Raw genomic sequence first — 144,179 nt, 5'->3', positions numbered from 1 at the left:
TAAAAGGAATAATTGTACTATCATAGAATTCACTCGTGCTATGCTTCATGATCAAGGTCTTCCAAATTTCTTATGGGGAGAGGCTGCCAACACCATTGTGTATGTCCAAAACATATGCCCACATCAAGATTTGGACTTCAAGACACCCGAAGAATTTTTCACTGGTAAGAAACCTGATGTTTCTCATTTTAGAATTTTTGGTTGTCCCTTATATTTTTATGTTCTAAAAGAGAAAATAAATGAACTAGATGCATATGGGAAGAAAGGAACGATTGTGGGCTATAGTGAAACTTCAAAGGCATATAGAATCTATGTGCTTAGTAAAAGTCATGATGCCACTTTGATGAATATTCTTCTCTTAGAAAGATCTGAGATCTTCCTATCCCTAGGAAGGACAATGATGATTTTGATGCATAAAAGTAGGATGAACTTTCGTCTAATGAAACGATGCCCGATTTTGAAGGTTCGATGGATCCCATTAATCCACCTCCTAGTGAGCCCACTAATTCAATAAAAAGACCTATGTGGCTAAAAGATACTCTTGAAGATGCTGAGAACCATATTGTACCAAGGGGGACATTTTTTGAAAGAAAGAATCCGAATAGGTACCAAGGGTACTTAGTGGCCATGAGTACCATTGTACAATCCGAGCCTTTCACATTTGAAGAAGTCATGAAGCAACAAGTTTGGAAGGATGTGTTGAATGAGGAATATGAGTTGATCATGAAGAATGATGTCTGGGATGTGGTTCTTGGACCCAAGGACAAGTGAGTGGTCACTTCAAAATGGCTCTACAAGATCAAACATGGAGTTAATGGAAGTGTTGAGAAGTTCAAGGCCAAGTTTTTTGATCGAGGCTTCTCTCGAAAGGAAGAAGTAGACTATGATGAGATATTTTCACTAGTTTCCCTATATACCACCATCCATTCGATCATAGACCTTTCGGCTTCACGAGGATGGAGCCTACACCAGATGGATGTCAAAACTGCCTTCTTGCATGGTTCACTTAAAGACGAAGTTTATGTGGAACAACCCAATGGGTTCGAAGTTCAAAATCGAGAGACACATGTATATAGGTTGAAGAAATCCCTCTATGGGTTGAAGAAAGCCCCTAGGGCTTGGTATGAGAGGATTGGTAGCTATTTTATGAAGTTGGGATTTACAAGGAGAAATGTTGACATGAACCTATACTTCAAGGTTGAAAATTACAAGCCTCTCATTCTGGTCCTTTATGTGGATGATCTCTTTCTAACAGGTACTGACCCTCTCATTCATCAATGCAAGAGGGAGTTGGATTCTGAATTCGAGATGAAGGACCTAGGACTGATGAATAATTCCTAGGGATGGAGGTTTGGAAAAGGCCAGGTGAGATTTTCCTTTCTCAAGGAAAATAAATTGTGAAGCTACTTGAGAGATGTGGAATGATGGATTGCAAGTCCATGAGTACTTGTTGAGCCTGCATTTTGATGCCTGAAGTCATCCAATTTTGCCTCCTCTACACCTATTTTTTCCTTGAAAATCCATAGTTATTCCTCTAAGTACACCTTGAGCTATGCTTTTTTGACCTTCTAGTGTACATTAGGTATAAAGACTTTTTAATCATATTTTTATGATTTCTTAGTATCTAGAATAATTATTTTGTTGCTATAAGTATATAATTTCACTATGATGAATTTTATTAGACAAGGATCTCGTGATGACCAACATCCATCAAATACTCCAGCTGGAAGCAGTCCCATACCATGCAATTGATGGCTGGTACTTGCACCACATATCCCTTTTTGTACCTCCAATGCAAATCATTCGTTTGATACCTGTAACAGAGTACTGGAACATTCCAGTACCATGACTGTTGGAGATTGCGTACCTGCACTGATCAAATTAAGCATGCAGTTTTTGACCAAGACATCTTCTTATATATTTTAAGTGATATGTTAAGATTGTAATTATATGTTGTTATTTTTATGAAACCATGGACATAAAGACCAAGAAAACCTTCTCAAAGATATGCATTTGATCTGTTTGCATCTTAGGTTGTTTCTCTATTTAAAGAGGGCCTGAAGATGGTGAAGGGGATTATCATATGGGAAGTTGATTGAGTAATAGAGACAGAGAGTTCGTGCTGTGTATGTGTATGTAATCCTTAGTTATGCTATTAAATATCTTCAAGAATAGTTTGTAATTTCACTTTTTCAAGACTAATGCAAGTATGGTTGTTATGATATTTTGTATTTTATATCAGTAGTTTGTAAGTTCTTATAAGCTTTCAGTTGGTTTTGGCAAGGGCCCACCAACAACATCTTGATGAGCTTATTATTTATTTTGTAGTTAGCATTTCATTCAGTAATCGTGTGCTTGAAGTTAGGATTTCATTCACTAATCGTGTCATCTAAATTATTGTTGTCTTTCATTTCTATAGAAGTTATTTACTCTGTTTTGCAGAATATTTCCTTACCCATTCTCATAGAAAATTAATTGCTTCTTATAGGCCTAGCTATTTGTGGTTTGAGATCATAGGTTGTAGGATCAATCCAATGTTGCAAGATTGATTAGATAAGCATAGAAGTGTGAGCTTTAAAGATTGTTAACATTTCAAGTTTTAGATCTGTGTGTGGAATTTTCATGTCCTAAATTTATTCTTTATAAGAAATATGTTGCTTAATTGATAAGATAGAGTTGCAAATTTTATTTTATGAATTTGAATGCTGTTTACATTAAACAGTAGCAATAGAAAAAATAATCTCATTCAAATTTCATTAGACTGTTTCATTTCAGATAACAAACATAATTCCCGAATTAGTATTATAGTAAATAGTTTCCTGTACCTATACTGAATGATTTTTGGTTCTAGTAGAAAATACAATAGTTAATGTGTGAAAGTGTGTGTGTTATTAGTAACGATTGGACTTCTTTTAAATTTTGAGAATTAAGATTGGTATAAGTTAAGTTACTGTATTTTTCACTATACTTGACACTTAGATAGATTACATGTTGCTGGAACATATAGTGTATCAACTCTACTGACTACAATTTCCTGGTTGATAATTTAATTTATGGCGAGATATCATTCATGTACTTGCCCCAACATTTTTGGTGTCGTTGCTGGGGAGATGCAGATGGTAATGGTTAATGGTTAATGGTTTTTTTTTTTTTTATGATCTTTGAGTGATATTGAGGACGACCTAAGTGCAGAGAGAAGACAATAAGACAAGAGGTAAGAGCATGCGCATCCACCTTGGTGGGTTTGCTCCAAATTTAAGTTGTCCTCTCTTTTGGTAAGTAGTTAAAGTTTGATGCTTTAATTTTATGAGAAGAATTAGAGATAGGAAATGTAGGTTTGTTTCATCAAAAATCCCAGAAAACGTATATTGTCCAAAATTGTTAACCAAACCAATTCTGCTAATCGATATGCAAGGAAAACTCTAAAGGAGAAAATTCTAGTGGCAACTGTAGAGGGGACATCAGTAAATCAACTTGAATTAGAAACAAAGAAACTGGTAGCGAAAGTTTAGACTACATTGGAGATAGTACCTTGGAACATTGCAAATAACCCAATGTCTAAACCATCATCTTCTAGAGGAGAGACATCTCCTACTTCCACAAATTTCAAATTATGGGAAGAAAGAATTGAAGGAGAAGGAGGAAGAGTAGACAATCCTGAAAACAATGAACTAGAAACATTTAGATTTCCAATTCTTGAGATTACCAGGATTGTCACCATGAAGAACATTCCTTTGTCATCATTACCTCAATTCAATGGTAGTTCATCCAAAGATCCTAATTCATTTCTATTTGAATTTGATATACTGTGTAGAAGTTATAATTATACAGATAATACTAAAAAGTTGAAACTTTTTCCGACCAAAAGTTATGATTAAGATGGTTCATGAGTCTAGGGGAACACACTATTACATCTTGGGATGATATGAAAGAAACCTTTCTTCAAAAATACCAGGATTACTGTAGGCCTAGGGATGCCAAGAATGACATCTTTAAAATGCAGCAGACTGAAGAAGAAATCCTAGAAGACTACTTAGAAAGGTTCCTTTACAACTACCAAAAGACCAAGCAAGTTTCTCTCGACCTAGCCATAGTTAGAACCATTTTTCTAAAAGGAGTACGGGATGACTGCATAGAAGTACTTAACCTCATGAGCTCTGGCAATGTTTATAAAAAATCATTTGCTAAAATTTTAAATATTGTAAGAAGTACTCCCGTAGTCAAGCTAAAGCTGGGAAAAGTCCAAAAGAACTTACAAGTCGAGTTGTCAAACCCACCACAAGTGGTGTAACCAGAATAGAATTGGGAAATCTATTGGAAAATCTTAAAACTGATATCCTTAGTACAATTAGTAACCAGCTAGATACCCTCAATAGTAAGAGGAAACAAGAAGATGAAAGCATTTCTTTAGCTATATTTTATCCTTGATGTAGGAAGAAACATCCTAAAAAGGAATGCCCTTTTAATGCCATAGAGGTATGTGGAATTTGCATGGCTAATCACCCAACTAATGAATTCCCTTCATTACCTGGGTTGCAAGCTATTTACAAAGGGGGAACAGAACGAAAAGATCCACCTTATCCCCCTAGGAGACCATGGAGGCAACAAAACACCTCAATGTTCCAGGACCCTTCCATGTAGTTTACACAACAACAATAGGCCCCTCAAATGCCTTACTCTCAATGGGGGCCTCAACCATCGCAAGGAAATTCTTGGGAACATGGTTGGATGGGGACCAAACATATTCTTACCCAACCTACACACAATATCCTTGAAATATTTCTCATCTATTGCTAGGGTTTAACCCATCCCTACTACGTTCATTTCCTCAACAACAGCTTCCTATGAACCCAAGTTCACAACAACCTGCTCTACCCATGAATCCAAGTCAACAACAACTTCCTATGAATCCAATTACACAACAAATTTCTCTTCTCATGAATCTGAATCAACAACAAATGCCACAAAATCCAAATCCTCCTCGACCTACTCAATTACCTGCACAACCCATTCCAAACCCTAATAATAGGCCATCTCAACCTGTACATAATATGGAGCTGCAAACCTTCCCTACCTACACTATCACTTTAGTTCCAATCAATGAAATTCGACTAAGGTCCAAGAAGGTCTTAAATAAAACAAGGCCTCCAGTGATCATTCAAGAAGAAAAACCAACAAACCCACCTCTTGAAGATAAGGACATACTTAGCAAAGAGGAAGATTCTCCTCCTGATGAAGAAGAAAACCCTCCCTCAGCACCAATCAATTCTACCATACAACCTAAACCATCTCAAGAGGTTACTCAACCACCCTATCCAGAGAGATTACTTGTCAAAAAGCTTGAGGTCCTGCTAGGATATGATTTAGAGTCTGAATTGTGAAATATTTGTGTAAGGATACCCTTGCTACAAGCTATCAAAGATATTCCTATCTATGCCAAGATTGTAAGGGATATTTGCATTAAAAATCTAGGAAGAAAAAGGAAGGATCCCCCTATTATAAACGTAGTTGTCCAATTTTCAGAAATCATGTTAGAGATGCCTTCTAAATACAATGATCTTGGGATTCCAATAGTGACCATACATATTAATGGTATATCTTTACCAAACACTCTTGTCAACCTAGGTGTAGCAATAAATGTCATGACTGTGGATATTATGTAAAAGTTGCAGTTAGAAGGCTTGAGGCCAACCCAAACAATATTGGAGTTAGAACACAAATTCATCCTTAAACCTGCAGGAAGCTTGGATGACATAATAGTCGTACTAGATTCCTAGGAATATCCTGTAGACTTCTTTGTGATCCATCCAAAATCCTCCAAACCTGGACATCTAGTAGTACTGGGCCAACCTTGGCTAGCCACTGCTGATGCCTTTATTGGATGCAGGACTGGAGAGATGAAAATTTTCAACGAATGTCAAAGTCAAAAAGTTATTTTGTTTCCTCCTGCCCAACCTGCTACAGAAATATCCTTATGGATAGAAACCTCATATTGAGAGGAGGAATGTAATTAAAAATTGCTAATAATTGAACAGTCTAAAGGTCTTCAAGAAGAAACTGAATATCAAGTTTTGAACTTGTTCTTAGCCACAATGGGATGTATTGATTTTCCACAACCCTTTCAAGAATATGAGCACATTTTCAATTTTGAATTTCAGGAAGCATGCCATCCTTCTACCTCCACATTGTTTGCCATAACAACAATAGGTGAAGGTAAATAGTCCTTTGTCCATGCTATTGAAATTAACCTTGGGAAGTGTCTATATATTAATTCTGGTCTAGAAGTAGAGAAACAAGAACAATTGATTCAAATGATTAAAAGACAATGTGGTGCTTTTGCATGGGATTACTCTGATATGAAAGGGATCCACCCCGACACCTGCATGCATCACATCTATACAAATGATGAAATTAGACCAGTGAGGTAGCCTCAAAGAAGGATGAACCCAACCCTAAAAGATATAGTAAAATAAGAACTTCAAAATCTCTTAAATGCTAACTTCATTTATCCTATTTTTGATAGTAAGTGGGTGTCACCACTAGTCATTGTACCTAAGAAAAATAGTAAATGGAGAATTAGTGTGTATTTTAGGGAATTGAATAGGGATACCTTTAGAGACTACCTCCCCTTGCCTTTCATTGATCAGGTACTAGATACCTTATCAGGGAAAAAATATTTTTCCTTTTTGGATGGGTTTAGTGGATACAATCAAATCCAAATTACACTCGAAGACTAAGAAATTACTACCTTCACTTGTCCATGGGGTACTTATTCCTATAAGGTTCTTCCTTTAAAGTTATGCAATACCCATGCCACCTTTCAAAAGTGTTTCCTTTCTATTTTCTCTGATCTAACCCAAGTCTGTGTGGAAGTCTATATGGATGACTTCACAGTATGTGGGGAAGATTTCCAACAAGCTTTAGACAACCTAGAGAAAGTTTTAATCATATTTCAGGAGATCAACCTTGCCCTTAGCAATGAAAAATATAGAATGATGCTTACTCAGGGTGTTGCGTTAGGCCATCATATTTCTGGGGTTGGGATAAGAGTAGACCCTACTAATATTGAAATAATCGCCCAAATCAAAAATCTTAGATCTAAAAAAGAGGTTGGAAGTTTTCTAGGGCATGCCCGGTATTATAGAATATTTATTCAAAATTTTACAACAATATCCACTCCTATGTTCAAATTTTAACCAAATATGCAGATTTCTAGTGGGATTCTCAATGTTAAATTTCCCTTGAAACTCTTAAGCTCCAGTGGTCAACTGCACCAGTTTTGAGAGGACCAAATCGGGCCCTCCGTTTTCACATCTATACCGAAGCCTCAGACACATCTTTGGGGACCATTTTGGGCCAAAGAGAGAATCAAATTACCTATGCCATTTATTTTGTTAGCAAAAATATCTCTCCTAGAGAACTAAACCTAACAATCACTGAAAAATAATTCTTATCAGTCTTTCATGCCATTAATAAATTTAGGCATTATATAACCAGGTATTAAGTTTTTGTACACACAGACCATTTAGCTACTAGGTTCTTAATGAGTAAACCTATCAACAATGACCATGTTACTAGATGATTGTTACTCCTGCAAGTGTTTAATATTACTATCATTGACAAACCGGGAAAAGATAATCTTATCTCTGATTTTTTGTCTAGACTTATCCATACAGGTGACAGTGCACTAGTTACTGATGATTTTCCAGATGAAGATTTATTTGTTATTTCTACTTACATTCCTTGGTATGAAGAGGTACATAATTATCTGGTTACAGGAAAGTTACCACAAAATTCGTCTTCAAGAGAAAAATGGAGAATCATACAACTTAGTTCCAATTATATGTGGCACGAAGATTGTCTGTACCACACTGGATCAGACCTAGTGATCAGAAGATGTGTAGGAGAGGATGAGATGAAAGACATTCTCAAAGCCTACCATAATGAACCATGTGGCATACATTTTGCTGCCAAAAGGATTGTATACAAAATGCTACAATCCATATATTATTGTCCCACCATTTTTAAGGATGCTAAGAAATATGTAACCAATTGTGATGATCGTCAACTAATTGGGAAACCTATCCCAATAGACGAAATTCCTCTTCAAGCATAGGTGGTCATTGAACCTTTTGATAAGTGGGCATTATACTTTGTTGGTCCAATTTCTCCTATGTCTAAAAAGAAGAAGTATATTTTGGTATGTACAGATTATGTAACCAAATGGGTAGAAGCTAAAGAATTATATGCTGCTAATGAAAAATCTGTTGCTGACTTCTTATTTGAAGAGATATTTACCCGTTTTGGTGCACCAAGAGAAATAGTAACTGATCAGGGACCTCAATTTACCTCCAAATTTTTCAAAACTATTATAGAGTGGTATCAAATCAGTCATTGGAAATCCACACCTTACCACCCACAGGAAAATGGACAAGTAGAATCCGCTAATAAAGTCATCGAGGCCATTCTCACCAAGATAATACAAATACATGATAAATACTGAGCTAATAGGTTACTAGAAGATTTTTGGGCCTATAGGACAACCTGGAGAAACACAACAACACATTCTCCTTATGAGTTATTTAAAATAGGCATTTCTTCCTATAGAATTCCAAGTTAAAACCTTCAAAACTACCATGTAGCTAGGAATGGATTTAAATGAGGCACAAAATAAAAGGCTAATGGAATTAAATGCATTGGATGAGGTTAGACAAGATTCTTTTCAAAGGATGATGCTTGTTCAGGATCATAGAACCAAATGACATGATAAGTTTATTAAGAGGAAAACTTTTGAGCTAGGTGACTCGGCTTTGTTGTATGACAACAGGTTTCAAAATTTCTAAGGGAAGTTGTCAACACGATCGATGGGACCTTATGAGGTGGACACAATCTATGAAAATTCTTTAGACAAAATAAAAACTATCGATGTCGATAAAGCCACTTTTGTAGTAAATGGGCATAGATTGAAAGTCTTTCATAAAACTTTATCCAAAGAAGAGTTTCTCAGGCAAGTTCTTCAAAATTATGAATTGCAGTTAGTAAGTGAGGGGATGCTCCTCCTACTAATTCGTCACTGTAAATTTCTGATTATTTTTTTAATTTTGTACATATGTAGGTAGATAGGAGTAAATGTTTTTTATTACTAAATGTGTTTCCTTCCCTGTAGATAGACAATAAATAAGGACATTTACCAGGTGTAAGTTTATTATTTTAACCAACCCTGGTAAATTATTTATGGAAAAGGAACCTATGAAGTTTTATTTAAGTTTTTCAGACTCAAATTTGAAAACATTGGCAAACATGAACTAGCCCAGGCTCGATAAAAATCCACGACTAAGTGAAATGGAGTTTTCTTTAAGTTTTTCAAGCTCCTTAAAATTGAAAACACCAGTGAGCACGAACTAGCCCAGGCTCGAGAAAAATCCACGAGTAAGTGAAATGGAGTTTTATTTAAGTCTTTTAGACTCCCTAAAATTGAAAATATCTATGAGCATTAACTAATCTGGGCTTGAGAAAAATCCACAGAACAATAGTAGTTAGGGTTATTCTACAATAAAATGGAAGTATTAAAGTGGAACCATGATCTGATCCCAGAAAGAGAATGTTCCTATATCTCAACAACAAAACATTGTGTTGTCAAGTTACAGTACTTCCTCGTTACAGATATTGGGATGTGATCAACAAAATATCCTCTTTATGCACCACTTCCACTGTGATCCACACAGTTTGCAGACAACAACAATTGTTTTGATCTGGTACCTCACAACTAGCTCCAATACCAACAACTTGTAGTATGGGAATCATAAATAATAAGTATTGTTATCATCTTCAGTACGAAAACATGAGATCTTAGTTAGTTTTGAACTGACAGAGGTGAGAACATTCACAACAAAAGGTCAGAACACTTTGGCCATCAAGTGAGATCTATGATTATGAAAGAACCAAAAAATTCAAGGGCCCAGTACTGGTACTACGAACTACATTTTTGTCATTGTATTTGGTTTTACTAAAAATATCATCATCAATTAGAAAATGGGTAACTTGTATTTATTCTTACTAATTAAGAGTCATTTAAAATAAGAATTAAATTTTTTTAATTTCATGTACATTATCCTTACACCTAACTCTGCCTATCCTTCGCTTACCTTGTGTTTCCCCTTTCTTAACTATGATGATGGTTAGTTAATCATTATCTTATCAATCATTTAGAACTATCCACTTCTCCCCTCATGATTGGCTGCATACATTATGAATGACTATGCATATAGTCGTTTTATTACTTTCTACCTTATCACTCCTATCTGCCACCCATTACCCTATCACTCCATTACATTGTCTATGGCCCATTACCTTATCATTCCATTACACTATCTACGATCCATTACAATATCACTCCATTACACTATCTACGACCAATTACCTTATCACTCTATGAACATTATCTATGGTCTATTATCATATTATGACTCCACATTCTGCCATTTTCCATAATCATTTGACTATACGACACTTGTTGCCATTTTTCTCCTCATGTTGACTATATCTATCCACCCTTTTTGAAACCGCACCCATTGTGTCCGCATTTAGAACCCATTTTTCCAGTACTTAACCCTCGATTCCATTTCCGGAGCTTTGTTTTGAAGACATGTATGGGGGTTGACGGAATGAGCCAATTTTATAGATCTATAATGAGATGTAAGAATATCAGGCTTGTAAAATGAAATATAAATAGGTTGGATGGATTGTTTTTATGGAGAAATTCAGTGGGTTTTAGGATGAAGTGTCTCGGGTATTCGTTGAAAATTTTGAAGGGAAAATGGTCAAGTTGGGAAGCTTTGAGTTGGTGGTGAACAAGGACTCAGTTGCTGAAGCAACGTGGTTATCCCAATGTGGAGATAAATACATCAAGGGCATGTCATTCGACCAACAGTTGTGGCAACCATTTTTGGTGACTCATTACTCAAATTTTGATCGATCAAAAGGAATTCCAAGGAGTGCAATTAAGCCCAGATTTTGGACCATGATCACTAGTATACAAAAGTTTCTGACATTTGAAGGTAGATATTCCTTCACCTTTTTATACCATCTTATATTATTACTGCATATTGAAGGACACCCTAAAGTCAATTTTCCATTTTTCTTATGGAAACGTTTACAAAAGATGTCAAAAGGGGTTAAGTCCATGGTTAAAAATCCAAAAACTAATTTATACCATCGTGGGCTCATCAAATTATTAATTTTCCATGATCTTTGGAAGAGAAAGAGCAGTTGGAAGTGTTTTATTATTAAAGACTTCTTTTTTTTTTCAGTAAACCCCGGTCAAGACTCCAGAAGAGATCACCTGAAACCTATGACTGGTTAGGTAGGGAGAGTAGCAAGAAACCTAGAAAAAGAGACAGAAAGGCAGAGAGAAAAGATTATGAACAAGAAACTATCAGACCTTCTACCACACCTAATGAGACTCAAGAGGCAAAAGAGGAGCTCACACTGAAACTAAAGAAGAGTCCTAATAAAAAGGGTAAGACATAGAAGGATGGTCAAGTCACCAAAGACACCAGTGTACAAGTACCTGTTATAAACATGCCAGAGGCCATCACCGAACAACCCAGTTGTGGGGAGAAAGTACAAAATCCGGAAAAAAGGAAGCGGATGGATAAGAAAGATCCCGAAGAGTCTGTCCTTGAGAGTAGTAAACCTCCAAGCACCAACTGAAGAGTTACACAAGGCATGTTGAAGCAGGTCCCTTCTATTAAAGAAGCACCATGGAAGGTATGCGACATCCCTACGTCATCAGGAGTAGACAATGCTCCCATTGAAGTCAACAACGAGATAAAGGAGTTAGTTACATAAACCCTAAGGGACTTGATGGAAGAACAATTAGCTATAAAGAAATGCACAAAACAATCGTATTAGTCCTCAAGTCTATTTCAACCTTAGGTAAAGGTAAAAATCATTTGGAATGAAATTGAAAGCTTAAACCAAGAGGTGTCGGAGTATAAAATATTAGATAGCCACATCAAGAAGGAGAATGACCTCCTAAAACAGAAAAACTAGAAATTGCAAGATGATAAATTAGCGCTAACTGAGAAGATGAATAAGGTTCTCTAGTTTGTCAAATATACCAGAGTCATCAAGAAAGAACCTAAGATGGAGATAGCTAGGCTAGACCTCTCATCCTAAGCCATTCACATGTCAACCAAATAGTGGCATAAATAATTTTCTAGTTTTGGATTGCATGAGGACATGTAATAAGACATGCATGGGGGATTGTTTAGCCTGCATTTTGATGGCTGAAGTCATCCAACTTTGCCTCCTTTACACCTATTTTTTCCTTGAAAATCAATAATTATTCCTCTAACTACACCTTGATTTATGCTTTGTTGACCTTCTAGTTTACATGAGGTATAAAGACTATTTAACCATAGTTTTATGATTTCTTAGTAGCTAGAATAATTATTTTGTTGCTTTAAGTATCTAATTGGACTATGACGAATTTTATTAGATAAGGATCACCATGATGACTAGCCTCCATCAAATACTCCGGCAGGCAGCAGTGATGTACCATGCAATCGTTTTCTGATACCTACACCCATTCGTTGTCTGATACTTGCACCACAGATCGCTTCTAGTACCTGCACCGTAAATCGCTCGTCTGATACCTGTAACACAGTATTGGAACATTCTGAAACCACAACTATTGGAGATCCCATACCTGCGTTGATCAAATTAAGAATGTAGTTTTTTACCAACACATCTTCTTATATATTTTAAGTGATATGCTAAGATTGTAATGGTATGTTGTCATTTTTATGAAACCACGGACGTAAAGACCAAGAAAACCTTCTGAAAGATATGCATTCAATCTCTTTTCATCTCAGGTTGTTTCTCTATTTAAAGAGGGCCTAAATATGGTGAAGGGGATTATCATATGGATAGTTGATTGAGTAATATAGACAGGGATTTCATGCTATGTATGTGTATGTAATCCTTAGTTATGTTATTAAATATATTCAAGAACAATTTTTAATTTCACCTTTTGAAGACTAATGCAAGTATGGTTGTTATGATATTGTGTAGTTTATCTCACTAGTCTGTAAGTTCTTATAAGCTGCCAATTGGTTTTGGCAAGGGCCCACCAACATCATCCCAGTGAGCTTCTTATTTATTTTGTAGTTAACATTTCATTCAGTAATCATGTGCTCTAAGTTAGCATTTCACTCAGTAATCGTGTGCTCTAAATTATTGTTGTCTTTCATTTATATAGAAGTCATTTACTCTTTTTTGCCAAAGATTTCCTTATGCATTCTCATAGAAAATTAATTTCTTCTGATAGTCTTAGCTATGTGTGGTTTGAGATCATAGGTTAGAGGATCGACCCAATGCTACAAGAGTTATTAGATAAGCATAGAAGTGTGAGCTTTAAATATTGTTAAAATTTCAAAATTTAGCTCTGTGTGTGTGGAATTTATATGTCATAGATTTATTCTTTATAAGAAAGAGGTTTCTTAATAGATAAGATAGAGTTGTGAGTGTTATTTTACGAATTTGAATGTTTTGTAGATTAAATAGTAGCAGCGGAAAGCATACTCTTATTCAGATTTCATTAGACCATTTCAATTCATATAGAAAACATAATTCTCAAATTAGTATTTTCGTAAATAGTATCCTATACCTCTATTGAATGATTTCCTATACCTATACTAAATGATATCTAATTCCAGTAGAAACTACAATAGTTAATGCGTGAAAGTGTGTGCATTATTAGTAATGTTTGGACTTCTATTTACTTTTGAAAATTAAGATTGGTGGGTAAAATCATGTTAATGTGTATCACTTTTTCCCTTCTTGTGGCAAAGAAGTTTTATAAAAATAAATGAAGTTGGAATGTTTACTCTTAAATTTACAAAATCATAAAAAATTAGGTGGTGATAAAAGAAGACAAAACATGTCAATTTAAATTCAATTTCATGTCATATTTTTTCTAAAATTTAATATATAATTTTTATCTAATTTATTCATTTTCTTTAAAAGATATCATGAATATTTTACATAAATTTTTAAGTAGTGACAAAACCGCGACCCCCCATTTCTCTATTGATTTATGTTTCTTAATTCCAATTTCTTTAAGAGATGTGTTGTAAACATTCTAAAGATTGCTAAACAAATTTAAAAATAAAAAGTAATCATATTTTTTAATTATTATTAAAATACTAGTAAAAATGATCATATTTTCGTATATATAAAACCGCGATCCAAGAAACTACCCTTTCAAGTTGATAAAATCATTTTTTTTTAATAGAAATTTGAAAATAACATATAACAAAATGTTAAAATTATTTTTTGAAAATTTTTAAAATATATTTTATATTTTTTATAATAAATTTTTTAATTATGATTATAATATCGTATTTTATATTATTCAAAATATAATATATAAAATTATTTGTTAAGAAATTCTACTTCTCTCTCTCTCTATATATATATATAAAGAGTTTTAGCATTTCATTTAACTTTACATAAAGTTATTTATATTTTGTGAGTGATTAACCATAGTTTTTACCAATATTTACAATCAATTGACTTATTTGCAAATTTAGTATTTACTTTTTATAACATTATTTATATTTTCTAAACCCATTAAATAGGTTCACTATAGATTTTACCAAAATTTATTGTGAGTTAGCTTTGTTACAAATTTAGCATTTAATTTTTATGATTAACAAGTATGAAACTCAACTCATTTAATTGATATTTTTATATATATATATTTTTTAATCTTTTTTCATTTGAGTACTTTTTTGCTTTTGCCATATAATGAGACACATTAACATGATTTTACCCTGGTGTGAGTTAAGTTATTGTCTTTTCCACTATACTTGACACTTAGATTACCTGTTGCTAGCACATATAGTGTATAAGCTCTACTGATTACGATTCCCTGGTTGATAATTTAATTTTTGGAAATATATCATTCATATAATTTCCGCAACACTACGTCGATGGAACTCAACTTGAAGAAGCTATGTGGAAGTGTTGTTGGGCCTAGATTAGCGAACCCTTCCAAGTATCGTTAAGTTATGGGGGCTCTAATGTTCTTGGTCAACTATCGTCCTAACATATGCTTCACCATGAACACGTTGAGTCAATTTATGGTTGAGCCTCACCGCATTCATTGGATTGCTGCTAAGAATTTCATGAGATATCTCCGAGGAAGAATCCATTATGGACTGAGACACACTGCTGGGAACTTGGGGCTACATGGATATTCAAATGTTGACTGGGCTAGTAGTGTGGTGGATCGTAAGAACACATCTTGGTGCTTCTTATCTTTGGGGTAATCTTCTATATCTTGCATTAGTAGGAACCAGAAATAGGTTGCTTTAAGCACTGCTGAGACCAAATACATTATTGCGAGTATGACCTATTGTGAAGTTCTTGGGTTGATGAATCTCTTTAGTGAGTTATTTTAGCATGTGTTCGATACCATCATGATATACTATGAAAACCGTATTGGAATTTAACTATCAAAGAATCTTGTGTTCCATGACCGCTCCAAGAACATTGATATCAGGTACCATTTTGTCCAAGATATGGTACAACGATGAGCTATAAGGCTCCAACACATCAAGATGGATGAGCGGGTTGTAAACATTCTCACAAAGCCTTTGGGGAAGGTCAAATTATTAACCTTCTAAGAGATACTTGGAGTCGTGGAACAACCTTCCTATGAGTGTCCCGTATGAGTTGGACATAGAGCTTTGGGAGCTCCTCGGGGCTTGGGGTACTTCTTGGAGCTATGAGCGACCATAGGGTGAGTGGTCCACCTTCCCCTAGTGGTGCGCTAGGTAGAGGGTGAAAATTTCACCTTCCCCTATGATACCCCATTATGGTTGACATGTGTGTAGGGTGAGTGGTTCACCTTCCCCTACCTGGACACACGCATGCAGGGTGAGTGGTTCACCTTCTACTATGATTGACATATGCATAGGATGAGTGGTTCACCTTCTCCTATGTTATATGAGCATGATAAGTGGTTCACCTTCTCTTGTCGATGCCCTAGCACACATCCTACCCATAGAGTTTGGGACTCATGGGAAGTACCTCTCATTTGGCTAATGAGTTGGGAAAAGATGGTAATTAGGGACCATATCACTACTGATGAGTGCATTATGTACTACCATAATCCCTATGACTAGGATGCATGGTGTTCAAACATCTTGATCTAGGATCAAGGACTGACTTTTGTCAGTGGAGTGTCGTATGACCTTATGACTCACTCTCGATCACTTCTTCTTCATCATTAATTCATGGTTCAGTAGAGAAGAGCATAGCAAAGCAGGGTAGTGATGGTAGGGAGGGTATAGGATGATAGGATGGCATGATGATGACATCTGGATTGGCAGGTGGAATTCTCCCTAGCTGAGAGGGTGTGTTAAAATTGTCAACTATGTCCAAATTCCACCTTAGTACAACTCATATGATGGAGATGATTATTGCATTGGATTCCTCTTTTCAAGTGGTCCAATTTTGATATAAATATCATCTCATTCTAATAAGAAGAAATGGAATTTTTTATTTATTCTCTCTCATGCACAAATTATCACGGTCGGCCTCAGTGAAATGTAGGCTTATAAGCCCAATAGATGTGTCTCCTCACCCTCAACGAAGTGTATAAATAGAAGAAACCTCTCTCCTAATTTGGAAACCACTCATATCATCACATATTTGTCTCTCTCCTCTCCTGATTGTTTCATACAGCTTTGAGGCAAACTTCTCTACTTCACATGTGTGGAAGGCAATGAATTTTTGGACTGGTTTTGGAGGCCGAAAATTTCAGAGATTAGGGTAGCATTAACCAACATTGACTTGGGTTGTCTGACCTTTGTTTGACTTCTATTACGAGTGCATAATTCTGATTTCTATAGGCCACATTAATTAGCATGGTTTTCGAGGTTTTTGTGGAATGTTTGACCGTGTTGACTTCAACGTTGAATTTCTAGTTTGGCCGTATAAATTACAACAGACTTTGACTAGGTTGACTGAGGTGTTTATAGGTTGAATTTGACTCCCTTTGCAGGCCACATTCTTCTACTGTTAAATGAGTTTCTTGAAGGACATTTTAGGGAAGATTTGACCATCACTGACTTTCTGGTTAGGGCTACATTTACTGTTGATTTGGCAGGACTGTTTTTTCAATGTAATTCTTATATTTGTACACACTCTCTCTCTCTGCTAGACTAGTAAAGAATAATAAGAAGATTTGATCAAAGGGTTCCCAACATTGGGGTTTGTCCCTGGAATCCCCCACATCTTGTGTCCTCATGCCTTGGCTTGTCTTATGCACATGTATTTATGTTATATCTGCATTTACTGTCAATGTGTTTAAGTTAATGTGATTATTACTGAATATAATTGGAAATTGTCATTGGGATGATAAGGAACATTTAAGTAAATTTTGCTAAAGCGTATAACATACCATTGTTATCTAAAACTAAGAATGATGTAAAGAATATTTTACATAAAGTAGAACAAGAAGACAAAACATTCAGTGGTTTTTCTCCGAGAAGGGTTTCCAACTAATATTTGGTATCTATGTGTTGATTGTGTTTCCTAGCATTCTTATGTTTTATATGATGCCCTAATGGTTTACTTGTACATGTATCATTTTTTCCTCATGGTTTATGAATGTATTATTTGTTGTTGATATATTTGGTACCATTGGTGTTAGAAACAATGGAAACTGAGAAACTACTTAAAGGGGGGTTAAATTAGTATTATGGCCAAATTATACAATTATTCACCAATTACAATTTTCAATCGCTTTAACAATTATTCGTGGATCAACAACACAAATAAATAATGTAGAACATAATAGCATAAACATAAATCACACGAATAACATATACATAAGACACCAATATTATTTTTATTACAAACTTCAACTTGACTACATCATTTCCTCACAAACTACTACCTGTACGTTTATTGGTTGCTATTGAAATGAACTTCTAGCCTTGCTCGTTTATCATCTACCACTAAAAGGATTGTTTCCCCTGCTCATTTAGTAGCACACACTAGAAGGGACTCTTGCCCTTTCTCGTTTATCATTCTCCGATGAAAGGGAGTCTTACCCCTATTAATTTACTAGCACCGACTAGAAGGAACTACTACCACTAATCTGCAATATACCACTTGTCAGCCCTACCGATCCATCTTTCATCCATTTTCAAACATAGATTCCTTATCTGCTTTCAAAATAATTGAATTCATCAATTACCAACACCGTCGGTAACCTCTTAACACTGATAAAAGAACCTTCAACAATTTGTTATTACTGTTACAAAATACCAGTAAGATCACCTTTAACAATTTCTTATTACTGAACAAATCATGCATCAGTAGCACCAACACCAATCACCAATGCACTTCTTTGCATCTTTAAAAACACCTTTTAGATACCAAGATTGGTATCTGATTCACTTTTGATGCATGCCTAGATTGTTATGCATCATGCTACACCAACAACCTTTAATCCACACACTCTGCTCTACCACCACACAATTCTACTCTCTTGCCAAACCCAACTTTGTTGTTTGAATCCTTCTTATAAAGAATTCTAGACTCATATTGTTGGAATTGAACTTTAGTTATATTGCTTTCAAATATTTGCATGTACCTTTAATTTTTTCCTTTGTCCTATTCATTCTAGTCCTCTGGACCTGTTCACCAAGTTATTTTCTTATTTGAGCTAATCTAGAGTTTTAACGGGTTTTAACAAAGCTTTTTCTTTTTTTATATGTAGTTAAATTTTTCTTAACTGTGAAATCCACTGGAAAATTGATAGTTCCACCACCATTGAGATTAAGCCCATTCCACTCTTCTCCTTTACCTATTTTCTGCCATAATACCATGTCTTTGTGACCACTAGCTTAGGTTTTTAGGAATTAATCCCTTTTATGCCCTTTGCGGGCCAAATCTCTTTATTGGAAACTTCGAGCGCCATTGATCTCATTTCTATGCGAAACAACCAAGAGCTAGTGCTTAGTTGCTCCAAAAGCCTTTGTGATTCTTTATAACCTCAATGCCCTTGGTTCTCTAACAACTGCATGGAACACTGTGCAAGTGCTTAGCCCATAGCTCTACCTATCTTGATGCTTTGTTTGTGTGCTCCTTTATTCACCCGTCAAGGTCATGTCGCTGGGTCTATGTGTCCCATGGGGACCGCCTAGCGTCATCTTCATTCACAACGACTATACCATCAGTGTTGATGTGTCCTAGCCTTTATTGTATATCTCTTTAACTACATGCCTCTTTAAGTCTTCTGGGCTATATCCAATGAGATGATGTCATGATGACATGACCTATACTATGTGTCGACCTAGGATTGGACACATATCACTTAAAAATGTGTCTTTTGGGTACCCAAAAATGAGAAAATTTCCTGCCACCTATCCTGCTCTGATTGGCTGGTGCTGACATCATCACTCGTGTTGTCTAGGCCAATAATATGTTGCCACATATCCTTCTATATGAGAGAGAAACGGTCCCCAAGACATTCTTTTCGATTATTTCCTTTGTTAAAAAAACACGGGGTTTGACACCACTCCACTATGGTTTGTGGTTTTAGGAGGAGTGACCCCAGGGTGGTTCTCCACCATTGATCTATGCAATATGCAGTATGAGAAATCACCTCTCATGACCACCAAGCCTATCTAAAGGTTTGTCTTAGGGGTTGTCGTAAAGCTGCCATGTGGCTCGATGCTTTGCCCTTTTGTTCTTCTGCTAGGAGGATGCTCTACTGCAGTGTAACTTTGTTAAAACTCTTGGCTAACCCTCAATGGGTTGAGCTGTGAGAGTGGGCTCCTCCACTAAAATTCCATTGGATGATGCTTTTCTACCGTGTCCCGGTGCCTACTCTTGACCCAATACTTTTATGCACTGAAAGGGTTGCGTTGAGGTAATAGTGTTGGTCTATCACTGTTGGGTGGGCTCCACTTACTCTATTTCATCGTGGTGCATAACTTTGTTCGCTATTAACATACCGCTGGGGTAAGCCCATTGGGTGGGTTCCATCTATGGCTAATGAAATGTCTCCCTGCTACTTTATTGTTAGCCATGTCTACCCGGAGCTTCACGTAAAGCCACCGCCAACCTTGCCGCTGGGTGTGGCATCTTTGGCTATGTGCCAAAGCTCATCAAACCACCTCTAAATCTACTAACATGAAATTAGGGGCATAAAAATTTGATTGGATCTATCTCTCAATATAGGAGGCCATTTTTAAACTTTTCCATACAATTGGAAATCTCTTTCAAACCTCTATCCATCTAAGTGGGTTTCACCTGCATATGAGATGATTTGCTACTCCAAAACTAGATCCAAAGTATTTGCACCATTTAATTGACCTTACCACTCCTTTCTATTACTTTTAACAATTGAAATGATTTTTCCTTTACCTTTGCTTCACCTGTGCCATATTTTTTATTTCCTTTGCCATCATTATTTTCCTTTGCCACCAATGACAAGATATTTACCAATGCAGTTACTTTGCCATTGCCGTTATCTTTGCCACCTTTGTTATTGCCTTTGCCATCAACCTTTTCCTTGGCCACCAATGACAACATATTTAACAATGTAGTTACTTTTCCATTGCCTTTCCTTTTCCCTTTCATTTTCTTTTCCATTATCACCTTTTCAATGACAACACATTTCCAACAATCTTCCCCTTTGGCATTGATCACAACAACAATATTAAAAAAAAAACATCATTACCAATGATCAATATTTTTTTTGGTACTTCTCTCTATGATTTTCTAATGATCATTTACCATTTTTTGTTTGATCACCAATACTTCTCCCCTTTGACATCAATGGAAAAGATACTAACATGCTCCCCCTCTCAGCAATCTCTGTTTGTCTTCAAATCACGTGGACTTGTCAACTACTTCTTCTTATGTTGAAAACCTCAGGTGTATATGATCAGATCTAAGAAACTTCCTCTCTGACTTGTGAAGAATATTGAGATAAATGGAAAGGAGTATTTAATTTCAACCTCTGCCTCAAATAGGCAAGAGGGATCTTTTGCTGAAACGACACATGCTTGTTCAACTTAGTCATGAGAAAATTATTCCCTTTCATTTGAGTCTCACCTAGGATTACATTCATAATAGTGCCTACCTAGGAACATACACCTGACCTCTATAAACAAGAACAACCTTTCCTATGTATGAAACCACCAAATTTCAACTGGTGAACACAATTGCAACACTTAGAAGTGCTTAATTGACAAGCATATAAAGACTCTCATCAATGCATGCCTAGACCAACAACTTAGCTTGTATCTCTCTTGGAAGTCTTCTAATGACAACAAATTCACCATGATTCTTTTGAATCATCATTAAAAATAATCATATAAATCAGTACTTACCTAACAACACTTGGAATTACAAACAACATGAATACCATACTCTTGACAAAAAATCTAATCATTGTAAATACCAATTGATAGTACCTATGACAATAATTTAAAATGATTCCAATTGCTAAATCGATGCTACTTTTAGAATTTTTTGAGAACTTGATAACTAAATACCCTCATCCTCTGATCATGCTTCTTTCACCAAAAAATTTGATGCCTGATACCAATTAACAATTGGCACAACATCATAATAGTCAATCCATTTATCATATCAGTAAGTCAGGATAACATGTAGCAAAACCACTAGCCTCTATCTTGTAGCAACCAACCGATACCAACTAATGATACCAACTCTCAATGCATAATCTAATACTCAAACCTCGGCTTCATTATTACTCCCCCTATGGTCATTCTCCCTTTTTGTGTTAGGAATATGTAAACAATACTTGCTAAATAAAATTAAAAAATAAATAGATCATCACCATCTATTCATACTCAAACTACCAATTGATTTGACAACATCATTCAATACTTCTCTTGTCCTTCACATTCATTCCTTGGCATATTCATTTTTTATACTTGCATCTGACCTTTTTGGCTTCCCTTGAATCCAACCTCTTCTCTTCAATGAAGAGGAACAAGGCATCTACTCCCCCTGAGTAGATTGTATTCTTTTTTCTTCCACACCTTGATAGGAGTTGATTTCTTACGCTGGTTTGCCTCACTGGGTGACTGTCTACCATTGCCTGAGCATACAGACCTTAATCATTCTTCTTGTTAAAACTAATTGAAGCCATTTTTCAATTTACCTGTTTCTCTTCTTTCTAGCTGTATTCCTTTGGAGATCTTTCAGAATTAATGTTACTTCTTTTCACTGATTGAAGACTCTTCCCATTACTAGTTATATAGGAGAGATCAACTATGGGAATTTTAGAGTCTAATATGCCAATATTCTGCTAATTTTCTTCAAATCTTCAAATATAAACACTATTCTCTATTGCCTCCATGCACCATTTGATATGCCTTTCTTTTGAGTGCTAAAATAACTCTTGCGCAGTTCTCTTGGCTTTCTCTCCTCATGATTCATTCTTCTATTTGTAGCATTCTGAAATGAGGATTTCTTTCACAATCTACATGTGGCTTATTTATGCCCATATTTCTTACACTTGTAGCATTCAACATTATTCAAGAATGGGGTAAATGAATTATACTTCTTACCAAGGCTTCTACCTGTCCAATTTCTTGGGCTGTAATTTTCTTTCTTGCTGCTATTGGGGAACTAGAAATATTTCCTTTGAGGGGAAAGGCTCTCTGTGCTTGGCTATTCGAATTTCTCTCATCAACTCGTGGTTGTGGCTAATGGGAAATTCCACCTAAGTTGTTGCACGTTCATTTTCATTTTTGGATAGTTGGAGGCAAAGTGTCGTCCATTGCTACAACAAAAACATATAAGGGGTTGCATATTTTGGTCTTCTTGTGGCTACGTTGACTTCTCTACTATTGTTTTGTTGTCAAATCTTCCTTTAAACAAATTTGTGAGTCCCTTTAATGTTGTTTCTAAGTAACTTTCACCTTTGTGTATTGTCTTGGATTGAGGGGAACAATGGTTGGCATTCAATGCTTCAAAATTATCTTCATGTTTCTGAATATTCAAGAACTGCTCTTGCAATATCCCGTTCTGCTTCGTTAGATTTGTATTGCTGGATTTTATTTCCTTGATCTCCTCAATAACTTATATGAGCCGCCTCTTCAAATATATATTTTCATCAATATCTTCCATGTCACTAGAGGAGCAACTAGATCCACGACAAGTGTCATTTCCACTCACATCTTGTTCAAGAGTTTGTTCCATTGATGACTCTAGGGATTCTTTACTGATACATAAGTTTTACTTTCTTCCTCTTCACTAGATTTGGACCCTTTTTCTTCTTGACCATTGTCAAGGTCTTCTATTACTATCAAGGTGGTCCTTTCTCCACTAAAACTTAATGAGAAACTCTCACTTTCACCAGTACTTATAGTTGAGAAGTTTGAAGATAAATGGCATATTATTCTATAATAACAACAAAACAACAACTTACTTGCAAATTACATCTTCTCTGGGTGTTTACCATTGACTTGGCCTATTGGTACAGAAGAATCATCATCTGATTCATGATCTTCAATGATGTTTGAATATTTGATTGCTTCATCCTCCATGGAATTCCTTTTAACATCACACGAAACTTGCATGTCTACTTCATAGTTGGACTGCAATGTATCCCATATCTCCTTGATAGTTTTAAAATATATTACCTATTCAATGTCTAAATTATACAACCCTATGATGATTCCCCCCCTGGCTTGTTTGTCAAACTTATCATTTATTACTCCATACTCCACAGACAGCCATACATCCAAATCAAGAGCTTACAATTAGATTCTCATCCTTACCTTACAAGTTGTATAATTTGAGCCGTTCAAAAATGGAACTCTATCTGAGGTAATCTAGTCCTGGTTCTCCATGATCCCTGATCTTCCTTATAGTTGTTAAACTAATCTTGAAGAACACTGGATTTGATACCAATTTATAGAAATAATGGAAACCAGGACACTATTGAGGGGAGCGGGGGGTGAATCAGTAGTGTGGCCAAATTATACAATTCTTCACAAATTACTCTTTTTAATCACTTTAATGATTATTCATTGATCAACAACAAAAATCAATCATATAGAACATACAATCATAAACATCAACCACATGAGAAACATATACACAATACACCAATATTCTTTTTATTACAAACTTAAACTTTATTACATCACTGCCCCACAAGCTACTACTTGTAGGTTTATCAATTTCCACTAAAAGGAACTTCTATCCTTTCTCGTTTATCAATTACCAGTGAAAGGGACCCTTGCCCCTACTCGTTGACTAGCACCCACTAGAAGGGTCTCTTTTCCCTACTCGTTTATCAGTCTATACTGAAAGGGACTCTTTCTCGTGCTCTTTTACTAGCACCCAATAGAAGGAGCTACTGCCCCTAATCTACAAGCCACCACTTGTCAGCTCTAATGATCCATCTTTCATCAATTTTCAAACTTTTATCAATACACCTTGTCTGCTTTAAAAATAATTAAATTCCTTAATCACCAACACCTTCAAAAATCTTTGACTACTGATAAAGTCACCTTAAATAGTCTCTTATTACTCATACAAAACAAAAATAAGATCACCTTCAACAATTTTTTTATTACTGAACAAATCATGCACCAACACCAATCACCAATGCACTTCTTTGCACCTTTAAAAACACCTTTCAGATACCAAGATTGGTCTCTAATTCACTTTTGATACATACACAGACTATTATGCATCATCGTGCACCAAAATGCTCTAATCCACACAATCTACTCTACCAACACACAATTGTGCTCTCTTGCCACACCAAACTTTGCTGGTCGAATTTTTATTATAGACTCATATTTTTGGAATTGAAATTTAGTAATATTGCTTTCAAAACTTTGCATTTACATTTACTTTCTCCTTTGTCCTATTCATTCTAGTATTTTGGACTTGTTCACCAAGTTCTCAGACTTCAACCATCCTTCTTTGCAAGTTAAACTGAGTTTATTTTCTTATTTTAGCTAGTCTAGATTTTTAACAAGTTTTAGCAGAGCTTCACTATTTTTATTTGTAGTCAAACTTTTATTAATTGTAAAATCCACTGTGAAACTGATAGTTCCAACACTTTTGAGCTTAAGCCCCTTTTGGCCTACTCCTTTAAGTGTTTTCTGCCATGAGACTAGGTCTCTGTGACCACTGGCTTAGGCTTTTAGGCATTAAGACATTTTGAGTCCTTAACGTGCCAAATCTCTTTGTTAATGACTCTGCACTATTGGTCTCGTTTCTATGCAAAATGACTAAGAGATGGTGCTTAGCTGCTCCAAGAGCCTCTGCGGATCTTTATAACCTCCGTGCCCTTGGTTCTCTAATAGCTACATGGAACCATGTGCAAGTTCTTAGCCCATAGCTATTCCTGTCCCAGCTAATTGTTTGTGTGCCCCTTTATTCACCCAATGGGGTCATGTCGTCGGGTCAAAATGTCCCATGGGGACCGCTTGGCCTCATCCTCATTCATCATCACTCTACTGTCAAAGCTGACTTGTCTTTGTGCTTGTTTCCCTAATCATTTATTGCATTCCTCTTTAAGATTTCTAGGCTATATCCACAGGGGTAATGTCACGATGATGTCACATGTACTACATGTTGACCTTGGATTGGTGACACATGTCACTAACAAATGGGTCCTTTGGGTACTTGAAAATGCCAAAACAAGTCGCCACATGTCCTGATCCGATTGGATGTTGTTGATGTCATCACTTGCATCGTCCGAGCCAATAATATGTTGCCACCTGTCCTACCGAAGGAGAGAGAAAGGGTCCCCAATACCGTTTTGTTTTTCCTATTTCTTTTGTTAAAAAACCATTGGATTTGACACCACTCCACTATGGTTTGTGGTTTTAGGAGGAGTGATCCTTGGGTGGTTCTCTATAATTGATTTATGCGATGAGTGGTATGAGAAATCACCTCCCGTCACCACCAAGCCTATATAAAGGGTTGTCTCAGGTGTTGTTAGAAAGATTCCACATGGCCCATTACATTTCCATTTTTTCTTCTACTCAGTCGATGCTCTACTACAGTGCAACTCTATTAAACCTTTGGGCTATCCCTCAGTGGGATGAGCTATCAGAGTGGGCTCCTCTGCTCCAATTCCATTGGACAATGCTTTGTTGTTGTGTCCTCACACGTACGTCCTGGTCCATTCCTTTTGTGTACCAAAAGGGTTTCACCGAGGTAATATTGTCAGGCTAACACTACCGTGTCGAATCCACCTATTGTATTGCATCCTGATGCTTAAATTTGCTTTCTATTAACCTACCACTGAGGTAACTTCATCAGTGTAAGCCTGTCAGGTGGGTTCCATCTGTGGCGAATGATATTTCTCCCCGTTGATTTTTTGTCAACCACGTATACCCGAAGCTTCACATAGATGCTCCACCAACCTTACCATTGTGTGTGCAAACTTTGGCTATGCGCAAAATCTCATCCAACAACCTCTAACTTAGCTAACATGGACTTAAGGGAAAAGAAATTGACTAGATCTATCTCTCAATCTAGGAGGCCATTCTCAAAATTCTACATACCACTAGAAAGGTCTTTTAGAGATCTATCCATCTTAGTGGGTTTCACCTGCATCTGAGATGATTTTCTGCTCCAAAAATCGCTCCAAATTTTCTGCACCATTTAATTTCCTTTGCCACTCTTTGCTATTTCCTTTACTAGTTGCAATGCTTTTTCCTTTTCCTTTTCTTTTCGTGCGCCACATTTTCTATTTCCTTTGCCATCAATATTTTCCTTGGCCACCAATTATAACATATTTAGCAATGCAATTACTTTTCCATTTCCTTTTCCTTTCCCTTGCATGTGCCACCTTTGTTATTTCCTTTTCCATCAATCTTTTCCATGGCCACCAATGACAACATATTTACTAATACAATTGCTTTACCATTGCCTTTTCCTTTACCTTTTCCTTTTCCTTTGCATTTCCTTTTCCATTATCAAAATATTATCATTGTGTGCCAAGGCATTACAGGTGAATTCACCAACTCTGAAGACTTGACCATTAGTCTCTATGTGTGTGTCTTATGTGGGATATTGAATCTAACAGTATCACTATACCGGTTCTCTTCCCTCTCCCTTTTTGCATTTGTTGCTGCAGTGTTATTGCTCTTAGCCTCTTTCTTCAATTCCTACTTCTTAGCATCAAAATTGAGTTCATTTTCTGAAACAAAAGAAGAGACAATGCAGAGTGTAAGACATTAAATACAATGAACAATAGAATATAAAATAAAGTAGACTATAAAGAGTTTATATGACATATACCTGAACATAAGTAATGTCAAATCCATTTTTCCCCATACAAGCAAGAAACTCGAACAAGTTTTCTTCAGTTGGGCGATAGTGGCCACTATAATGTGGCTAGATGACTTGTATAAACAAAGCAAATAAAATGTCACCATACAAAATAACACCTTAGTAACTTAGTATTCAACCTTCAGGGAAAGCTTAGGCACAATCATGCCAACTAACTGACATGTTAAAAAGTTCAAGTTGCAGATAACTTGTGAAAACAAATAATCTAAGGTGTGATGTTTAATCCTTGTCATTTTATTCACAACAACATTTCATTTTCTAATGCATGAACTTGGTCAAGTATATAAACAACATGTGCTCAAATAACAACATGAAAGTAAATTTTCCTGATCGTCTTGAAAATCTTCTAACAAAAAATAGTTATAAGGATTCCAATCAATATCGTGTAATACTAATTTCATCTTCAAGCTTTGGCTATTGTTTAAATTGACATGATACCAAGTATTTTCAATTTCATAGTTAAAAGACAAAACAAAATCATAAGAAACGTTCAAAATACAATCAAACAATAAAGAGAGGATATAGTGGAATAGAAACTGCAATTATTTAAAATCTGTTTACCTGTCCATCGATGTCTTGTCTGGCATTCTTAAAACATTTTCTTTCCCAAAATAACCATGAGGTGAAAGAATTGCAAGATTAAAAACCATAAGAATCCATAATAAAAATATTTCCAAATTCGATGGCTCATGTGCCTGAAGGACCTCAAATAGCAAATGAATCATATCCAATACATGCTCTACATTATCTCCCCATCCTTTCTCCAATCAAATTTCCTATAACCTTCCCATAATAGAGTGAACTAACACTCAAATTGTTGGCTTATTGGGGCCCGACCTAGGTTCGAAAGAGTTATTAGCCAAATAAATCCCGCAGCTACGGGCCCTTTTGGTAATAGCCCACGGAGTGCGGATTGAGGTCTCACCCAAGGTAGTAGGGGAGGGTGCTGAAACCAAGTTTCTGCACCCTTGGGATGTCTTGATGTGGTTTGGAGGGCTTGCAAACCATTCTGGGGCCTTGCGCCACTGGGTACTACTATCGGCTCTTCGCGTAGATTCATGCAGACACACTTTCTTATTAATCAAATTATTACAGATCTGAGCCTTTTATTACAGTATTTAAGAAAACATTTAAACTTAAAACCCCATGAACTCAATTATAACTGATGATGCATAAATTCAGAATATAAGAAATAAACAGATCCGTAAGAAAGCACACAATGATTCTGAAATTAATATCTTTATTGATCTTCTTTTTAGTACAACCAGATCCGCCCTGCGCACTCAGCTGCAAGGGACCGTGAACACAGCTGCGGACTCTACCAGGCCTCTGTGCACACAGTTGCAGAGCCTTTATCTACTCACCCACACCCTTGACTTGGACTTACAGACGCAAAAAATGCTGTCTTCACAAACCCACAACACTAAGATCCATCAAAAACCCAAAAAAAAATACTTTCTACCCTTAGCGCCTCACTCTATTTATACATTCCCATGGTCTGCGGACCATGGGTAGGCCGACTTACTTCCTATTATTCTATATTATTTGTTGGGTGGACAACCCTTTGACTTGATCTATTACATTTCGTGCTTCGAGACTTACAATATTATTATCCTAACTTATAGGCTTTATGCCCCAAAACTGTTACGTGGGACCTCCGCTACCTAGTAGGTCTCCAACACAATCATCGTGATTCGTCCTGAGTCACTCGTCAGTGCAGCGATACGTGCTCCCTAGGCTCCGCGGTTCACCTTCCTGTGAGTAACACTCTTCTTTCTACTGCTCCCTCTTTGTCTCCTGCAACGTTTCCTCTAGCTCCTGCTCCATTGTCTCTACCAATTCATGCAACCGATAATGCTCATTTTGCTATGCTTAGTTAGCAAAGAACACCCCCTCATACGATTTTAGCTCTAGCTGGGGTACCGCATATGGGAACTTCTCGTAGCAACGTAGCCATTTTCCAATTTCATATCTTCTATGCGCACTGTCTGCTGTAGCTTGTGTTGCAATTTTGCAAGACCATTGTTGTTGTCTGCAAGATCCCAATCTTCAAGGTGTGTTATAGATGACTTGTTAACTGTAATTCCACCATTTGTCTCCGTATTTACAGCCTTTCCCTTATCTTTTATGGTTCGCCGACCAGCCCATGGGTGAGGCAGTGACATTCGGACTAGTTCTGCTTCGTGTCTACAAATTTCTGGCACATCCCCTACCGTCGATGTTGAACTCTGCGTGGTGCCTACAGCTGTCAACACTGTACTCTTTAGAAAGCCCTACATCTCCATTGGCCATATCACCACCCTCAGGCTTACTCCTTGAGCGTAGATAATGAATAGTTCCATAGCGGCGGGAAGGCACAATAGCTTGCTGTTATTAGATGCACAGCTCATTCGGTGGATGCCCCCCTGTGATTTATAAGTGTTTTGAAATTCAAATTCATTGGCTCCTGCCTTTCCTGATGCCCTCATGTTAATCCTGTAGCAGATCGTTCTAGATCTGGCTTGTACACCGTCTCTTAATTGCCCACCGCCCGCTCCATTTTACCATAACTCAGACATTTTATCATGAATAGTGACAACAATAGTCACCTCTCTGCTTGTCGATGTAGTAATACAACCCTTTCCGCACAACCGTGACCCTTATAACAGACCAAATCTATGCGCACCTCGGTTGTCGCAAAGCTTTCCCCCAGACTGCTTTAACGTCCCGTGCTCTCTTTCAACTGGCTGGAGCGGTGAGACTGTCCTTTGGTCGATTAATCAGGAAGTCAGCCCACCCGTGTAGAGCTTCAGGCGATTGCCATTTACTCTGCTCGGGAAGGGGTCTCCATTGAGCTTGGCAAGCTGGACCACGCCTCCATCTGTAACTTCTTTAACTACATAGGGTCCCAACCAATGCATTCGAAGCTTGCCAGGGAATTTCTCAAACTTGTTGTCATATAGTAATACTAGATCATTCTCCTTGAAAGTGCGCACCTTGAGATGGCGATCATACCATGCTTTCTCTCGCTACTTCTGTACCTACTGATGGAATCCTGCCAGAAATCGCTCCTCCTCAAGTTCCTGCAGTTGTGCGATCCTTTCTTCCAAAGCCCCGCGGTTTGCCATGCTTTTTGGCATGATGGATTCCTTGCCGTAGACTAACCGGAAAGGTTTCTGGCCCGTCAAATTCTTGCACGTTTTTCGGTATGCCCATGCACAATAGATATGCGAAAATCCCAATCGTTTCACTGCGCATTATAAACCTTGGTCAACGCTGTCTCTAAAATTTTGTTAAACGCTTCAACGGCCCCATTTGCTTGCAGATGGTACAACATACTCTGTTGATGGTATATCTAAAATTCCTCAATGAGCGTGCTGATAATCTCATTTAGGAAATGTGTTCCGTGGTCACTCATTAGAATTTTTGGACATTCGAATCGTGTTAACACATTCTCGAACAAGAATTTCACGATTGTAGTGGCCGTGCAGTCTTAAACCGACTGTGCTTCCGCCCATCGGGTCAAGTATTCTATTGCTGTGATGATATACCATGCCCGTATCTTTCCTAGAGGTGTGATAGGTCCCACAAAATCGATCACCCATTTCTCGTACAGTTGCAGCATCATATGTAGCTTGTGCGGCATTTCATCCCTCCGCGATGGTTTCCCAGTTCGTTGACATACGTCGCAGGCCCCACAGTACGCTTTCGAGTCTTAATGTAGAATGGCCACCATAGTCCCACACGAAGAATCTTCTGTGCTGTGGCGTGGCCCGCATAATGTCCTCCCGCAACCCCCCCATGTGCTTCAGCCAGGATCTATCCTTGCTCGAATTCAGGTACATATCTGTGTAGTATTTCGTCATAGCCCATTTTGTAGAGGTGCCCTGCAATAACAGTAAATTCTGCTACGCGTATCACCAATTCTTTCTTCTGCTGAACAGAATATCCCGACGGCATGGTTCCTATGGTTAAGAAGTGGATTATATCCTCAAAATGGCCATCTGCGACACGTACTGCGTACAACTATGCATCCGGTAGTCCTTCATCTAAGTTTGTGGGCTCTTCGCTGTTCTCAATTCGGGATAGGTGATCGAGGCCTATGTTTAGACGTCCCAGCTTTACGACGACTTCAAAGTCATATTCTTGAAATAATAGCAACCACCTACAAATGTGCCCCCCCAACACAGGCTTATTCACTAGGTATTTTAGTGCAGAGTGGTCAGTATACATCTTAAAGTGTCCTCTAAGCAGATAGTGGCGATATTTCTGGAGCGTGTATACCATCGCCAATCCTTCTTGCTCAATAGTGGAGTAGTTCTTCTCAGCTTTTTACAATCGTTGACTTGTGAACGTGATCGGATGATTAATTCCCTCCGCTCCTTCTTGAGTGAGTACCGCGCCCAATGCGATACACGACACGTCAATGTGCACATGAAATTCGATGTCCCATTTTGGAAAGACCAATATAGGGGCTGATGCCAACTTTTTCTTCAGTGTTTCAAGGCCTTTGTTACATTTCTCATTCCAGCAATAAGTAGCATCCTTCTTCAGCAACTGTTCCATTAGTACCATGATCTGTGCGTAGCTTTTTATGAACTTCCGATAGTAACCAATGTGTCCCAGTGTGGCGCGTAGTTGTTTGACACTTTATGACGCTTGTAGATTAAGTATGACAATGATCTTCGCTGGATCCACCATCAGACCTTGCTTACAATCCACATGGCCGAGCAAGTTCCTGAAGGGGACGAGGCAAGTACACTTCTTTAGGTTTAACGCAATCTGGTGCCATTGGCAAGTATCCAACATTAACCTTAAGCTCGCGGTATGTTTCTTAACTAGCCCGAATATGGTCCAATGATCAAGATATACCTCTAAGAACTTGTGTATAAATTTCTTGAATGCAGCTACCACAATGCGTGAGAATATCGTCGACGCATTCTTTAGTCCAAAGGGCATCACCGTATACTGAAAACAACCCCATTCGGTAGAGAATGTTTTTTTACTCCTATCTTCCTGTGCAATCATGATCTGGTGGTACCTCGAGAAGCCGTCCATAAAGGAGTAGGATTCCCGTCCTCCCACATTTTCCAATACCTCATCTGTAAATGGCATCGAAAATGGATCATTAACACATGCATCATTGAGCTTCCGAAGATCCACAAAGATGCAAATTTCACCTTTCTGTTTTTTCTCCTGCACAACCATAGGACTTTCCTAGTCGGACTCCTCCACTGGTTCAATTATTCCTGCTGCAAGCATCTTATCCAACTCTTTGCAAACCTTCACTTTGTATTCTGGATTCAACTGATAAGGCCGCTGCTTAATTGGCTTCGCATCCAGTTTCAGGGTTATCTTCATCATTCCCAGGTCACCCAGGATCCCTTTTAGCTATGTGATTTTAGTTGGGAATAAATCTTGATACTCTCGCAGCAATTCGACGACTTTTTCCACCGTGGCATCGTCCCAATAGTCCCCAAGCATTGCATACTTCGGCTCTCCCTCTGTTCTAATATTTACCTATTTTGTTTTCAGTGGTGCGGTGATGTCTGGATCCTCGATTACTGGTCTGCGAAACTCGCGACTCCCCTCTGTTTCCGGAATATTAATGTTTCTATTGTCATCCTCATCATCTTCTACCTGCACATTGTAACATTCAAGGGCCTGGCTCAACTGTTGTGACTAGTCTGGCTACACGATTTCTGCTGGTTCCAGTGGTATTTTGAAAATAGTGGACTTCACAAGCTGTAATGCATCATCCACCGTATCCATCCATTGATATTCAAAGAGGAATGTTAACAAAAATCCTTCGAGCAAGATATCCCATTCGCCTGTACCATGGCAGAGCTCTATTTAAGTATACCATTTCCTTGGAATGACATCTAGGGTATGATACAATAAGTGTACCCACTCCGGTTGAGGCTCTTCTCAATAGGCTTGGACCCATCTAGTAAGGTGCATGCGTGGGTCATTACTGTTGGCATTATGATTCAGGTTTGGCGTTATGGCACATGTGTTGTACTTGATGGCAACTCACTCAAGTGGCAAATCTCTGTTCAGGCTCTCAAAATCATAGAAAAAGAGATACTCGCAGGTGAGCTTAAGAAAAGCTGCGGACCCGCAGGTGCCCCGAACAAGAAGTGCGGGCATACCCACAGGTTCTCCGAACAAAAGGTGCGGGCGTCAATTTCACTCACTTCAATGCAGAGAAGCGCACGCATGTGGGAATTTTTATGATTGGTCCATGGTATTTAGTCCGATGTTCATGATCCTATGGTTTGGTTCCGTGGTATAACATCTAAATTATTGAACCCCAGTTTTGGATCCCTTGTATTGGTTTTCAATGGTTTTTTTGCATGGTTTGAGTAAGGGCTTGCCTATAAAAAGGAAAGGAGATGACTTGGCTAGTCACTTGTGAAATTTGAATATCTTAAGATCTGAAATTTTCAGTGATCGGTTTGAAAAGCTAGATCTAAATCAAGGTGAAATCTATAAATTGTAAGGCGGATCTATTGATAAGACGTGATCTCTCTGGCCCATGATCAGATTTGTGGATCTGACTGTCTGTGGCACATTGGAGGACTGTTAATTTGGCTCTATTCGGAGGTTTGCAGGCGATCCACAGCACAGGTGCGAGGGTCCACAACACAGTAGAAGGCGTAGGTGCGGGGGTCCACAGCGCAGCAGAAGGCGCAGGTGCAGAGGTATGCAGAGCAGCAGAAGGCACAGGTGCGGGGGTCCACAGCACAACAGAAGGCACAGGTGAGGGGGTTCGAAACACATCAGAAGGTGCAGGTGCGGAGGTATGCAGAGCAGCAGAAGGCGCAGGTGTGGAGGTACGTTGTCGGGTAGACAGTGCAGGTGTGGAGCTGCGTAGTCTAGACACAGAAGAACTGCGGATATTCGCAGGTTTCTATTGGTGAAGTTGCAGACTTTTGTTAAAATATTTGTTGGCTGCCTTTTATCTATTGTTGCAAAGTTCTGGGTTTAGATTACTTCTCTGGTTACTGCATTCTGAGAAGTTATTGGTTGATTCATTGGGTGATTGTAAAAGGAGATTGGTTGATTCACATGTACTTGATGATTATTTGATGTTCATGGATCCAGTTTGAAAATTTATGAAACGTGGTGCTTGGAAGAAAAGAAGTAGGTCAGCACCTACGTACTAGTAGTTCAGCTAGTACAAGAGCTAAGGGGGTTGTAGCTCCTTTCCAGGAGAGACTAGAAAACGAGAGAGGGTTGTAGCTCTTAGCAGGTTGCAGCCTGCGTACTGGTAAAGGACTGCACCAGTACAAAATCATTGTAAAAGAAGTTTCTAATTGAAATAAGATAGAGACATATTGCAGTAGGTGGTTTTCACCCACATTGGGTTTCCACCTTATATCTGGTGTTCTTTGGTGTGACTATCTGTTTTTCTTGTTCTTGCTCATTATTATATGGTACTGACATAGAAATTAATGATCAATATCTGAAGAATGAATTAAAGTATAAATCTGGAAGGTATATTGAAAAGAATTTGATAATACTAATTCACCCCCCCTCTCAGTATTATTTCCAACAATTGGTATCAGAGCAGGTCCTTTTGAAGAAGCTTGATCGCTTGAAGGAAGATCCATCATCATGAGCAACTACAAGAGAGAAGCATCTATCAGGCCACCAATTTTTGACGGGACAAACTTCGTATATTGGAAGGTAAGAGTTACTGCCTATCTTCAATCTCTTGGTACAGAAGTTTGGGACATCATAGATACAGGGCACACTTTTCCATCAGCAACTCCTACAGATCTAGCTAAGAAGAAGAAATATGAAACAAATGCAAAGGCTGTCAATACTCTATTAGGATGTCTATCTCAATCAGAATTCGTGAAGGTTATGTAGTATAAATCCACAAAAGAAATATGGGACAAGATTGTTTTGAGCTATGAAGGAGATGAATAGGTAAAACGAGCAAAACTTCAAACCCTCAGAATTCAGTATGAAAATCTTAGAATGCACAATGATGAAAGTGTGGCTAACTATTTCCTTCATGTAGATGAGATTGCTAATTGTATGAAAAATTTGGGTGAAGAAATAAAAGAGGTTGTTGTGGTTGAAAAGGTTCTAAGATCTTTGTCCCCTAGGTTTGAATCTAAAGTTTCTACAATAGAAGAGAAAGAGAATCTACGAAACCTTACCATGTCACAGCTGCACCGAATTTTGACTGCTTATGAAATGAGGAAAGGAGGACCATCAGATAGGAGAGAAGCTGCCTTCAAGGCTTTAGGCAAAGGAGATTACTATGAGTCAGGATACGTGTCAGAAGAAGAAGAAGAATCAAATTTTGTCAAAAACCTTCAACGGGGTGCTGGACGATTCCGAGGTAAGTTACCTTTCAAATGCTTTGCTTGTGGAAGAGTCGGTCACTATGCTACCAAATTTCCTCATAAGGATAAGATTGACAAGGGGAAGGAACCTGTTAGATGGAACAAGAAACAGAATGCAAATAAGAAAAGCTATTACACTCATGAAGATAGTGATGGACTTTCAAATAGTGACGAAGATGAACGAGGTAATAATTATAAACTTTTAATGGATTTTGAAGATGATGATTACATGGATGCTATAGATGAAGAAGTTCTTTATGAAGAGATTTCTAAACTCAAAATTTGTTTAGAAGAGAAAAATGCGATTATTGATTCTCTGCAATGTCAACTGGCTGAAAGGGAAAAACATCATGAAAAATTGGATGTGAAATTGTTGGTCTTAGAAAAGAGATTGAGAAAAGAAAAGCTCTTAATCTTAAATTTGTTAAAGGATCTGAAACTATGGATGAGTTTATCAATGTGCAGCGTTCTCCACTAATCAAGACAGGTCTGGGATATAATGGAGAAGCATCTCAAGCATCCACCTCCAAAAGCTATCTTGATGCAGCAAGAAGGAGCGAGCAAAGGCCTAATAGAAATCATCAGGGATAGTTTACCTCAAGAATGAACAAAGAATATCAAGAAAATTGGGGGCAATCTACCTTAAGGACAACAACAATGCTATTTGAGCAAAAATGATGAACACTGGTTATGGCACCGGAGGTTGGGGCATCTAAGCTTTTCACAGATAAGGAAAGCATGCAAGTACCAGGAAGTTTGTGGTCTTCCAGACATCAGAATTCCAGACAACACAATATGCAAATCATGTCAGTTTGGTAAGCAAACCAGAACTAACTTCCTTTAGAAGGAAGGATCAGCTAGCAGGCCACTTGAACTTGTCCATACTGATGTATGTGGCCCATCTAGGAAAAGGTCACCTCGAGGAGAAGAATATTTCATATTATTCATTGATGACTTTTCCTGGATGTGTTGGATAGGGCTTATGAAGCACAAAGATGAAGCCTTTGAAAATTTCGAATCATTCGAAGCCTTGGTGGAGAATGAATTAGATCACAAAATCAAATTCCTCAGGTCTGATAGAGGTGGGGATTTTACCTTGAATGAAGTTTTCGACTTCTGTGAAGAACATGGAATAAGAAGGGAATTCTCTACATCTAGGACTCCTCAGCAAAATGGAGTAGTAGAAAGGATGAACAGAACGGTTCAACAAATGGCTCGTGCTATGCTTGGTGAGTCTGGAACTCCTACAACCTTCTGGGGTGAAGCTGCATTTTTTGCGGTTGTTATTCTCAACAAAACAAATGTCCGGGTGAACAACACTCAAACTCCTCATGAGCTCTGGTATGGTGAGACTCCTTCAGTAAAACATTTCAAAAATTTTGGAAGCAAATGCTATATTAAGAATAACGATGAACATCTTGGAAAATTTGAACCTAGAGCAGATGAAGGCATTCTCCTTGGTTATTCTCCCCACAGCAAAGCATACAAGTGTTACAATAAAAGACTTGGAAGAATTGTTGACGGCATTGATGTAGTGGTTGATGAAGAAGGAAAAATAACCTCAAGAGGCACCAGAGGAACAGATAAGGATAGAAGAGAAGACTCCATCAAGGTACGTTCAGAAGAATCATCCAGAATCTCAAATTTTAGGGCAGAAAGAGGCAGGTATACAAACAAGAAGAACAATTGCAGAAGCCTCAAGCTATTTGGCATTGCTCTCCTCCACTGAACCAAAAAATGTAAAAGAGGCATGCAAAGATGAATGCTAGGTCAATGCAATGGATGAAGAACTTGAGCAGATCGAAAATAATAACACTTGCGAGTTGGTTCTTAGACCAAAAGATAAGAATGTTATAAGGACAAAATGGATCTTTAAAAACAAGTTGAATGAAAATGGGGAAGTGATTAGAAACAAGGTAAGACTTGTTTGTAAAGTGTATGCTCAATAAGATGGAATAGAATTTGAAGAAACTTTTGCTCCCGTTGCTAGACTTGAGGCCATCCAAATATTCCTTGCTCTCTCAAGCTTTCAGAAGTTCAAAGTATTTCAAATGGACATGAAATCAGCCTTTCTGAATGGAGACTTAGAAGAAGAAGTGTACATTGAGCAACCAGATGGTTTCATTCTTGGGAATGATCGAAATCTTGTATGCAGACTAAAAAAGGCTCTCTATGGTCTTAAACAGGCTCCAAGGGCTTGGTACTACCATTTATACAAATATCTTCATCAACAAGGTTTTTCAAAAGGATCAGCAGATAGCAATCTTTATATAAAAATTGAAAATGACAAATTGCTAATAGTTGTTGTGTATGTAGATGATATTATCTTTCGCAGCAATGAAGAAGCTATGAGTGAAAGCTTTGCCTTGGTGATGCAGAAAGAATTCGAAATGTCTTTGCTTGGAGAACTGACATATTTTCTTGGAGTGCAAATCCAACAAAATGAAGGCAGTATCTTTTTGTCTCAAACCAAGTACCTCAAGCAGATTTTGAAGAAGTATGGCATGGCAAATTCAAAACTAGTATGTACATCTATGGTTACAGGATGCAGCCTCAGTGCAAATGATGAATTTGCAGCAGTGCATCAACCAACCTATAGATCCATGATTGGAAGTCTGCTTTATTTGACAGGTACCTGACCAGATATCATGCACGCAGTGGGAATAGTTGGAAGATTTTAGGCAAATCCAAAGGAAACTCATCTTCAGGCAGTTAAGAGAATCTTCAAGTACCTTCAAGGAACTGAAAACTATGGCTTATGGTATCCTAGAGATACAGATCTCACACTTCATGCTTATACAGATGCAGATTGGGCCGGAAGCGTGGATGACAGGAAAAGCACTAGTGGGGGTGCATTCTTCATGGGTTCTAGATTAGTATCTTGGTTCAGCAAGAAACAGAGTTCAATTGCTTTATCTACAGCTAAATCAGAGTATGTGGCTACTGCATCTTATTGCACACAACTTCTTTTGATGATGCAAGCCTTGCAGGACTTTCAAATCACTTGTACTCCACCTATCTCCATCCTATGTGATAATACAAGTGCTATCAGCATTTCAAAGAACCCAGTCATGCATTAAAAGACCAAGCATATACCTATCAAATATCATTTTCTTTGGGAACAAGTGCTTGAACAAAAAGTCAAGTTGGAGTATGTTCCTTCTAAGGAACAAGTTGCTGATATACTCACGAAACCACTACCCAAGGAGACCTTTGAATACCTCAGGCAAAAGCTGGGGGTAGTTGATGCATCATATTGTTGTTGAATCTTATTTGTTTCAGAGATTGTTGGTTGTACGCGAGTTTCATATGGGGTATACGCGTACATTCGCTGGTTTATGGATTGGTCAAAGACCATCTGGCATAGGTTCAGGGGGAGCATTTATTCTTCTAATAATACATTGTTGGCATTATTATAATAGATATTGGAGGAGAAAGTTCAGAAAGAGAACATGGATGCTGATCTGAATATTGTTGCTAATGTTTTGTCTCTATGTCTCATATCTCTTTTGTCAAGATCATTTATGGTGTATGGTGGATTATGGTTCTTCTTGAAGAAAATTTCTTTTAAAAATCTGGTCTACAGTCAAGGGGAGCATGATCAGCAAAGCAGAGTAGAGTTTTCAACATGTTCTCAGGGGGAGCATAACCCTTTGCCCTTGATGACAAAGGGGGAGAATGACTTTGAGGATCTTGGGGTTGCCATCAATTGCAAAGGGGGAGATTGTTGGCATTATGATTCAGGTTTGGTGCTATGGCACAGGTGTTGTACTTGATGGCAACTCACTCAAGTGGCAAATCTCTATTCAGGCTCTCAAAATCATAGAAAAAGAGATACCCGCAGGTGAGCTTAAGAAAAGCTGCGGACCCGCAGGTGCCCCGAACAAGAAGTGCGGGCATACCCACAGGTTATCTGAACAAAAGGTGCAGGTGTCAATTTCACTCACTTCAATGCAGAGAAGCACACACATGTGAGAATTTTTATGATTGGTCCATGGTATTTAGTCCGACGTTCATGATCCTATGGTTTTGGTCCGTGGTATAGCATCTAAATTATTGAACCCCGGTTTGGATCCCTTGTATTGGTTTTCGATGGTTTTGTTCCATGATTTTAGTAAGGGCTTGCCTATAAAAAGGAAAGGAGATCACTTGGCTAGTCACTTGTGAAATTTGAATATCTTAAGATCTGAAATTTTGGGTGACCGGTTTGGAAAGCTAGATCTAAATCAAGGTAAAATCTATCAATTGTAAGGTGGATCTATTGATAGGACGTGATCTCTCTGGCGCATGATCAGAAGTGTGGATCTGACTGTTTGTGGCACATTGGAGGACTGTTAATTTGGCTCTATTCGGAGGTCCGCAGGCGATCCATAGCGCAGGTGCGGGGGTCTGCAGTGTAGCAGAAGGCGCAGGTGCGGGGGTCCGCAGCGCAACAGAAGGTGCAGGTGTGGGGGTCCGTAGCGTAGTAGAAGGCGCAGGTGCAGAGGTACGTAGAGCAGCAGAAGGCGCAGGTGTAGGGGTCCACAGCGCAGCAGAAGGCACAGGTGCGGGGGTCCGCAGCGCAGCAGAAGGCATAGATGCGGAGGTACGCAAAGAAGCAGAAGACGGAGGTGTGGAGGTACGTTGTGAGGTAGACAGTGCAGGTGCGGAGCTGCGCAGTCCAGACACAGAAGAACTGCGGATATTCGCAGGTTTATATAGGTGAAGTTGCAGACTTTTCTTAAAATATTTGTTGGCTTCCTTTTATCTATTGCTGCAGAGTTTTGGGTTTAGATTACTTCTCTGGTTACTGCATTTTGAGAAGTTATTGGTTGATTCATTGGGTGATTGTAAAAGGAGATTGGTTGATTCACATGTACTTGATGATTATTTGATGTTCATGGATCCAGTTTGAAAATTTATGAAACGTGGTCCTTGGAAGAAAAGAAGTAGGTCAGCACCTATGTACTAGTGGTTCAGCTAGTACAAGAGCTAAGGGGGTTGTAGCTCCCTTCCAGGAGAGACTGGAAAACGAGAGAGGGTTGTAGCTCTCAGTAGGTTGCAGCCTGCGTACTGGTAAAGGACTGCACCAGTACAAAATCATTGTAAAAGAAGTTTCTAATTGAAAGAAGATAGAGACATATTGCAGCAGGTTGTTTTCACCCACATTGGGTTTCCACCTTATATCTAGTGTTCTTTGGTGTGACTATTTGTTTTTCTTGTTCTGGTTCATTATTATATGGTACTGACATACAAATTAATGATCAATATCTAAAGAATAAATTAAAGTATAAATCTGGAAGGTATATTGAAAAGAATTTGATAATACTGATTCGCCCCCCCCCTCAGTATTATTTCCAACAATCACATCCATCATATTTATCAATTCTTCGTAGTTCCGGCTTCCCACCTCTTATCTGCATCATGTGTCTATAGCCGTGCCAATTCTTGAAGGTTCCTTCATGTGTGCCCCACCAATGCATAAGCATCGTGCACAATACCCATCTCAACGCATCAAACCGTTGGTGCTCTGGAACCGCGCTTTCAAATTTAGTCAGGAATTCATATACTGTTGTCAGCCCATCATACATCGACAGTTCACAATCGTGAGCTCTGACGCAATACAGTGAATTAGTCATCATATTGCAGTTTAACGTGGTTACTCCATTCAACTGATTATGCCACCGTTCGTCTTCCTCATCTGAATCTTCGGTGCAGGACTGTGCAAGCCCCCTTGATATTCTCCCTTCTATAGTCAGATTTACCCACTCTTGACTTCGTGCAGTAATTTTGTAGATACAATCTATTTCATCATCACTTCCTTCATCGCGCACGAGTTCAGTGTAATGCGGTGCTTTAGCTGGGTCTAGCGGAATTACTACGCGGAGTGACTTCTTTTCAAATATCATTTTCCGCTTGTTTAAATTAATAACCCCATTCATATCGGTGGCCGAGTCGATCCTTAACAACGTAGGCTAAGGGCTACTTTCATCCATGATTTCTATGACCTCAAAGTCCATTTGGGTGCTCGCACCTTCTATATCTACCGTAATTCCTTGCAGTCTTCCCATAGGCAAGATCTTCTGTTGGTTCACCATCCGCAATTGAATAGGAGACCATTGTAGTGTGGGCTTGCCCATGCGTTCCCAAGTCTGTTTAGGTAGTACATTTGCATTTGAGCCTAAGTCTAGAATGATCTGATCCATCTCATAGTCGCCAATCTGCGCCGTTAATCGCATTTCCTGCCCAGTCTGCGACACATGTTTTCCCAGTTTTCGGACCATGCAAGGTTCATCCAACCTGGCGCACCTAGTTATCAATTCTTGTAATCCTTTAACTGCCCTATTGTCGCGAGGCAATTTCATTCATGTCTCTAAAAAGGTAGCTAGCATCGAGGGATCCTTCTCTAGCTCAGGTTGATCCTTACTACCTGGGGAAGAGACCTCCATGAAGCTCTTCCTCGCTTGCAGATCTGTCTCCTTGCGAACCCCGGAATCGTCCTTGGTTACTTTCCTCTTATCCTCCCCTGTAGCTGCGCCACTTTTGAGCACCATGTTTATGTTTGAGTCTTCCTTGCGTGGTTTGGCCCTCATCATTTGGATGTTCTGCGTCGTCGTAGGTTGTGCTGCCCTCTTCTCACGTATCTATGCTCTCAATGCGGGGCAATCTATCATTTCATGATCGAACTGTTCATAGTAAGGGAATGATATTCTGGCTGGGTTGGTACAATCCTGTGCGTAGTGTCGTGGTCCTCCGCAGTTGTAACAAATTAGCTGCAGGCAATCCCTTCCTGGCCCCATTCCTCCCCGTCCTCGTCCACGTCCCTAGAACCCACCGCGCGCTATCGCCGTGACTGGATCTTGACCTCGCGCTTCAGTCTACATTTTGTAGGCCGATGACCAGTCCATCAATAATTTATAACTATGGCAGTCTCACTCCTCGTGGCCCACCGATCTGCAAAAGTTACAAAATAGCTGCTAGGGGGTCTGGTTAAATTTTGGCAGTGGATAACAATTGTCTGTGTTGTGCTTTCCTCCCACCTGACAGATTGCACACTAGAGCAAGGGTGTTGCGCTTGGCCCTGCTTGTGCCTCTGGTCGCAATGGTGTTGGTCCCCCCATTGCCACATAGTTTGCAAAGACCGGACAGTGATCTTTATCATGACCCTGGCTTCTACACTTTATACACCACACTTCCTCTCGTGCTTCTGGGTGGGGCACCTTTTCTTGTTTTAACTTCTGCATTTCTAAACATAGGTTTTGTATTTGCGCGTGGATTTTCTGAACTCCCAACCCTGGATCCTATATTGGAGTTTCATGCAACCTCATCGCTGTCTCTAATTATTCAGCCTAGGTTGAGATATTTTGTTGTGACAATGCCGTCCTCAGATGTGGTGTCAATGATGCCACAAACCACGCGCAGTTCTGCGCATTCGATAACATCATGTTCACCTCGTGGATTATACTTTTCATTCTCTGATCTAGATCCCACGGAGTTTCACTGGGAATCATCGCGATCTCTTTGAACCCTATGATCGATTGTGCTTCTGATTTTGGCCGACTAAATTCTTTTTTCAATTCGGTCTGGATCTCCGCTGTTCCTGCATTCGGGTGATCACTTGAGTACTTTATATACCATGTCGGTGCTCGGTCCTGCAGCACGATAACTAGGGTCGCCTTTTTGATGTTATCATCCATAACTCCGTGCGCTTCCCATACTACTGTTACCATGAACTAAAATTGTTGTGGATCTTTGCTTCCTACTCCTTTGAATACTGGTAACTGGATTGTGCTCATCATGTTTAACCTTTGGTTTGCGCATCGGTGTACGAGGACCTACTATGAACTCGTACCGCTCTTGATCCAATCAATCCTCATACTCTTTCTCCGTGGGGTTCCAGCGTGCTGACATCAGACATCCCTTAGGCAGATCCCGGTCCTGGCAATGGAACCATTTGTTGGCTTATTGGGGTCTGACCAAGGTTCGAAAGAGTTATTAGCTAAACAACTCCCACAGCTACTGGCCCTTTCGATAACAGCCCGTGGAGTGCGGACTGAGGTCTCACCAGACGTAGTAGGGAAGGGTGCTGGAACCAGGTTTCCACACCCTTGAGATGTCTTGATGTGGTCTGGAGGGGTCGAGAACCGTTCTGGGGCCTCGCATCACTGGGTACTGCTATCGGCTCTTCGAGTAGATTCGTGCAGACACACTTTCTTATTAATCAAATTATTACTGATCTAAGCCTTTTATTATAGTCTTTAAGCAAACATTTAAACTTAAAACCCCATGTGATCAATTATAACAGACGATGCACAAATTCATAATATAAGCAATAAACAGATCTGCAAGAAAACACATAATGATTCCGAAATTATTATCTTTATTGATCTTCTTTTCAGTACAACCAGATCTGCCCTGCGCACTCAGCTGCAAGGGTCCGTGCACACAGTAGCAGAGCCTCTATCTACTCACCCACACCCTTGACTCGAACTTACAAACGCAGAAAAAATACTGTCTTCACAAACCCATAGCACTAAGATCCATCAAAACCCCCCAAAAAACTACTTTCTACCCTTAGAGCCTCGCTCTACTTATACATTCCCATGGTCCGCAAACCATGGTAAGGCCGACTTACTTCCTATTATTCTATATTATTTCTTGGGCAGTGAACCCTTTGACTCGATCTATTACATTTCGTGCTCCACATTTTTTGAAGATTTACAATATTATTATCCTAACTTATAGGCTTTAAGCCCCAAAACTGTTATGCGGGACCTCTGCTACCCAACAAAAAGAAAGGCATTGACATTTGTTTTTATATTTCATATCTATAAAATTTGAATCTGGTTTGTTTCAGGAACATATTAATTCATATTTAAAGTCTTCTTGACATATGAGAAGGTACCAATCAAGCATGGCATCAACAAAATCGACCTCAATGAGGTTCTCAAACAATTTCTACAATATATTTTTCTTGCTATGATATCTTGAGTATAAAAAAGAACATATCTGCAAATGAAAAACCCATATATTACTTATGTCCAAACTTTGTAGATGGTGTATTCTTAGGCAACTTTTTAAGAATTTCCTCCACCTTTACCAAGGAGAACTGTATCTTGGTTAAACTTGGTATCCTTTCATACAACATCAATTTCTTCAAAATAAATGTCACACATTATTCTTTCCCATTTTTCAACATGCTACATATGATAAATTAAAAGTCACATAAAACCAAGAGCAAACTTTTTAACCAAAACAAACAAACAAACAGTGCCTCTAATAAAACTTCATTCTAATATCAGCATATGGAAAGAGAGTGGACCATTTTTTCCTCTTAACTTTGCCTATTTTTGTTATGAAAGTGCTCGATCTTCAGGAACCAACAAATGTGAGGGAAGTTGTAAATGTGAAAAAAATTAAGTTGATATTTGTAGACTTCTTCAAAATGATGTGAATGATGCCATTTTCGTATGTGGTAAGTCTCATAATAAGAAATGGCCTCATTGGATGCAGAGATTAAATATAAAAACTTGTGGACATGGCATCCATTCTAATAAATTGCATTGCAATGACTACCATGGGCCTCCATTGGTTACAACTCCTTAGTATGTTAGTCTTGATGATGAAAGAGAGATGGCAACGATAAGTATGGGTGGTCCTAGTTTGTATGGTTGATATCTTCAAACTAAGTTCATCAGCTTAATGAACCTAGGTTCTAACATGGTAAACCTGGATTGAGTCCTCACCCACTTTCATTCCATCGTAATTTGTCAAGAATCAAGAGGACATAATGGTCCTTCAGCTTATAATAGGGTTTCTTTTGAGGTTATAGATAAAGCTTATCCAAAGAAAAATGATTTTGGGCTCCAAGAGATATGGATAATTTAAATGATAACAATCATATGTTTTTTTCCCAAGATTCAAATGTAGGGATACATTTTGCAGATTTTAATAATAGATAGAATGAGAGAAATAATCCATGAGGATAATCTACTCGTCATTGTGATTATGGAAATAATCAGAGATAATAAGACTATTTAGGTTCAAATCAAAAATGGTGTTGATTCTTGTTGTTCCTCAATTGGTGGTAGTTTTTAAGGTAGGAATTTCGGTTCTTCAAGGGTAGGCTCCTTCAGTTTAATTTCATCTATCTTGGTCCTATCACCCAAAAGAAAAACATAATCAGCAAAGAGTAAATATGTCAGGTTTAGGGATCTTCCCATTTGTATAGTTGTCAAGCTTATAGTTCTTTTTTACTCTATTGTAGCTTTTTTGAGACCACCTACTCTACAGTTAAAAGTAGCAGAGGAGCCACTAGACATACCTACTCATGGTCTCTTGAGGGCATGATAGAATAATAGGTTGAGCCATTAATTATAATTGTAAAGATATTGAGGAAAGACAATTCATTATCGAGTTAACCAATTGCACATGGAACCATATATCGATGAGTAGCCCTAAATAAAGCCATTTTTCTCTATCATATGCTTTGGAAAGACAATATGACTAACATTTCTTATAATTTCTTGGTTTGATGTTATAAATTGCTTCTTGAGCTACTCCTATTCCATAATGGATTTGTTTCCCAGGAAAGATACCAAATTGTTCCAATGACATGGAATCAACTTAGTGGCTTTTGACCCTACATGCAATAATTTTTGCAACGATTTTGTAGATGCAATTACATAGTGATATGGGTCTAAAATCATAAAAAGTTTCATTCTTGTCTAATTTTTTGGATTAAAACCTGAAATGTTGAATTGAAAGCTCCCAAATCCTGCTTGTGTATTTTAATTTTTCAGCAATTATAAGTTGGTTTGTTTGAAGGAAGTCATAGAACCCTTGGAAGAATTATATTGTCCTCCTAAGTGGTTGAGGTTTCTTATCCTTTTGGAAACAATGTAGAAATGTTTGTAATTATTCCTTTGATATTGGATCCAACAATGCCTCATTACCCACCTCACCTAAAAAACGGGCGAAATATTAAGTCATCTTTAACTATCTCTCTAAAATTTATTCTATCATCCTCTTTATAAATTCCCTCCAAATCGACCAGTTGTAAATCAAAAATATCTTGGAATGAGGTAGCTATTGATCCTCTTTTCTTACCAATTTTCCCATATGGTGTTGATATTCCACCATGGTTAACAATATTATAAAACAAAATCCATTCTTGTCTCTTTGTGCCAAAACATATTAAAGAGCCAACTTACTTATTTCTCTAACTTCATTTTTCTACTTCTTTGATTTAAGGATTTTAGCTTAGCATTGGTTTCTTCATCTACGTAGCTTGCACAATCCTCTTTGTAAATATCTACCACATTGACCTTTATTTTTGTTAGGAATTTTATTTTTTTTATTCTTGTTTTATAGACCCAGGGCAGTATGACCTTTTTTAGCTCTTGAATGGTTGTAGATTCTCTTGTAGTGGAATTGTCTTGCTTCCAGATATATTTGAGTAGAGACACTAAACCTTCCTGTAAAATACAGAGGCGAATTTGAAAGGATTTGAAGGCTTGATTTTTTCCTTTGCTAACTGAAGAAACCCTAGATGAAGGTTTGATTTGCTCCTAATTCCACCCATGTTGTGATCTTGACTTGATTTGTTACTACGATTGAGAAACATAAAATTTATCTAGCCTATTTGCCACTCTTTCTTCACTAGATTATATGGTTCCTCAAGTGGGGGGGGTAAGCCGATGGTTTTCATATTCTACCAATTTAGATTCCTCCATTTGTTTCAGAAAGTAATCAACTTGGGTATATTTTCATGTTGTATAAATTACCTATGTTAATTGTAAAATTTATTGCTTAAATTAGTATGTATATATTTTTTGAATTGCTCTTGGAATGGTAGCCTTTATGAGTAAACAAATCTATCCTCATAGGGTCCATATATACTAGGATAGTAGACTTTCCCAGTAATAAGAATCTACCATTTCCCAAGAGTAGATCTGAGCTCTAATACTGATTCAAAAAATGTTGAATTAGATAGTGAATAGTCGCTCTCATCTGCCTTTTGAGCCCAACTCAAAGAAAGTCCCGATCCTTCATAAATTTTTCAATTCTCTCTAAATTATGATTCAAGGTTTGTGGAGATTCAAGAGTATTTCAAAGGCTAAATATTTTGTAGGGGATCTCCAGAGCCTTGATATAAGGACATGATTAGGATGACTCTAACTTGTCGTGGACTCGGTATGGTCTAAGAGATTTATCTCATGTATTTTGTTTCCCTTGTTTGATATAGTTTATGGATTTTTGGTTTTGAACAATTTTGAGGTGATACTTCCCACTACTGGTGAGGGTAGACATCTATCCTTCTATGTTTCCCTCCTCCATTCCCTCTTCTAGTAAATCCATAGTAGGCTGCCTAGAAGGTAGGGCATATTTGTTTTACTAAAAAGGGAGGGACCCCTCTTTTTCAATTATATCAAGGTTCCCTACTATGTTCTCCTTGTTTTCCTGTATATTAATTTGATCATCTATGGATTCACCATACCCATATCTGAATCTGGAGTTTTTTCCTTACTAGTGAAGTAATTTTCTCTTTAAACAATAACCCCACTCCTTTATGATCAATTTTAAACATAATTTCCAAAGAGCACCAATTGTGGGGAGAGAGATGAGGAGTTTACTCGGATTGAAGGAATACTTAGCTCCAACAAAACTTTTTTGGTTCCATCCTTAGCATATGTTGCTGAGTCTAATATCAAGTCTGGGTGTTTAATTTGTTTGTTATGAGTCATATAAGCCTCTAGGATGTACTCTCTTGATTTTGACTGATCTCTCTGATTTCATGGACCCCATATTGATGAAAATGATGCAAACCCCTAGATACTAAATTATGATTGAATCCTTCCTCCAAATTTGTAGTGAATTTGAGCTTATAATCTATGATATGTCCATAAGAATGGCATCATGCACATATAAATGGAATCCCCACACAGTTAATGACCTGACAGTATAGTTTTATCTTTAACTTCCAAAGAGATTTATGGCTAGCATTTCATGCAAGTCTACCTTACTAATATTCAAGCAATTATGATTTGACATGGATTTGTGTAAACCTCTTTCTACCTTCAGGGAGTGTCCTATAAAGTACCCTATTACTTTAATCGTCTAACAAAAATTCTAATGGTAAACTGGGATGTTTGATCCATATTGGCTGCATAGGTAATATCTATAGCCTTGGGTCAAAACACATGCTTTGTCTTTTGAGAATATGAGAGATTCACCCCCACTTTACCAGAGCCTTAGTCCCCAAGAGCCTCTTGAACACAAACATTGGTAGGGATTTTATAATTTGAAAATGTTTTATACTCTTGATCATCTTAGTTTTCCATTAAAAACTTCCATCATAGTATTATGAAAAAGTCAAACGTTAGTTCATAAACATGCAATGTAGAAGCCAATGTTTTTAAATAAACATAGAATCTGTAAACAATCTTCCTATAATTTATTTCATCTTAATGAGAATTCTATGAATAAATTTTTCCTTGAAGGATCTCACCAAGTAGACAAAAGACATATGTAAACACTAAGCCACTTATGTTTTGAAAGTGAACATTGGGTGTTTATCCTTGTCCTCCACTCTATCTTCACAAGTTGTGATCAACTGGTCTTCCTTCATCACAAATTTACCTATCTGAGAAGTTGCTTGTCTTCCTTCAGCAATGGCCCAAACAACAAGTGATTGTCCACATCTATAGTCACCAACAACAAAAACACCATCAATACTCATTGAAAAATCACCAAAGTTGGCTTTGAAATTTGACCTATTATCCCTTTCCATATCAATCTTCTCTGCAATAATCTATCAAACCAAATAAAAAACTGAAATTAGAGTGAGGAGGTAAATGGAGGAATTCTGTAAAATATGGTGTATGTCGAGTATATTTTGGATAGAGAATATTAATGTTGAAAATATGTGTATCCAATGTTATGGATTGGGAAGGCTGCAACATCACTGAATTACTCAATTTTCTGAAGAAGAAAACATAGTCTAGCAATGACTATTGTCAACTAAATTCATATTGGACCTAAATCATTAGATTGTGCTTTTTCCAAGCGAAAAAAACAAACTAATTTTATTAAAAAATAATTAGATTGTGCTTATCAATCAAAATTTAAAGTTTTATATCACCTCAACATCATCGTTGTTGCTTAGAAAAATATAGTTTACCTATTCTGGTCCAAGAAATCCCATTGCCAAGAAAACAAGTTATGCTTCTATAATCTCCTTTTTGACCTCCATCTCTGTCAATTGGAACTTTCCACTCTCATCCTCTTCCCATTTCACCTTGATCAATTCAAGCCCTCTAACATTTCCATTGTCATCAGCTATGAACCTTTTCATCAAGACTACATATGATCTAGGATCTTTATCGAACTTGGTAATAGCTTCCTAGTGGCCATAATCTACTTGGAAAAACTTAAGCCACTACCAAAAAAGTGAATAAAGACCCATAACCATGGAATTGTAGTAGGGTAGAACATGCTATAATATAATAGATAGATAATTTTTATTTATATGAATATGAACAAAGAAAAAGTTGAGGCCAAGTATTTCCAGGAGCACGAGAATTGAGGGGTTTTGGAAGGAGCTCCAAATTCACAACATTGTTGCATCCATGTCTTATGGTTGTTTCTATCCAATCAATTCTAGTGTCTCCTCCTCTAATCATAACCACCCTTCTCCCTTTTGAACAAATAATCTTTCCATATTGCAATCCACTATCCAACAAACTCTTGGTATTTGAATGAAGGAACTCCATAGCAATATATATTCCCACTAATTAATAGCCAGGAACAGGAAGATCCATGCTATATATATTAAATTTACACTATACAACAAAGACCTCAATTCCTATTGGAAAAATCTAAATTGAAATCAAATATAGAAGTGTACCTTGGTTTTGTTGCACCACATGCCCAAAGAAGAGCATCATTTTTAGCGTGAACCTTCTCCACGAAGAAAAGATAGTCAACTCCAACATTTGCATTCACAACAAAATTAACACCTTCCTCTACCATCAGAACAACATGTCGTTGGACAACATCAAGTTTATCTGTTTCCATATTAGGAACTCCATACAACATCACACCTCCAATTCGACCAGCACCTTCATAAATAGTGACAGAGTGCGTAGCTTCATTAAGTTGATCTTCAGTAGCCAAAGCCCACTACCCACTATAGCAACTTTCTTCCTTCACCCAATGACCAATCCACATCATAGATAACATATAATTTATTTTCGAAATGATAAGTATCATAAGAATGGAATTAAGAATTATAAATGAAAGACACATACCTTGTTCTCTTCTCAGGTGGACGTGGAACCATCCAACCTTCTTGAAAATCTGTATCAATGATGGCACATTCAATACTTTTAATAGATACTAGATTTTCAATGATTCCTAGTACACATGAACCTTCACAAGGGGCAGGGCATACACGTCCAATGAATTCAGGAAAATTATTTGTTTCCAGTAGCTAGTCAAATGCTTCTCGTTAATTCCCTTGGTGCACTAAGTCATTCCACTCAGGTATTTTATTCCCAAGAGGACATCTACTATTATCTTGCATGGAGGAAAAGGTCTCTCTTCCAGCTGATTAACAATGACTAAATGCATTAATCAATAATTACATGAAAAACTTTGTTATCTAACCTTACACAATAACAGTAAACATTCATCACAATAGCATATTTATTAGCTTGAAATGTAATCATTTTAACAATTTGATCCAATGGGATTGCAATAAAGAAAATCATAGAACACAATTCTCATTCAATGAATGTACCACATGGGAATAAGTAACTGAAAGAGAACAATTCACAAAATGCCTAGAAAGAATAAAAATTCTAAAATAACCTTGGATTACAATGCAACCAATTGCATGATCCCAAATCTTTTCACGATATCCTAGATGAGGAAAGCGAAGATATATTTCTTCATCACCCCTTGCCATTTCTCCATATTTTTCCTGACTATCTATTCTCATTGGTGGTGGTTTTACACTCAAGATCTGTCAAGGATATTTTCACAAGAGTCTAACAATTTATCCAATAAATAAATAGTTAAATTTTATATTAAAACAAATCAAAGTGAACGGCTCAAAATCCTCTTACATGGGTTATGGTCAAGTGGTTAAATCAAAGCACTTTCAGTGCACAAAACTGGGTTAAAATCACCCGAAGAAATGTTACTAAATTAATATGGCGAATGCAATTATCTACCTCATCGAAAAGTGGGTGGAAGTCTTAACAACCTTGATGGCCATGGTTGTGGTCTGTTTCAACAAACGAGGAAACAATCAAGTATTGGATGAATTTAATGTGGCCAACAGAGTTATCTACCCCATCCAAAAGTGGGTGGAAATCTTAGAAACCTTGATGGCCCATGGTTATGGCATATCTCAATAGACGAGGAAAGATGCAATCTTGGATGAATTTAATGGAAGAGATACCCTTGATCATGGCCTCTAGGAAAGGGTGGAGCCCAATTCGTTAACAAAATTCCATTTTCCATTTGCAAAAAAGAATATCACAAGATCCTGAACTCGATGGAAAAATACCTTTTCTATTGTAGCCGTCAAGTCATGCATGGAATGTGCGACCTCATATGATTCAAAGAAATATTCTTCTTCAAAATTTTCTATGTCACTTACATACACCTATGCAAAAGTACATTAAATCAACTTTGAATGGCAGATGGAAATAAAGCAGAAATATCAACTATGGTGTTAATATGAGTCTCACCAAAAAACATTATTATCTAAAAATGAATGTGTTACACAGAAAATAGTTCCAGCTCCTTTTCCTGTAGAAAAAAGACAACCAATTGGATCAGTTGAAGGTCGAGCACTGATGCGAATTGATGTCTGGGAAAAATTAGGGCAGGCCAACACACCCTCAAATTATTAATTCAATCAAAATGGAAGGTCTAAGCCCTCATCCAAATGTTGAAACAATATGAAATGAAGGGCCTGAACAAAACCCCACCGATATCAAACACTGAAGAGCCCATTGAATAATCTTACCATTACCTAAAACCAAAAATGTTTCACAACTTTTCAACCAGATTGAAGATCCGGCCAACCATGTTTGGCAACAACCATTTTCAAGAGAATATTCCTTATAAAATTTACAACAATTGACTTCACAAAAATACATTGCTAATTAAGTCAAGGTGTTGAGACGCTTTGTGCCTCAAAAGAAAACACATGAACTGAAATAATTATTCTAAAATGAAAAACTCAAAAATTCCAATCAAAATTTGGCACAAGCCTTCGCTTAAATCTATACCAAATAGTGTATATCCATGACATATCCTTCAAGTCTTCAAAACCAAAGATAGCCCCACCTTCGCATTGTTGTGAAAGGCTTTGGTGTCCCCCTCACCAGAAAGAGTAACAAAACTTTTAGGCCTCTACTCATGCTGAAGTAGTGCAACTGTCGTTCCATAACTATTGAGGCATCCCTTAATTTTTGTTAGTGGGTCTAAATCAAGTTGAGTTCCTATGGTGAACATATTCTTGTTTCATGAAAAGCTATGATATCTCTGGTCCAACAACATTATTTTCTAGAGGAATAACGGTGAGAAAATAAGATTCCTTCAAGATATCACCCTTACTAGTTTTGCAAAGCATGACTCACTTTCAGTATGACACCAAATTTTTTTCCATGCAATGCTTCATAAAAAAGTTTGCAATTGCCCCTATGTTGTACCAAAAAACCCACTAAAAGTCACTATTTTAGTTTACAAGAATGGAAAGGACCAAGCCTTACAAGGTCAAAGAAGAAACAAAATCAAGCTTTGAAATACTCAGGCATTCATCATATTTCAAGAAGTTTCCTGATGCAATGTAGAAAGCAACTTCGCCCCCTACAGGAAGATTCTCATTTCCAATTACTCCTTAGAAATGTGTTATTGGAGATGGTGTCACTCCAATGCTTTTACCGAACCCTACATAATCATGTATATATTGAAGCTCAACATGTCAAATTTACAATATATAATGTATGCAAAATTAAAGTGTAATATGTGTCACAAAAAGTTTACAAATGTACTTTTATCACTATAAAGCATGAAGAATATCGTTAAGCATTGTGTTTATCACAACATACCAACATGCAATTTTACCATCTAGATAAACTTGTGACTATTGATGATCAAAATTAGGGGGCATGTTGAAGCCTAACTAATACGGATGTATGAGTAAATGTGTACAATCTTATAAATAAAAGGCTCCATATAGAAACAAGAACATGATGTATTTGTTGCAATGGTTCTCACATATAAAAACTAGTTATTTGTTTTCATTTCCTTCCAAATGGCTTATTTTAGACTGTAGAATTGGAAATTTGATCCCTTCTTCGGTGAGACTGAGTGGAATAGCACACTACAGATGAAAACTACAAAATATTGCAAATATATGCATTCAAGAAAATGGCACAATTGACACAAATGCCTAATCACCTTAATTGTCATGTCTTTATAAATAGTAAAAAGGAATGCCACAGTAACTAAAAGAGTGTTTTAACTTATAGAGTACCAATGTCTTAATTAACACAAAGTACTGCAGGTTGTTACTTGTTGGGACAAGGTCCCCTAGGGTCAGTTTTGGGGTAAAAAGCCCAAGTTTTGGGGCAAAAAGCCCAAGTTTTGGGGCAAAAAGCCCAAGTTTTGTTTTATAGAATGTAAAGGCTCCACAAGTTGTGGTTGCGGAGCGTGTAGATAGTAAAGTGTCATAAAGGGTTTTACCCTTCTTTTATTTAAGAAGAGTCGGCTTTTGAAGATCTACCCATGGTCTGCGGACCATGGGATTGTATAAAAATGTGTGTCTTAGGATGTCTAAGGCAGAAGTAGTATCAATGATGAAGATGAATCCAATGGGTCAATAGAAGAAAGAGTGAAGGAGTATTAGAGTAAAGGAGAGGCTCTACAGCTGTGTGCGTAGATGCCTAGAGTAGATTCTACAGCTAAGTGTGCGGACCCCTGCAGCTGAGTGCTCAGGGAATTCTTGAGTCTGTAAGCAGAACTGAAGTATTAATAAAGAAATTGTTCCAGAAATTCCTGTGTTTTGTCCATTTACTTCTGTTATGAATGAATGTGCTTTTATGCTTTAATGAATAATCGGTTTATGAAGTAATATTGTATTGATGCGCAATTTTACATAATTGATGTTGTTATATGAACACACTAAATATTAACTTTTTACGTGAAGCATATCTAATTGCATGTTGAAGTTCTCAATGCTTAGGCCGATCTGGGTAAACACGGGATTAGGAGTAATCAAAGAGGCACGTAAGTGGTTGCTTCACCTATTTAGGGTCCACGAAAGATAGTTGTGAATGTTCATGGAGGTATAGGAGTTGGTTAAGGGTAGTTATATATTAATAAGCCCTAAGGGCTTATCGATTTGTGCAAAGGCAGGTTTAGGGCATAAAATGACATTACACCAATCTTTGGGTGCAGAAACTTGGTTCGAACATCCCCCCATGCTGCTTTGGGTGAGACTTCAGTCCGCACTCCATGGATTGATGCCGAAAGCGCTAGTAGTGTAGGGATTTGTTTGGCAAAACTAACTCTGAACTTGGGTCAGGACCCACTAAGCCAACAAATGGTTCTGTTGCCGGGACCAAGACCTGCATAAGGATATGTGTGATGTCGCATCACTGGAATCCAACTAAGAAGGAAATTGAGGAGTGGTTGGATAGAAAGATCCAGGAATTCATGACGCAAGAAAAAAGAAATCCGCGCTTGACAAAAGAACAGTGGTTGGGTAGATATTTGTACACAGAGATACACAAAATTTTCTTATGTTCCTTCCTGATCGAACTATATGAGTGGATTGCTAAATTAGTAGACAACCAAGGAAGGTGGAGGCTTGATGGTCTAATAGTGTGGACCACGGAGCTAGTGCAGAGACTGGAAGCCTCTCAAGATAATATCGCACGCATTGTCGATCACTAGCTTGATTGCGTCATATGAGGATTTGTGATAGAATTCGTGGTTGATACCTCAGTTAGCTACAACGAAGCAGTGTGATGCTTCTTCAAGGGACCATGAGGTAAGTATTTAAGATATTTGAATACCTGGATTAAGATTCTCTTGTGTGAAAAGCAAGTTGTGCCATTACCTTGATGTTTTGAGCTACGCAAAGTGGAAAGTTATTTAGGGACAGAGGGAGGACATGCCCTGAATATAGCCCGTTGATTGAGCCTCGTCTGAGTGAGGACGAAGGAGCAGCACAAGCTTCATCATAGAGCACTGTCTAGTTAATAAGGCAAGGGTTTCCGTGAATACCTCATTAATCCACACCACCTCCACCTTCACCTCCACAGCATACAACTTTTCCCACACTGTCGCCACCTTCGCCAACATTTAAAATGTCGAATACAATGAAGTTGCCTATTTTCAAGGGCTTGGGAAATGAGGAACCAGACCAGTTTTGGTTCGTTGCGAAGGCCATATGGAGAGCCCAGAATATTACAGATGATCATATGAAGAAAGTGTAGCTGGTTACTTATCTACAAGATCATGTGTTGACATGGTACAATATGTACTGCACTGGTAACCCGATGGCATTGTTAGCAGGCACTCAGATCGCGTTGAATAAGGAATTCAATAGGCCCAATTCTGAATCGCAATTAGTCATTAGATTCAAGGAAATCATGATGAGGCCTGGTGAAACACGCTGGGAGCTAGATCAAAGATTGAAATTCAAGATCTGTGGAGCTAACATGAATCTTACGGATGGGAAACACTGCAAATGGTTTGTAGCTTAGCTCGTACCCCACCTAAGGGATTCTTTATCGCAACAAAAGATTGGGGCTCAGGCAGAAGCCCTGGAAATTGTGATGATGTTGCATGAGACACGAATTCAAGATGCTCCTTTGGGAGTTTAGCAGATACATGTAGAGTTGGAGAATCTTTTCCTAGAGTTTCAAATCCTGAAGAAGGATAGAGCAGCTTGGCCATAGGTGCACAAAGAAGTTTGGTGTCTGAAATGTAAGAGTTAGGGGCATGATAAAGATCACTACCCTATCTTCACGAATTATGTTGCAAGAGGTGGGCCAATGCCTCTGAGGCCGGAAGCTCAAGCAGGGCCAAGTACAGGGCTCGCACTGTGGTGTGCTATCTGTCAGGTAGTTGGAAAACATGTAACAGAAAATTGTCACTTATTGCATAAATTTGTGTAGACACTGCAACAGTTGTTCTGCAAATTTTGCAAATTGGTGGGCCACAATGAGCGTAATTGTCGTAGCTATGAGTAGATGATGGAACACCTGCGTATCAAATGCAGATAGAGAGTCAGCCTCTGGATCAAGGCATTGGGGGAGCACACAGAGGATATCAGGGGCATCGATGAGGCCGAGGAGGAGGAGGACCTGGTAGAGGTCAGGGACAAGTCATTTGTTACAATTGTTGAGTGCCAGGACACTATGCACAGGAGTGCACAAGCCCGACACTCCTGTTGTTCCAATACTGTACTCAGTTTGATCACACAATAGAAGACTGCCCTGTATTAATATCCAAGATGCAGGAGAAGAGGGCGCAACCTCAGCAGTCTACCCAAAACCTACAGATGATGAGGGTTGACCCCGCGAAGAAGATCCTAATGTCAATATCATGCTGCGAAGTGGAATGACGACTGGCGAGGATAAAGGGAAACACCATACAAAAAGTGAAAGGGTCTCCAAGGCTCCAGAAAAAGAGTTTGGGTTTGATTTGGAGCATGTGAAAGAAACGTTCATGGAAGCAAAGAAAAGCTTCGTTGAGGCCTCTACCTCATGAAGTAAGGATAAGCTGTCTCAAGAAATGGACCCCTCCATGCTTACTACGTTCTTGGAGACCTGTATGAAGCTAATACGTGATAGAAAGGCCGTAAAAGGATTACAGGAGTTGATGAATAAATGTGTCGGTAAAGAAAATGCTCCTAAAGGAACTCGCATAGTGAAAAGAATTGGTAAGCATAAGGCAAGAACCGGGTGTGAGATGAGGCTCACCGCGTAAATAGGAGAATATGAAATGGATGAAGTTATTCTGGATCTTGGGTCAGATGCAATTTTTTTTCCTAAATAGACATGGGCGAGAATGGGGAGACCTATGGTGTAGTGGTCTCCAATTCAATTGAGGATGGAAAATCAACAGAAGATTATCCCCATGGGAAGATTGCAGGGAGCGATGATAGACATTGAAGGCACGAGCGCGTTGGCTGATTTTGAAGTGATAGAGATTGTGGATGACAAAAATCCATACCCTACGCTCCTTGGGATTTATTGGGATATCGACATGAATGGAGTAATCAATATGAAGAAGTGGACGATGTCATTTGAAAGAAAATCACTTTGCGGGGTAGTACCTTTGGACCTTGCAGAAGGACCACGCTATACCGAACCGGTCCGCGATTACCTGACGATGACCTGGACCAGATCTATAAAATAACAACGCAAGATTAAGATTTGGTTAATGTGAAAGTTGATGGAAAGATTGCATGGGACTGCAAAAGTTCCTATACAACAGATTTAGATGAAGAGTTAGAGCACTGGTAGAATAGGTTGTATGAAGTATCTACGCTGTGCTGTAACATGATGACTAAATTGCTGCACTATGTATCGTCAGAGATAAGGAGTTTGCCTTATTATGATGGTCTAATTGATGGAAATAAATTTTTGAATGCATTTGAAAGGGAAGTGCCTAAGAAGCATCACTTCCGAGCACTAGATTTGGCATTGCACGCTACGCTTGCAAGGTGGTGGGGTACGCATAAAGACAATTTTGGTATATGGCGTGAATACTAAAGAATGATGAGGTTGCGGTTTGGTCACCCAAAAGTGTGACTAACATAGAAATATGATGGGAGGAATGATTTGTGTGATCACTTAGCAAAATGGATTGACACTTATAGAATAGAGCCGCAACCGGAGTGGGTGCATTTATTCAGTCACAATTTGGATGTAATACCAATGAATTGGTACCTAGAAACAGAGCTCTGCCATGGCACTAAAGAATGGGACGTTTTGAGACAATGATTCTTGATGACATTCATCTTTGAAGATGGGTTCAAATGTATTGATGAGGCATTTCAAGAGGTCAAGGTGGCGATCTTCAGAATACCGCAAGATCCTTTAGACTTGATTCAAACAGATTGGAGCACCCAGCTGCGCCATGCACTGGAGTGCTATAATGTGACTATTGAAGAAGGACAGGAAGATCCAAGGAACATTAAGATCCCAGAGGTAGAAGGCCACTGCGAGGTTGAGGGGCCACAGATAGAGAATCTAGATATCACCACGCCACTGAAAACCCGATAGGTAAACATTGGCACAGAGGTGGAACCAAAGTTTGCGAAGATAGGGGACTACTGGGATGATGCTATGGTGGACAAGGTCACTGAGTTTCTCTGCGAATATTAGGATTTGTTTCCCACAAAATTTTCGGACTTGAAAGGCATCATTGGTGATTTGGGAGTGATGAAAATAACTTTAAAACTAGATGCGAAGCCTGTTAAGCAGAGGCCATATCGCCTTAATCCCAAATACAAGGAAAAGGTCCATCTGGAGTTGGAAAAGATGCTTGTAGCAAGTATTATTGAACCGGTGGAGGAATCTGATTGGGTGAGTCCAATGGTAGTTTAGGAAAAGAAGCAAAAGGATGAAATAAGGATTTGCGTAGATATCAGGAAGCTCAACAATGCTTGCGTTCATAATCCTTTTCCAATTCCATTCACAGATGAAGTATTGGATAATCTTGGCGGGCAGGAATCATATTCGTTCACTCATGGGTTCTCTGGATACCATTAGATAAAGGTCGTGCCAGAAGACAGGAGTAAGACGACCTTTGCGACTGAGTGGGGATGATTTCAGTATATGGTAATGCCTTTTGGGCTAAAATATGCGTCGGTGATCTTCTCACGCGTAGTCATCGTGACGTTCAAAGAGTTCATTAAAAAATTCTTGGAGGTATATTTTGATGATTGGACAATGTTTGGAATGGTAAAGCCCCATGTAGATAGTTTGCGCTTGATGTTGGATACATTTCAAAGGTATCAGATTGCTCTAAACTTCAAGAAATGCTTATTTTGCATCCCTTTCAGAATCTTGCTAGGTCATGTGGTCTATAGACAAGGATTAATGGTGGACCCTACTACGATCATAGTTATAATTAATTTGGAGGTGCCAATAAGTGTTAAACAGCTGTGCGCACCACTGAGTCATACTAGATACTATCAGAAGCTCATCAAGAGTTATGCCCAGATTAGCACGCCAATGGAAAAGCTACCAAAGAAGGACACTACATTCTGTTGGCATGAAGAATGTCAGCGAAGTTTGGATGTATTGAAGGAGAAAATTGTCACCACACCAATCTTAGTCTTCCTGGATTAGAAGAAGGAATTTCATGTGCATGTCGACACTTCTTGTATTGCATTGGGAGCAGTGCTAACATAGTCTGGTGAAGGGGAATTAGATCACCCTATAGCGTTTGCATGTAGAAAGTCGTCTAAGGTTGAAAATAATTATTCAGAGACAGAGCACGAAGGGTTGGATATGGTGTACACACTCCATAAGTTCAGACATTACCTGCTAGGCGGACACTTTAAAATGCATACAGACCATTCTACATTAAAGTACCTAGTCAACAAGCCTGTGTTTGGGGGGGAAATATGCAGATGGTTACTGTTGTTTCAAGAGTATGATTTCAAGGTCATTGTGAAGGCAGGATGATTGAATGCAGGGCCATGCCATCTGTCATGCATTGAAATAGGAGAGGAGCCCACCAATTTGGAGGAGGGGTTACCTGATGCACAGCTCTTTGCAGTGCGCGTAGTAGATAATCACTTTGCAAACATTATGCACTTCCTGACTACGGGAACTACTCTAGAAGGATACATGAGTCAATAGAAGAAGGAATTGGTTGTGTGCACAACATACTTTTCAGTAATTGCAGGCCACTTGTATAAGATGGGATTGGACGAGATACTACGATGCTATTTGCCTAATTTTGAACAAAACAGTGTCCTAGTTGAAGCTCATGGAGGAGCTGCGGGAGGCCATTATGTAGGAAAAGCAATAGCGCAGATGATATTACGCACTGGGTTGTGGTGGCCAACATTGCATAAGGATTCCAAAGCATATTGTAGGGCATGCAATGCATGGAAGAGAACCGACAGGCCATCACAGAAGGATGAGTTGCCTTTGAATCAGAAGTATCATTGTAGCCATTTGAGAAATGGGCAATTGATTTTGTAGGACCGATTCAGCCACTAGGAAAGAAGAGGGGTGTGCGGTATATCGTCACCACGATTGAGTATTTGACCGGATGGGTCAAGGCACAACCCATGAAGGATTGTACAGGGGCAACAACAACTAAGTTCTTATTTGAATATGTGTTGACCAAGTTCAGTTGTCTGAATATTTTGATGAGTGATCGTGGTACGCATTTCCTTAATGAAATGATCAACGCGTTAATGGAAGAATGCCAAGTTTATCATCAGAAGAGTATGCCATATCATCCTTAGTAAAATGGGATAGTTGAGGCGTTTAATAAAATATTGGAGGGAGTGTTGACAAAGGTTTGTGATGCGCAGGGGAATGATTGCGACGTGCACGTACTAGTAGTATTATGGGCTTATAGAACTACTTGTAAGAAGCTTACTGGCCAGACACCTTTTAGGTTGGTCTATGGAATAGAGGTTGTGATTCTTATGGAGTACATTGTGCCTAGTCTACGCATAGTGGCTTTTAGAGGAATGGTGGACCGCGGAGCCTTAGAAGAAAGGCTCACACAGCTAGTAGAGCTTGAGGAAGATATATTTTTGGCTTGATTCCATCAGCAGGTTCAAAAGGAACGCGAAAATTCATGGCACGATCAGCACATCAAACTACAAACCTTCTAGGTAAATGATTTAGTTTTATTATATGACAGTAAGTTTGATAAGTTTCCAGGAAAATTTTAGATGCATTGGTTGGGGCCATATGTCATGAAAGAGATTACCGATGGTGGAGAAGTTCAGCTCGTAAAATTGAATGGAGATCCATTTCTAGGAAAGGTAAATGGAAGCCAATTGAAGCCATAAACCAAGGATCCTACTTAGTGACTACATGATGGTAGCATAGTATTAGCACTCTAGGAAACTGCAAGGAGGCGCAGGACTATAAACTACACTGCCCGATTTGTAGAGTTGCGAGATAGGGGGTCTACACGAAATAGAAGGGTGTCATAGTACCAGAAGAAGCTCGAAGAGAGTTGCGCTATAAGGGGGAGACCACGCAACTCAGCCAAAAAATGACTGTTACCGTCACTGTTCATGATTTGACAGTGAGGAGACAGTTAAGAGGAGTGGGGGGGGTGACATTTAAGGCTGAATTTAAGAATGAAATATTTGAAAATCTGTCGCCAATCTAGCATTTATGAATGGATTTTGGGGGGAACGGTTGAATTTTAATTTGAATTCGCTTATAAATTACATGTGGCCACCCAACGAGAAACACTTTGCATTCTGAGAATTTCTAAGTTGAGCTGTCAAGTGTTTATGAATCCTCAGCTTTACATGGATTTGGTCGTTGCCTCTGAGTTTGAGAAGTTATCTGAAGACACTCAGCGGTTTATTCTTAGCACAATGTCTAGACTAGCTGAGACCGCTAGTACTGGGGAAGCTATCACCTCTGAGGGAGTTGCTCCAGAGGTTGTGAGTATAGAGGTTCCAACTATAGTGCCTATGGCACCGAGGTCACCTAGGAAGAAGCCTACGCTGGTGAGGGAGGTCCCCAAAATAAAGAAAGATAAGCAAAAGAAGCCTGTGTCGGTGCACGAGTCACTGAGGAAGCATGCTGCTACACAAGCCTAGAGGAAAGAAAAGCCGAGCGCGAAGGAGAAGGGGAAAGTGGTGGATCTGGAGGCTGAGGAGGGTGCGGAAGATGTTGACATTGAGGGGGTGGACCCTATATCTAGGTTTCTAGAGTACATTCCTCCATGCAAGGGCAAAGTGAAGGTTCTGAGGACCTAGATGCAGGACAATTCCTCCTCAACACATCCCTGTTACCAGAGAACATCACCTTTGAAGGTCTGCACTTGGCGCGGATCCCGCACTTAAAGCTAGAAGATTGGGATTTGGTGAACCACGAGCAGTTTCGCTAGCTTGCTACTGACACCTTCATGCAGAGGGTCTTCTACAAAGAATCTGGTGTCATCACGTTGGAGCCTGTGGAATGGATCTTCGGAGTAAACAAATTAGGGTTGTTGAACCTATTGTGGGTGCCCCACTATCTTCACTCAAATATAAACCTAATGATCATTAAGCAGTTGCTGTGCCTGGTGCATGACGTGTGCTTGTGGCTAAATGCACCAATCCCCATCACCAATATGTTGATCCATCAGATCATGCTATTGCCACACTCTAGGTTTAATCCAGCCAAGGTGTTTGGCAGAAAGACTAGCAAGCGTGACCTCGCTGAGAAGATGAAGGACAAGTTTAAACTTACGAAGAAGCCGTGCGGGTACTCTATTACTTCACTTACTGACCCCACGATAAGGGTTTCCACACAGATTCTGGCTAGCAAGGTTATGAGAAAGTGGTGCATGCATGAGGTGTCGACACCAGTGGTTTCATTAGCAGCACAGTGCGCGGAGGGCATACAGTTCCACTGGGTGCGCTACCTGTGTAGCGAGTTCCTCACGAATTGCAGAGAGGCACATGACGATAGTAAGAAATTCCACTATTCGTGGTTGTTTCTCTTAATTGTGCTGGTCACATGGGATTTGCTAGAGGACAACCAGTTTCTTCCAGTAGAGAAAGATTTACTGGAAGCTGCAAAATTTGCATCTCTCTGGGTCATGAAAGAGGTTGCGCGGGTCATAGAGAGCAAAGTATTTTGGGTTTTGATGGATGTGAGCATTCACACGACCATCAACTAGAAGCCGCGATTGTCACAAACTGTGTTTGAACAATTTTTAGGGTACGCAAAGTTCAAAGCAGACTTCCACCATGTATACATCCGGGTGCGAAAGGATCCTGAGAAAAACTGGTTTGACCTACCCTACCTTGCTATGGATGACGCTATTAAAGAGGTCATCTAGCGCTAGACCACAGAGTGGAATTCTCCTTCCGACCTAGCCGCACGGACTAGCAAGTTCGAGGAGAAGTAGAAGAAGGACATGACCAAACTGAAGGTTCAACAGTTGGCTAAAAAGCACAAGAAAGAGGCCAAGGAGAAGACCCGGGTAGAGGCGCAACGCGCTATGAAGAAACAGGAAGAACAGGAAGAGCGCGGCTTCAAAAGAATTCAGAAGTCTCTTTCACCCAAAATAAAGGAGGAAGAGTGATCTAGGTGGCTCCATAGACACACACAGGATAAATAGGGCTTATGAAAGCTTGAAAATCAAAGTGATCAGAATGGTTTCAAACCAGGACTAGAGCATAGATCTCATCGTCTTGATTGCAATGGTGTGAATGGTTCATCAATCCAAGTCTAGATGAGGAAGATAGAGGTAGCCAAAGTTTTGGTTGAATTTTGGTGACTGGGAAGGCTTACTAGAGACACAATTTGGAAGTTTTCTGGCGGACGAAATTTGGCCAACTCCAGCCAGATTCCGAGCAAATCTGTGGCCTATTTAATTTGACTCCTTTAGTCAAATTTTCAAATTTTCGAAAAGGCCTTCTTATTACAAAAATTAAAAAAATATATAAAAAAGGAGGTGGTGGGTCACCACCCCCACCACCCCATGACTCTCCATATCATATTAACCAAGTATTAAAGGGGCGGGTGGGCCACCTCCAGTGAACCCGGCCCAAAACCCAATGACCCACCTAATATATATGTGGTACATTAAAAGGAGGTCCGTGGGTATCGAGCCCACACTAGCCACATGGGTTGGCCCGCCACCGTGCGGCGGCCCCATGTCAATCCCTCTTAACATGCAGCAGTACCACACTAAAACCAAATAAAAAACCCAACAAACTTTAATGCAACCATTCCAAAATAAATATGACTGTTATGTAAAATGGGAGGGGGCAAGGTTTGACAGCCCGACCTCCTCCCCAATATTCAGATCTTTAACCAATTTGCCAAACGGTGCTTTTTGTAAACTTCGCCTGTAAATTAATATAAACCCATCATTTCATTAGTGTGAGGAAGCATGGAGGAACCAGGAGCGGGAACCGAATTCGAGGCAATATTTTTTTAATTAATTTTTAATGCAGGTGGAACGATGACTGAGAAAAATTTCCAGGAGGGTGAAATTTTTGCAGTGTCCAAATTGGAAAAACATTATGTCGATCTTACACCTCTTGGTGACACAAACCTGATGGCGTAGTTAGTTTCCTGATCTAAAAAGCCAATTTGAAGAGGACCCGGAGGAGGGAATCTTTGAGGAATCTAGGGGGAATCTAAAAGATTCCTTGAGCCCCAGATTTCCACTTTCTCAGAATTCAGAAATTTGACAGTCGATTTTGTACTATTCAACGCCACAAATTTGATGGCACGTTTGGGTTTTTCATTTTCTCATTTCATTTTTTGGCCACTTTTCTAAGTGGATTGCGGGTGTTAGCATTCGACGTGCAAGTAGTCATTCCATGAGATTCGACGCTGTGATATTGATGGTGTGACCAACTTCAGCAGTTTGAAATCCTCTTCTTCAAATGTCCCCTGGATGTGAGGTATATGCAGTGTGTTCATGTACTTCTTTTTGTGATGCATTGTGCTGCACAGATCTCTGTATGATGTTTGATGAGGGATCTTGTTTGTTACTTGCTTTCATGATTCCTGCTTGATGTGATGCAGAATCAACTGTGTGATGTACTTGTTGTCATGATTCATCATGTTGTGCTTGAGATCCCCTTGTTGTATGTTGATGGGATACTCATGTATCACCCTGCATGTTTGCATTGAGATCACTTTTATGCCATGTTGGTGGGATGCTCATCTTGCATGAGTTTATGTCATACTGATAGGAGTCCTTTTTTATTGAGATTTCTTGTAGCGGAACACCTCTTGGAGCCACTGCTACGTGAGGGGATTTTCCTTATATGATAGCGACATCTCCTCTTATGTATATCACCATAGCAGCCTACACTATCTTGACATCGGAGCCCGAAGACGTAGTCCCTCCTAGACGAAATCCGTTATCAATGGCTTATGTTTTCATGTGTTGATGATTGTCATGTTCCTCTTCTTTACATCATGCAGATGTATTCATTTATGTTATTTTAAAAATTCAATTTAACACATCATGAAAGTAAAAGGTCTTGGAAGGGTCCTTTGTCACACCCGGATCTGGATCAAGTGGTATCAGAGCGATCTTCGCATGGATGTGAACTGTAGCGTGAAGAATGGAACGTGCAACGATAGTGGATGAAAAAGCGATGTATGGGACCATGCTCAAAATTTCCAAAAGGGTGGAAATAATGTATGAAACTCTATAGAAAGAGACAGAGGAAAAGGAGTGATTGCAGCTTCAGTTGTAAGCCACAGAAGAGGCCCTGGAAGAACTGAGGCACAACAAGTACAGTCTTCAAATAGAGAACGTTGAATTGAAGATGTGTCTAAATGAAGAGAAAGAGGAAAAACAAAGTTTTCTACGATAGCTGCAAGAAAAGGATGAGGCCTTGGAAAAGCTACAGCGTGACCCATGTGAGGTAAAATGTAATTCTCTGAATTCATGTATGTGTCCTGATGATGATTTCGCTATTTTTGAAAATCATACCATAGGAATTGGCTCCAAACTGTTGAATATAATGGGGTATGAAGGAAAAGGCTTGGGTGTTAATGGCCAAGGCATTGTCAACCCCATCAAAGAAGGAGAATTACGCTGTTGAACAAGACTTGGATATGTCAGCAAAGAAGTTGGGGAATACGTCGAGACAGCTAGTGAACCACCAACAATAGATGATGAGAAGCCCTCATCAGTTCTTTCCAAATTGATAGAGGAGGTAAAAGATGTTGATTTCCTTTCAGTTTCATCTTCACATAATATGATGTCTATTGGAGATTTGGAGGTCCCAATTACAGGGACAAACATGAGGCTCCTTACCGGGACGAGGCACGAGGAGGAAAAATAACTTGGTGTTAATAACCTAGGCATAACTCAACCTTTGGAGGTTGTGCATAAACATCGATTTGTAGGTGTGGGATACACCAAAGGAGAATGCTCGAAGGTGTCAGATTCGTCCAAGACATCGTCGAAATCATCGAGGAAAGAGAATGATGGGAAAACATCCCCATCATCCTAGGGCAGTTTCCATTGCAGAGAAAGAGCTGAGGCAAGCTCTCATCGCCATACTTACACCAGAGATAGCAAGGAAAGGTATGACTAGTTTTGATATTCGAATGTTCATTTTGAATATAATCATGTTGTTAAAGATGAACGTAAATCATGGAATCGAAAAACATGTACCTTTTGTGGATTACATAACCATACATTTTCTAACTGTTGGAAAAGAATGGCAACACACAAAAGGATGAGGCATGAAAGATCCTCTCAACAACAGGTAAAGAAAAATGTTAAGAAGATCTAGAGGAAGAAGACCTATTGTAGTCATGGTGACAGAAGTGGTCGTCAAAGAGCCACATGTTGGAAGCTTCATCCAAAGCAGCACCTTAAAGACAAAGTGTCGGTCCATGAATTGGGTGAAATGATGGTTCGACAAGAAAAACCACCACAAGCAGGTGACCCATTCACAATGATAAGTGAAAATTGGTTTCTAGATATGTTAGCGTTTCATGGTCGTTCTTTTGTAAATCATTTTTTGCAATTTAAAATGTAAAAGTGATGATGCGTTTTCCATCACTTGTTCATCAACAATGATGTCTGGTATTACTTTGAGTTGCATTTTAAACTGTGAAAGTGATGTCATGTTTCCATCACTTGTCAAAGAAACAACAGTGTTTGGCCTTATTCTTGTAAATGATGTGTTGCAGTGATGATGTGTTTTCCATCACTTGTCGAGGAAACAATGATATGTTGGCCTTGTTTTTATAGCTGGGGTATTCCATCCATTTCGATGTAAACTTGAACACCGAGTATGTGTTTTAAACTCGTGGAAAGTATGGGATGCTTGGGTCATTAGTTGGTCATGAAAGTCAAGCATGTAATTTTCAAAACAATGTACTACAGGTTGAAGAGGTTGTAGGTGTCGGCTCATCGCTTAATGCTTCGAAAAACAAAGGTGAAGGAGATGGAAGCGAGACCATTCAAGACACTTGTGATGCAGACGAGGTACATAAAACTTGGAGATTGTTTCTCATGGACCAAAAGCTCCTCAGTGGGGAGGATTGATCTAGGTGGCTCTAGAGACACACAAAAGATAAAGAGGGCTTACGAAAGCTCAAAAATCAAAGTGATTAGAATACTTTTGAACTAGGACCAGATCATATATCTCACCGTCCTAATCGCAGTGGTGTGAATGGTTCGTCAATCCAAGTCTGGATGAGGATGATAGAGGCAGTCAAAGTTTTGGTTGACTTTTGCTCACTAGGAAAGGTTAATGGAGACACAATTTGGAAGTTTTCTGGTGGACGGAATCTGGCCAACTCCGACTAGATTCTAGGTGAATTTGTGGCCTATTTAATTTGACTCTTTCAGTCAAATTTTCAAATTTTCGAAAAGCCCTTCTTATTACAAAAAAATATTAAAAAAAGAGGTAGTGGGCCACCATCCCCACCACCCCAGGCCTCTCCATATCATATTAACCAAGTAATAAAGGGGTGGACAGGCCACCTCTAGTAGACCTGGCCCACACCCCAACGACCCACCTAATATATATGTGGTACATTAAAAAGAGGCCTATGGGTATCGAGCTCGCGCCAGCCATGTGGGCTAGCCTGGTACTGTGTGGCGGCCCGATGTCAATCCATCTTAAGACGCAACGATACCATGGTACAACCAAATAACAAACTCAACAAACTTTAATGTGACCATTCCAAAATAAATATGACTGTTATGTAAAATGGGAGGGTGCAAGGTTTGACCGCCCAACCTCCTCCCCAATATTCGGATCTTTAACCAATTTTCCAAATGGTGCTTTTTGTAAAATTTGCCTGTAAATGGGTATAAACACAACATTTCATCAGTGCGAGGCAACATGGAGGAACTAGGAGTGGGCACAAAATTGGAGGAAATATTTTTTGAAATAATTTTTAATGCAGGTGGAACCATGACTGAGCAAAATTTCCAGGACAGTGAAATTTTTGCGGTGTCCAAATTGGACAAACTTTATGTCAATCTTACACCTCTTGGTGACATGAACCTGATGGTGCAGTCAGTTTCCTGATCTGAGCAACTGATTTGTAGAGGACCTGGAGGAGGGAATCTTTGAGGAATCTATTGGGAATCTAAAAGATTCCTTGAGCCCCAGATTTCCACTTTCTCAGAATTCAGAAATTTGATAGTCGATTTTGCACTATTTAATGCCACAAATCTGATGGTGTGTTCAGATTTTCAATTTGCTCATTTCATTTTTCGGTGACTTTTCTAAGTGGAGTGCAGGTGTCAACATTCGATGTGCAAGCAATCATTCCATCAGATTCAACGTCATGATATTGATGGTGTGACCAACTTCAGTAGTTTGACATCCTCTTCTTCAGATGGCCCCTGGATGTGAGGTATATGCAATGTGTTCATGTACTTCTTTTTGTGATGCATTGTGCTGCATAGATCCCTGTATGATGTTTGATGAGGGATCTTGTTTGTTACTTGTTTTCATGATTCCTTCTTGATGTGATGTGGATTTAGCTGTGTGATGTACTTGTTTTCATGATTCATCATGTTGTGTTTGAGATCCCCTTGTTGTATGTTGATGGGATACTCATGTGTCACCCTGCATGTTTGCATTGAGATCCCCTTTATGCCATGTTGGCGGGATGCTCATCATGCATGAGTTTATGTCATACTGATAGGAGTCCTTTTGACTTAGAGTGCCTGTAGCGGAACACCTCTTGGAGCCACCCCTGCGTGAGGGCATTTTCCATGTATGATAGTGACATCACCTCTTATGCACATCACCACTATTGATCACTAATGTAGTGGCCTACACCATCTTGACAGCAGGGCCCGGAGACATAGTCCCTCCTGGACGAACTCCGTTAGCAATGGCTTATGTTTTCATGTGCTGATGATTGTCATGTTCCTGTTATTTATAGCATGTAGATGTATTCATTTATGTTCTTTTAAAAATGCAATTTAACACATCACGAAAGTAAAAGGTCTTGGAAGGGTCCTTTGTCGCACCTTGACTTGGATCAAAGATCAATCAGAGTAGGGTGGTGGTGAGAAGTAGGAGATCATTGCCTTCTGAGGGAAGTGGTATAGGGAGGAAGAAAAGGAAGGACCGCAGAAGAAGACAAAAGCCACCAAGCTATTGTTGGATCTGATTAATTTGATGGACGGTGACTTGGATGAAATTGGAGACAAGGTGTGGGATACTATCGCAGAACTGTTGTATAAACTTGAGTAGAAAAAAAAGAAGGCCCTGAGCATCATCCAGATGGGTCTTGTAGATCCAGACGACTAGAATCTAGGAAGGTGTAGAAGAGAGCACCGCTGTATCAACAAGTTTGGCACCAGGAACCACACAAGCCGTAGAGATGGTTCGATCATTAGACCTATGGGTAGTCACACTGCCTGATAGAGCTTTGAGCACGGAGGCGACCACTGACAAGGCTATTGTTAGCTCTTTGAAGAATATTGGCCTTAACCTAGCCACGCTCCCCAAAGAGTTTCTTCACACACTACAGGCGGGTGTGATAGCAAAGGTTAAGGCCCGAGAGCAACATGCACTGAGCCTGATAGGCGAGTATAAATTCAACAACGAACAAATATTCGTGAAGAAGTCAGCATCACTAGAGGCACAAATGAAATTTTAGGCATAGAACGACCATCTTGCAGCCCTAGTGGCTGAGGCATCGGAAATAGTCCCTGAACTACATATCCTGAAGGAAGTGCTATTGGAGGCAAAGATCGGGAAGTTGGTTATAGGTGTGCGGGACGCCAAGACATCACTGGCCAAGGTTCAGTTTTGAACTGAATCTAAAAATCACTGAGTTAGAGTTGAAGTCACAACCTTCAACTCCTCTAGAGGTCAGAGAACAACGCGAAGCCGTTGTAAAGGATGTAGTCACAGCAGTGGATGCTGCGGTGGTGGATTGCACTGTGCTCTTTGAGCAATCCATGCAGGTAGTCATGGCTTTGCAGGAAGATCCTAACCTGCAGAGGTTAAATATAGAATCCTGTCAATTGCAGTAGCAATATGATGAAGCGAGAGCGATGACACACACCATCACTATAGCATAATGATTGGCCAATGTTAGGAAACCAGCTCACAAAAAGATAGAAAAGATAGATCAGCGCCTTAGAATTCAGCCTCTTCGAGGGGGCAACCTCCTTTACACTACACAAATTAACAATTCTTTGATGATACAAATGACTAAACCTCCCTTCTGTTAGCCTCCTATTGCAATAGGTTTCATATTTTATGATTGACAGTGGAAGTGCCAAAAATGTTCATCTTTTCCACGCTGCAAAAGTTCCATTTTTGAAAGATTTCTCCATTAAGGGAAGGCCAAACAGCTTAATCCTGGCTTCCCTAGGTTTAAATTGCTTTTTTTAGAAATAGAGAATAAATGTCTGTCCAAACTGTTTAATCTTGGCAGATTTGTAGATAGGTAGAGAAATGAAGGAGCCCAACTACTTAATCTGGGCCCTTGGAAGATATAAGGCTAGATTTAGATAGGAAAATAGTTAAAAGAAAAGAAGAAAAGCTGGGTTTGCTAGTTCAAGTGCACCTAAACAAAAAGAAGTGAAAATGTTAGGTATGTAGGCTGGGTAGGTAGTTTTGTGGTGGCAGAATGAGGAATTGTGATCCATTTTATGTTTTCAAGTGTTATATCCATTCAGATCACAAGTATGAGGCAATTTTCCCTTGGAGCAGCTCAAGTGAGGCATGTCTAACTTCCCCTTCTTCCTTTCCCTCAAATCATTCACTAGCTTCCCCTAAAAGAGGTCAAGATCTGCTTGATATCTCTTAAATTCATCATTTTCCATAAAATTTGCCTATGTAAAGATCTACTTTACTTAAGGATCTCATATTTCTTCTACAAAGTCCTATTTCCCCTTTAGAGCCTAACATTTCTATACTTAGCGCTTTCTTCATCAATTTCATATTAACTTCTAATTCTATTTTATACAGCTCCCTAACTAAATTTTCCCATCCCTATTGTTACAAAAAACTATATAAAAATCCCAAAAAATATTAAATACCCCATCCTATAGCACTATAGCTATGTACATACAGTTCTGGGAAATAATAGTCCACTTGGGACCATTATCAACCCATCCGCGTCCTAACTCTGGAATTGATCCAACATTTGGTTAGGTTAATAACCTATGTTTGCCCTCTTCCCTTGTAAATTCTTATATTTTGCCTCTCCCCTTTCATTGTACATGGTTTAATGTCTAATAGTTTTATTTAAATGTTAAACTGTGGTTCTCCCCCCGCACATAACCCATAACCCGCATTAACCAAGGATTTGACCCCCTTTCGGCGCGTTTTTATTTAAATATGTTGGGCGGGCCCCACACCTAACCCTCCGACACTTTACCTGCGTCGTCCACCATCCGATTCCCTACGCCACAGATCAACGGTGGGCGGGTGTTTTCACGCCCCGATCCGCCGGAGGTTAACGTCCGGGGGATAGGCAGTTTCCTTGCCGTACCCCCACCACGTGTCGCCTTCCCGGCGTGTTCGGAGCCCCCTTCCCCAATATCACCCATGCTCAAAGGTGGTGCGGGGAAAACCGGATACCGCTCCCTGTCTGTGATGTCACTGCCACATCCTCGTGATGTCACCCCCGCTTCCCCGCCGCTGCTCCACGTCACCACCACATCACCTCTGCGTCGACCCCTCCACTGTTACGTGTCACTGCCACCACATCACCCTGCCGTACTGCCACATCACCCTGCCATGTCACCATGCCGTACTGGGACCCCCTGCTGACGTCATGTTGACATCATCACCGAAAATGGGGCGAAAGGCGAAAATCGCAGTGAGGGATGTCTGGAATGAAAAACTGAGGCAATTTTCAATGCGCGAATCGCACATCGCAAAGAGAAATTGGTCAAAATGGGGGGCCTCTCATGGCTCGGCTACCTGCAAAACCCAAAAATTCGCAATTCGACAGGATTTCTTCACTTATATTCATATTCAGATCGGCCAGTGCCGATATCATTCCAGAGGCCACGAAAAGAATTTGCAGCAGCCATTCTTTCCTTGAAAGGGCAGAAAAGGGGCGATTCGACAGTTTCAAACACATCAAGGGAGAGAAAGCGGCCCGATTCGACTGTGAAAGAGTATCAGAGGAAAGATGAAGCCCTGATCAAATCAAAGAGTATCAGTGAAGCGGCAAAGAGTATCAGATCGGCAATACCAAAGCAGCTGAACATTTAAGGCCCCCAGGCAAAGTCAAAGAAAGTGGTGAAGCCATTTAAGGCTCTCAAATCATAGTTAATGCACATCAAAACCACTCAAGAGCAGGGGATCAAAATCCAAATCACAATTATGGCTAAATGAACAGTGCAGAGCCATAAGGACACCGGATTAACTCATTTTGATACAACTGCCTCCAGCACAGCTCAAAGATATTTTCTTGCATTAATTTCAGGACAAGATTAGGTTAAAAAAAAAAGAACTCATTTCCCCCAGACCTGTTTAAGGCCTGCTGTAATAGATATTTTTGAAAATTTTCTCTATATAAACCACCCTAATTTACTGTTTAGAGGGTTGGTTGGTTGATTCGCTACACTAGAGACTCGCTCTCTATGTTTGATGGTTTCTTTAATCAAAGACTGCTGAAAGTTTGGGAAGATGGACTGTCTGCTGTGTTATTAATGTTTTGAAGAGTGAAATATGGAATTCTTGTGCTGCGACATGACTCAATAAGTGTTTCCTACCTCTGTTTTCCATTGATATATGCTCATATCATACATATGTCACCATCTAAAATAGCAGGAAAAATGAATAGCTTGGACTTTGTTTAATTGCACTATGTGCTCAATCTCTGCTGTTTCTTTATGTTTTCATCTGAATTGGTAATGAATATGAACTCCCTTTGGCTCATATTTCCCTGATTCATGCATGTTTGACAGTTATCTAGGAATTCTTTACTGCTCCTAGATAGAGCTCATTCACCTTCCCTTTGTTAAAGCTGAATGAGAGATTCTTAATTGCCTCTCATTCCTTAGCCTTCAATCCATCTCCATTTAGCTTGAATGTTGTTTCATGTGTTGCTATCTTGCTCCATATTTCTCTTCTGACCAAGAAAATGCACTAACAGTCCTACTCCTTGACTCCATGCCCAATGGTTTGAAACTTTCATACTATACCTACCTCTCTACTTGGAAGCATCATCCTTGCCACCAAAACTTAAACAAAACCCCTTGAAATCAATAACTACCCTAAAATCATCATCAACAAAGCTAAATCATTAAGAGAGAGCCTCTCTGATTGCAAGTGGGCTAGAACCTGCAGTCCAAAGATTGGTTAGTGGTTACCTCGGCCGTATTCCCTTGGGAGTCAAAGGGAACAAATTGAGTGATAACATATTGGCGACTCCACTGGGGAAGAATCATTTGTTTATTGTTGTAAATCCCCATTTTTGATCAGTTTTCCTTTCGAATAAGTCTTAAACTTGTTTTGAAAATTCCCAAAAATCCAAAAATTCTCATAAAATCTCAAAATGTTTAGTTTCCTGAAGAAAATTCCCCTTTTTTAGTTTATTCCATGTTTAGCTCTGGTCTGTGTTGGTGGACAGAGATCAGACCCTTCAAAATTAGTTTATTCACCTAGCGACTCCATATCATCCTCATAATAAAGACTCCACTGGAGAAATGAACCCAAAATAAATATATGAGAAGATCAGGCTGTTGACCCGGATTATTATCCAAGAGGTCATGTTCTTTCTCTTCCATAAAATTTTGTAGTGTATATTGAATTTTAAGTATGAGTTTAAATTTGATTTTTATGATTTGCCTTTTGAAAATGTTGAGGAAAGCCCTCCTTTCACATTAGAACAGCAGCCTTTAGATGCTACTGAAGATCATCATATAGCCAAGGAGGAAATAAATATCAAAGTAAATCATCCTATCGCTGTTCATATCGAGCCCAGTGATTCAATCCCTGTACATACTCCCGTGCCTCATAAAGTTCCTGATAGATATAAACCTCTCATTTTGCCTCCCATGCTCAATCCTTTGCCTAAAAATCATCCTGAGTATCTCCCAAGATTTGATGGAGAGAATGGAGTTACTGCTCAGAAGCATGTCCAAGTTTTTGAAGATTATCTTAACTTATTTGAAGTGGATGTTGAGAATGTTAGTATTAGGCTTTTCGCTCTTTCTTTGCAAGGCAAAGTCAGGAGTTGGTTCAAAACTTTGCCTCACGCAAGCATCTCAAATCTTGAGCAATTTCTCAAACCCTTCCTTGGTAGATGGATAATCAAAGTCAATCTCCTCATGATCATAGAAGAATATAATCAGTTAAAAAGACATCCAGATGAGATAGTACAACAATTTTCAGACAGATTCAATCTAATTATCATTCAATGCCATTGAATATAAAACCTCCCCCTGATTTGACTCTACTGCATTATCCAACAAAATTTGATCCAGAGATAGAATTTCATCTGAGAGAGAGAAACCCATCCACTATGCAATAGATGCAGAACATAGCAGTAGATGTAGAGGTTAATCTGAAACTTAGGGAGAGGAAGCTGAAAGCAGAAAAAGAGGAAGAACTTGATATCTTGGTAAAGAAAGCAGAGGAATTAAAGGAGAAGGTCACAATGAAAGTTGAATGTTTAGACAACCATGACACTTTTTCTCCACAAGAAGAAAGGGTTGACATTTCTGAACAAATTTTCATCAGTTCAACCAACCACAAACTAGATGACATATTCATAGAACCTTATGTGAAGGATCAGTCTCCTGATATACTGTGTGAATATGGTAGCTTTTCTTCTTCAGGTTGTCTACCAAAATATGATTTATACGATGATGAATATGTTCCTCAAGTTCAAATTAATCTTGCAGACCAATCAGAAGATAATTTGGAAAAAAACAAAGAGATTCAGGTTCAACAGCTTCAAAGTACTAATCAGCTTGTTCACTTCAGCAATAAGAATGAGGAGGAAAGTGCAGAAAATTTTGCAATGAGTGAAGGAACTTTGCCATTTTGTTTTGAGTCTTTTCAATTTATCAGAGATAACTATCATGCTACTAAAAATCAAATATCAACAGGCCTTGGTATTGACCATCTGGAAAGCAATCACATCTTTGTTCAAAATTTGTCATATCTAGATTTGCAGCCCCAAAGTGCCATTGAACGTCAGATTGAAGAAGAAGACTCGGAAGCAGTTGCTGATGATCAAATGATCCAAGTTCTTTCCCTGCCTCTTTGTTTGCAGTCTTCTGAGTTATTCGAAGAAAAAGATGAACAGCTGGTAGGAATCTGTCAAGTTCCATTTGAACCTGTATGTAATAAATTACAACAGTCCTTCCAAACTCTCTATGATCCAATAGCTGACAGGTCGAATGGGGAAAGAAATCAGAATTCTTCTCCATTAACAGACCATGAAGGTCCAAATCAAGATGATAATGGTTGCAGTAGACAGGCCCTACAGTTAGTTAAAATATCATCACAAACAGCAGTTGAAAGCATGAAGGGTGGTAAAGAAAAGGATGATATTTCAGGTTCATGGCATGAAGGCTATCCAGAACATTTGCACAGTTGTTTCATTCAACTTAGGAGTAGTGTATATATTTTTCAAGATCCTTTTGTACAATTTCTAGATTCAGAAAAGGAGATCAGTAGTTTCCTTATCTTCTCAAAGTTTAACAAAGCCAGATTTGATGGTAAGATCTTAGTTTTAGGCACCATCAAATATAGGCAGCACAGAGCACTGATGTTTATAATGCTTAAGTGGCTGCATTGGCTATTTCATTTCACCTAACCAGCAAGGAAAGTGCTGACTAAAGTACATAGGTAGGATTTCAGTTTTCTGTCTGGATAGCAGCTTCTTGTAATTGAAGCCCAAAGTGAAGGCCCTAGGCTCTTCAAGTCTGTTGTCATATATATAAATAAAGCGGCCAGCAAAGGGAGGTTCTCAGAGTACAGCAACAATTGAAGATCAAGGCAGTCTAACCTGTTGTTCTTGACTTTTCACAAGGAAAAGCCATCCCCAAGTGGAGCCACTGTTAGCCTCCTATTGCAATAGGTTTCATATTTCATGATTGACAGTGGAAGTGCCAAAAATGTTCATCTTTTCCATGCTGCAAAAGTTCCGTTTTTGAAAGATTTCTCAATTAAGGGAAGCCCAAACAGCTTAATCTTGGCTTCCCTAGGTTTAAATTTCTTGTTTTAGAAATAGAGAATAAATGTCTGTCCAAACTGTTTAATCTTGGCAGATTTGTAGATAGGTAGAGAAATGAAGGAGCCCAACTGCTTAATCTGGGCCCTTGGAAGATATAAGGCTAGATTTAGATAGGAAAATAGTTAAAGGAAAAGAAGAAAAGCTAGGTTTGCTAGTTCAAGTGCACCCAAACAAAAAGAAGTGAAAATGTTGGGTATGTAGGCTGGGTAGGTAGTTTTGTGGTGGCAGAATGAGGAATTGTGATCCATTTTATCTTTTCAAGTGTTATATCCATTCAGATCACAAGTATGAGGCAATTTTCCCTTGGAGCAGCTCAAGTGAGGCATTTCTAACTTCCCCTTCTTCCTTTCCCTCAAACCATTCACTAGCTTCCCCTAAAAGAGGTAAAGATCTGCTTGATATCTCTTAAATTCATCATTTTCCATAAAATTTGCCTATGTAAAGATCTGCTTTACTTAAGGATCTCATATTTCTTCTACAAAGTCCTATTTCCCCTTTAGAGCCTAAGATTTCTATACTTAGCGCTTTCTTCATCAATTTCATATTAACTTCTAATCCTATTTTATATAGCTCCCCGCCTAAATTTTCCCATCCCTATTGTTACAAAAAACTATGTAAAATCCCAAAAAATATTAAATATCCCATCCTATAGCACTATAGCTATGTACATACAGTTCTGGGAAATAATAGTCCACCTGGGACCATTATCAACCCATCCGCGTCCTAACTCTGGAATTGATCCAACCTCTAGTTAGGTTAATAACCTATGTTTGCCCTCTTCCCTTGTAAATTCTTATATTTTGCCTCTCCCCTTTCGTTGTATATGGTTTAATTTCTAAAAAGTTTTATTTAAATGTTAAACTGTGGTTCTCCCCCTACACATAACCCATAACCCACATTAACAAAGGCTTTGACCCCCTTTCAGCGCGTTTTTATTTAAATATGTTGGCCGGGCCCCACATCTAACCCTCCGACAATTTACCTGCGCCGTCCACCATCCGATTCCCTACGCCACAGATGAACGGTGGGCGGGTGTTTTCACGCCCCGATCTGCCGGAGGTTAACATCCGGGGGATGGAAGGTTTCCTTATCGTACCCCCGCCACGTCTCGCCTTCCCAGCGTGTTCGGAGCCCCCTTTCCCAAAACCGCCCATGCTCAAAGGTGGTGCGGGGAAAACCGGATACCGCTCCCTGCCTGTGATGTCACCGCCATGTCCTCATGACGTCACCCCAGTTTCCCCGCCATTGCTCCACGTCACTGCCACGTCACCTCTGCGTCGACCCCCCCCATTGTTACGTGTCACTACCACCACATCACCCTGCCATGTCACCATGTCGTACCGGGACCCCCTACTAACGTCATGCTGACGTCATCACCGAAAATGGCGCGAAAGTCGAAAATCGTAGCGAGGGATGCCCGGAATGAAAAATTGAGGCAGTTTTCGATGCGCGATTAGCGCTCGCTAAGAGAAATTGGTCAAAATGGGGGGCCTCTCATTGCTCGGTTACCTGCAAAACCCATAAATTCGCAATTCGACAGGATTTCTTCATTTATATTGATATTTAGGTCAGCCAGCGCCGATATCATTCCAGAGGCTACGAAAAGCATTTGCAGCAGCCATTCTTGCCTTGAAAGGGCATAAAAGGGGCGATTCGACAGTTTCAAACACATCAAGGGAGAGAAAGCGGCCCGATTCGACTGTGAAAGAGTATCAGAGGAAAGATGAAGCCCTGATAAAATCAAAGAGTATCAGTGAAGCCGCAAAGAGTATCAGATCGGCAATACCAAAGCAGCTGAACATTTAAGGCCCCCAGGCAAAGTCAAAGAAAGCGGTGAAGCCATTTAACGCTCTCAAATCATAGTTAATGCACATCAAAACCACTCAAGAGTAGGGGATCAAAATCCAAAGCACAGTTATGGCTAAATGAACAGCGTAGAGCCATAAGGACACCATATTAACTCATTTTGATACAGCTGCCTCCAGCGCAGCTCAAAGATATTTTCTTGCATTAATTTCAGGACAAGATTAGGTTAAAAAAAAAAACTCATTTCCCTCAGACCTGTTTAAGGTCTTCTGTAATAGATATTTTTGAAAATTTTCTCTATATAAACCACCCTAATTTACTGTTTAGAGGGTTGGTTGGTTGATTCGCTCCACTAGAGACTCGCTCTCTATGTTTGATGGTTTCTTTAATCAAAGACTGCTGAAAGTTTGGGAAGATGGACTGTCCGCTGTGTTATTAATGTTTCGAAGAGTGAAATATGGAATTCATGTGCTGCGACATGACTCAATAAGTGTTTCCTACCTCTGTTTTCCATTGATATATGCTCATATCATACATATGTCACCATCTAAAATAACAGGAAAAATGAATAGCTTGGACTTTGTTTAATTGCATTCTGTGCTCAATTTCTGTTGTTTCTTTATGTTTTCATCTAAATTGGTAATGAATATGAATTCTCTTTGGCTCATATTTCCCTGATTCATGCATGTTTGACAGTTATCTAGGAATTCTTCACTTCTCCTAGATAGAGCTCATTCACCTTCCCTCTGTTAAAGCTGAATGAGAGATTCTTAATTGCCTCTCATTCCTTAGCCTTCAATCCATCTCCATTTAGCTTGAATGTTGTTTCATGTGTTGCTATCTTGCTCCATATTTCTCTTGTGACCAAGAAAACGCACCAGCAGTCCTACTCCTTAACTCCATGCCCAATGGTTTGAAACTTTCATACTATACCTACCTGTCTACTTGGAAGCATCACCCTTCCCACCAAAACTTAAACAAAACCCCTTGAAATCAGTAACTAGCCTAAAATCATCATCAACAAAGCTAAATCATTAAGAGAGAGCCCTCTCTAATTGCAGGTTGGCTAGAACCTGCAGTCCAAAGATTGGTTAGTGGTTACCTCGGCCGTATTCCCTTGGGAGTCAAAGGGAACAACCTTAGTGATAACACCTTCTATAGATAAGAGCCTAAGGGGTCACAATATAATTAGGTTGACATAACAGTAATAAAATAAGGGAACAATAATAATAATATTGGGTTTCTATAGGGCACACTAATAACAATATGGGCACAATAGGGGCACAATAATAATAATAATAAAGGATACAATGACAATAGTAATGGGGGAATCACTAGTATTATAGGGACCTAACATGACCCTCTCCTTCCAAAAAACATTTTCCTCAACACTTGAGTAGTTCTGGATGCTTCTGTATAAAATTCTCATCCTCCCATGTGGAATCTTCAACGGATAACTTCTTCCACTTGATGAGATGCTCTAAAATTGATCGATTTCGTAGCTATCAAGTTCTTGTTTCTGTGACTACTTCCGATTCCAATATGATTTTTCCTTCTTTGTCAAGTTCTGGAAATATTGTTTGAACTGGGAGCTTGTCACCTATAACCTTCTTTAAACATGAAACATGGAAAACTGGGTGCACTCAAGAAGCTGCAGGAAGCTCCAATTTGTATCCCATAGTACCAATATTTTGCAACACCTTATACGGACCATAATACTTTGTTGATAATTTATTATCCTTCTTAGCTTGCTTGAGGGACATTTTTTATATGGTTGTACAATCCTTACGAATACCTAATCACCTACATCGAAACTTCTTTCACTGCGATGTTGATCTGCGTGTTGTTTCATTCTATTCTGCGCCAACGTGAGGTTATCCTTTAAGAGTTGGAGAACTTGTTGTTGATGCTCGATGTGATGCTCCACTGCTTGAACCTTAGAATTTTCTCTTAAATATGATGTGATGGATGGTGGATGATATCCATAAAGTAACATAAATGGGGTCATTTTTGCTATAGTATGGAAGGAAGTGTTATACCACCATTCAACCAGAGGCAACCATTTGACCCATTGTGTCTGTTTATCAGATACAAAGCAAAGAAGATATCCTTCCAAACATTTGTTTACTATCTCAATTTTCCCATCAGATTGAGGATGATAAGATGAGCTATGAGCTAACTGATTATTGAGACAAGAAATAATTATGTCCAAACATTTCCAGTGAAAATGGGATCTTCGTCGCTTGCAATAATCTTTGGGTTTCCATGTACCTTTTGAATTTTTTCCATAAATGCAGTAGAAACTGTATTGGCTTTAAATGGTTGCGATAATGCACAAAAGTGTGCATACTTGTTAAGTCTGTCAACTACCACCATGATGACACTCTTTCCTTCAGACTTGGGTAAACCTGTGATAAAATCCATTGAACCCACCTTCCAACGTTGGCTTGGAATGGATAAAGGTTGTAATAGATCTGGGGTCTCAATTGTTTCAACCTTATTTTGTTGGCAAAACAGATATTCCACCACAAACTTTTGAATATCTGATTTAAGGCCATCTCAAAAAAATTCCTTCTTAACCCTGTGGTAAGATTTTAAAAATCCTGAGTGCCCTCCTAAGGGAGAAGTGTGAAATTCCATAAGAATCTTTTGTTTGAGTTGGGAATTCTTACATAGGTATAAGCGATCTTTGTACCATAACGAATCATTTTTCTAGCTAAATGTATTAGATGTATTGGGATCTTGTTGTAACTTTTGAATGAGTACCCACACTTCATCATTCTTCCATTCATCCCTTGCTTCGTTTATCCAATCTGGATGGATAATAGAAATGGTGCACAACAATGCTTCCACATCCTCCTCCTTTCTTGAGAGTGCATCTACCACAACATTTTTCTTCCATTTTTTGTAGATGATTTCAAAGTCATAACCAACATCTTTGTGACCCATTTTTGTTTCTCTGCAGAGGATAATATTTGTTCTAAAAAGTATTTAAGACAATCATGATCCGTTTTTACCTTGAAGTGTCTTCCCATTAGGTAGGGTCGCCATTTCTTAAGTGCATGTAGTATTGCCAACATTTCCTTCTCATAAATAGCTTTGTGTAAATACTTTCCTTTGATTTGACAAATTTCGAAAGCAATGGGTCTTTCATCTTGCATTAAAACAACACCATTTCCATTTCCTGAAGCATCATATTCCACAATAAAGGTTTTTGTGAATTCTGGCATAGCTAAGACTAGTGCATGGCATTTTGCCTATTTAAGATGTTCGAAAGCCACTTTTTCTTTTGGAGTCCATGAAAATGCACCTTTCTTCAATAATGTTTTTAGAGGTGTTTCTATTGTCCCAAAATTCTTAACAAACTTGCGATAATACCATTTCAAGCCGATAAATCCTCGCAGATGCTTTATGGATGTGGGGATTTTTCATTCCTTAATGGATTTAATTTTGCTAGGGTCTACCTTAACACGTTCATGAGATACAATATGACCCAAATATTCCACCTCTTGTACTCTAGAGAAACATTTGGGGCTTTTTGCATATAATTGTTTCTCCTCCAATTTGAGCACCTTGTCAACATGTTCAAGATGATCCTTCGAAGACTTGCTGTAGATTAGTATATCATCAAAAAATACTCACACATTTTCTAAGGAAGGGTTTGAAAATGGAATTCATCAAACCTTGAAATGTAGAAGGTGCATTGGTAAGGCCAAAAAGCATGACCAAAAATTCATAATGACCCTCATGAGTTCTAAATGCTGTTTTTGGAATGCCTTCAGTCTTCATTTTGATTTGATGATATCCTAAACGAAGATCCAACTAGGTGAAGTAAATTGATCCATGCAATTAATCCAATAGTTCATCAATGACAGGAATGGGAAATTTATCTTTAATAGTGAGCTTGTTGAGCTCCCTATAATCCGGACACATGCACCATGATCCATCCTTCTTGTGCACCAATACTACTGGAGCAGAGAAAGAAATTTGACTAGGTTGAATTATACTAGCCTCTAGCATTTCTGCAACCATACGTTCAATTTCTCTCTTTTGGGCATAAGGATATATGTACGGCCTGATGTTTGGAGAAACAGTTCCTAGAATCAAATGAATATCATGATCATGATCAAGAATAGGTGGGAGGCCTTTGGGAGTCTCAAATACCTTGGAATGATTGTCCAAGACTTTTTGGAGATCTGGAGAAATAGATGATTTTGATGTGGGAACCTCTAGCGAACATAATTGTGTAATTACACCTCATTGTTCCTTCTTTAGAAGCTTTTTCATACTGTTAGATCTGATTATATTTCCTAGTTTCCCTGCAATACCCTTTAATTTAACTTCCTTTCCTTCCGCATAAAATATCATGAAAAGTTCTTGAAAATTAAAAGCTATTGTACCCAAGGATTGTAACCATTGGACTCCAAGTACAACATGAGCACCACCCATTGGAATGGAAATCATTGGGCTATTCAATACATATTCTCCCATGGATAGCTTGATATTATGGCACTTTCCAGTGCAATTTATGGTTCCTCCACTTGCAACCATCACTTGACACTTTGGTGATGGATATAGGAAGCAATTCAATTCCTTGGCTATCTTACAATGAATAAAATTATGGGTACTTCCCAAATCAATCAACATTATTACCTTTTTCTTCTTGATATGTCCTTCTATCTTGATTGTTTGAGGAGTGGTAATTCCAGCCAATGAATTACAAGATATGGCCAGATTCATTTCTTCTTTATCTAGGGTTTGTTCCTGGATTCTATCCTGTTATTTTGACATTTCTTCTTCCTTTTCTTCCTCCTCTTCACAATCTATGTAGAATAATTTCTTCTCAACACACTTATGACCTTTAGTGTATTTGCTATCACAACTCTAACAAAGCCCTTTTTCTCTCTTTTCTTCCAATTGTTGTGGTGTCAACCTTGTGGGTTGTGGAAGGCTAGGGGCAACAACTTTCATCTTTATAGTTGTGAGTGGTAGGCGTCCTGGTTGCCATAATTTTGCTTTCCATTTTTCTTGCTAACTTGAATGCCTTCTCCAATGAATCAAGTTCCCAAAGGTGAACTTCATGTTGGATATTATCCTTTAAAGTCCCTATGAACACATCAATCCTATGCTCCTCTGGAATATATTTGACCCTTATGTTCAATTTTTGGAAGTCCTGAATGTGCTCCATCATTGAACCCTTTTGTTTGATATTTATCAATTGGCTAAAAAATGTGTTTCTTTTTGTATCCTCACAATGTTCTATCATTTCTTCTGTAAAAATTGCCCAAGTGACAATTTGTTTATGAGAGCAAAGCCATCGATACCATACAAACTGATTTGGTTCCAAATATAAAGTTGCAATACATACCTTTTATGTGTTTTTCACATTATGGAGATTGAAAAATTGATCCATCTATAGTATCTATGTTATAGGATCCTTGCCTTCAAACTTCCTCATATCGATTTTTGGAACATGGTGGGTCTTCAATCCAACATTAGAGTCTATGAAATCATGATTAAGATTTCTTTTGTTCTCATCATGAGTTTCCTTTACTACCCTTTCACCATTAGTAACCATTTCTTGTAGCAACATATTAAAATTTATCTTCAATTCTTCCATCTTAGCATCCATGATATTCATCTTAGCTTCCATGCCATCCATCCTAGGCTCAGTTACCTTTTGTGAGAGTGAAATTTGTTGTACTCGGTCTTGTAATTTTGATATATCATGTTGCATTTCTTCCTCTTCTTCATGAGTCATGCTAGAGCTTTCAGGTTTCTTACTAGGTGTTTCCATTTTCTTTCTTCGGGGCATTAATTAATGCTAATAATTCTTCACTATTCCCTTTGAATTCCTTCAAATTATTTTTTCAAACCAATCTTATGCAAAATTAGAAAAAAACTACACACCTTATTTTTCACTTTGTAAGAGCTCGATATTGAATCTGTTGTCTCTCTGTAACTGTGGATCTTGAATATCTGAAATCACGTCCTATAGAATCCCTTTGATTCCTCGTTCTAACCCCACAAGTCTGATGAAGATTGGATTCTCCAAGGAAGAGTTATGCCAAATCTCCCACGGTGACCTGATTATAGACTAGTTCAGTAGAGTGAACTTGTGCGAAGTGCCACGTGTCACTGTATCGACCTTAGTATCTAAAAATGATATACAGAAAACTACAGGCCATCCTCTTTTTGAAACTTCCTACAAATTTTCAATCTGATGCTCAGAACAAAAGTTATGACGATTTTCCCCAGGTCACTTGTTCAGAATGTAATTCAGGAGTATGCAAAATCCCTAACTTCCTCAGATCATATCTCTGAAAATATAGCAACACAAGCTCTAAAATTCGGACCCGAACTTCAAAACGATTTCAGTTCAAATGGGTTTTGTTTTTAGCTTCTGAAACATCACAGGAAAAAGTTATAGTGAAAATTCCATGACGACTTGTTTGTAGCAGCGAAACCCTAGAATCCAAAGCTTTGATACCAAATGTTAGGAAACCAGCTCACAAAAGGATAGAAAAGATAGATCAACACCTTAGAATTCAGCCTCTTCGAGGGGGAAACCTCCTTTACGTTAGACAAATGAACAATTCTTCAATGATACAAATGACCAAACCTACCTTCTATATACAGGAGTCTAAGGGGTGACAATATAATCAAGTTGACATAACAGTAATAACATAAGGGCACAATAATAACAATAGTGGGTTTCTATGGGGCACACTAATAACAATATGGGGACAATAGGGGCACAATAATAATAATAAGGGATACAATGACAATAGTAATGGGGGAATCACTAATATTATAAGGACCTAACAACCATGTTGTAGGAGGCGAAACAACTACTTGAATATGTGGAAGCAACGCAGAGGAAAGAGGTGGTCCTCAAGGCTAGATTGGAGCCTTAGCTGGATGAGGCCTACACTATCTCTGCCAAAATTCAGGAGAAGTTGGTGAGCCTACAAAGCACGCAACAGAAAATCAAGGTAGACATTGAGGGACGAGCAACAGAGCAACTGGTGGAGCAGATCAAACAAGCAGCCATGTAGAGTACGACTGAGGTAGTAGTGGCACAAGTAGAGTTGGGAGGTCTCCACAGTCAGATCTCCATGCCAGCAGAGTGACTCAAGGGTGAGTCACGATATTTGTGTTGGGGGCCTGTTGGGACAGGGTCCCCTAGGGTTTGTATTGGGGAAAAAAGCCCAAATTTTGTTGTATAGAATGTAAAGTCTCTGCAAGTTGTGGTCACGAAGAGCATAGATAGTAAAGTGTCATAAAGGGTTTTACCCTTATTTTATGTAAGTTGAGTCGGCTTTTGAAGATCTACCCATGGTCCGTGGACCATGGGATTGTATAAAAAGGTGTGTCTTAGGATGTCTAAGGTAGAAGTAGTATCAATGATGAAGATGAATGTAATGGGCCAGCAGAAGAAAGAGTGAAGAAGTCTTAGAGTAGAGGAGAGGCTCTGCAACTATGTGCGCAGGGAAGTCTTGAGTTTGTAAGCAGAACTGAAGTATTAATAGAGAGATTGTTCCAGAAATTCCTGTGTTTTTTCCATTTAATTATGTTATGAATGAATGTGCTTTTACATTGTAATGAATGATGGGTTTATGAAGTAATACTGTACTGATGCACGACTTTACATAATTGATGTTTTTATATGAGCACACTTAATATTAACTGTTTACGCAAATCATATCTTATTGCATGTTAAAGTTCTCAACGCTTAGGCCGGTCTGGGTAAACACAGGATTATGAGTAATCACAAAGGCGTGTAAGTGGTTGATTCACCTATCAGAGATAGATTTGATTGTTGAAATACTACAATTAATAAAGATGACATCTTGCACAGTTAGGTTTTCTCTCTCAAGTTCTCTATTCTTAGGGGCAGCCATGACTTCCCTAAGGTGGGGTGGTTCCCTCTCCTCCTCTAATCCAGCCTTTGAGGCAGCCACATAATCTTTCAAATATCTTTTGGAAACTTATTTCTCAAAAGAAAAAGAGCCATAAAATCAACCAAATGATGGTTTCTTAAGAAATGGAATAAGTTATTAAACTCATTTCATCAATCCAAGGAAAAAATAACTTTATTTCTACCTCTAAAATCTGTTCTTCAAAATATAGATTCAATTATTAACTACAAAGCCCAAATTTACTTGATGAAATCACCCATTGTCACCTTGGTGATCATAGTTCTCACATAAGGCTAGTTCTCCTCCACCACAAACAGATTTGTCCTTCAAATGCTAAGAAAACAAATTTGCAAAATGATATAGTTTTCGTCTTTTAAGATTTAAAATGGGAAGCTAGGCATGACCTAGTGCTTCGTCCCTGGCCTATAGACTCTATGCAACAAATAGAACTTTAAAATTGATGAATAAGATGTGAGTCGTGACAAAACAAGAAAAAAGCAAGTGTTATCATTCAAGAATATATCCAATAAATATGTAACAGTGTTGTCTCCTAATAGATGGAACATTTGAAGACAATGTGCTCCCCCAACTTGATCTCTTATAAGTCACATAGATGAAAATTCCCTTTGAGTTGTGTGACGCGGTGAGTTACCTAAAACCAAAACTAGTGGGAGCCCAATTTGAATGAACTAAGGGGAATACTAAGGTTGTGCATCAAATCTCTATTAGTATAGATAGGCCAAACAATAAGAGTCACTTAGCTACATAAAGCACTCAAAATAATAAAATGAAATATTCAAGCTAACACCCTCAAGGAGGGAAGTGCAAGTGATTTGGATGTATCTTGTAGATATCCTCTTTAATCTCCTAGGTTAAGTCTCATTTAGATAATAGGAGATGACCTAGCGTGTCTAAAGATTACCTTAAAAGGGCAAGTCGATTGATCAAAATCGCCACTAACTAAAGAAATTAAGGAGAACTCACAACAATTACAACAAGGAGGGGTCTATTAAATAAATACCCTAAACTACACCTAGATGATAGATTGAGGAATTGAATGTTTGCAGAAGATAAAGAATCGTAATATAAGGGTTTAGAATCTCTCTATCTTAGCCCAATCAACCCAAAGCAAGCTAGGTACCCAACCCTTGAATCCATAAAGGGTCATGGCTCTAATGATCATGTCCAAAGAGGTGCATCTTGAAAGAGATATCCTAGAGCACTATGTCTTTAGTCAAGAAAACCATATTCCTTATTAACTTAGGGCTATAAATAATGCCTCAAGCTAAGCTAGACTCCTAATATCTAACCCCCAAGTATGTTTAGGCTGTAGTAAGTGCAATACCATCCCCTCCATCGTAAAAATGGTAGTCAAAGAGAGCATGCTAAGACATGCTGAAGATCACAACCTTGGTCTTACTAAGTTCAAATGTCAACTATCAAAGATCAGAAGAGTTGGATAAGGCATCAATTTGTCTCTACAACCCCTTAGGTGAGGTTCCTAGAGGGTCATGTTGTTGACTATATATATGATAATATTTTTAGTAACATTGATTCTATATATTTGTATGGTACGATGGCCCTATTTTGGTATTCTGACATCGATGTAATTATAATATGAGTTTCAAAAAAAGGTTAACAATTTTAGACAGATTAGATTGTTAACAGATTATCTAATTTATGAACTTCTTGAAATAGTGTTCAGAGAAACAATGAAACCTACATATTCTTGCAACACGGACTGAGAAAACAATTAGCTCCAAACCACCATCAAGCTCAGGAAGAGAAACCTGCAATGCAACTTGAATTGGGTCATGCAATCCCAAAGTTCTGATAATCAATTCCTTTGTAGTCTGGAATACTAGTGGCAAGGCCACAATGTAGGGAACATGAAGCTCAGGAAAAACTTGTGTAGCACAAAGATGATCCTATCTAGCAGGTCCACTCACAAGTGAAAACCTATTCAAGGAAACCATAACATCGATAAGAGATTGCTCCATTATTAGATCATACAAGAAACACTCTATAGGGTTGGAAAAATCTAACTCGCATGAAAATATTGGCACAAACTTTGCACCTCTTGCAACAGTCACATAGTTACCATCATCACTAGTAATAATGTGGCTTCTTTGAAAGTTAATGCCAAGGTTCCTTTCTTCCAAATCCAAAGAATGAACCAATCATCTCTGCAACATTGACCACTTGACCTCTCTTGTTTATTGTCCTATCAGGAAATTTAGAGATGGCCGCTCAGGCTACTTTTGTTATCTGCTCTAACAACTCTACATCTTTAAGGATTCTTCTATCATTATTTCTATAAAATATTCTATATTTCGGTATACTTCTTCTGCAAGAATCCCTAGAAAATAATAGATTTCGTCCTCATGTATATTTAGGGCAACTGTGTTATATAGAGTAGCTACAACTTCCATTGCAGTAAGCATTTGTCCAATAACATGCAGGCCATAGGCTAACAATCGAGATTATATCTCCATGATCTTACTATATAAAAAATCCCTCTCTTTAGCTAGAAGTTTTGTACCTTCCTTAGGAAAGGCAACATCTTTGTCAAGGTTGCATTGTTTACCAATACTGATGATATTGTTGACTATCTTTGTGCCCCCTCCACTCTCCTTTAGTGAATGGTATGAAGCTATGAGCTCACTCAGAAATTTTGAATCTTTGTATAAGCTAGCATTCTCTATTGGAGGTTTTAGGTGAATTATTTCATTGCCATAACTATGGCATTTGGCTATAGTAGCTTCAGAAGGATTGTTTGCAACATTGTAGTATATGTTGTGGATATTTCCTATCAAACTATCTGGGAAATAGAAATCACTCATCCCCACTTGCTTTCGAGGCATAAATTCCATGGATCCATGAGTTCCAAAATGCAAGATAACATCAACCTTACAGAACAATACAAAAAATTATAAATCTAGATAACCACATTGCATTGCCTTGTGTGGTGCTCAACGCAGATGCTCGCGTTCTAATTAACAAGGCTAGAATTGAGTGTCAAATTCATAGTATGACTATTGAGGATCAAGTTATTGTGGAATATATCACTCGGTACATTGCAAGTCTCCAACAATAATTTATTTACTTTTATTTTTCTCATAGATGAAAACTTTAGGAATAGCTGTATGTTAAGGCCTTTGAGAATTGAAATTCTTGTACATTTTTACAATAAAGCCTTTTAGAATTTAAATTCTTATACATTTGTAAGGTAATACCTTTGAGAATTGAAATTATTATACATTTGTAAGGTAAGGCCTTTGAAAATTGAAATGCATGTACAATTTTATTCACATTGTACACTGTATACAACATAACATGACTAGACATAAATAAAGCAGGAGGGTAAAAAAGTTATAAAAGGATTACTGGCTTGTGGGAGAGGCATTATTTTGTGTTACTATGATTTACTTTGATAGCTAAACAGAAAACTCAAAGAAATGATGATAGAAATGCAACTGTAGAGAGAAAATAAAAGAGAATCAAAGTATTGAAGTTGTAGCAATAGGCAAACATTTATGGAAATTTTGAATAGGAAGCAATGTTTACTTTTCCTCCTCAAGGGGGAATCTTCCAATCGAGTAGAATTCCAATACAAATTAATCACATGGAATCCTATGGAATAGCTTCTATTGTTGGAAAATGTAACTATGTTTGATCTTCAATAATGTACTTGAGTCGTTATGTAGTGAATGCCTTGATAGACATGTATGAAAAATGTGGGTGTATTCATAAGGCAACTAAATTGTGTGAGAAAAGGCCTCATTGAGATATAGTCTCATGGAATGAAATGATTGCAAGATATGAAATGCATGGCTATGGAAAGGAAGCCCTCAAAATCTTGAAAAAATGAACCATTGTGGGATGAACCCGAATCATGTGACCTTTGTGTTTTATTTGGATGTAATCATGCAGGTCTAGTTAATGAATGCTATAAATATTTTAACTACATGAGAAAATGTTATCAGATCACACATGTGATGGAGCACTATATATGTATGGTTGACCTTCTTGTCCGAGCTAGGTGCTTGTATGAAGCACAAGAATTTATCAATAAAATGCCAATAAAACCTAATGTAGTTTTATGGAGTTGTTTTCTTGGTGCTTGTAAAATACATATTAATATGAAGTTAGCAGAATGCATGGTAGAATGCCTTTTTGAGTTGGACCCTAACAAAAAAACCTTATGTGCTTATCTCAAATATTTATGTTGCACTTGGCAATGGGATTAACATTGAAACGTACAGAAAATTATGAAAGATAGAGGCATAAAAAAGACTCCTAGGTACAGTTGGATCGAGATCAATAGACAAATACATTTTTTCATTGCAGTAGATATATCACATCCATAAACAGAGGAAATATATTCAATGTTATCTTGGGATATGAATGTGGTTATGTATGTTCTTGACAAGAGGTTTGTACTAAATGCTATGAAGGAGGAGGAGGGGACTTCTTTTTTCTACCACAGCGAGAAGCTGGACATTTCATTTGGGTTGTTAAAAACATCTCCTAGAACAACCACTCGAATAGTCAAGAACCTCCAACTATGTGGTGATTGTCACTCTGTAGTCAAGTCCATTTCCAGGATTTTTGCCAGAAAAATCATTAAGAGCGATGCAAACTATTACCATCATTTCCCTAAGGTGGGGTGGCTCGCTCTCCTCCTTTGATCCAGCCTTTGAGGTTTCCACGGAAGCTTTCAAATGTCTTATGGAAGCTCCTTTCTCAAAAACAAAAGATCCATAACATCCTCCAAATGATGGTTTTTTAAGAAATGGAATAATTTCTTAAACTCATTCAATCAATCCAAGGAGAAAAGAACTTCATTGCTACCTCTAAAATGTACTCTTCAAAATATAGATTGAATTATTAACTACAAACCCCAAAGTTACTTGAGGAAATCACCCATTGTCACCTTGGTGATCATCCTTCTCTCATAAGGCTAGCTCTCCTCCATCAAAAGGGAGGAATCCATGATAATCCTACAGATTTGTACTTCAAATGCTAAAAAAACAGATTTGAAAAATGATATTGGTTTTTTTTTTAAAGATTTAAAATGGGAAGTTAGGAAAAACTTAGTGCCTAGTCACTGACCTATAGACTCTATGCAACAAACAAAACATTAAAATGTTGGAAATAATACTGAGAGGGGGGGTGAATTAGTATTAGTCAAATCAATAGTCTTTTTCTTTTCATACTCAAATTTATATACGCTACTTCAATGAAGGTAACTCGTGTGTACACATAACTGTATTTAAGGCAACCAGCGTATATCCAACAAACTTATGATTCCGTTAATTCATCATATTTTGATCTTTAATCAGTGCATCAGTACTTCATTAACCATATAAACAGTAACCATGTGCAGTAATATTAGAACAAACCATCACACATAAGAAACACACATGAACACCAAGATTTAAGGTGGAAGCCGAATGCGGGACAAAAACCACCTGCTGTTGTCTTCTTTTAATATAAGAAAAAAATGTTTACAATATTGTACTGGTGCAGACTCATACCAGTATGCAGGAACCCACCTGTAGAAGGCTACAACCTTCTCTTGTTCTCTAGCTTCTACTGGAAGGGAGCTACAACCCCCTAGCTCTTGTACTAGCTGATCTGTTTACTAGTACATAGGCATCGACCTACAGAAGGCTACGACCTTCGCTCTTCCTCTAGGGACCACGTTTCATAAATTTTCATACTGGATACTCTTGGAACACAACACCATAATCCAAAAGCCACGTTTCATCCAATTTTCATACTGGACCCATCAACAACATTGAAACTCAAAATCAATTGCCACTGCAATACAACTATCAAATACATCTGCATCAACCAATCATTGAAACTCAATCATCAATCTCTGAATCACCCAAAACTGAATCACTGAAAGCCCATCATCACTGAAGCAAATCACAATCACTTAATCTGAACATTCAGAATACTGTCATCAAAACATAGTCATCGGAACATAGAGCAAAACCCAAAACTCTACAACAACAACCAGATCCAACAACAACTTCAAATGTCATATTCCATAATGTATATGCTACTTAGATGTGTCGAACCAGCGTGTATACACGCTTTTATCAAAGCCAACCAGTGTACATATCTGCAAATATTAACTCATAACTTTGCAGCTATTCCAGACTTCCGTCATACCTAGATCATAACATTTATAGAATAAAACATGCATCAGTAATTCAGATCTAGACCACACATGATCAAAGCACATAATGATAATTCATTTCAGGCATTAAGATCCTAATCCATCGTTAGATCTTATCCCTCATAAACCGATAAGGTTCATCCTTAGTTTAGATCAAGCAAATTACCATAAGCCCATAACCTGCATACTTCATAAGATATTCAACTTGCACACCTGGCCTAACGATCTTCTCCTCCTTATATACTCTTAGGCCTTTCTCAATACCTTGGACCAAAAATGCTTAGGATCAATACCTTGGACCAAATACCTAGGGTCAATACCTTGGACCAAATACCTTGGACCAAATACCCTGGACCAATACCTTGGATCAAAATACCTTGGACCAAATACCTCGGACCAAAAACTTGGCTTTCCAACATGTACGCGCTTTTCCTCTTGTGAAAGTGCGTGTGTATGTTATACGCTCCTTTTGTTTTGTAAACCCGCGTGTATACACTTTCTGGACAAAGTGAACCATCATATACTTCTCTTTCCTCATTCTTTGGAGTCTGATATGTAATCCTTTGTTGTTGACCTGCTGCACTGTGAAATGTCATCTGAGTGAGTTGCCATCAAGGACAACACCTATCTCATAATGCCAACAATCTCCCCCTTTGGACTTGATGGGAACAACAACACCAAGACACTCTCCCCCTTTTACATCAAGGGCAAAGGGCGGACCAAGATATTTTCTCCCTTTGACATACATTATGCTATCCATGCTCCCCTTGGGTACATGATGAATTCTCTAATTGAGCTCCCCCTTTATACATGTTGAGATGCACTAGACCGTCCATGCTCCCCCTGAGCATGTGCAGAGTCTGGAAAAATATTTTTCAAAAGAATAACATGACTCTATAACTCAACTAAGTGAGTATTATCTTCCTATCAACAATGACTCATAAATACATCAATCTCCCAACTAAGTGGGGATACACCAATTTTGACTCATTCACCCAACCAAGTAGGGATATACCAAATGTTTATACATGACTGAAATAGAAATTATTACATCATTATTTCCATGCATAGTGGGGTTACAAATTAGGTCTTTTCATGACCTTTACATCAAATGATGACATTTATAACAAGGACCAACAATCTAAACAAGACCATGATAGTCATCAGCAACTATCATACACCATATATGATCTGCACCATCAGCATCTGTCAGCAACATCAAGATCAATAACATGTATGTGTACATCATCAAAAGAATCATCTGAATCAAAACAACTATGTGGATCAAGCAATATAAGCATCTTCAAGTACCAAGATCTTCTAACATAATGCTAACAATGCATTATTAGAAGCATATGCTCCCCTTGAACCTATGCCAACTATTCATTGTCAGATCTGATCATTGCAAATATCAGTGAGAGTCATCAAGGCATCATCATTAATAAGATATACATCAACTTTTTAACACCTTATGAGCACCAACACATTTCCACATATCATCAGCAGATTGTAACCATCATCAAACAGAGCAGATAAGTGACTGAACCATATCAGACTCCTTTTCCTGAGTCTGTCCCGCTGCTTTTTCTTCAAAACACCATATATGCGACTGTGCAGCTTCTAACTCGCGTATATACACAACTTCTCTTCATAATAGCTGCGTATGAAAATTGGAATACTGAAGTTTTACACTTTCATCTTCCCCTGGGTCTGTTATATCTGTAAACTGAGCTATGCCACATCTTTCTGACAACAATTCTGTCTTCTTCAATACCTTGGATTGTGATGATGTATGCTCCTTTTGGTATGGTGTCTGAAATTTTCTCATGCATTCCTTTAATTTATGTCCAAAATTTTTACACACATAGCATCTTACATGTTTCATATTCCTTCGATTGCAATCAATAGCTTTGTGACCAAACATATTGCAAGAAAAACAATATCCCTTAAAGTACCTGGAACCTAATGATCTTTCTGTGTGATCGTCTTGAACCATTCTACTTCTGCATCTGGTTGTAACATGTCCAAAATTATGACATATAAAACATTCAACATTATTCATCAAAGGAAATGATTGATTATCACTTCCATAGTTAGGAGTAAAAGATTTTCTTTGAAGATTTTCTTTCCTTGATTGTTGTTGGGGTTGACTTTTTATCTCCTTGTTGAGAATTTCAGATTTTTCATTGGAGTTCCTTACCTTATCTTGTGAGCTAGATTCACCTTCATGAAACCAAGACCAGTATTTATAATGGGCGAACATTGAACTTTGATAATTTCATCTAATGTTTCTGATCGTTTAGAAAATCTAAGATTCAGAGTCTTTGTCTTTTCAAGTTCTTTTCTTAGACTTACAGCTTCACATTCTAATACTTCACTGTATTTGTCTTTTTCAGTGAGTTGATGTCACTGTGTTTATGATTGTATCCTTTTACACCAAACTAATTTTAAGTTGACTGATTTCTTTAAGGAAATCTTCCTTTTCTAAGGCATTATTTTCATATGCCATGAGTAGTTTAATTTCTTGATCATTTTCATCATTATTGGACAAGCCATCACTATCATCATGAGTATAATAACTTCTATTACCTTTTGCAAACATCTTTCCTTTGACATGAGGGCATCTAGCAGTGTAATGACCAACTCTACCATAAGAAAAGCATTTGAAAGGTAGCTTAACTTTGAACCTTCCAGAACCCCATTGAAGCTTCTTCACAAAATTTACCTCATCTTCTTCTTCTGAAATGTGTCTTGATTCATTGTGTTTTTCTTTTTATTTTCCCTTTGCTGATGCTTTAAATGCGACTTCTCTCATATCTAATGGACCTCCTTTTCTCATTTCAAAAGCAGTTAGGATTCCGTGAAGTTGCGTCATAGTGATATTCTGAAGATCTTGTTTTTCTTCTATGGCAGACACTTTTGACTCAAATTTAGCAGACAAAGATCTCAAAATTTTCTCAATGACTTTATTTATTCACCCATATTATTCATACAATTAAACACCTCATCTATACGTAAGAAGTAACTAGCTATACTCTCATCACGATGCATCTTAAGTGTTTCATACTGAATTTTGAGAGTTTGAAGCTTAGCACGTTTTACCCGAGAGTCTCCATCGTAGCTCTGAATGATTTTGTTCCATATCTCTTTGGCTGATTTGAGCTGCATGACTTTGAAAAATTCGTCACTGAAGCAAATCACAATCAAACAATCTGAACATTCAGAATACTTCCCTCAAAACACAGTCACCAGAACACAGAGCAGAACCCAGAACTCTACAACAACAACCAGATCCAACTGCAACTTCAAATATCATATTTCATAATTTATACACTACTTAGATGCGTCGAACCAACGTGTATATGTGCTTTTATCAAAGCCAACCAGCGTACATATCTACAAATATTAACTCATAACTTTGCAGCTATTCGAGACTTCAGTCATACCCAGATCATAACATTCACAGAATAAAACATGCATCAATAATTCAGATCTAGATTATACATGATCAAACCACATAATGATAATTCATTTTAGGCCTTAAGATCCCAATCCATCATTAGATCTTATCCCTCATCAACCGCTAAGGTTCATCCTTAGTTCAGATCAAGCAAAGCACCATAAGCCCATAACCTGCATACTTCATAAGATATTCAACTTGCACACTTGGCCTAATGATCTTCTCCTCCTTATATACTCTTAGGCCTTTCTCAATACCTTGGACCAAAACTACTTAGGACCAATACCTTGGACCAAATACCTAGGGTCAATACCTTGGACCAAATACCTCGGACCAAATACCTTGGACCAATACCTTAGATCAAAATACCTTGGATTGATGCAGGAGCATTCATGCCTAGTCAGTAATGTGATGGCATGATCAGATGTTGTGACTAACAAAGGTTTGGAAGACAGGAGTTTAGTTAATTTTATTTATTTTAATGTATGAGAGCGTTTATTTATTGAAAATGTGAGAAAAAGGGTATAGTGGCTAATTGATCCTCCTTGTGTGGGGATTAGGCCAAAAAGTTAGATTTATTTGGTTTGAATAGGATATGAGGAATTTGAAAGCTTTATTTAGCATTTGTTTAGAAAAGGGTGGAGTTGAAGAGATTCTCTAGGAGAGAGAGATTTCTGGATCTAAACCAGAATTGGTTCATGAATCCACTTTTGTATAAATTGTGATCTTTTTGTATAATTCAGAGGTTGGATAGGTTTGCTAGAGGAGTTATAGGAGCTAGAGGAGCTAGAGTTAGTGAGAGAGAAGCTAGAAGAGCAGGGATGTGATTCTAAGCCTACAGGTAGATTGTAATTAGAGCCATTTACATGAGAAGATCAGGCCAAAGATAGAGAAATTGTATAATTAGGTGTTTATATATATACTGTGATTGGTTCTAAACTGTATAAGTGTGAAATTCGTGTATTGAATATTATGGTTATGTAGGGATTAGAGTATTCTGTATAATATACGTGTGCAGGCGCAGTCCAGGAAAAACACAGAGGAGAAGAATAGAGAGGAATGAGATGGGTCATTGAATCCATTTGAAGAACCAAGTAATGTTTTGGAGGGACATTAATTAAAGAACCTGCCACGTTAAGCTCAGGAGGGAGTCGCATCGCATAATGGCGGAAGGATGAGGGAAACCAAAATAAACCAAACCACTGAGAAATTGTTGAAGAAGTGGTGTAAAAACCAAGTGAAGAGAAGTGAAGCGCTAATGCTCATCAACCATTAGATCTTTACGATCAACGATCAGGATTAGATCACAAGAGCAGAGCGGAGTTTAATATCGCATTGGTGGAAGGCGGTTTCCATAATTAGTAAGCGGGATATCGGGCGGCACTAAAGTGGTAAGTGGTATTTAGGGTTGGTCACCCGATACCATTCATCGATCGACACGTAGTAGCGGAGGAGAGAGGAAAAACCGCTTTATCGGGTGGTTAATTCTCGTGCTACTTGTCAAACCAAAATCATCGTGGATTGTTGGATCCATTAAGTGCAGATCAACGACAGAGGATCGTCAAGTGACTTTTGGATCGGACAAAGAGATCAACCATTGGATTGAAGTTGATTGAACGGTGGAGAATTAACCGCATATCGCAGAGTTGAAGGGTCTATCGACAGTGTAATGGAATGCCGTTATAGCGATAGCCGATAATCAGAGATCAAATATCGGAAAGGTTGAAAGGATTGGAACGATTAAAGAGCGGACCTGACAGAGTTATAGTGATGGGTGGATAATATTTGAGATCCTACGTTATGATTTCGGCAGTAGGTTTTCCTGTGTATTCCTTTGTATTCCGATAAAGTTGTATAGTTGGGTTTTAAGGCCATACTGCATCAATAACGCTTCCGATAGATGATTGTGGGCATAACGATAGGTCCACATGGGAGATATGAAAGGATTTTAGTCAGCTGGCATCATTTTCATATTAGAGCTAGCTCAACACTCTGTAAAGATTGGTTTGGAAATTGAATTTTAGTTCCAGCATATGTATAATTGCATTGAAGTGAATTTGATACAGATGGGGATCAGACTGCAAAGCACATTGAGATCAAAATGGGGAAACAGTGAACTTCTGATGAAGGTCTGGAAAGAATGTTGATTTTGATAATTTTGTAGAGATGTGGTTTGAATGTCTAAAGAACAACAAGGGATTGAAATTTCAAAGGAGAAGATGCTTTCCTTTTAGGAAAATGAAATTTCCATGTAAGTTGATTGAATGATTGGTTTGATTTAAAAGATAAATTGAAATGAAAGGTTTAGAAGCTAACGTTGAATAGAAGAGTGGTTTGCTATGACATTGAAGTCATTTAAATGATTTGAAGAATTTTGTGAAAACTAAGAATGATTGAAGATTGCTTAAAGCATTGTTGAAGGCAATGATATTGATGATTGGCATAACAGAGATTGGATTCAATAGAGCTGAAAAGAGAGTCATTACAAGGAATGAATTTTGGAATTTATAGAAGCAAGACAGGATTTTCTTAGAAATAGGTTATCAGAAGGAATTGATAGTGTCCGTCATGAATTGGTAAATATAATTGAAATTCAGATCTAATCTTAATTGATCTTGAAAGCTGAAGAGTCCATTATGAAAAGTAAAATGGGAAATAGTTGTTGGCTATATGGAGTCTTTTGAATGGAAAGTCTAAATGAAATAGTGAACAGATGAATCTTTTGGCAAATATTTAACTGATGGAATGGGAATTAGTTTTATGACATATTTGAAGGAAAAGTTGCAGGTTTAAAAGGTTACTTTGATGTATCTTGAGATAAGATTGTGCAAGTGAGTGGAAGCAGTAGAATTGTTGAAAGATATAATGAATTGTACCAGCATCATAGCATATGAGCTATGTTAAAGAAGATACAGAAAGAAGAACTCTTAGATGAGTAAAGGTGACAGTACCTGACAGTAAATGAAATTACTAAATGAAAGAAGGAAGTGAGAAATTGAAGATGCAGAGCCTAAAGCAAGGAGTGTTCAAGAGAAGATGAGAACAACTTCCAACTGTGGTTGGGTAGAAGTTGTTGAGGTAGCTCCACAATTGTGATTGTGGATAGGAGATAACAATTCCAGCAAGAGGAGTGCTGGGTAGAATTGTTATTGAGTGAAAGGTTCGAGGAAAGAACCAATAGGTGCCAAAAGGCTAGACTCAGGAAATTTTGGTGAGGCATGAAGGATACTTGTTACAGGTGAAATGAAAAAGGCTAGTTGCAGCTCACTAGTGAACAAGGAAAGTTCACTAGAGGAGGAAATGGAATTGACTATTGATAACTTCATGACAGGGGTATAGAGGAAAGTCAGAAGCAGAGGAAAAAGAGTGTTGAAGTAGTTGGACTCAAAGGAATGAGTAAATAAGAAAGGAACATAGAGTTGGCTAAGATGAAGATAGAACTCAGTCGTTTCAAGAAGCTGGTATTGAAAGGAATTAGAGAAAAGTGGAAACAAGGATTTTATGTGGGAAAAAGAGTTAAATGGCCTGTCAGAGAATTGTTTGCTAAGAAATTAATACTTCGAACAGATGAGAATGAGAGGAATGTGTTGGTAGCATCCTCACAGACAAGAAGATCTCATATTTTTGGGATTAACTTTTTCTGTGAATGTAAAATTGCAAGTATGAAACCTAATGAATTTGAACCTATATATGAAAAGGTGAAAGAGGTAGAAGCAAGAAAAACACAAAAGGAGATGCATAGATATTTCAAGACTTCAATTGGTGGAGGAAATTAAAAGGTATGACTGAATGGTTGTGTCTTTTCTTAGTAAAAGCATATTGGATCATATTTGAAGGAATTTTAGCATGGATAGAAGATCAATGGGAAATGGAAATAGGAAAGGAATCAAATGCATTGCAGATTTGTGAAGTGACGAAAAGGAAAGCTGACACAGAGAACTTAGTTGAAGAAGTTAAGTCAAGGAAATCTTTGAAAGATCAAACTCTATTCAGAGAAGAGGAAGAGACATTGTTGTCTTATTTGGATAAACTGAGTGTTGGAGGAAGTTTTGTAGAACAGAAAGGTATTCTACAAACCTATGATGAAGTTGCCAAGCATAGTCAAGAAGCTGCAGTCCCAGAAGTTTTCTTTGATGAGGAAGAGATCAGATATGTTGAGGAAGAATTTCTCAATAACTTAGTGAACTATCAGAATAGTTCAGAGAAGCATGAGGATCTGATCATTGAGGCTTCAAATGAAGAGCCTTGTATTTTTGAAACTAACATGTTTTGTATGTTTTCAGGTTTGACAGGTAATGAAAAACAATTGGACAATGTGCTTATGCATGTTGATGAAGAAGTGAGATTACTAGAAGAGATGGCTGAAACAGAAAGATATTTTGAGCATGTATTTAATAATCTTGAGAATGATGGTATTGACAGGGAAATTGTCATGAATAAAGAAGCTAAAGAGAAGCAAATGAAAGTCTGTGATGATAACCAGAACGAAATATCTTCATTAGAGAATAATAATGAAAGTATTATAGAAATTGTGAAGGAATATATGATGATGTTGACAGATCAAGAATTTCAGGAATTCTATGATTTTAAAGTGGATTATTTTTATGAATCTGTAAACCATGAAGAAGTCTTAGAAAACCAAAATTTTGTTTCTGTTGTAGGAGAAGATAAAACAACATCATTTTGTTGCAATGGTATAAGTATAGAAGATGAAAGGATACTTCACAATCATATGCTCCAAGAAAGCCTAGATATTGAATTGTTGAATGATAGTCTTGTGTTAGAACAAGGAACACCATATAATACAGAGGAAAGTATGGAAATGAAAATTGATGACAATTTCATAACTTATGCAGAAGGACAGCATAAAGATTTGATGGCAGAATCATCTATGGAAAGTGAAAACTATAGTTATTTTGAATTTGACAATTGTGATGGAAATTATTTTTTATACAGGAAGGAGGAGTCATATGCAAATGACATTCTTATTGAATATGAAGGAATTTGTATTTTTATAGAAAGATATTTAGATGAACTTAATAACATAGAGGAAAGGATTATCTTTAATGATAATTGAAGGGAAGCTGTAGAATACAAACAACGGTTTGTAAATGACAGAGATGAAGAAGAATTGGAATTTTTTTTTATAATTTATATGGTAAAGGAGAATGTACAACAGATAGATGTTAGAGGAGTTCAGTTAAGAACAAATGGTAAGGAGGAAATTGATAAATTGTGGAAGATGAAATCAGTGAAGAAGAGGGACAGTAAGGAAGAGAAATTAACAAACGGAATTTGTATCAGCAAGGAAAGAGGACAACAACAACATAAGGTTTGGAATCCTGGAGGAACAGAAGTGACAGTGGTAGAAGAATTGAATTAGTAGCATCATGAAAGTGATGACCAGTTAAAAGGTAAAGTTTGAGATACTGGATGATCAACAAAAGAAACACATGACTAGGAGGTCATGAAAACTTTCAACTTTGGGAGTCTGATGTAGGAGCATTCAGGCCTAGTCAGCAATGTGATGGCATGATCACATGTTGTGACTAACAAAGGGTTGGAAGACAAGAGTTTAGTTAATTTTATTTATTTAAATGTATGAGAGTGTTTATTTATTGTAAAATATGAGAAAAAGTGTATAGTGGTTGATTGATCATCCCTGTGTGGAGATCAGGCCAAGAAGTTAGATTTATTTGGTTTGAATAGGATAGGAGTAATTTGAAAGCTTGATTTAGCATTTGTTTAGAAAAGAGTGGAGTTGAAGAGATTCTCTAGGAGAGAGTGAGAGATTTATGGATCTGAACCAGAATTGGTTCATGAGTCCACTTTTGTATAAATTGTGATCTTTTTGTATAATTCATAGGTTGGATATGTTAGCCAAAGGAGCTAGAGTTAGCGAGAGAGAAGCTAGAAGAGCAGGGATGTGATTCTAAGCCTACGACAGATTGTAATCAGAGGCCATTTACATGAGAGGATCAGGCCAAAGATAGAGAAATTGTATAATTAGGTGTTTATATATATACTATGATTTGTTCTAAACTGTATAAGTGTGAAATTCGTGTGTTAAATGTTATGGTTATGTAGGGATCAGAGTATTCTGTATAATATACGTGTGTAGGCAGAGTCCAGGTGAAACACAGAGGAGAAGAATAGAGAGGAATGAGATGGATCGTTGAGTCCATTTGAAGAACCAAGTAATGTTATGGAGGGACATTAATTAAAGAACCTGCCGAGTTAAGCTCATGGGGGAGTGGCATCGCATAATGGCGGAAGGACCAGGGAAACCAAAATAAACCAAACGACAGAGAAATCATTGAAGAAGCGGCGTAAAAACCAAGTGAAGAGAAGTGAAGTGCTAATGCTCCTCAACCATTAGATCTTTACAATCAACGATCAAGATTAGATTGCAAGAGCAGAGCGGAGTTTAATATCGCATTGGCGGAAGGCAGTTTCCATAATCAGTAAGCGGGATATCAAGTGGCACTAAAAGCAGTAAGTGGTATTTAGGGCTGGTCACCTCATACCATTCATCAATCGGCACGTAGTAGTGGAGGAGAGAGGAAAAACCGCTTTATCGGGCGCTTAATTCCCGTGCTACTTGTCCAACCGAAATCATCTTGGATCGTTGGATCCATTAAGCATAGATCAATGGCAGAGGACCATCAAGAGACTTTCGGATTAGACAAAGAGATCAAACGTTGGATTGAAGTTGATCGAACGGTGGAGAATTGATCGCATATCGTAGAGTTGAAGGGTTGATGGTTGGTGTAATGGAATGTCGATATAGCGATAGCTGATAATTGGAGATCGAAGATTAGAAAGATTTAATTGATTAGAGTAATCAAAGAGCAGACTTGACAGAGTTATAGTGACAGGTGGATAATATTTGAGATCCAACTTTATGCTTTTGGCAACATGTTTTCCCGTGTAATACATCCGATAAAGTTGTATAGTTGGGTTTTAAGGAAACAGTTCATCAATAATGCTTCTGGTAGATGATTGTGGGCATAACCATAGGTCCACATGGGAGATATGAAAGGATGTCAGTCAGCTAGCATCATGGACCAAATACCTCGGACCAAAAACTCGGTTTTCCAACATGTACATGCTTTTCCACTTATGAAAGTGTGTGTATACATTATACGCTCCATTTGTTTTGTTAGCCTGCGTGTATACGCTTTATGGACAAAGTGAACCAGCGTATACCTCTCTTTCTTCATTCTTTGGAGTCTGATCTATAATATTTTGTTGTTGACCCACTGAACTATGAACTGTCATCTGAGTGAGTTGCCATCAAGGACAACACCTGTATCATAATGCCAACATAAAATTGATGAATAAGGTGCAAGTCATGAAAAAACAACCAAACAACAAGTGTTATCAGTCAAGAATATATCCAATAAATATGTAACATTGCTATCTCCTAATAGATGGAACAATTGAAGGCAATGTGCTCCCCCAACTTGATCTCTTATTAGTCACATAGATGAAAATTCTCTTTGAGGTGTGTGATTCGGTGAGCTATCTCAAACCAAATCTAGTGGGAGCCCACTCTAAATGAACTAACGAGAATCCTAAGGTTGTGCATCCAATGTATATTAGTATAGATATGCTTAGCAATAAGAATCACTTAGCTACATAAAGAACTCAAAATAATAAAATGACATATTCAAGCTAACATCCTCAAGGAGGGAAGTCCAAGTGATTTGGATTTAGCTTGTAGATATTGTCTTTAATATCCTAGGTTAACTCTCATTTAGATAATAGGAGCTGACCTAGAGTGTCTAAAGATTACCTAAAAGGGAAAGTCGACTTATAGAAATCGCCACTAACTGAAGCAATTAAGGAGAACTCACAACAATTAAAACGAGGAGTCTATTAAAGAAATACCCTAAAAGACACCTAGATGATAGACTGAGGAATTGAATGTTTGTAGCAGATGAAGCATCATAATATAAGGGTTTAGAATCTCTCTATCCTAGCCCAATCAACCCAAAGCAAGCTAGGTCCCCAGCCCTTGAAGCCATAAAGGGTCATGGCTCTAATGATCATGTCCAAAGAGGTGCATCTTGAAAGAGATATCCTAGAGCACTATCTCTTTAGCTAAGAAAACCATATACCTTTTAACTTGGGGCTACAAATCATGCCTCAAGCTAAGCTAGACTCCTAAGAGCTAACCCCCAAGTATTTGTAGGCTGTAATAATCGCAATCCCATCCCCTCCATCGTAACAATGGTAGTCAAAGAGAGAATTTTAGGACATGACGAAGATCATAACCTTGATCTCACTAAGTTCAAATTTCAACTATCAAAGGTCACGAGAGTTGGATAAGGCATCAATTTGTCTCTACAACCCCTTAGGCGTGGTGCCCAGAGGATCATTTTGTTGATTATATATATGATAATATTTTTAGTAACATTGATTCTATATATTTATATGGTACCATGGCCCTTTTTTGGCATTCTGACATCGATGTAATTATAATATGATTTTCAAAATAAGGTTAACAATTTTAGATAGATTATATTGTTAACATATTATCTAATTTATGAACTTGTTGAAATACTGTTCAGAAAACAATGAAATGTACCTGTGCTTGCAACACGGCCTGAGAAAACAATCAGCTCCAAACCACCATTAGGCTCAGGAAGAGAAACTTGCAATGCAACTTGAATTGGGTGCAATTCCAAACGCTGATAATCCATTCCTATATAGTCTGGAACATTAATGACAAGGCCACAATGTAGGGAACATCAAGCTTGGAAAAAGCTTGTGTAGCACAAGGATGATCCTATCTAGCAGGTCCACTCACAAGTGCAAACCCAGTCAAGGAAACCAAAACATCAATAAGAGATTTCTTTATTATTAGATCATACAAGAAACACTCCACAGGGGTGGAAAAATCTAACTCACATGAAAATATTGGCACAACCTTTGCACCTCTTGCAACAATCACATAGTTACCATCATCACTAGTAATAATGTGGCTTATTTGGAAGCTGATGGCAAGGATCCTTTCTTCCAAATCAAAGAAATGAACCAATTATCTCTACAACATTGACCACTTGACCACTCTTGTTTTTTTTCCTATCAACAAATGCAGAGATGGCCCCTCGGGATGCTTCTGTTATATGCTCTAACAACTCTACATCTTTAAGGATTCCACTATCATTATTTCTGTAAATATATTCTATATTTCAGTATACTTCTTCTACAAGAATCCATAGAAAATAACAGATTTCATCCTCATGTCTATTTAGGGTAGTTGCATTAACTAGAGTAGCTACGAATTCCATTGTAGTAGGTGGCTCTCCATTAACATGCAAGCCACAGGCTAAAAATAGAGATTCTATCTCCATGATATTACTATATACTCTACCCACTACAAAATCCCTCTCTTTAGCTAGACGTTTTGTACCTTCCTTAAGCAAGGCGACATATTTGTCAAGGTTGCATTGTTTACTAGTACTGACGATATCATTGACTATCTGTGTGCCTCTTCCACTCTCCTTTAGTGACTGGTATGAAGCCATGAGTTCACTCAGTAGTTTTAAATCTTTGTATAAGCTATCATTCTCTGTTGGAGGTTTTAGGTGACTTATTGCATTGGCATAACTATAACATTTGGAAATAGTATCTTTAGAAGGATTATTTGCAACATAGTAGTATATGTTGTAGATATTTCCTATCAAATTATCTGGTTAACATACATCATTCATCGCCACTTTCTTTCCAGGCATAAATTCTAGGGATCCATGAGTTCCAAAATGCAAGATAACATCAGCCTCACACAACAGTATGGAAGATTGTAAATCTAGATAACCACATTGCATTGGGTTGTGTGGGGTTCAAGCAGATTCTCGTGTTCTGATTAATAAGGCTAGAATTGAGTGTCAAAGTCATAGACTTACTGCTGAGTCTTGTTACTATGGAATATATCACTCGATACATTGCAGGTCTCCAACAGAAGTACACCCAAAGTGGTGGTGTGAGGCCCTTTGGTGTGTGCACGCTCATTGTAGGCTTTGATCCATATACAGGCGCTCCTTCTCTTTACCAGACAGATCCACCTGGTGCATTTTCAACATGGAAGGAAAATTCCATAGGAAGAAATTCAAATTCTATCGTAGACTTTTTAGAAAAGAATTACAAAGAGACAACAGGGAATGAAACTATAAAGGTTGTAAACAGAGCATTATAGGAAGTAACTTTTCACTCTAACTAGATGATAGGGGATCTGGTAAATATTTTGTTCACTTTTGAGCACTGTTCAAGCTTCAGGTTGGAGGCATGATTCATGCTTTTTCACCTTCACCATCTTGTTGGGTGTGGAGCCTAATTATCTTATGTATTCAAAGGTATTGCCGCATTGGACCATAGTTCACAATGGGGTGGCAACACCAGCCATAAAATATTCGCTGCAGGGGGGGTCTAGGGGGGACGACTGCGTCCTTTGGGAGCCCCCCCTGGCGGGGGGTTTGGGGGCAGCGCCCCCAAAGCTAAAAATAGGTGTTAAATTTCCTTGTAAAATGTTGTAATTTCGTAGTCAGTATGGGTTGTCATTAGGCAGAGATCTGATGGTAGAAGTTATGTTTAATTTAGGGTTTTTTTCCCTAGAAGGCAACCCCTCGCTATATATGAGGGAATTGTATTGCGTCTATGTAGATCTGTATTCTGAGTGAGGAAGAGAGAGGAGATTGAGAGCGAAGAGGGAATTACAGTGGATCTTCTATAGGTTGTATCTCTTGAGTTTGCTGGATAATATAAAAGGAAGGACTGGCTGTTTCTCCATGGATGTAGCCCAAACTGGGTGAACCACATATACCTGTGTCTATATTGTTTTATGCATTTTCTGTGTTTATATTTCTATAATATTTTATGTGTTCCATTGCTCTGTAATATATAATTTACTAACACATCTTTCCATTGCACATATATGTATTAATTTTCCAAGCATGAGATTGTCGCTATTTTGAAATGGTATTCTTTTTTATTTTCCTTTATCAGTAACATATTGTGATTTAGAGTTATGTTTATAATATATATATATATATATATATATATATATATATATATATATATATCCTGATCCATAATTTTAGTGCTTGTTCTATTTTGTATGATATATTATTCCCGAGGTATTGTCTTTTTAGATGGGGCATTCGATATAAGGGCTTTGAGCATTCATTGTTTGGGGTTTTGCACACCTTGACCCTTAATTTATTTCTCACTCTGAATTGAAACTTGTTTTGGTTCATGTAGACATTCATTGTCTGGGGTTTTGTACACCTTAACCCTTATTTTAGTGCTCACTCTGAAATGAAACTTGTTTTGCTTCATGTAGACACAAAGAACTAGATTGATATGACTAAACAATTGACACCCCTTTCAACATATGGACAATTGTATTCCAAAACACTATTAAAAACTCTTGATTATTTCTGAAACAATGTAGCACCAAATATATCAAGATATCAACATTTATTTTTCACTGTTGATGGAACAAAAAGGATTTTAAATCAAATTAACTATCAACGATTCAATTAGTTTTTTCATTGCACACTGATCATCAATTTGGACCAAACTAGTATCTTTATGTTTGATCATTTTTTGCTAGGAACAAGCTAGGACGATAAGTAGAGTATGGCCTACAATTAGCATAGAGGAGTACAACCACTATATGAGACATCAAATAACAAATTTTATTTGAACTTAAGATGCCTTATCCTTTTATTTTTAAGCTGGAATTTATTTACTTTTCTTTTCTTCAGAGATGAAAAATTTAGGACTAGCTGTATGGTAAGGACTTTGAGAATTGAAATGCTTGTATATTTGTACTTTAAAGCCTTTGAGAATTTGAATGCTTTTGAATTTGTAAGGTAAGGCATTTGAGAATCAAAACGCTTATACATTTGTAAGGTAAGGCCTTTGAGAATTGATATGTTTGTACAATTGTGTTCACAATGTACATTGTATACAACATAACATGACTAGACATAAATAAAGGAGAAGGGTAAAAAAGTTGTAAAAGCATGACTTGCTTGTGGGAGAGGCATTATTTTGTGTTACTGTGATGTAATTTGATAGCTAAATAGAAAAATCAAAGCAACGATGACAAGAATGCAATTGAAGAGAGAAAATAAAAGAGAATCAAAGTATTGAAGTTGTAGCAATAGGCAAAAATTTATGGAAATTCTAAATAGGAAGAAATGTTTACTTTGCCTCTTCAATGGTGCAACCTCCAATTGAGTAGAATTCCAATACAAATTAATAACATGGAATCCTATGGCATAGCTTCTATTGTTGGAAAAAGTAACTATGTTCGGTCTTCAATAATGTACTTGAGTCATTATGTAGTGAATGCCTTGATAGACATGTAAAAAATGTGGGAGTATTCATATGGAAGCTAAATTATGTGAGAAAATTCCTCATCGAGATATAGTCTCATGAAATGAAATGATTGCAAGATATGCAATGCATGGCTTTGGAAAGGAAGCCCTCAAACTCTTTGAAAAAATGAGCCATTGTGGGATGAACCCAAATCATGTGACCTTCGTGTTTTATTTGCATGTAATTGTGCAGGACTAGTTGATGAATGCTATAAATATTTTAACTACATGAGAAAATGTTATCAGATCACACCAGTGATGGAGCAATATATATGGTGGAACTTCTTGGCCAAGCTAGGTGCTCGTATGAAGCATAAGATTTTATCAATAAAATGCCAACAAAACCTAGTGTCGTTTTATTGAGGTTTTTTCTTGGTGCATGTAAAATACATAATAATATGAAGCTAGCAAAATGCATGGTGGAATGCCTTTTTGAGTTGGACCCTAACAATCAACCCTTATGTGCTTCTCTCAAATATTTATGTTGTAGCCGACAGGGGGATTAACATTGAAACGATAGAGAAAATGATGAATGATAGAGGCATAAAAAAGAATCTTGGGTACAGTTGGATTGAGATCAATAGATAAATACATGTTTTCCTTGTAGCAGATAGATCACATCCACAAACAGAGGAAATATATTCAATGTTATCTTGGGAGATGAAGGTGGTTGTGTATGTTCCTGACAAGAGGTTTGTACTAAATTCTATGAAGGAGGAGAAGGGGAAATTTTCTTGCTGCCATAGTGAGAATATGGCCATTTCACTTGGGTTGTTAAACACATCTCAGAGAACATCCATTCAAATTTTCAAGAACCTATGAGTATTTGGTGATTGTCACTCTGCAACAAAGTTGATTTCCAGGATTGTTGCCAGCAAAATCCTCTGATCCAGCCTTTGCGGTAGCCATAAAAGCTTTCAAATATCTTGTGGCAACTTCTTTCTCAAAAGAAAAAGATCCATAACATTAGCCAAATGATGGTTTGTTAAGAAATGGAATAAGTGCTTAGACTCATTCCATCAATCCAAGGAGAAAATCACTTGATTTCTACCTCTTAAATATGTGCTTCAAAATATATATTCAATTATTAACTACAAACCCCAAAGTTACTTGAGGAAATCACCCATTGTCACCTTGATGATCATCCTTCTCACATAAGGCTAACTCTCCTCAATCATAAGGGAGGAATTCATGCTAAGCCTACAAATCTGTCATTCAAATGCTAAAAGAACAGATTTTCAAAATGATATTGTTTTTGCTTTTTAAGATTTAAAATGGCATGCTAGGCAAGACCTTGTGTCTAATCCAACTCAAAAAGGCATTCCACCATGCATTCTGCTAGCTCAAAAAGGCATTCCAACTCAAAAACGGTTGATTGTTAGGGTCCAACTCAAAAAGGCATTCCACCATGCATTGTGTAGACTTGCATACTTCATTCAGAGCATGTCGTGCTGAATTAACTGGTGATGAAAGATGCACCTAAAAATAACATTAAGGGTCTAAATAAGTGGGATAGGAATGAGTAGTCTTAGTAGCATGATATTATATCTGCTCAGAAACATAAGCAGTGGAGGGGGAGGAAGGGTCTTTAGTTTCGATAAGGAAGGGATTTTAGTTTCGAGAAGGATCTGTAGTTTTGATCTAGTTAGCCAATCTATCGATTCAATCCTCTTATGCTTCGACTTGATTGTTGATCTGTGGATGCTTTCCCTGACTATTCTCCTGCCCAACCATTATTATCATGGTTCTTGGTTACCATTTTTAGTTTCTCAAAGAACCAATTCAAAAGAAAAGAAAGATATTTGAAAAATGTGGAATTGAACAAATGAACCATGTCTCAAAGTGCTCAGAACCTGATAAAAGTCCACCCAATTTTGGCAGACAAAGGTGAAAATGTTGTTATCATTATGTGTTCCAGTTTGTCCTCCAAATTCTTCTAATTTTTCTTCCAATTTTATTAGCCAAGCTTTTCTAATGTTTTTTTTCAAATTTGTCTGCCAATATTTTGTAATTGATTATATGTTGTTTATATGTAGTTATTTATTGGTTGATGTTGACAGATAATTTTTATTTTTATTTTTCAAGTGGCATAATATTATTAAGGATTATTTTTAAGTGGCATAAAATTATTAAAGCTTAATATATAGAGGTAAGGGTTGGGTGAATAAAAGGGAAAAAGATGGATTTAAAAAAGATTTTTCTTCTAATTAGAACATAGATATGGATATAGCATAAATGAACTTAAATTAATGAAATTCTAATTATGTATATGAAAATAGGAGAGCTCATTGTAAAGGTTTTAGGTGTCAACATAATACTCATAGATTTAAATGAAAAATATGATTAGTATTCCAATTACATCATGAAGAAATATGTCAAGATGAAGAGGAATTGATGTTAAATTGTATTTATGCTAGTGGGGAAAATATATTGTGTTCAAATGAGGTACATTACACAACACTTTTCCCTGCCAGTATTCTTAATAACACATTTGACCAAGTTGTAAGTCCACTCTCATTTTGAATAATTTTTCACACTTTGAATTTAATTCCCTGTGAATGTGATGAAGGATATAACCCTGAATATTCTAATAGACTCCATAGCTATAATCATCCATTGATCCAATAAAGAAGTGTTTAAGGAAGTATAATCTTTCAACCAATTGATAACAACATTTAAATCCCCTACCACTTGTAATTTTAGATTCTTTAAGCGACAATTAAAATGAATAACATAAACGACTAATTTGTATTATTGTAGTACTTGTTAGGTAGTCGTATTTTTGTTCCTAGACTAAATTAGTCATTCATATTAGTCATTTTTACTTGTATTACTTATTAGCTAGTCGTATATTTTAAGTTGAGACTAAATTAGTCATTTATGTTAGTCATTTTTATTTGAGTCACTTAAAATTATTCATTTTTGGTAGAATTTCACTTGGAAAAGTTGTGGTGACTAACTTTTCTAGTCACCTAGTCACTAATTTCTCATTTTCTAGTAGTGGTAACAATGGATAGCAAGACAAGAAGAAAAAAAGGAAAATAAGAAGAAGGGATCTCAGAAGAATAATTCTTATCCCAATCAAATCCATCCCCCTAGTGTTGAAGTGGCTAACCATCAAGAGGATAAACTAGAAATGAAAGCACGAGAGATTGAAATGTGATGCAACAAGATAGATCTGATGATGAGCCACCCATCTAATGGGATAATGGTGATTTCTTTCTTAGTTATGGATTATATAGTTATGATGTTATCCATGTAGAGTTGAACACTCAAGGTCATGAAGGTTTTGATATAATAGTGGTGCTTCAATATGAACTTAATTCAGCCATGGTTGTAATCAATAATCTAAATGTTGAAATAGAGAGGATGACAATTGGGTGTAGAGATCAAGAAAATTTATTACATATTTTTTATGAGAAGGAGAATGAGCTCAGGCATGAAGCCATGGGTCTCATGACCAAGTTAGAAGAAGTGAGAAGAATTAAGGATGTGATGGCAAATCAACTAAAAGATAGAGAGGATCAATGTGGAAATCTTGAGGCTAAAATTGTCTCAATAAGGAAGTAGTTAGAAATGAAAGACACCCAGTTAAAAATGAAGAAAAGAATTAAGGTAGTGGACAACATTCTAAGTAGTTAAATATATCCCTTGAACAAATAAGGTCTTGGCTTTCACAAGGGAGAGTCTAGGTCATAGGTAGGAAGAAACAACAATGGAGCACCTAAAAAGCTTGTAGCAGAAAATGATAGAAATGTGAGCAACAAGAAAGGTAGTAAGCAATAGAATCAGTAGTCAATAAATGAACCAAGAAAAGCACCAATGTTAAGAAGATTGTTTGCTCCTAGAGAATAATATGGAAGAATTAAAAGGAGGATTAATAACCCCTTTACCCCTTTGATGGATGAGGTTGAACGCTACATTTCCCATAATTTTGAACATGTTTTAGCTAGCTGTAGAAGCAGATTGTTTAGGTCGAATCATCAGAGCATGCAATAATTTGGGAAGAAAAAGAGACCGACAACCTTCAACTATACAAGGCAATTTTATTCTTATTTTGTTTCATGTAACATGTTTTTCCACAAAGAAGTTGATTGTAGATCTTAATCATGGAGTAAAAGTATGGTTAATGCAAAGCATAGATTTAGTGTGAACAACATAAGATATGATATTTTTTCCTCATATCTTGGTCATGTGAGATGTTACATTTGTGATGATATTGGTCACATGTATAGAGACTATAATCTATCCGGATTCTCAAGGAAAATTAGGCAAATGGAGCAACTTACCTAGAGTAGGAATAACAAGAAGCTAGAAGTGAATGCACATATCAAGAAATGGCTTACCAAGCTGTGGAAAAAGAAAGACGAGCAGCAAGTGAAGTGTGGTGTCACTCTATGGATACTTAAAGAAAATGAAAAATGGTACATAGACACCATATGTTCCCCTTGTATGTCAGGAGACAAGAGAAAATTACTCTCCATGAATAAAATCAAAGGTAGTCATGTTATTCTTGGAGATAATGGACCAACCAAGGTGTTAGGAAAAGGTAAGGTAAACCTTGGTGATACGAAGACAAGCACAGTTGATGTGTTTTTGGTTGAAGGATTACAACATAATATCTTGAGCATGAGTTAGATGGTTGATAAAGGAAAAGAAGTCATCTTCAAATCCAAAGGTTACAACATTAAAAATGAAAGCTCCAAGAGAGTGATTGCAAAAGGAATCAAGACCCTAAATTATGTGTACATGCTGAAGGGAAGAGTATGTAGAAGTAAGAGATTGAAGATAATCTCTTCCTCTTTAGATTTTGAGTGAGAGAAGCTAGTACCTGCTGTAATCTATTATTCTCAGATTTATTCACTTGAGAACTACAAAATAGAAATGTGAGGCTTGTCTAGTCTTAGGCAGAGCGTATGGTAGAAACATGGAAGCTTGAAGAGGAAATGAAAAAAAAATGTAATAGAAATATGGTGTGATTGAGAGCCTAATACTAAGATCAGGTTGGTAGGATCGGTAAGAAGTTTGGAAGGTGCATGAGCTCATAGGGAGATGTACATTTTTCTATGGTATGTTGAGCTCATGTGGTTGTTACACATGTTGTAGTCATAAGTGAAAGGCATATCTTTCAACCATGTATGTAATTGTTCATCATTTGGGAAATTGGCTATGTAGACTTTGTTTTAGACTTGTGTACAAAAGAATGTACATTAGCCATATGTATGTACTTGTCTATGATTTCCATTTTGGTTGAATAGCCCTTGGTTTGGCTATGCATAGGTGAGAGTCATTTGTTTAGGGATGTGTAGTAGTGAGCTATATGTTTCATCCTTGTATTTTAATTATTAAGCCATGTACTCTCATTATTTCTCATTTGGTCGTATTGGTTGTGAGTCCTTGGCTTGTTGCGAAGCCTATGGTTTGTTGTGTAGTCTCTTGCATGTTGCAAAGAAGCATGAAGAGAAACAACAAAATTTAGTGAACAATAGCCATGAAGAGTGGCTTGTAGCCCGAAAACATGTTCAAGGGAAGCATTTTCAATAGGAAGAAGAAGAGTATTTCCATATTCATTGCTTGGCTGAAAATGGTGTTGTTTGCAGAAGGTTCAAGAGTGAGAAACAAATTTTCTCTTGGTTTTTAATGCCTATTTTGAAGATGTGTTATATTTGGTCATTTCTTTCACATATGTCATCATAAAAAATTGTGTGTCACCATGGTGTTCTAGGATTTTGGCCACCCTTTTCTATTGATGTCCAAGGGGGAGAATGAGACTAGTAACTCGTGAAGAATGAGACCAACCAGCCAGCAGAGAGTCAAGGCTAGTAAAGATCAGTTGGTAATGTGATTGTAGTGTTTCCATCAAAACCAAAGCAGGAGATTATTGGCAGCATGGTGTTGGAATTGATGTCAACGGCTGAGTCAACTAGTAATGGGCATTCATGTATATAACAATAGGATGTACTTGAACATGGATTGGTGCATTTTTTTATGTGTTTTGGTGCTTGAAATGATGCTTAGAGGTGTTATGTTACAACTGCTGATGATGTGAGTAAATCTGGGTGGAGCATATTTCAAAAGTCAAAGTCTTTAATCTATATGTGGCTCTTGTGTTAGAAAAGTATGTATACATGTGGATGTCATGAAGAAAAATTGTGTACATTATCTTGTGCGAAAAAATGAAAAAAATTTAGCTTTTCCCATTATTTTTCCCATGGAAATTTCCCATGGTATTTGTGTGTGTTGAACTGACCTAGTCTATGTTGATGAGGTCTCCAAAGACAAAGTGGAAGGAAATTAATGAATAATGATTTAGTCCAATTTGTGTCTGGGAAATTGAATTTAAATATCTATGTTTTGGAATTACCATAGGTTGGATTGAATGAAAATGTATATATTTATGTGTGTGATATGAGTATGTAATGATGTGGTTAGATAGATCAATGACAACCTGTGAATGACGTGTGCACTTTTGTGAAAAATTTGACCTGCATGTGATGATGATGTTGTAGCTAAGACTGATGTATTGTTGAGTGTCTTGTTGCTCTTGATATGGAGATCATAATATTTATGTAGTTTCAATGGTGTTTTTGTAGGGAGTATATTGCTGAGCTAGTGAGATTGTATGGGAGAGTGTGTGCTGATTTATTGTCAATCTATGTGATAATAGACATTGTATGTTGCTATTATTTGAGAATATGACTGAGTAGAGTATTCTACTAGGTGTTATTAGTGAGTATTGTGCTAGTGTTGGTGTGAGACAAATATTATCCTTTGAGCTTATGATCATAGTCATGTATGTATGTTGCTATGATTTATCAATAACCTGTATTGAGTAGAGTTGTTGATATGCTTGAGGTTAAAAATGAGAATGTGTTTTTGAGTGGTTTCTATCGTAGAGAGGTTTTGGTATTGTTGTTATTATACTAGCTAGAGGTGGATCTAGTTTGAAAATGGATGAAATAGTTGTCCATAGTGATTAGGGTGTCAATTCCTCTAGCAAGTACAGGCTTGCAAAATTAGCAAGTGGATCTACCGGAAAATGTATGAAATCGAGGCGCAAAGTGAATTGAATGTTGGTGCCTTTAGGGCAAGTGGTGGCTTTATAATTAGGGATTAGTGGCCTCCTTTAGGCAGGTGCCTAAGAAACTATTGCAGGTTGGTGCCTCTAGTAGATCGGTGTTTGCGGTGTTTGTAAAGCCATTTGGGAGTGGGCGCTTCCAAGTAGGTCGGTGCCTGCAGCTTATTGGGGGTTGACGCCTCCAACTGATGGGTGTTTGTAAATAGTTGTGGAATTTAGTGCTTCCATCATGTTGTGGCCTGGAGTGAGTAGGTGCTCACAGATATCACAAGTCAGTGCTTGCACACTAGTGGCTTCCAGTGGATGATTTCAATAACATTTTACATAAAGAAGAATAATAAGACAAAGAATTTGATGGTTTTTGTCCTCGAAGAGTTTCCACCTAGTATTTGGTGTCTATGTGTTGATGGTGTTTCCTTGCAGGTTTTGTTTTATAGACTTCCCTCATGATTTACTTGTACATGTACCATTTGATGTTCATAGTTTATGAATGTATTATTTGTTATTGGTATATTTGGTATTGTTGGTTACATATAGTGCAACTCATTATTTGTTGTTTCAGATAACTGTTAAACTGAAATTGGGTGAGAAGTCAGATAAATATAATCCTGAGCATGAAAAAAGGTAGAATACTTTAACTAGTGATCCATTCTACACTATATTGATTCACCCCACATCTTAGTATAATCAAGCTCTCAACATATCAAACTTTGGATTCCATTCGTTCTAGTAAAAATAAACACTATAACCTATACTACCACCATCAACAAAACAATTGCCATAATTCCTAATCGATTTATCTCCTTCGGTAAGAGATTTGAGAATTATTGAATTGCGAAGCTTGTAAGTGTGTTGAACACTAAAAAAAAGGTGGTTTTTGATACTTAATTTTAATAGTAGAAATGTAGGTATTATATAATACATTTGATGGAGATTTATCATAAGGGCCAGAACCACAAAGTTAATGATTGAAAATGGTGAAGGTGTTTTGTATGCATTAATTTGGGACTCATTTTATCCATCACCCAAGCGTGAGCTCTACTCTAGCAATATAGAAAACCAGTGTATGGTCCCACCCTTCCCTTACCTGTGGATGAAGCAAGTGACTAATTTATTCCTCTTCCTCTGACCTATGTGAATTATGAGTCCTCTTTAATTTTTTTGTGAAATTGAGTTCATATGTTCTTCGTGGAGGTGCGAGCCAAAGGAGAGAATCTGTCTTTCTTTAATTATATGGAGCTTGGCACGCAACCATGCTTCTGGTTGTCCATGGATGTAAATATACAAATAAACGGTTTTGTGATATGCATTTCATTCCCAAGGTGGGGATCCTCTACTTATCCCACATGGTGAAATATAATAACGGGGATAATATGTGAGATTTTATGATAACGTAGATGTATTTGTTATATTATAGTGATGATATACGAGGTTTATAATGTGATATTATTTATCCACAAGCAACTTAAAAACGAAGATGAATAATTTTTAATCAAATTGTGTTAAAGGATTTCAATGATCTTTCTAAAAAAAATTACTTAGGACAGAGACCAAGAACAAATATGTTTTTTTTGGAAATAGATGAAAAGGAAATACTTTATTTACGAAAATGATCGAGAAGAATAACATCTAATTTGTACGAATATATTATAATGTTAATATTATTAAATTTAATAACTTTCGATTAATATAATTTTAGTTTTAATATAGTATTAAATTTGATATATAATAATATATATTAAGATATATATTAATGTCATAAAATTAATATACATATATATTATATCATAATATTAAGGTAAAGAGCTTTAAAATAATATTACATCTAATATAACACAATATAATATTATATAATGCGTCAATATTATGTTTGAAGATTATGGATATTAATTTTATGTTTTATAATAATAATTAACTAATATAATACAAAAAAATAATATAATTTGATGTTATATTAAACATAGTATTATATAGATAGAGGGTTAAAGAAGGAAAGATAAACACAGATATAGATATAGAGGATAGGGGAGAGAGGAATGAAAAAGATACACAAAGGCAATTACAAATATTATATAGTATTATATAATATTTAACATTATTGACCATAAAGGAAGAGAAAGTGAGACTTTTACAAAAGGTACAAGAAGTTGGATTTAGAAAGTCGAGAATATTCTGGTCTTCCACTGAAATAAATGCATTGATTTCAGTGTAGATGTTTATTTCTAATCTTATTTGATTGATTGCACTAGATGCATGATTTCAATGTAGATGTTTTTTTCTAATCTTATTTTATTGATTTCACTATATTCATTGATTTTAGTGTCGATGTTAATTTTCAATCCTATTTGATTGCTTGCATTAGATGCATTGATTTCAATGTAGCTGTTGATTTTTTATTTGATGTAATGAGATGTATTATGTATATTCATTTCAAAGTAATTAGATTAATAGTGTGCATTGATTTCAGTGTAAGCCCAAAAAATTATTGACAACGTGCATTGATTTCTAAGATACAATAATTCAACCATAAATAAAATACGTGAACTTTCATCTTAAACAAAATGTTTACTTACTTGAAATGTTTGCTTCTTGAAACTGCAAACATTGTGTAATTGATTGCCTTCTTATTGTTCCCATTCTCCATCATTCAACATTATTAGTCACTTTGCATTCAAATGAGGTAACAGAAAATAACTAACCGTAAAAATTACTTGGGTTTAACACCCAATAGGTCACAATAATTGACTTTAGAGAAAGCTATTATTAATATTAGAGAGCAAGAGAGACAAGATAATAATGGAGGAAGGGTACTAAACAATAACATACGCCTGCTGGTTTAGTCTCCACTAGGCTTAAAATTAAAACATGAAAAAAATTGATCACAGAGGTTTTCATTTTGGTATTTTTGCTTGTGAGTCCATGGTTGTTCATCTTGATTCGAGGCTTCATCTTCACTTTCCTCGCCATGAGGTAGTGATGTATCTTCACCTCATTTCTTCCCCAGTGATGGAAAGATTGAATTCTTATACTTGCCCTTCTCAAGATTATGACATGCTTGATAGGAGAATTTTCCCTCTCACTATTTCCATTGTCAACCATCTGATTGTCAGCTATGATGTCTTCATCATTCATTGATGTAACGTCTGCACACACAGTAATATTAATGAGATCATCACAATTTAAATTCTCTCTGGCTTTGTCTTCTTCTGCCATGTATTTGCAATCAGCTTCATATGGCTCGTCCAATTCATCTTGAACACTTTGTTACTCTTTACACCCTTCTTGAAGATCAACTCGTGTTTCTTTAATCTCAGGATATTGCACAACAGACTGTGCCTCTTGATTCTCGTGGTCATCAATAGAACCACATTGTTTTTCTGAAATTTCTTCTGACTCGAACATACTACTCATGTTAATGCCTCCAAATGCCCACATGAGAAAAACATCATCATCAGAATCAAAAATATCTAAAAGTATAGAAATGTTGTTAAATTCCAGCTTATATCACTTTATGTTGCTTTGAGATTTCTTTTTGACTCCACACGGTCCTCCAACGAGCTCCAACAACCCCGTTACCATGCAGGCGGGAAAATTCTCCCTTTGGCAGCTCTTCAACTGTAGAACCTTGTAGACTGTGGCTTTTGTGCCATGCAGGTCTCAGTGCCCTCGGCTCTGGTGACGAGCAACAAAAGGACCTCTCACAAGCTGGAATCACAATCAATATCTAATTCTGATGTATGTAATTAGCAATTTCTAATAACACATATTTCTGAAGATGGGTTTAAATCAACAAGAAATTTTGCATTTTCATTGTGGCATATAATAACTTAGAAGAAAATTTACCCAATTGGTTTAGGAATCTCCTCAACTTGCAACTTGAGTTTCTCAAACAATTAAATTTCCAGGATAAATATGCTAGATGATTCTGACAGCAATACCGGATCGTTGCTATCCAAATGCTCCCTCTGCAGCCTAAGAAAAAAAAGGGTTGAATGCAGCTACTGTTGGTCAGTCACACACCGTCTGTGGGATGTTTGTGGCTCACAAACAGTAGATGCGTTCAACCCCTTAAGAAAATTTATTCTGTAGATTAAAGAAAGCTCTTTATGGACTAAAGCAAGCACCAAGGTCCTGGCATGAAAAGATTGATTCATTTTTTTCTGCAACTTGGCTACAACAGAAGTAAAAATGACCCTAATCTGTATACCACGAAAGATTAATAGGGGCGCATAGTGTTGATTTATTTGTATGTAGATGATTTAATTATTACAGGTGTTGCTATTTCTCTAATTAAAGAAATCAAGTAACAAAGGTCACAGGTGTTCGAAATGAAAGATCTTGGTGAATTAAGATACTGTTTGGGTCTTCAGATTTGGAGAGATTCAAGACAAAAAAATTTGTCCCAGGGTAAGTATGTCAAAGGTCTACTGCAAAGATTTAGGATGGATCAGTGTAAGGCTGCAACAGTACCACTACAGTAGAACATTAAACTTGAGAGTGAGGATGGCTCTAAAGAGGCAAATGCGACACTTTACAGACATCTGGTTGAGAGCTTAATCTACCTAACCACTACTAGACCAGATTTGGCTTATGTAGTCAGTGTGCTAAGTCAATACATGTCCAAGCCACTTGAGAGTCATTGGAATGTAGCAAAATGAGTTTTGAGGTATCTACAAGGTACTATAGACTATGGTATTATTTATACTAATTCCTCTGATGTTAGATTGATAGGGTTCACAGATTTCGAGTGGGCTGGAAATGTAGACAACCATAGATCCATAACAGGCTATGCATTCAGCTTTGGATTCGGGGTGATTACATGGAGAAGCAAGAAACAGAACACAGTTTCCTTGTCTTCAGCAGAAGTAGAGTATCAAGCCATGTGCACAGCGACATGTGAGGGAGTTTGGTTGCGGAGACTTCTCCAGGATGTTGGGGAAGAATAAAAAGATGCAACAATAATCAGATGCGACAATTAAAGTTCAATCAAACTTACTGATAATCTGGTGTTTCACAAGAACACTAAACACATTGATACACAATTCCACTTTGTCAGGGAGAAAGTGCAATCAAAAGAAATCCATCTTGTATATTGTAATACATGTGATAATGTTGTAGACATTTTCATTAAGTCTCTTGGAAAAATTAAGTTTGAAATGTTTAGGGATATGTTAGGCATATTTGTGAACCCCTTCTCCATTAAGGGGGAGTGTTAGAGATAATGAATAATATCCTAGAATAGTGAATTGGTTCACAGTACCTGAGGATATGAATTAGTTTCTATTTCCTAGGGTATGGTTCTAGCTTCCCTAAATCCATGATTGCTATTTAATGTGTGATGTACATGGACAATATAGAGCATTCTGCAGAGCCAAACTCTCCTGGTTTAGACTCTCTATCGTAGAGCTGACCAGTGGCTATTTTTTTATTAATTCAAACATCACTTTTTAACATGGTATCATAGCTACAGGATGGAGGAACCTATATGCTAAGTGAAGAATCTGCCTGACGCGCCTGAGTCAAAAGTGTCACATGGTTTGGGCACGGAATAGTGCCGATTCACGTGTGTCAGCGAGAAAATCGCGCCAATTCACTAGAAAAACTTGCATAGTTTTTTATTTTGCAGATCAGCACGAGGGCTTGGTGTAAAATCGCTCCAACCTTGCTGCATGGTGCGCTGCTGTCTGCATGCGATCAGAGGTCTGTGTGACGTTTATTAAGTATTAAGAGAGGCCGAAGCTGATCGCAAACATAAGAATTGTAACAACAGCCGATTTGAATCCTCCTCATATGCCCAAATCCGACATCATCATCATAACAATAATCTAAATTTAGCTTTATTCATTACTTCCATATATATATATATATATAATCTTTTCATATATCGTTTTTGTTAACTTATTAATTTCCTTATAGACCTGATTAGAAGTGATATAAGATAAAGATGATTTTCTATTCATAATATTAGATAAATGGCGTAGAACACAATTCTACGAAGATAATTCTTATTTATCCATTGAAGTACGAACCCCAAAATCACGATAGACTTGAAGGTGACTAAATCCATTTTCTAGAACCAACATTAACACAAGTTTGAGTGGCATTAATTCATAGAATTGTTTGTTTCATTTCCTATACTATACTATACTAGTAAAGAAAAATGTATCATGACTAACATAGAGATGAGAAATTAACCCAACTTCTCTTCTAAGAGTGGTTTGCGTGAGAGATACCATTGAAAAAATCTCATGAAATTTCTTTATTTATGATTTTATGGGAGATGTACTTTGGAAAATGAAAATATTTTTTTGTGAAGGAAAGAATTGATGATATTTATAGTTTTCATTGCATATTGTAGAGGTATAATGAAATTTTTCCTTAAACAACTTACATTTAAGAAGGGGAAATTTACATTTCAAAGTTTTCATGTTTGAACACCAAAATTTATGTGATTCTTTAATGATAGTTCCTCTTCAATCATTTTTTAGATTTCTCACTTATTTTAATTATAGTTACACCTCTTTCTGAGTGGCATTAATTCATAGAATTGTTGTTTCATTTCCTATACTATACTAGTAAAGAAAAATGTATTGTGACTAGCTTAGAGATGAGAAATTCACCCAACTTATCTTCTAAGAGTGGTTTGCCTGAGTGATACCATTAAAAAAATCCCATGGCATTTCTTTATTTATGATTTCATTGGAGATGTACTTTGGAAAATGAAAATATTTGTTTGTTAAGGAAATAATTGATGATATTTTATAGTTTTTATTGGATATTGTAGAGGTATAATGAATTTTTTCCTTAAACAACTTACATTTAAGAAGGGGAGATTTACATTTCAAGGTTTTCATGTTTGAACACCAAAATCTATGTGATTCTTTAATGATAGTTCCTCTTCAATAATTTTTTAGATTTCTCACTTATTTTGATCATAGTTACACCTCTTTTTGAGTGGCATTAATTCATAGAATTGTTTGTTTCATTTCATATACTATACTAGTAAAGAAAAATGTATCGTGACTAGCATAGAGATGAGAAATTCAGCCAACTTCTCTTCTGAGGGTGGTTTGCGAGAGAGATACCATTAAAAGAATCCCATGTCATTTCTTTATTTATGGTTTCATGGGAGATGTACCTTGGAAAATGAAAATATTTTTTTTTAAGGAAAGAATTGATGATATTTATAGTTTTCATTGCATATTGTACAGGTATAACGAAAATTTTCCTTAAACAGCTTACATTTAAGAAGGGGAGATTTACATATTTAGGTTTTCATTTTTGAACACCAAAATCTATGTGATTCTTTAATTATAGTTCCTCTTCAATCACTTTTTAGATTTCTCACTTATTTTGATTATAGTTACACCTCTTTCATAGAGTTGCACAATAAAATAATTTGGGAATTGGTTTCATTTTATATCATATAAAAACAATGTATTCTTGGACTTTCATATCTTTTTTTAATAGAATCTCATATGCTAAATATGTATTACTTAAAAGTATCAATATAAGTATGTTTCTTATAGCTAAGCATTTAAGTTTCTAAAGTTTTTTCCAACATCAAATCTATAGCGTACCAATGCCAACCAATGATACATATTTATAAATTATTGTTGGTTTATAATTACTAATAAGGTTGATGGACCAGAAAACATAATCCTCTTCATAATTTTAGTTTCAAAAAATTCTTCTCAACTTTGAGTGTAGTTCCGAAGTGGTTTCGTCTTCTTTTTAAGGATTACTTTTTCTCCAAGTTAACCAATGTTTCAGCCCTCTATCTATCTTTCCTTAAGAAGTTTTCATCAAAGAATGAAATCCTTTAATTTTTCATCTAAATAATATAATGTGATAGGATCTTGTGTAGGTAATTACATCTATTCCAAGCATTTATTCCTGTCGTTATTTTATCCAACTTCCAATTTTACAAACAAAATAATTACCAATTAGGGCGATGTTGAAATTATTTATTTTTAATGATGGAATAATTTTGATACCTTTTGATTAGTATATTGATCTAGTCCTTTATTGAGTAGAGAGATATGTAATTTTCATTTGTGAAATGATCCAAAAGACCATATCCTTGAATGAACCTCTAAATATTCTTAGTTACAAGATCCTTTAAAAAAATAAAAATCATCTTAATACTCCATCCACCTAGATATTTTGGGATAGTACGATTTTTTAGGAGGCTAACACCACCCCTTTCTTTTCAACTTCTCCAAAGTAAGTAAATCTAAATAATTATTGTCAAATTTCGTCCAAGAGACTTTTAAAATCCATTCAAAGAACATCCAATGTATGGGTGTCTCTTTAGGATCCACATTAACCAAAACAAGTTTACCACTTTGGATGGGCATATGTTATAATAGGTATCACACATTTTCCCCCCTTTGACTAGTAACCACTACCCATTCACCTTTCTTATATAAAATGGGTTTCGAATGAAAACTTAGGTATTTTAAACTAGCATATAGATTCCTTACCTACTATGAAAAAAATGTGATCTTTGATACTTTTTAGTCTTGGATAGACCCTAGAAAAAAATTGACTACCTATAAATATTTATCTACATTTTAGAGACATAATAAAAGAATTCCATGATCTCTCAACGTTTCTCAACCACTCTACTAGATGATTAATAGATGGTTAGTATATTGTCAACAAAAAGAAGATGGGTGGCATTACAATAGCTAACCATGTTAATTCCTTTTAGGATTCCATTCCTAGAGGTTCCCCTTAGGGATATGCTAGGTCATTTTACTTATAAGAGCAAGAGGATAGTGGATAAATGACATATTTTTCTAAGACCCCTCTCAAGTTTGGAAAAAGGGGAGGTCATGCAATTTAGGAGAACTACAAATGAAATTGAGTTGATACGTATCATTACTCAAGTGATAAAACCATGTCAAATACCTAAGTGAATTAGAATATGTCTCATGATAATGAGTCTAATATATAACCAACTCATTCGGTGAAGAAGTGTAGTGTATGTGGACCAACATTTCAATCTATTCATTACTTTCTATGTAATGTTAGTTACCAAAATACCTCTAGATGAGGAGATACAAGAGGCATCAAGTGAGAGGGTGCATGGTATCGACACCACCAAACATGTATAGTTGTGGACATACCATTGTACCGTCATCAAATATGAAAGGTGGTAATTATTACAAAGCACAACACATTGTGTGCCATTACTTTATTTTGATGCTGCATGATTCTGAATTTTATGGTAATGTGTAATTAATATTAGGTTGAAGATACTAATTGTAACCATATATGGTTTTCATTATTTGGAGCTACTCGTGGGAATTATCTTATGATATCCTTTCACACTTGATTATCATGATTTCTTGCAGGGATTAAGAGGTTTAGAATGTTATCATAGTTCACAGATGGAAATTTATTCATCATATCATGTGGCATTTATATCTCTAGACATTCTTGTTAAAGTTGCATGAAGTGAATACCCTAAAGTTTATTCCAAGATCTTTCAACAAAGTGCTACCTTTTCCTTTTCTTTTTTTATTTATCCTCTGAGCATGCTAGATTTCAATATATTAGTATTTGGCATTTATCAAATATTCCATATCCGCCTTTATCTATTGTTTCCCATCTAAGTGGTGTCTTGCTCAACTTGTCATCTTCCTAGACTTGTCTCGGGGTTTTTCATTTCTAGCTATAGACTCACCCCTGCTGGGTCACAATAGTCATTAGTTCTTTTGGAGTATGGAATTATCCATGCCAACACAATGAGATATTTCTCATAAGCTGTTAAATATTATCAAAGTATATGGGAAACATGTGCTAATGAAAATGTGAAATATTTGCTTGAAACTACCATGAGCACATGCCATAGATTATATAGGCTAAGCTTGTTGAGTTAGAGAGAGATATCACTAGAGATTGTGCCTTATTATTAGACATAGACATCCTATCTTAGGCACATGGGCTTCACTCAATGAACCTATGACATATCACGTGCATTTATGGCATACTAAGAGATACCCTTAGTTTGACTACATATTGTAAAATACCTCTAAAAATTCTTTATTTAAGAACATAATACACCTTCCCAATTTAAAAAACCCGTAATTTCACTACATATTGTAGGTATGCATTTTTTCAGTAATATTTTTTAATCTCCCTTTATATTTTTTCATTAACTTTGAGATCCATTTTTTATACACAACATATACAAACCCTTTACCCCCTATTATATGCTAAATATATTATGTCATTTTTTCCTCAATATACATTCCCCTATATGAATGCATGTGTTATGGTATTTATCTCACACTAAATCCCCTTTGATCTTAGGTAACCTTTTGGATATGAACATGGGTCATGGAAGAGGTAGAAAAAAAAATACATGCATATTGTCGATCTATACTAGTATATGAAGACATTGTTGGCTTATGTTCTACAAGACCATAATGAAGCTTACGGGGAGATCCTTCTAATGATAGATGAAGTCTATGTGTATATGAATATCATAGGTTGGTGTATGAAGAGGATTGAGGACCAATTTAACCCTACACCAGACCTAGGTGGCTCTTCTCAGCGTGGAACTGAAGCCATAGTGGTGGGGCCTTCAAAATCCTTTCAGCCCCATGCTCTCTTTCTATTAAATCAATTTCTATTTTTGGTTATTAGTATTTAAGATAAATAATCATGGTTGGTTAGATAACATCTACTGATGGGTGGGAACATTTTCAACTTTTGCATATGATTTTGTATTTCAAAATTAGATTGCTAAAAGTTAGGTTTTGCTACTTGTATAGTCTGTTTAAGTGGTAGATCATGGAAAACCAATTCTCTAATGTATATGTATGTTTTATCAATAAGTATAATTTAACTTCATCCAAGAAAAATGTTAGTTACTAAAATAGGGATGACAATACATTCTTGTTCTCCTTATGTATCATTGATCTTTAGTTATCTAAAAAATAAAAAAAGGTAATCTAAAAAAAAAAAAAATAGGCAATGTTGAGTTCCAATCTGTTATACTGTTATACTCCTGATCTATATGAGCTCCAACGATTTGTGCTCTAAATAATGTAAGTGTGGTGGGAATTTCATATGGGGGAAGTGGTGTGTCATGATTATGTTGAGGAGGGAGAAATAAATACCACGATGACATTTCTTCTTCATTTAACCCAGATTATGGTGATAGTATTCAATTGAAAGGTGATGGATATAGAAGAGAAGTGTGGTATAAGTGGCTCGAAGGTTACGGTCTATTGTGTTATTTATTGAAATAGGGTTAGTAATACTTTGAATTGATTGTTTATTTCCTCAATGCAATCCAAGGGGAATATTATTCATCTTTTCATCTAAAAAGCTTTCAGTAAAAAAAACATGCCAGGCCTCGCAAAAGGTATGGTAGAGGGATAATTAAATAACATTTTTATTGTATATATTATTTAATATATTTATATATAGAATTTCATCTCCAATTTTTTAGTATATATATATATATATATATATATATATATATATATATATATAATATGATTGATTTTTTAAAAGAAGATTATCATAATATTTTAAAGTTTAAAAGTGTTATAAAATTATTATAATATTATTAAATTTAAAGATAGTAAAGATAATAAAGAAAACTTTAAACATATATATTTATTTTGAAGCTTAAAAATTATGTGAATTTTAAAATGCGAAGCTTAAAATACCTCATTGTATTTTTTAAAAATATTTAATTTTTAAAATAAATAGTTTTATATAATAAAATTTAAATGAATCTTTTTAAATAAAATAATGTTAGATAAAAATAAATCAACAATTACATGTTCCTACGAAAACATAATGTTATAATGAGTCTATTCAATATTTTAATGATTATTTCGATTTGAAATTCATATAGAATTGAAATGACATAAAGAGGAATTAGTAATTGAAAAAATAATTGCAAATTATTGTAAAAGAATTATATTTTATTTTTAAAATTAAATTATTTCAATTCATTTATATATATATATATATATATATAAAAGTATATATATAATTCTTAAACATATTTTTATTTGTAAAATTTTTCCAAAAAAAACAAAGTTATATTCCTATCTTACAACCAAAAAATAAAATAAAAAAATAAATATTATTATATAATTTAAAAACAATATTCTTATTTGAGTGTTATTATATCATAATTTATAAGTTATGTAATTTTAAGTATTATGCATGTGATTAAGTTTATATGTTATGTTTATTTTCTTATGGTTAAATTTTTTGATGAAATTATTTTTTAGTTTGAGAATAATATTATAAATGGTTTATGATAAGTTAAGAGTTTTTCTAGAAGTAAGTAATTAGGGAAGAAGTGAAGCTCCATCTCCTTTTAAACGAAAAGTGGATTATTTTAAGTGTCATGATTGTTTTTGAAAAATAGTCATAGACCAACCCACATTTATAGAAAATAGTCAATGATCATTGTCCTCATTATTAGTTAACATTTGAAATGTGAATAACCATATCAGCTTTAAAAAAAGAATATATATATATATATATATATATCACTACCTAGATATCCACTAGTAGCTAGAGGTTCTAACTAGGTTTGAAACCTACAACTTAATGCACTCTAGACTCACTTGGGTGAAGCCATATTTATGTTACTTGTCTCTAATGACTTAACATAGGAAAAATGGGTATCTAGTAATGTAAAGTCACAGGGACCAAGAGTTGCAAGAATAAATACCTAATTAACATTAGGAACTATAGCTAGTGATTAGGCATCTACCGTCAATTTATAGTTAGAAAAAATTAAGAAAACAATTTTATATATTGTATGTCAATGAATGCAAGGTGGAATAAACCCATTTAACATAGAACTTCATAGTTAATGCTTTTGATAGTATATAATCATCTTCATTTCATTATTATTGTCAATCATGATTAGTTCATTATTTTATTCTAGATTCCTTAATAATGTTCATCCACTCCTATTTATTATGAAAGTAGTAAGCAATATTGGCTGGCATACTTTAATTTTTTTTGAACTTTCTCTAATAAGATACTTTTAATTACTTGACATTGCAAATCACTATTAAATAACATCAACCTATGATGTTTGATGTTATTTACATCAAAACTTGTTGACATCAAAGCCAACACAATTGACTCCTTAGGTAAACATCCTATAGAATTTTCCTAAATGAGAAGATGTCTACAATAATAAGGCATACTAGCCTAGCATATCCTATCCTACCCTCAAAGTGTGACAATAAAATCATGTGTAGATAAAAATTGACCACCTAAATAACTCATTGGTGGAATTGGACTTGCACTCTTGTCATGCCTCTTGGTTTTGGGTTGTCTAAAGGAATCAAACTCATAAGTAGTCAAAAGTTATTATATAATATCTAAACAATATACATAAAAATTTAATTATTTTAATATTAATATTTTTAACTTTTAAACATAAAATTGAACAATTTACTTAAATAGTTTATTATTTTAATATAAATTATTTACCTAGATACGGTGATATGGGGCACGCTTATGGATGGATTTGATTCCTATAGAGTTGACAGGAAGGTGGCAATGGGTTGATTATTGATTGCACATGCAAAGGAGCAGTGAGGGATGATGAATTCCATGACCATTTCACTTTTCATTTTGGTGTTTAATTCCACTGTTGTTTAGAATCAGTCCACACCTTGAACAAATTATGAGGTTGATGGGAAAGTTCTTTAAAAAAACATGCAAATAGTACAAAGCCAGAAGTTGGATCTAGTGTAGGTTGGTTTCTTCTATGTTTCTTCTTTGCTTCTCAGATGGACTTGGATATACTTCGGTATTGCCAAGTAGGGGGAGGAATATTCACCTCTTCTTTGATGGTCAACTAGTAGAGGGTAGATTCATTTTAATTTGAATTTTGTGGTTGGTGACATTAGTGTACTAGGTGATAATGAATCTATAGAGCTCATACTTGTTGGTTTATAATATCCAAAAGTTATGGAAATCAAAGTGGGGGGAGCTACTTAGTGCAAATGAATGGAAATCAATTGGAATAAAAACACACAATGTGTAGGTAAGTTCAATGTAGCTCAAGAGGGAAGGCCCATGATTTCTAAAAGGGAAATTGAAAACTCTTTTCAATAGAAAACAAGCTATAGCAAAAGTGGATGTCATGGATGCAACAATGGAATACTATAGGAAGTTTTCTACATCAATCAAGGAGGAATTTGAAGTGATTCAAAATTTGATTAGAGAAAAGAAAAATAATACTCAATTAATATTGTTGATGTCAAGGTCTCAAATTGGTGTCTAGAATTAATAGTTTCTAAGAGTAGGGACACTAATTATTTTAAGATAGTTGAACTATGATGGCACACTGTATATTTTATTAGGCATATCATAGAGGAAAAAAGGACTCATCAATAAGGTATTCTACATAAATTGAGCTTTACCACAAAAAATATGAAGCCCTACTCAAAGTAATTGAGGGGATCGAAGTGGTTGTGGAGCACCAAATTTTGGATGACGAGACTTAAGCAATAGCGTTTCAACATATCGTAATATACATATCACATATATATATATATATATATATATATATATATATATATAGAGAGAGAGAGAGAGAGAGAGAGAGAGAGAGAGAGATTCATCTGACACTATAGATTATAATAATGATTCTTATTAATAACCATTATACTTCATAAGTTTATATATGTATGAATTTAAATAATAGCCATATCAAAATTCAATATTTACAATATTTTTTTCTAAGTTATAGATCTATTTGTCTATCTATCTATATCATCAATGCTATCCATATTACATTCAAACATTAAATTCAAACAATTATACAACATGTGAACACAATTTGTGATATATATATATGTGTGTGTGTCGCCTTAATAAAATTAAAAATAAGAATATTTTTCTTAAATTTATATAAATATAAATGATATTATTAAGAATCATAACAAATCAATTTTAACTCTAGATTTATCAAGGATCTTGATGAATCAAATTTCTAAAAGTGCAAATGCTTTCTCATGTTTTTTGCTGAAGAAGAGGTTTTTATCTTAAGAGATTTAATTCCTCTCTACACTTGGTAAATTTAAAGTTAAACTGAAGTTTTGCTGGTTTATCTAATAATATACTTTGTCTTCTAAAAATAATAAAAACATTATAAACAATTTTAATTATATATGACAATATTTTATTTTGTTTACTAGGTTATGTGGTTCTTGAGATGACTAACACATCTAATTTGTGGCTCAATATCACTCATGGATTGCACTTAGCATGAGCCACACCAACCCTCAGCATGATTGGACTTTTTCCCATGAAATTTCAAACTGGTGACCCTTACACAAAAAATTCTCTTAACAAAACATCCTATCACCATATACTCTATACCTAGTAAACATATATATATTAACAATAAATAATTTTATAAATATATTATTAATAAACCATAAAAAATATATATATATAAGGTATATTAAAAATTTAATTTTCAATATTAAAATGCATACTAATTTTCTTTCGACGGAAAAACCATATTATATTGATAACAAAATTATATCAATATACTTCTTATACCAGAAAAATGAAAATGTATTATTATCCGAGCATCATCATAAAACAAATCAATGAGAATTACGAATGTCTATACTCATTTTGTGAAGCACTTCAAAAGATGGGAAAATGATTTGCACAACTTATGATGTCCTTATGCAAAATATTTCAATCTACAAAGTTTAAATGGTAAAAGATTATGAGTTTTAATATTGGTTAACATTCAAATTGTCGAAGAAAATGACTTTTAATATTGTTTACCTTATCACAAATGCCAACCAAAAACGCAGGTTTCTAAGTTGATTTTAGTTTTTTACTAAAATATTTTTTAAATAAATTTGCAAAATTCAAATACAAGTCGAGTTATATGATTATTCGAAATCTTTGGATTGTGATAGATTATGAATTTTCGAAATTTTAAATTAATGACTTAAATAATGTAGGTGCCTCGTTCAATAAATCAATATAATAAATATAAGGTTTTTCGTTAATAAATCAATTCATATTATTTCAAATTTTGATTTTGATTTTTTATTTTACTTTACAATATTTGCTAACCCAAAAGATATTTAGCTTGCATGCAGTTCTTGTTAAGGCATAATGCAATTATGTAATTGTCAACATTGAAATAGAACCTCTAATCACATGACATCGTCATGATATTTGTCATTGTTTTATACTTGTAGTAGTGTTCCAACCAACGTATAGCTGGTGGGACACCACTATACTTTTTCTTTTCACCAATACTAGAGCGTATGGACTACACCTAACTTCAACACTTAGTCAATTTTCCAATCAAGTGTTAACAATGCAGCATAATGATATTTACTTCAATTATATTTCATCATCATTATGCAGCAGAAATCAATAACCATACAAGTATACCGCACTTATACTTAGGAGGGGAAACTCCTGTAAAGTATGCTTGTGTCAGTAATAATACAATCTTCAATAATATACAAAGTGTACAAATTTACAATTTTGTTGCTAAGTTGTGCAGCCACCATTGGCTTGCACACTTAGACAAATATCCAAAGCTCGTGTCACAATTCTGCAACACTGCCACTGCTCCTACCCACACCTACACACTTGGAAACCCCAAGTTCTGTTTCAGCACAAGTTGGACTGCCCACCTGAATTTTACACACTTTGTTTGGCGGTCATGTTGCCTTATCGTGCTACCTGTTATACCCTGCATGTGGCCTACGTGCATCAGAACACCAAACACCGCCCACAGTGTCAATACCCGGATTGCATACCAAACTCTGCACACAACTGTTTACCCGGACCCGTGTGTACTTGCCGCAACACATTTGCAACATCCACACTAACTGTCCACTGAAAGTCTGTACACACCTATTCTGCCTGCTTGTCGACGCGGGCACATGAACCACACATCCTTTCAGTCCACCCAACCTGACTTGGCCGCTACAGCCTACCAACAACTCAACCCGACCCACTTGCAACTCTCGACCTTTCGACCTTCGCTGCCCACTGGTTCTGCTTTGCTATTTTGTGCTCAGACTTCTCCTTCTCACTGCGTTCTATGATTCACCCAAGTTGAGTTCGATGATCCGATGTCAACAAACTCTCCTCCATATATACCCATGCTTCCACGCCATGGTGACCTAAGGAAAACGACCTTTTGGCTCCTCCAATGGTCGACCCACTAAATATATAATGTCGACCTGCTCATAAACATACATCAGCTCTCTCATAAAAATATCTCGGCCCAACATATAAATAAGTCACCTAACACTTATAAAAAATCACCGCACTCCACCAATGGGTCCCTCGGGTCGCTAGGATCGGACACCTGCTCACCTGACTTGCCCAATCGCACAACTCATCCAACCGCACGACTCGCCCAACCACACGACTCACCCAATGCCCACACATCTTTCCCGCCTACTATGGGCGCATGCCCACCTAGTCGCCCTTGCCCGATGCGCTCACCAAGTCGCACATCCACCTGAGTTGGTTAGTATGGGTGCCCATTGCACATGGGTGCGCCCGCTATAACTCGGTCGCACATAACCGAATTTCGCCCTGTTTCATCGCACATGCCCAAGTTGGTCAATACGGGAGCACATCGCACATGGGTGCACTTGCTTCAACTCGTGGGATTGACATCCTTCCCCACTCTAAATAAGGTTATCGTCCTCGACAACTCCATCATATGTCACAAAGTGTTGCTAGCTCCAACATAAAAAATATCCATGTTTCCCACCTTCACTTTGTCATCACACAAACCATCAAGGTTCATAACTTCATGTACATGGGCACATCCCCTCAATCCATGATCATCAACAATACCTATCACAATCTACACATGTTGCCTCATCATGGAAGGTTGGCCCCTCCAACTCAAGCTACATGCACTCAGTACAATGTATATCGTATCAACTCATCATGTATCGTCATCATGTGAACCATTGCCATGATACTCCAGCTAAAATAGAACACATCTCCGTACACTTCTGGACCCCCTGACTCATACTAGTCGGGTGACCAGTCCAACCATCAAGCACAAATAATGAGAACTCACCTTGTCATGCCATGATCGGTCATTTCTCCAACATCCTGTCACTGCCTCAACTCGATTAAGGAATCTTGCATCTCCATAAAAATGTGAGTAAGCCATGTTTAGGTCCATGAAGTGGTCTCCATCTCATCTGAAACATGTTGTCCATGATGTTGGTGTCGATGTGCTTTATATCAATCATTCGCATCTATCCAAGCATAATCATCCATGTGTGAGAGGCTCCTTCCCATAATCGGTCAAGATATCCTCCCATCAATCCAACTCTCAATGTGCCATATCCAGGTCCATGAAGAAATATCCATCTCATCTGCAATATGCCATCCATCAAATCTGTCAAAGGGCCAAGTCTACACCTACCTCATCATCCCTTTCACGTGCTACCTATTGTCATAGACTAATCAATAACCATGTCTATCAAATGTGGTTAAGTCTCAAATCCACCCATGCCCAAGTACTACCACCAAGGCATCCTCATCGCTGCAACTCCATCAACTCCAAGGTGTCTTGTCTCTATCACATCCATCGAGTCACTCCCCATGAACACACCCCATAAATGTTCCCAAAGGTATGCATCCCATAATACATCATAGTCAGGTGCACCTATGACCTCAACTCCTCAATGAATTAGATACTCCAAGGCCGCTATAATATGAATTTTCCATTAGCTGCAAATCTCTCAAGTCCTCATGAGCTCCCATGAATCATCTCCATCCAACATTTTGGCAAACATACCCGTCTTAGCCTCAAGTTCCACTACAAGATATCTATGCACTCTATGTGGTATGAATACTCTCATAGGTTGCCCATAAACCAACCATGGCCTTGTTTTACAAAGGCGCACAACATCCGTATTACCTCAACTGTAAAGTATCTCCATGCCACATTAGCAATTCGATCCACACAACATCCATTCCTTGACACTCCTCCTAGGATGCGCCTAGTAACATCGCTATAAGTGCTCTTGCATAATGTCCCTGCACAAAGTATGCCATGCTTCATCTATCCAACTCGATGTCCATGACTGTAGTTTCCCATGTTGTCTACCTGAGAAGACTCATCAAATCCTCATCCTCAACTAGGTTTAGTGCCCTCTGTCACTCAAACCTCATATAGTCATATCATAGGTTCATTCCATCATCATTGTCTCCCCCACTAAAGGTCCACCAATACTGCCTCTTGGTCTTAGCCATGAAGAAGTCCAACCAAGTATCATATCCATGAGCCATGCCTCGCACTTAACCAATTCTCCATATGGCTAAGCATGACTCATCCATCACAACGATAATCATGTTCCTCCCTTGCCACAAGAATTTTCACCTTCTACCATAAGGTCACAAATTCCCCCAACAAGTTCTAAAACAACCAATGTTCCTTCCCTCAATGCACGAGGTCTCATCCTAGTAATCCATGGTAAGGTTGTCCATCACATTGGAAAACTACCATTTCCCATCCCTGCATATGGCCCATGCTCCAAAATCTCCAATGAAACACAAGTAATAACAATACTCACTTCATTGTGAGACTCCTCCATGTGAATGCCTTCATCCATCAATGTCTGCAACATGTACAATCTTGGTCCAACTTGGGAAATCAGTCATGCCTCAAGTTCTTCCTCCATCATTGTCACACCTACAACATCCTCATATATCACGACTTTTTCTTCTTCATTGCAATCTACATCTACATCCTACCCCATTTCCCAACCAAGTAGAAGAAGTTCCCCAAATAACATTCTCTTTCAAGACTTCAAGTTCATCATGAATCCGTGCGTTCTCTTATTTCATATGCCTTAACCCATATAAGGTCTGAAAGAGCCTCCCATGGCATTATTCCCAACTTTCCATGTCTTGTCATTTAGCTTGGCCCAAGTACAAGGTTTCACCCCTGCTCAACTATGTCGCACCTAAGTGCTCAAGCTTCAATACCAACTGAAACCCTATTGTCGTATCTCTACTTCACAATATTCAATCTCCAAAGCCCCACATAAAGAGGGATCTGATACCATCTAGTCACCACCCTATACCTATGATATTCTTTCAACCAACCTATAGTGGGTGTGACACCACTACACTTTTTCTTTTGACCAATACTAGAGTGTATGGACTACGCTTAACTTTAACACTTAGTGAATTTTCCAATAAAGTGTTAAAAATCTTGTAGAATAACATTTACTTAGATTATATTTCATCATCATTATGCAGCATAAATAAATAACCATACAAGTATAACACACTTATTCTTGGGAGGAGCAACTCCCGCAAAGTCTGCTAGTGTGAGTAATAATACAATCTTCAATAATATAAAAAGTGTACAAATTTACAATTTTGTTGCTAAGTCATGTAGCCACCATCAGCCTACACACTTAGACAAATACCCAAAGCTCGTGTTGTAGTCATGCAACATTTTCGTTGTTATTTCCCACACCTGCACGCTTGGAAACCCCAAGTTTTATTTCAGCGTAATTTGTACTACCCACGTTCAACATCCACATGAATTCTACACACTTCATTTGGTGTTCGTGTCACCCTATTATGCTACTAGCTATACCCTACATGTGACCTTCTCATAGTGGAACACCAAACACTGCCAACTATTTCAATACCCAGACTGCGTACCAAATTCCACACACGACTGTTTACTCGAAGCCTTGTCTCCCTGCCACAACACATTTGCCACGTTCACCCAAACTGTCTACTAAAACTCTGCACGTAACTATTTTTCCTGCTCGTCGACGTGGATGCATGACCTACACATCCTATTATTCTGCCCAACTTGACCCAACCGCTACAACCTACCCGTAGCTCGACCCGACTCGCCTGCAACTCTTAGCCTTTCAACCTTCGCTGCCCACCGTTTATGCTTTGTTTTTCTACGCTCAGATTTATTCTTCGCACTGTGTTCTACGATTCACCCATGTCGAGTTCGATGATCCAATGTCAACAAGATCTCCTCAATATATACCCATGCTTCCATGCCATGGTGACTGAAGGGACATGACCTTTCTTATCCTCCAAAGGTCGGCCCACTAAATGTATAATGTCGACCTGCTCATAAACATACATCAGCCTACTCATAAACATACGTCAACCTTCTCATAAATATACATCAACCCAACATATAAATAAGTCGACCAACTCTTATAAAAACTCGTTGCACTCCACCATGGGTCACTTAAGTCACTTGGGTCTGCCACGTGCTCACCCGACTTGCCGAACCGCATAACTCGTCCAACCGCATGAATATCCTAACCGCACGACTCACCTGACGCCCACATGTCTCACCCACCCACTGTGGGTTCACACCAGCTCAGTCATCCTCACCTGATGCTCTCACCAAGTCGCATATCCACCTTATTTTGTTAGTACAGGCGCTCATCGTAATGGGCATGCCCGCTACAACTCGGTCACACATAACTGAATGTTGCCCCATGTCATCGCACATGCTCGATTTGGTCAATACAGGCATCCGTCACACATGGGCTTGCTCGCTTCAACTCATGGGCTTGACGACATCTAACGCATTTGCAAAGACCAAAACTTTAAAGAAAGAGGGTGAGCGCTAAAGTTGGCACTAAGTGTTGTGCTTCTCGTATCGTATATATTCTTTATTTTGTGAATTTTAAAGACAACATAGTGCCAACATCAAGATTGAAGACACAAAGAGAGGAATTTCTCTCGAAAAATATATTGCATGGGGTTCCTTCATATCCACTTGGGATGGGTAATCTTCAACTCATTTGGAAGATAAAGCAACTCACTTGGAAGATAAAGTTTTAACGCAGAGTTTCGAGTTGGTTTGAGATTTGTAAGTGCTTGTTGAGAGATATTTTCAACTTCTATATATAATGTTAGAACTAGTTGGATGTCAATCCATCTACATATATGTATTATATTTGTTATTTCAAAATAGTTTTTTGTTTGTGAATATTTTCTATTTTTATTGTAACTATGTTTTCTTTCTTTGTATAAAGGGAGGGCCCATGAAACGTAGAGCTTGATAGTTAATCACCCTATGTAAATAAGTAGAATAGAAAGATTTATGTGTGTTGTATCTTTTTGTTTTAATTCTCTTGTTTTTCCACCATGATTTAATATTTGTTGCAGCTCCCTGGTGCTGAGTGGGGTGGGCGGTTTCTAAGTTGTGTTGTGTAAATTGCCCAAATTTTGCAGTGTATTTCAGAGTTTGAATCACTGGGTATGCGATTTGGACTATAGGCAACATGGATATGATATTATAGTATGAGATTACAACATTGCGAATCATGTGTTGTTGCATTATCTGAAGACCTTCCTATCTATGTTATGTAAAGGCCTACGTGGAAATATTTTCACATGAGTTCCATTCCAGCGTCGGATAAGAAGAGGAGTATCCTAGAAGCTACTGGCTATGTCTATGCGTGATGTTCAAGATCCATCCATTCAAACCCCTTGAAGTGTTTAAGAAATTCCTTACCCAACAAGGGTGTCATGGTTTTGGCTATTATAGATTAGTGACCCTTGGCTCTTGGGATGTGGCTCATTTCATCAGTGACTATCAAACACCTATGATTGGGCCATTATCACATCCATTTCCGGGATATATTTTGCATCGTGGCCTCTGTAGCATTGTTGGCTCATTTATAAATAGTGGGTCGTAGATCATGATGGTTGTGTCCTGTCTCATTTTCTTATTTATGTGGGGACGAGATCTCTACACCATATCTCATGTATACATGTTGCGACATCTAGTATAAGAGATGGATACATGGGTGCTCATGTCCACATGTTACGATGTCTAGCATTGGAGATGCATTCTCGGGGTTCTATGGGATCTGAAGTCGTGCTACCTAGCATTGTTAACGTAACAAAGTGTGACAGACATTTCTTGAAATCCTTAGTAGAAACTGGATTTAAATGTAAATAATCTTGCAATTCAATATTAGACGAAAGAACAGATGGAGTCATGATGCAGTGATTTGTCACTCTGGTGCAATATGCTTGCATTTGCAACAAACATAGATTTCAGACGAGAATCAATGACAAGGAAATCGTAGTGTCTGTGTAAAATTGTTAGAGAAGAAATAAGGATCGCGATGAAGAATAATTACACAAACTTTCAATAAATTGAAAGAAAATTGGAATCGAGAATGATTTGATTACTCAATATTGGTTTGAGAATCAATACATAAAGAAACTAAGTTAATATTAGTTGTACATGCAATAACTATGGATAATTAAAGTTAACTAAAGCTAAGTGTGCTTTATGTTATGTTAATGTGCACATGCACCACATGCAACCACTAGAGTTAACTAAGTAAATCCACGTGCACACCACATGTAAGCACTCGAGTTAACTAACTAAATCCAAGTGCACACCACATGTAAGCACTTGAGTTAACTAACTAAATCCAAGTACACATCACATGTAATAACTAGAGTTTAACTGAAGCTAATTAAGGATAACTAGGTGCATGTACACCAACAACCCCCCTTAAGCATAACTTAGGTGAGTGTGATACAAAATGAAGGAGTCCCGACAACAAGGCCATTTTAGGTACCCATATACAATGCATGAAAAGAGGAAAGAGGGAAAACCCAGTGGGAAGAAAACACACCCTCAAAATATAATGCAAAAAGTAGAGAAACGACAACTCCTAGGAAGTCATGTCATTCACCCTGAGAAAATCTCACATAAATCAAAACTTCTACTTAGTGAAAGTCTTGGTGAAGCTACCAATAGTCTACTCGGAAGTGGGATAGTACTGAAGATCGATGATCCCAGCATGAATTAGTTATTTTATGAAGTGCATGTGGATCTTGATATGTTTGGCATGTTGTCACTGCATTGGATCTCTACAAAACTTTTGCGTAATTTGATTATCATACCAGATAACAGTTGGATGATGGACACTTATACCAAGCTTAGATAGGAAATTTTGTAGCCAAATGGACTGAATAGTGGCATTGACTGCTCCTCTATACTCAACCTTTGCTGATGATGAAGAGATGGAAACCCGCTTCTTGCTTGACCAACAAATTGGGTCAGATCCCAAACTAAGTACATAATTGGAGTTGGAATTGCGATCGATGTTGCCACTAGCCCAATTTGAGTATGTGAACCCAATGCGATCCAAAGAACAATTTGTTGCATAATGAATCCCATAGGTGATTGTACCCGATACATATCGAAGGATGCACTTTTCATATTTCCAGTGTAACTCATGTGGCTCTTGCATGTATCTAGAAACTTCTCCTACGACATATGAGAGATCAAGATAGGAGTGAGTGAGATAAATAAGACTTCCCACAAGCTAATGGTACATTGTGCAATCAACCAATGGTGTGTGTTTGTCATTCTCAAGATTTATCCTTGATAAGAAAGGTGTGGCTGCTAGCTTGCAGTCACTCATGTGAAATCGTGCCAAAATATCTCTAACATACTTTGGTTGAGAAATGGTAATCCCAGAACCACTCTCATTGATCTCTAGTCCAAGGAAGAAATTTAGCAAGCCCATGTATGTCATAGAAAACTACTTATACAATGTGGTTTTAATCTCAATAATGGCAGAAGATGAATTACGTGTTATCAAAATATCATCTACATAGAGTAATATGATCAATAAGGAGTCAATTTTCTTCAAAAAATAAACATTGGAATCAGTTTTTCATTGTAGAAAATTTTGAGATAACAAATAGGAATCAATCTTTACATACCACACTTTAGGTGCTTGTTTGAGGCCATAGAGAGACTTCTTCAGTTTGTATACGAGAGATGAATTTTGCATGTATCCCTATGGCTTCTCCATGTAGATTTCGTCCCTTAGATCACTGTTGAGAGAGGAATTCTTCACATCCATATGATGCACCTCTCGTGCTCTTGCTACTACAATGGAGAGAGCTAGCCAAATGAAATCCATTTTTCCCACTCGATCAAAAGTCTCATCGTAGTCAACACCATGTACCTGTTGAAAAACTTTCACCACTAACCTTGCCTTAAATCGACTAACTTGGCCATTTTCTTCTTTCCTTGTCCAGTAAACCCACTTGCACCTCACAAGTTTATGATTGAAAGGTAGCGGAACCAGATCCCAACTCTGGTTTTCAATGAGATAGTTGCATTCCTCATCCATAGATGCTTCCCTTTCATGATGCCCAGTTGCTTCTGCATATGTCTATTGTAGATGCATGCATCATATAACTATGTATGGGCATGCATGGCTCCATATCTAAGAGTTCTTGTGGATCTTCCTCAGACTGAGGTAAGGTGGTAAGATCATATAGGAGACCACTCATGCTGTGCCATTTTTGTTTTGAAAGTCATCGAGAATCTTCCAAACTACATGATGAAGTATGATCCAATGTTCAACAATTGATGGTCCAAGGGGTGTCATAGGACAAGGCTCATCTAGATCAGAATTCTAATCTGAATTAACATCTGCATACCCATCAATTTATGTTGAGGGAAACATTGCAATAGGATCACCTGGTGGTGCATGCAAAGCATCTTCTTCAAAATTTACACTCCTTTCAATAAAGAGCACTTCAGTATTGATATAAAGAAATTAGTACCCTTTAACTTCATCAGAATATCCAACAAACATGCATGCCTTACTCTGAGGGTCCAAAGCCTTTCTCTTCTCTGTAGGAATGCAGGCCCATGCTCGAGATCCGAAAATGCAGAGATGACTGGCTTCAAATTGCATGTGAGTCCAAGCCTCAAAAGGTGTTTTTCCAGTAACAGATTTATGAGGAGATCTATTCTGGATGTATGAGGCGTAATTGATAGCTTTAGTCGACAATTTTGATGGAATAGATCTTGCATGCAACATGCAATTGGCCATCTCTTTCAAATATGTATTCTTCCTTTCAGCCACCCCATTTTGTTGCAGAGTGTAAGGAACTGTGTGCTGCAACTATATGCCTACTCCATTACAAATATCTTGAATATATTTGTTGACATATTCCTTCCCATTGTCTGTGTGGAGTACCTTAATGCGTTTTCCAGATTGATTTTCGGCGTGTGCTTTGAAAATATTTAGATGTTGAAAAAATTCAAACTTAAGTTTCAAGAAGTAAACCCAAGTGAATCTCGTGTAATCGTCTATAAATGAAAACACATATATTTATTTTCTCATTGAAAGTATTGGAAATGGACCCATGAGATCACTATGTACAAGCTCCAAAGGTGAAGAGGATCTCCATGTATGCCCCTTCTTGAAGTTGTATTGTGAATGCTTTCCAAGAGCACATCCATTACAAACATCATTTGAAAATTCATTGGCCGAAAATCCTTTAACCATCTCTTGCTTGCTAAGTTGTTGCAGATATCTAAAATTCAAGTGCCCAAATCTCTCGTGCCAAATCATACTTCCTTCATTTGCATGCATAAGTATTAAAATAGAATCTGATTGAGGAACAAAGTCAGAAAATGTATACAAACGATATTGATCATTTACCTTGTGAGATGTAATCTTCAAGTTGGTTTGTATATCATCAATGCTCATGGAATCAGGGGTAAATTCCACTTTCCTTCTGATTCTTGTGTGTGTCATCTGATACATTAAAGAAGATTCATACAAATCCTTGGAATATGCAAGACATTCCCAAAACTTCCATCTTTGAATTGCACTCTTCCTTGTCTAGTTTCTTCAACTACAGAATTGTCGCCCATGAGAATAGGAGTTCTAGAGTATGCATGTAGAGAAGAAAATGATTCAGAAGAAGCCATATGATGTGAATCTCCTGAATCAATGATCCATTCTTGTGGTGTAGAATGAAGGGCAATCAAAGCTTGAGCATTACCCCTTGTTTTTAATGGTTTTTCCTCCATCTTCTTCTTGGCACTTTTTGGAATGTGCTGACCAAGGTTATTTTGCTAAAGAGTCTTTTCCATTAGATCAATAGCCATCTGCATAAAATAGGGTTCGGGATGATAACCTCTATTACAATAAGGAAACCCGAAGTTTCCTTTCTCTCCTTATTACCCTTGGAGCTAGAAGAATCATCAGGAGGTTTTGGATTTCTTCCCTTTATTAGATCTGGATCTCTTGCATTTCCTTTGCCTTTGGATTGCTGATTTAGTCTCGAGTTGGAATTTCATTTCTCATGCATTGCAAGTGCATGTGAATTTGGGGACTTTGATGAACCCATTTTGATGAGATTATCCTGCTCATGAGTGAGAGACTCAATAAATGCATCACGTTTGGGCATTTCCCATTAATCTCCAGTTGCAATTCTAACTGTATGAAATGTAGAAATGAAAACAACATATTCAGGGCCTGATTTAAACAAAATATAAAGAATCAATTAACCTTCATGTTTTGATTAATTGATCTCGCAATCATGTAATTATAGAAGAAATCATTTGAATTTTATAAATAAATCTTAAATGTTCTCAAAGTTGTTTGGATCTAAGGAATTTAGCTCATTTTCGAGAATATGAGCCTATATCTCATCCTGCTTTCCAAAAATATTCTCCAAGATCATCCATACCTCATACAAAGAGTTGCATGTTTCCACATGGAAACACAATGCATGATATATGGACAACAATAGAAGACTAAAAGCCTCATCCATCCTGTTGAAGTATTTTGATTTTTCGATGGCGAAATTTGGTTTAGCTTCCATATTCATAACTATTTGATACAAGCCTTTTCCTCTGAGGTGAAGAAAAATATTTGGCTTCCATTTGAAGTAGTTATACGGAGTAAGAATAGTTGAATATGAGAAATATATTCTTTCACCTTGTAGTTGTAGCAACAATTGCGGCAGTTCTCCAATATTTTGATCTGCAAATCAAATCTCCAAACAATTTCCAATTCTTTGATCTTCAAACCTACAAAATATTTTTCATGCACCTTCTCCAAGCCCTTGTAGCTCTGATACCATGTAAAATTATTAGAGCACAAATACGGATCTAGTTGAAGAATAATTGCACAAACTTGCAAGAAATTGAAAAAGAAAATTGGAATCGAGAATGAATTTGATTACTCAATATTGGTTTGAGAATCAATACATAAAGAAACTAAGTTAATCTTAGTTTTACATGTAATAACTATGGATAATTAAAGCTAACTGAAGCTAAGTGTGCTTTATGTTCTGTTAATGTGCACA

The 144,179-nt window shown here is 37.3% G+C and overlaps 3 pseudogenes; all 3 read right to left on the bottom strand.

Annotated features, from left to right (window-relative positions):
• Positions 1-49,220: 49,220 nt before the first annotated feature.
• LOC149252328 (glutamate synthase [NADH], amyloplastic pseudogene) lies at positions 49,221-50,792 on the bottom strand (annotated as a pseudogene).
• A 38,209-nt stretch (positions 50,793-89,001) lies between these two features.
• On the bottom strand, positions 89,002-105,226 carry LOC149252327 (magnesium-chelatase subunit ChlH, chloroplastic pseudogene; annotated as a pseudogene).
• A 267-nt stretch (positions 105,227-105,493) lies between these two features.
• On the bottom strand, positions 105,494-137,517 carry LOC149252326 (magnesium-chelatase subunit ChlH, chloroplastic-like; annotated as a pseudogene).
• Between the last annotated feature and the right edge of the window lie 6,662 nt (positions 137,518-144,179).

The sequence above is a fragment of the Pinus tabuliformis genome, chromosome 7 (assembly GCF_031772625.1).
Source record: "Pinus tabuliformis cultivar Carrire ecotype Pingquan chromosome 7, CPIR1, whole genome shotgun sequence".
NCBI lineage: Eukaryota > Viridiplantae > Streptophyta > Pinopsida > Pinales > Pinaceae > Pinus > Pinus tabuliformis.
Note: the sequence above shows the minus strand (reverse complement) of the source record. Positions and strands in the feature narration are given on the sequence as shown.